This window comes from Abramis brama (genome assembly GCF_963993115.1).
Source record: "Abramis brama genome assembly, chromosome: 17".
NCBI lineage: Eukaryota > Metazoa > Chordata > Actinopteri > Cypriniformes > Leuciscidae > Abramis > Abramis brama.
In genome coordinates, this window is record NC_139979.1 from 28,898,425 (window position 1) to 29,042,603 (window position 144,179).

The window sequence follows — 144,179 nt, forward strand, 5'->3', positions numbered from 1 at the left end:
CAATCACCCCACACCACGGAGCCCCCCTCAGACGGAGAGCTTTCGCCCGCCGCGACGAAGGAGCCTTTTGACTACTGCGCCAATAAACATCCTGACTGTGAGTCTGACCAGGGGTGTGAGCCGGCAACTGGAGTTACTGCTTCCCACCCTATCCCACTTTGAATCATTTGTCTGTTCTTCATCATCGCTGTTCTAAGATAGCATTGAGACTGTTTCGTTAACCTGTTGGGAATTGGAATTACTGCTATTGATCTCGTCGAGCTTACCTTTGTTACCACCACCGCAAAGCTCAACCAGTCCTCTAGTCCCACCTCTGCTGAATGCCTGCAGCCCTTCGTCTTCACCGGTGATGCCTTGCTGCAATGTGAAGCAATGTGCAATGTGTCAATGTGCAATGTGTTCGACCTGTCAGCTTCGTCTTGGCTCCTCCCATTCTCGGCTCCACCAAAGACCCTCAGCTTTGGGGCTCCACCGGGTTCTCTCGTCCCTTTGGCTTCACCTTGGTGAGCTGACCCACCCGCTGTGCACCATCTATACACCCCTTCGGCTCCAGCGGGCTACGCCCTCCCTCCGGCTCCACCTCGGTCACACCGGCTCTGCCTCAGTCCTCTGTCACTCTAGTTCCATCTCAGATGCTCGTCGCCGTGGCTTCGCCTTGGTCTCCAGTGCCAGCAGTGTCGCTCGGTCCCTTCAGCTCTCCGTCTGCGCCCTGGGCTCCACCTCCATCGGTGGCTTCTCTGTCGGTCAGCCAAAACTCCATCCTGGCTCCTCCCTCCGTTGAATCCGCAGTGGCCTTTCATCTTGGCTGCGCTCTGGGTCACCATCACCTGGCTACTCCTCCCATCATAGGCTACTACCTCCATATACTCTTTCCTGGTCTCTCCCAGCCCTTCGCCTGCTCCTTGTCCGCTTCCAAAGCCCCCACCCTTCCTCACTCATCTCATCTGTTACGGTGCAAGGGGGCGTACTGTCACTATTATTCTTAGTTTCACCCTCATGGGGTCCATTCTTCGTACGTTGTCATCGGGCTAATCATATCATCGGGCTAATCATGATCTGGCTAATTAGTTTATTCGAACACACCTGTTGTTTATGATTAGTATCGCTGGATTGAGTTATCTGAGATAATTGCGCGTTCATGCGTTGTTTTAAAAGGGAATATGTATCGATAGTAGAAATACTGCTATTGGCTACTCATCATGGCCAAAGAGCGCGCCCAGTTTTTTCCGCAGCAGAGCAAGAGCTTGTAGTCGAAGGTTATGCAGAATTTTAATGTTTAATTCAAATGCCAGGAAATGCCTCAAAGTCAGCAAAAACAAAGAGATAGGGCTGGCAAAAAGTAGCAGACAAATGAAATGCCGTAGTGGTGATCATGTTAAATGTTTCTATCACCTATTACAGTATATATATTTTTGTATTTTAATTTCATAATTACCACCCACTAGTACATTGGAACAAGTAAAAGTGAAGTACAATAATATGCTACAAAATGGTAATCTTTACTAGGCTACTTATATGTTCTTAGTCTCTTTTAAAAAGGCACTGTTAAATGATGTGCATGTCTGTTTATAACAGCAACCAAGAAAAAGTCTATAATAAAATAAAATAAAAAACAGGTGGTGGTCCTGCACCCCCACGTTACACCCCGGCAGAAGAGCTGGCCCTTGGGTTGAATGTAAACCGACCCATTGTGGAGTGCATCCCTGGGGTCAGCTCTTCCTTAGACCCAAAGCCAGGGACCAGTAGCAACAACACCTTCATTACTGGTAAATGAGCTTTAAATTCTCTTAGTACACTGGAAAATAATTTGTTGCTGCATTAAATTAAGTTGGCCTATAATCCAAATGGCTGGTCCAGTCATATCATATCTTAAATCTTGAGTAGTTGCTTTGACTTGTAGGCTAGTTAATGTAAAAATATGTTGCCATGAGTTATTGATCACATTTTTCTCCAGTGTATACTTAATTGTAATGAAATTGTGCTTTCCTCTTCTGTGAAGTTTTACACGATACACCAACAATTTTACCTGTTCCCAAGCCAGTGGTGGCTGAATCATGTGTAGTAAGTGGACTTTTCTAACTTTACATCAAAAGGGAAGAAAGTGCAACACTTTGTAATACCCATCAGTTTCCAATGCACAGAACAGTGAAGAAACCCTCTCAGATGACTATCCTTTGGAGACAATATCTGTAAGTGCATAATAACTTCACTTGATTTACACTTGTGTACCTAATATTTCTGACTGCAATATGAGTTGTAGGAGTCAAGTCAAGTCAAGTCACCTTCATTTACATAGCGCTTTTAACAATATAGATTGTTTCAAAGCAGCTTTACAGTGATAATAGGAAATTAAAGTAACAGAGATTGTTTTGGCTTTACAGCAGCTCTAGAATAAAGTTATTGTCCAGCTAAAGTTAGTTTTGATTGATTCACTTCCGTCACAATGATCATTAGTTATTAACTTAGGGGCCGCTAACACAACACCGTTCTAGCAGAAAACCCTTAAGTTCTCTCTGTGCAAACTTTAAAAACGCGAACCTGTGAGAACGCTGATGGCGTGCACATGCATGTTACGTGTTTAGTCTATAGGTATGCGCGTTTGAATATATATGTGCGCAGGCATGTAGTCCTTCTTTACAAACCCCCCTCAACAAACTACTTGTCTAGCCTTAAAATTTATAATACAGAATTTTTCTCGCTTCCGCGTAGCCGCGTGAACCAGAATTATCCCGACAACGTTTTATCTGTACAGAGGTAAAGGGAAGGGAAGGAGGCCTTCACAGGGGAGAGACTAGTTGACACTTCAGGACTGCGTTGTCGTCGTGTCCAGGCGCAGGTCCTTCATCAGATCTGGATACGGCCTGGATCCGGCGGACTGCGGTAAACCTCGGGATAAACAGAGAGACTAATATTAGCATAGACGGCATTCTTCTTATGATGTAACAAGTACATCAGGATTTATGGGAAGTGTTCCCGGTTCCGGCTGACCTAATCTATGCAGCCTAACATTGAATTATAGAAGTCTATAATGTGTTATGTGTATGCTAGGTCAAAGAGATTTGTTTTTAGTCTAGATTTGAACTGACAGAGTGTGTCTGCTTCCCGGACAATGTTAGGAAGACTGTTCCAAAGTTTTGGTGCTAAATAGGAAAAGGATCTACCGCCAGCAGTCGATTCTGATATTCTAGATATTATCAACTGGCCGGAATTTTGAGATCGCAATAGACGTGAAGGACTATAATGCGTTAAGAGCTCGCTCAAGTACTGCGGAGCTAAACCATTTAGTGATTTGTAAGTAATCAGCGATATTTTAAAATGTATACAATGTTTAATAGGGAGCCAATGCAGTGTTGACAGAACTGGGCTAATATGGTCATACTTCCTGGTTCTGGTAAGAACTCTAGCTGCTGCATTTTGGACCAGCTGTAGTTTGTTTATTAAGCGTGTAGGGCAACCACCCATAATAGCATTACAATAATCTAGCCTTGATGTCATGAACGCATTAACTAATTGTTCCGCATTTGTCAAGGAGAGCATATGACGTAATTTAGATATATTTTAAGGATGGAAAAATGAGGTTTTACAGATACTTGACACGTGACTTTCAAATGAAAGATTGGTATCAAAAGAGCACACCCAGGTTCCTAACCGACGACGAAGACTTGACAGAGCAGACATCAAGTGCTAGACAGTATTCTAGGTTATTATGTGAGGAAGTTTTTTGTCCAATAATTAGAATCTCTGTTTTTTCAGAATTAAGTAGTAGGAAATTACTAGTCATCCAATTTTTTATATCAGCTATGCATTCCATAGCTATGCATTTTGTGAATTGGTAAGTTTCGTCAGGGCGTGAAGAAATATAGAGCTGAGTATCATCAGCATAACAGTGAAAACTAACTGTCCACATCTACAGAAAGGCCTACAGAAGAGTCTGCACATAGAAGTGATACAGAGGTTGGAAGTTGCATTTTTATTTTTGTTGTATGAGGCATGTGTTGACAGGACATTATGACCCCCTCCCTCCCCATAAGAGTGTGGATAGGAGTGTGGCCTGGTCCGGACCCCGGAGCTTTAACTCAGTCACAGAAATCAGTCTTGTTCTCGAAATGAAATAAACTCAGATGACTATTTGCAGTCAAACGCCAGTTAGCCGTCTTGTTTCTCACTCTCAGTCTCAAAAATGAACAATGCCCCGTGCTGCGCTGGGAAGCAGGCTCAGAGGAAAAATAACATTACTTTAAACTCTTGTACAGAGTAACAATAAAGGAACAAACATGCTGGGCAAAGACACAAGGTGTGTACCATTCGACTGTAAGTGGACTGCGAAGTGGACTTCACAGGGTATTTCGCCATCTTATGTGAGATTCCAATCCGAAGGGAACGGACATGTTCAGTTCGAAGGGCACTGCAAACGGCGTAAGGAATAAGGGAACATCGATACATCACTTCACAGGAAGTGGAGAGCGAAAATCAACCAACTGTCATTGTGCACCGCATCACCAGTCTGAACTAACCATAGAGCAGAGCGTTGGAAGAGATTTAAAATTTAAATTTCTAATGGCTTATAAAATAATAAAATAAAAGGCTAATGGTTTACGTATGCATTTGAGTATTCATAAATATTTGTATTATTATACAAACTATTTATGAATGGTTGGGGTGATGATTGTTACATTTCCATATTCTATTGTATGAATATCTACACAAATTAAAAGTGTTGAGAAGCAGCTGAGGCGCAGTAATTTTTATTTTATTTTACTTAATTTACCTCAGGAATGTTTGCTACCCATCTAACACAGTACGTTGTGACGACTTCGTCAGTTAGTCGTCATTTGGTCAGCGTGACATTACTTTATGACAACGTTGTGAGGACGTCGTGGTAAAGTTCCATTTTTTATAATCTTGGCTAACGTTCCAGAAACGTTGTGGGCACGTCCTCAAAAGACGTCGCTAGTATATCCCATGGAGAACATTGTAGAGTGGTCCACTGGTGACCAGATAACTTTTAAGAAAATTGCATTACAAGTATTATCCTAGTGATATATGCCATTTGGATATTATATGGAGCATTTACTCTATTCATCAAATATTTTAAGTTATCTGGTGACCAGTGGACCACGTCTCTACAACGTTCTCCTTGGGATAAACTAGAGACGTCTTTTGAGGACGTGCCCACGACGTTTCTGGAACGTTAGCCAAGATTATAAAAAATGGAACTTTACCACGACGTCCTCACAACGTTTCATAAATATAAACATTATATAGGCCTATATATATATATATATATATATATATATATATATATATATATATATATATATTATTAAGGAGGTTGAGTGTTCGTAAAAACAAAACAAAAATTTAATTATAAAAGTGGCACTTCACGTGGAGGCATATATATTTTGCATATATATGAGCGGGTCGAAGAACTTCAAAATGAGTTTTAAATTCATGAGATTTTTATTCATTTAGCCTAATATGTTAATTCTAGATGTTTATTTATGTAAATCCACTTTACTGACTATATGGGCGTACGCAGAGCCATAGAGAGAAAGAGTTGCGACACTCCCATAGACCTCCGTTGTAAAAAATGGCGGCGCTTTTAACCGCCTACTTCCGGGATTTGAAGATTGGATTAGTTCCAAACACTGTCATTTGGGCGTTGGACACCATTCACTTACATTGCTGCGCGTCGAGTTGTTCCAGAGTTAAGTTGCTGAAATATCGACCTCTTTTGAATTGTCAACTGTCTATATTGTATCAGAGGCCCTTTGCGATGTTTATACTGGTCTTCATTTGTACATGCACAGCGTAATTATTTATATTTTATGTTGGTTGTTTCAACCAATTTTCAAGCACTGCCTGCTAGCTAGTTAGCTAGCGCGACTTTGTCAGCTGTGACAGTAAGAGTTCGGTAATGAATCGCTGCCACCTTTATAGCAACTTTTATTTAATTTAATTTTTTGGGATATACTAACTTTTCATTATGTTTTATTGTCTTGAGTGAAGCGGCTTGTGAGAACAATGCTGGACCTCTAAGATTGTTATGGCCATCACCAGTCCTGTCTGTTTCATGGATCACCTGCCCCTGGTTTTTGTTTTTCTTGTTCACACACACTCACACAAGCACACATTTTTGTTGTCTGTCATTGTTTAATAAAAAATATTTTATTTGAAAACCTTAATTTGTATCAGCCATGCTTATTTATTTTTTTTAATCTGTTATAGTTTTGATAATGTGTATGGCTTAATCTTAAAATAATATTCTTAGTCTTAACATGATCATGTTTCACGTTGTGGTCCTGGGGGTGGCCACTTTCATCAGAAGAAGTGAGCTAAGTTAGGGCTCTGGACTCTGATGAAGATGTAACTTTATGATGAAGATGTAACTTTACATCGAAACGTTAGTCATTCATTGTTATGCACCTTAAATAAATATTTTAATTAGTAGACATCTGTGCTGCACCGGCGATTCCTTTTGTCTGAGCTAAGTTAGCTTCTAATGGCGCTTTTCCATTACCAGTACCAGCTCAACTCGACTCGACTCGCCTCGGCTCGGCTCGGCTCGGCTCGCTTTTCGCTCCGTTTTCCATTGCAGATAGTACCTCCACAATAGTACCTGGTCATCATAGCGACGCCGAAGGAAACTGCCGTGACTTAATCTTTTACGCGAGACACACCCGCTACCCACACACACAGGACAATGGAGGAAATCGAGTGTATGCTGTTTTTGGATGTTTTTATTTTTGTTTTTGCAGTTTTTTTATTCAGGATACTCCGTCTGGCGCGTGCAATGATGACGCAGTGAATAGTGACGATTCTCTCTGACCAATCAGCAATCTGTCGTGTTTTCACGTCACATTTTAGTATCGCCTCAGCTCGCCTCAGCCCGCTTAGAACCTCGCCGGAGGTGGTACGAAAAAAAGTACCTGGAAGCAGGTACAGGTACAACTTTTACACAGTGGAAAACCAAACAGAGCCGAGTCGAGTCGAGCCGAGTCGAGCCGAGGCGAGCTGGTACTGTGTAGTGGAAAAGCGCCATAAGCGAATTCTGAACGGACCGCCACGGCAGACCTCTTTGCGTGATCACGAAGGTAGGCTAATGGCTGAATCAAAATTTATAAGCAAAATCACGGGAATCAATAGCCTAATACAGCCCAGTTGTGAGTTAGAGCCGCTAAAGCCAGTGCTACTACCCATGCGAACATGAACACTAAGCTTTTCCCTCCAAAAATATAGCCTAAAACTTATCTCCAAATGCAAAACTGACATTAACAAAATGCAATAATGCAATAACAGCTGAAAAAGTACTTGGGTGTGTGTTTTATTTTATATTTACCGTTCAATAATGCAATCGCTGCTGTCTGTCCCATAGAAGAACATGACAGCCAGCGTATGTTTTGGGGCTTACATGAACCACGTGACAGCCATAGCGGCGACATCGAAAAGTGTCGCAACTCTTTCTCTCTATGGCTCTGGGCATTGAACATTCCAGTAGCTTTCAAACCCTGGAGCGGCGCAGAGTTGCCATGGAAACGGCGCAGCAAACACAACTGACAAGCGGAAAACTCCCTCTCTCGCTGTTGTTTTCACTGCTTTCAGGTGAGTTTAGTCTCTAAAATCACACAAATAATATACACAACTGTCCCTGACACTTTTCTTACGTGTTATTGACACACATCTGTTGAATATTTACTTAATAGAAATAGTTTAGTGTCTTCGAAAAAGTCCTTTAGCATCTTTCAGTGGAGGTAACGTTAACGTTAACTGTTAGGCTAACCTAAACTCTTGTTTATACAAGTTTGGGCTTTTATTTAATCAAGTCTTTATCAGGGTTTCCGCGGGGTCTTAAAAAGTCTAAAATTTCAAAATCACAATTTAAGGCCTTAAAAAGTCTTAAATTTGCTGAAGTATTGTGTTCTAGGTCTTAAATCATTTTAAACAGGTCTTAATTTTCCTACGTCCATGTAAATCTCATTGAAACGCTCCCGCAGCGCTTTGGAATGTTTTTTTTATTTAATCCGTGGTGTTGTAGTTCCTTATTTCGCAAGTCCAAATATAATTCGCTGTATTACGACTACAAAATAGACCAATATGCAACAGCCAATCAGCTTTGAGCTTTCATTTTATTGGCGCGAGTCTCTCGGATACCACAGACGTAAAACGGACTTTATTCAGCTATGGGGAAGTGCAAGTTTAGCGATACTTGGCTTGAAAAATCTGAATTTAGTGCTTGGTTAAAGTCAATTGCAAACAAAGTATTTGAAGCCTACTGCATCTTATGCAAGAAAGCAATTAAATTACGTTGGGTGTACGGGCGCTGGAGTCTCATGCAAAAAGTGATAAACATCTAACTGCTGTGAAGGGTCTCCAGCAAACGACAGCCATCAGCCAGTTCTTGCAAGTATCTGACGGCTCCAGCACTACTTCTACACTGCCTAGGCGAGGCCCACACAGTAGCTCCGCAACTCCCGCAATCGACCTCCGTGTCGCTTTTGGATCAGAGCCAACACTAAAAGCGGAGGTGCTCTGGGTTCTCCACACGGTGACTAGACACCAGTCCTACAGTGCGAATGAGGAAATCAGGGAATTGTTTCAAAAGATGTTTCCGGACTCTGACTTTGCTAAATCCTTCAGGTGCGGGATAGATAAAACGTCCTACATTACGCGCTTTGGAATAGCTTTATACATTTTATAAAGAGAACTTTTATATTTTATTTTATAAAAAGAGAACTAATTTCCAAAAATGGGGGACCGTTCGTGCTGATGTTCGATGAATCCAAAACGAAACAGCTGGACCTGCACATACGTTTTTGGGAGGGCGGGCAGGTGCAGTCAAGATACCTGGGATCCCAGTTCATGGGGCATGCAACAGCCAAGGACTTAATGAAACATGTGAAAGTAAGTAAATGTTTCATTTTAGCAAACATTTTTACTGTTACGACTTTGTTTATAGTTTTTTTTTTTTATTAGCAAAAGGGTGATTAGAGTGATATTTTCTGTTGTATTAAGTGGATTGTTTTGTTACCCATTTTTCTTAATTTCATATCGTTTCTACTACCTGTTGAACAGTATGGTGTCTACCTCCCTTAGCTGTAACTGTGCTAGGTGGCTATTTTGCAAGAAATAATTCAATTAAACGTCAATTAAACGTTATAACACCAATGACAGTAGGAAGGAAGAAACACTGAGCTGATCTATGGCTAAAAGGAATGACAATGACCTATCTTCCAAGGACCAGATAGTTGAGTATTAGAAAGGACAACTGTGTTGTAGGATACATAATATAGGCCTAGATACATGGTTCCATGGGGCATAGTAAACATTTATGAACATAGAATATATACACAATTAATAGAAAAGGAAGGGGGCCAGCTTTCACGGTATAATGCATCTCTAGTCATTTCTTGGTTAATTTTAAACAACACCAGAAATAACAGAATATCTCTGTCTAAATGAATGAATATGAATTGTTAAGTTTGTTTGTTTTTTCCTCAGGAGTGTGTGGACCCCCTTGACCTAAGGAGACTGGTGTCCATTTCAATGGATGGGCCCAATGTGAATTTCAAATTTTTTGAACTCTTCCAACAAGAACACGCAGAAAGGTATGGAGGTTCTCAACTTGTTGCCGTGGGGAGCTGTGGACTCCACACGTTACACAATGCTGTCAAAAGTGGCTTTTCCGTGTGGCAAGTAGAGAAACTGCTGAGAGCCATGCACACATTATTCCATAATGTGCCAGCAAGGAGAGAAGACTACACTGCTATTACCAAGTCAACCGTCTTCCCTTTATCTTTCTGTGGTCATCGGTGGCTTGAAAACCAGCCTGTGATAGAGAGGGCTCTTGAAGTTTGGCCATCACTTACACAGTATATGGATGCATTGAGAAGAAAACAACTCCCAAAACCCTGGGACAGCATCTTTTGACAGTGCAGGAAGCCAGGAATGATACTCTCATCATCACCAAGTTACACTTCTCCTTGACTGTTTTTGACTTGCCAGGCTTTTCAGTCCCTTTTTGAAGAGGTATCAAACAGATGAGCCAGTGATGCCTTTCCTCAGCAATGACTTGGCTGAGTTGATCAAGGTAGTGATTTATACGTACATTATCAGCAAAGAACTATTGCCACTACTGATTAGGCCTAATTGATGTGTACACTTTGTTAATGAAGAATAAGTAATTTCTTAAACTTGTATTAATTGTAATTATGATGTGACTTATATGACTTTATATTTTTTATAAATGTGGATACAAGGTACTTCCATTTACTTCTGAGATTATCTTTTGGCAGTCTCTACTTAGACGCTTTATTAAAAGAGAGGTCCTCCAGGACATCACCACACTGCAGCTAACCAAGCTGGATGTAGCAGACAAGAAGAACTGGATCCAACAAAAGGACATTGACATCGGCTTGGGTGCTGAGTCAGTCCTCAAGGTAGTGTGGTAATTTGGAAAGATCTTTTTATAAATGATGTTCAGCAGCAGCAAATATAATTTTACTGTGCAAAGTATTGACTACTTTATTCCCACGTCCAGAGCAGGAAAATGGTTGAGCTCAGAGTCCTTGAGTTCATACAGGGACTTTCAAACATCGTAAGGAAAATGCAGGAGAAGAGCCCTCTCAGATATGCAACAGTTAGGCAGTTGGCGTGTCTGGACCCCTCTGTCATGTTCAGAGACCCAGACAAGTGCAAGAGGCAGATGAAATGTCTTGTTCAGACATTTCTGCAGGACAAACAACTATCAGGAGGTGTTTCTGCTGGTAGGAATAGTTGTAGAAGAGGCTTTTAACACAAGTAAGAGGTCAGCACTGATAAATATTTTGAATATTTGAATACTGCTGTTAACACAATCTGTGTTACGACCAGACCTTTTTTGGTTCTGCTTTTCAGTAGACTTATCTTTTGTTGTGTGCACTTCTTTCTTTTCTATTTTTCTAGTCAGGATTACATTTTTGTGTGCGGATCTGTTACTTTTGTCATATTCATGGTTAAGCACCTGTTCTGTGTGCAGAGGCAGACTTGGTTTTGAAATAGGCTTTGACATTGTCTACCATTATAAACAAATATACAGTAGTGATTCTGCTCATTATAACCATTACAGATTGTTGATATATTGTAATGATGTATTGCAATGATTTATCAATATATTGTTTTCACTTTTTTGTTTCAGGGGATGTCATTCTCCAACAATTTGTAGCCTTCCTGTCTGTTGAGTGCAGAAGTGAGGAGTTCGTCACCTTTACACCGATGCAAAAGAGGCTTGACATCTTCTTGAGCAGTTTCCTTGGAAACTACCCGGAGCTTTTTGCTTTTTGCCAGAAGCTTCTGATTTTGTCTCATGGACAGGCCACTGTTGAGAGAGGCTTTTCTGTTAATAAAGAGATCGAAACCTGCAACATGCAAGAGGACACTTTAGTAGCACAGAGGCTGGTATGCGACTATGTCACTCGACACGGGGGTGTTGCCAAAGTCCCCCTGACAAAAGAACTCTTGAGTTCGGTAGCATCAGCCAGGACCAGGTACCGTCTCTACCTTGAGACAGAGAGAAAGAAGAAAGAGTCCCTTGTACAGGGCCAAAAGAGAAAGGTAGCAGAGAATTACTTGGAGGAACTCAAAAAAAGGAGGAGCACTATGCAAACAGTTGCTGAAAGTCTTTTCAGAGATGCAGACAAATTTGCAGAGGAGGCTGAGGGCAAGGCTGGCAGTCAGATGGCTCAGCTAATAACCAAGTCAAATGCTCTGAGGAGGGGCAGCAAGGAAAAATCAGCTGAGCTCAAGAACATTGAGGAGGAGATTCTGGCCAAGGGAGAAGAGCTGAGATCAATGTAGTGCACAATGTTCCGCAAACTCACGTCAAGATGTTTGTATTTTTTTTTTCTGTAGTTCAACAATGCATCTAAGCTGTCTTCAGTACTACAGTATGTTAAGTTTGAATAAATTAATTTAGTTTGCAAGTAATTTTGAGACTCTGCGTTTCCTTTGTACATTTTTTTTTTATGGTTTACATAAATACAGTTTTTATATAAATACACTTTTATACAGTTATAACGCCGCCACAACGAATACAGGAATCACAAAGTTATGTTGCTGGAACGTTATTTGGCACGTCGCACCGACTAATATGGTCCTTTGATGTTCCTTTGACGTCCTCGCAACATGCCAGTTTGGTCAATGAGACGTACTCGTTACATTTTTGCGACATACCACTATAACGTCGCCACGACGATTATGGGAATCACAAAGTTACGTAGCTGGAATGTTATGTGGTACGTCGCTACGACGAATATGAGCTGTGTCCCAATGTGAAGGCTGCATCCTCCGAAGGCCGTATTTGAAGGCCAATTGGCCGCATTTGAAGGCCGATTGCGTCACAGCGGCGCGACGAAGGACGTCCCAATTCAAAGACTGCATCCTTCGAAGGTCGCATTTGAAGGCCGATTGCATCATCGTGGCGCGACGAAGGCTAAAAGCGACGCCAAATACACCCTTCTTTACCCGTGAAAGGAAGGATACAAAAACGGATCCTTAGTGGCCTATCCTACCCCATAAGTCATTGCGCGCCGGTGACGACAGCATTTTCATTTGAAAAAATGGCGTCCTCAAGTTCGGTGGTTGATTGAAAATTCACTTTTAAATGTAAGTATTATGTTTTCATTTACTTAAATAGCTAGCGAAACCACAGTCAAAAGCCACAAGTTTTTCTTTCTTATAAACTTCATCTTAACTCCTTTGTTACCATTGGGTGGCTTTATTTGTCAGGTGGTTAGACGCAAAACTTGTGCTAATTACTTTAATAATTTTCAGGGAGCAAGGAGCAGACCGCTCAATTTATTAAATTGCGGTCTGAAAATGACCATTTATTTACCGGGGTAAAAAACTCCGCCAGCGTGGCTTGGAGCTAAGACAACACCTACTTGTAAAATTTGCAGTAGTCTGTCTCACTTGTGTATTATAATAAATATCACTCACCCTAGAAAACCCACAACAATAAGAAAAGCAGTAGATGATGTAATGGATTTCACTTGTATGTGTTTTGCAAGTTATGTCTACAAAGGTTTTAACCACATTTGAGTATCCAGAAATATGTTTTCTAAACTATTTTGAATGCATGTCCTGATGTGTCATTTTTCAGTGTTAACAATGCACTTATGTTAATATTTCATTTGCACCCCTGTGTTATAATTTTTCATAAGTACCCTTTTCTGCTTTTTTAGAGCAATTCTGGAGAAAATGAGTCTGCAGGGGAAGGTAACCCCCATGCAGGCAAATAAAAAATGGGACAACTTAAAAACAAAATATAAAGTAAGAAAGTTAATACACACATCTTTGCTGAAATGTATTGTGCTGTTGTTGTTAACAAGCCATGGTTAATTTGCTCTGCCTTAGGATTGCAAGTGTCCTGGGACAGGAGAGGGAGTGGGTGGGAAACCCACTGCTGAAACGTGGCCCTGGTTTGTCCTCATGGATGAGGTGTTGGGACAGAGGCATTCTACCAGTCCCCCTGTCCTCATCGCCTCAATCCATGAGGACAGACCATGGGTCAAGTTCAGCAGTGGGTGGCCACAGTGAGGAGGAGCCAGCACCAGCAGCACCAGCACCCGCCGCAGCACCCGCCGCAGCACCCGCCGCAGCACCACCAGCACCACCAGCACCCCCAGCAGCAGCAGCACCCGCAGCAGCAGCACCCGCACCAGCACCAGCAGCACCCGCACCAGCACCACCACCACCACCAGCAGCAGCAGCACCCGCACCACCACCAGCACCAGCAGCACCACCACCAGCAGCACCCGCACCACCAGCAGCACCCGCACCACCACCAGCAGGTGCACCCGCACCACCACCAGCAGGAGGACCAGCACGGAGAAAGCGGGACTATGAGGAGGAGATGCTGAACCTCATTAGAGAGGACATGGCTCTGCAAAGGGAGGCAGAGGAGAGGAGAGCTCGAGAGAGCAGGGAGAGGATGGACAGGCTGTTTGTCCTTTGTCCCCCTGTTTGTCCATCCTGCAGTACAGGGGTCTGGTCTGATTTAGAGAAACAAACAAAAGAGAAATTGTTTAGAGTTGTGACAAAGTAATTGTTGGAAGATATCTTTGATGACGTTGCAGGGCATTCCAAATGAACGAATTATTGTCAGCGAAGTCCACTTCAACTGATGCACCGTGTTCAGGGAGTAGGGAGCAGTGCACACCGCGTAGGCACCCTGTCGAATGGAACTCACCTTAGTTTTTGCCAGTACATCCCAAACAAACTTTATAGTTTAACGTTAGGGCTGGGGCGGTTACCGCATTACCGCAATACCGCGGTCACATGATGCCTACCGCGGGTCTGAGCTCGTCACCGTCATCACCGCAAAAAAAAAGCATTGGCCTGCACATGTGTGCACGTTGTGTCTAATTACATTGATTCTAATGACATGGATTGTGTCTAATGACATTGTGTCTTACATAAGTTTTGTTTAGAAAACCTTGAATCCATCAAAAGATGGAGCACATCCGACCTTTCGCGAGTTGGGGAGCACAATGTCCCATGACACAAAATAACATTCCATTCGTATTGACTATTAGGCCTACATGCGAGAGTACCTACAGACATCCCAAGTCTCCACGAACTGGGTGCGGGTGCTGTGAGATAATGGTAATGGGGTTGATTTAAAGCGGTTTACCGCTATACCGCGGGAATTTCTTGCTTTTCAACCGCGGTAAGAAAAAATCCATACCGTCCCAGCCCTAGTTCTTAAAGGGGCAGTACATATCAAATGAACACACAGTCACTGTTATGATTAGCCTAGAAATCTAGACACACCCTAGCGGCAGCAAAATGTATTTCGCAGCCAGGGGAGTCTAGCAACTCTCAATAGACCTTCTAGCTGCAAAAACCTAAATTCGTCGTTTTGCCGGCCAGATATGGCAAAAGTTGAATCTATCAACTAAGCTCCGCTGTTGGGAAAACGCTCTGGTTGGTTGAAGCGCTGTCCTATTGCGTGCAGAGGGAATTTGAAAGACAGCCGTTTATCCCGCCCCTCGGATTAAACCGCGTCTATGGTGAGTTTCCAGACCTAACATCTTGATGTAGGTCTGGCTTGCCAGGCTATGTTATGATACTATCTGAATCATAAAACCTTAAAGATACATATTTAATCAGTAAATATAATGTGCTTATAATAACCCTCACTGGGTTACACTTATCTTCGTCTTCGCATTCTGCGAATTCGCATTCTGTTCTGATTTATTAATATTATTAGTTATGTGTGAGATATTGCAAGCATGTACTATTACATGGTTTTGTTGGATGATAAACTAAAATGTTCACTATACACTGATTAAGAGAAGGAACATTAGACATTTTGAAAATTTTTGACTTTCTGCAATATTTCAGCAACCAAGAAAATGTAGTTTTATGATTTGTGACTTTGCTAATATAGCAAATGTATTATCTCATTATTCATAATAGGTAGAGCTTTTTAAATATAATGCTGGAAAATAAAAGCATAACATGCAAATGTTTTATTAAACTATTTAATTTTTGATTGCATGACAAAAATAAAATGTGGCATTTTTCTAGCCTACCTAGCCTACTATAGGCTACCTTTTGATATAGGCCTACATATGAAAAAAGCTGATATTTATTATGCAATTATGGTGCAATTACAAATTTGTAAAAGCTTAAATGGGTTTAATCACAATGCAAAAAATAGCCAACCTAGTTCTTCTGGATATTTAATAGGATTGAAGGGGAATCACCTCCCCTTTAGTATTAAATAGTGATTATATGATTTAGTATTCCAAGGAGTAACATATGAGTAAGGACAGAGCAGCTTCTTTCACTTGATAAGGGATTAAAACCTCATTAAAAATGCATCACATACTTTTTCAGGTGACTCGGAGAAGCATCTGATCAGAATAGACTCCCACCTCTGTGGATTTAACGCATGCGCATTGCGTCACTGAGTCGTCGGCTCTGAAGAGTGAAGAGTGAAGAGCAGCGATCGCGCTCCAGCCCGGTAATGACAGGTATATTTACTTTTATATTTTATGCGCAAAACACTGATCTATCAAAGCCTCTCGAGGTCACTTATACAGCTCTTATAGCAGATATCATCGTTGTTATGTCTGTCACGAAGGACACATTTGATAGGTAAGACCGTGGCTGCTGGATGAATCTACTAATATAGTTATCATCAAATGCGTAAAATGCTGTTTTGTGCTGTATTGTTGGATGAGAACGACACGTTTTTAAAAACATTCGTTGGTGCATCGGACATGCCAGCAGCTATTAATATATTTTCAGATCTCTAATGAGGGGATTGTCGCCTGTCGGGTACAGAGTGTCTCAGTTGTTCAGGAACATCAGATGACATGAAGAGCTTGGGATGACGTCGTCTTTGACGTTTTATTGCTCTTTCATCACAGGAAAACCTACAGCTTGCTTGACACAGATGCTCTCAAACCAAATGCAAAGACATTGACAAATTCGGGTCAATTATTATTTGTTACTGATAATAATATAATTTATAATGAATCAGATGTATGATATTTAGAAAGAATCCAGAATGTATGCATTTTCATTTGAAGCTATCACCCAGAGACCGTGGTTACAGTTGTTGTATCAAGAAGACTTGATCATGACATTTATGGAGCCCAAATAGATAGCAAATGTCTGTTTCTGGAAATACATATCCCATTTATTTTCTCCATTGGGGAATAGATTTGTTAAAAACAATATTATAAACTGTCAAAGGCAGAACTACTGTGAACTACAAGGTTGTTCAGTGGTATTTGCTTTTGTTGAAGGCATCCGCCCACATTATTTCCTTTTTGTTATATATATTCGTGCTCAACAGCAGAATTCCTTGTGAGAAACTACATTACTCATGATTCTGCAAAGAAATCTCCACCAATCAGATAATCAGGACAAGGAAATCAAAATAACACTTCACCTCCCTGACTTCAATTTAAGCCCTGCGAATGACGTAATTGAGTTGGTCTCCCTACGACCTCGAAGTTCTTAAATATTTGTATGATTTTTTACAATATATGTCAAATATATTGTTTCTATATACATAATCAACATCTTTAAATCAATAGTTCTATATTTCTTCATCGTTTTAACTTCAATTGTTGTTCACAATGCTTCTTGGGATTGTAGGTCTTTCTTGTATTTGTCTTTTTGTCTGATTTTCAAATATTGTTACAAATATAAGTTTGTAATGTTGTGATTTATCTCGTAGCTAGTTGGTTTGGTTCATGGATTATAATATTTAAACCAATATTTCTTTTTTTTAAAATCCCTATGGAACAAAAATTTATATAAAAAAATTCAGAACCAACACCACTGAAAAAAGTGGACAGGCACTGATGCTCTCTGTAACCAAACGTTTTAGCTTATGTTGTTATAAAGTAATGGTATTGACATTTTACTGCCGATGGGTAAATTTGGCTTCATTTTCTGTATTGTAAGAATTCCCCGTGTATTGGCGAACCGGCAGATTCGACCAATATAGCGGGCCTTACAGTATCTTTGCATGACATGACTTTAATTACAAAATGGGCTTAAATATTCAAATGAAACAACTTATATTGTCAAAAGAGAGCTATGCTGAAGGGCAGCTGAGTCATTTCCTCATGGGTTTCAGCAGGTACACACTGAGTCGTGATTTAATTACAGCGCTCTGCTGGAAGCTAACAGCCTTATTTACCCTTGTGCTCCCATCACGCAAACCATCCTTTAAAAATGCTAATATCTGAACCTCAACAGAAATAACTCACACTGAAAACCATATGGTGTTTGAACACATCTAGCATATGACAGAAGATCAGAACAGTTTTTCTGCACACCAGTGTGATTGTCGGCATGAAACATAAGTTGTGATAGTCTTTTCTTCCCTACTGTAACATATATCCAAGTGAAACAGCTACTGGAACAACAACAACAACAAAAAGTAGGACAGGACTTGATTTTGTCCATGAGGAATTGATTGGACGTTTGTGGTTTGCTATTGGTCGATCTCATGTGAGTGACAGGTTGCCCCGCCCATTATTAGTCAGTTATTTGTGTATTCATTAATTTACTTAAACTACGTGGTCTTGTAATTAGAGATGCACCAATCTACTGGCCAGGGTCCGGAATTGGATGATTTTCCGCATGATCGGCCCGGACCGGTAAATGGCCGGTCAGTCTCACATCTTTCCGATTCCGAGCCGGTCCGTTTTGTTGCCAGCGGCACAGGCAAAAACGCCAGCTGCGCGTTCTTTATGGATAGAAAAATATCCATATTTAAATCTTTATAAACTAAAACAAAATGACTAGTTTCCGGCAGACGGCCTACGCAAAACCACTTATGGCAAAAGAGGAACTTCTGAACATGAACGTGGAAGTGTAGAGGAAAGAGCAAAACAAACACCGGTCATGAATTCGAAGTCTAAAACAAGAATTTTTTAAAGAAAATTATCAGAGGATTTCGTTATAAGAGAAGAGGAGCTTGAGTTTGTTGCCCAGCCCTATTTGTTTGACCGACTAGATGCATCTAAGATGTAGTTGTAGGCTTACGCTACTACATCCTACGTCAGGGGTTACTCTTTTGGCTCAGGTTGACTTGCATCTACCGGAAGCTAGTTATTTAGTTTATAAAGTTTTAAATATTGAATTTTTTTATTACAAAAACCCATCGCTGCGCTTCAGAAGGCCTTTATTAACCCCCTGGAGCCGTATGGATATATTTTATGATGGATGGATGCACGTTTTTGGACTTCAAAATCAGGAGCGCCATTCACTACCATTATAAAGCTTGGAAGAGCCAGGATATTTTTTAATATAACTCCGATTGTGTGTCTGAAAGAAGAAAGTCATATACACCTAGGATGGCTTTAGGGGGAATAAATCATGAAATAATTTTCATTTTTGGGTGAACTATCCCTTTAAAGTGACAGCAGTCTAATATTCCTGCTGCTGTCTGTCATGTTAATAAAAGAACAAAAGACAAAGAAAATCAAAGAAAACTTTTGTAACTAATTGTAAGCATTACTCTGAGTCTGTATTTAATTTTACAATGAAGACTATCCAGTATTATTTTACATTTGATTACTTTAAATTCTGTAGTATTTCTTACCTGAATGTACTGTATACCCACCTGAAAAACTTAAAGCCGGGTTTATTTCATATCTCTTTATTCTATTGCATTTATTTATGCTGTTGTTCGATTTGTTTTTTTGTTAATTAGTACTGTCACTTTTTTTAATGAAAATAACATTTTAGCATGAAGAAAAGTAGATGTTTGTAATATGCTGTCAATTGTAGTTCTTTGAAAGAAAATCGGAATCGGCAAAAATTGGTATTGGTACTGTAGGTCACACTTACAAAAAAAACCTGAAATCGGAATGGCCAAGAAAATTGCAATCGGTGCATCTGTACTTGTAATCTGAACGCTGTTTGTTTAGATTAGTTATTTCCTGACTGTTAATTTGAGCACAAAATGCATTTTATAAATGTCCATGTTGCATAACTAAATGACTGTTTCGTTTGTGTGTGTGTGTGCAGATGTGAAGGATGACTTCTTGCTCAGAGATCTGTGGGTCGGATTACGCTGAGCAGAGCCACGGTGCACTCAGCAGCGGTCACCAGGGTTATGGGGTGCGTTCCTACTTGCACCAGTTTTACGAGGAGTGCACCGCTTCCATCTGGGAGCGCGATGAAGATTTTCAGACACAGAGATCGCCTAATCGCTGGAGCTCTGTGCTCTGGAAGGTGAGTTTTTGTGAAGGCTGGCCATGTGCTATTTCTATGCAAAAAAGTTGCAGCTGTAAGCCCGTTTTTATGTTTGCATGAATGTAGCCAGACTGTCAGTATAAAATATGATTTACTTTGCAACTTATTCTGACCATGAACTGACACTTCAAGTCTATCTGACTGAAATGTAAAGCAACCAAACAGTTTGTTACAGGGAAAAAAACATTCAAACATTTAGACAGAAATGTCAGTTAATGAAACACAGAAGACATTAGCAGAATGTTTTGCCAATCACAAACCTGGTTCTTCCTCCAAAGCTCTCGCTGTATCAACCCAGTCCACCCCGACAGACAGATGTCATGTGAAGACAGACGATCAGATAAGGCTGGGCAAATCAGTTTTAGCTTTCAACATTTATGAAAACAAGATCATTGAGATTAAACGATTATTGTGCCGCATTAAGTTTTGCAATGATGCTCTCATTTTGTGTTGTGTTCTAAATCCAGCACAGTGAGCAGTGAGCACACCCACTTCCTTTACAGCAATGCGCTTTCACCCCTTAATAAAAGCCTAAACACACTCTCTGCCAAGCTGTGGCATGTTCAGTTTAGCTCAAACCAAGATTATTTACTTTGATATTATTCAAGTTTAATGAATCCATGATGATGTTTTCAGTGTCAGTGAGTAGTTGTGTTTAATAATGGCGATCTCAATATTGACCAAAATAATCATGATTATCATACCTGCAAACTCGTTGCCTTTTGGCGAAATTTACCTTTCTTACATTAAAAAATGGGCCATTCACATGATTTGTGCAAATCTGAGCTTTTATTTGAGGGGAACATGAATGTTTATTTAGTCTGCTTTGTGTACTGGGGTAACCAGGGTAGCTGCTGAATTTCAGTGAATTTGCAAATCTGCTGTTTTTATTCAAACCAATTATATATAACATACTTATAACATGTTAATTTATTAGGCTAAAATTTGAGGATTATAATTTTTTGTAAAGTTGTTTAAATTGTAGTTCTTACAGTCACTTTGCAGTTAAGGATGTCATGTTACCACAAACTACTGTACATGTAGTTCTATTCTAATATAAGAATTTCCAGAAACAATTTCAACTGCTGATTACTAGATTTGGTAACACTTTATTTTGATGGTCCTTTTTGAACATTCTGTTGACTATAAGTAACTTTGCAACTACATGTCTACTAACTCTCATTAGAATATTAGTACAGTAGACTGTCTGCTTAATATCTGCTAACTCTTTATTGTGATGCTCCCCCAACAGACATTCTACAGACTAGGGGTGTGAATCTTCACTGGTCTCACGATTCAAAACTAGATTCTTGAAACTAGTAGTGTACTTAAGTTACAGTTACGTTCACACACACTCGCATACACACGCTCGTACACACGCTCATGCTGTAAATGTTAAAATAGTGGGTGCATTTTTTATTACTTGCTTTTGTGTTTTGCCTCCCTCTGCCATTTTACACTAGTAGCGCAAGAAGCGCGAATGTGACGAATGACGTCAGAGAAATGTCTGTAGGCTATAATTAACTATGGTCTATTACTGCATCTATGCAGAATCGTCCACGTACGCAACACAATGCTTCGTAGAAACAATTCATTTCAACACCCCTACTACGGACAATAAGTAACTTTGAAAGTACATCAACTTATTCTAACCCTAACCCTACCAGTCTACTAATACTCTACTAACACTCTAATGAGAGTTAGTAGACATGTAGTTGCAACGTTACTTATAGTCAACAGAATGTGTTAAAGGGACCTTTAAAATAGAGTGAAACCCAATATTTCCCAATAAACCCAATAGCCTTAACTACTATGTACTAACATTAAATACCCACAATACTATGTATTTACTGTGAAACTGCAATTACATTATTTATTGCTAATGAGTTTGAGTTATGGTTAAGTTTAGGAGTAAATGGGTTTTGGTTAGGATTAATGGGGTTAGAGTTAGGTTTTGAGGTAATGGTTGGGTCATTGTTAGGGGTAAAGTTAACAGTGTAACTACAAATGTTAATTAAATGCAATTACTTACGTACATGTTGGTGCATTGCAGTGGTGGCTGGTGAATAATTTTCTAGGTGGGGCTGTGGCATATCAAACAGTTTCAGCAAGCGTTGCAGGTTGCAGTATGATTTATTGCAAAACAGGCAAAGTTCAAGAACATCTCCTTGACCTTGACACCTGGTTATTCATAAAATCAGCTATGATGAGTTAATTTACCAGTTTCAATTACATTTTGGATACCTCCATGACCGATTTAAACAAATGAAACAGAGGACAACTATGTACAAGAAAAATCAGTAACACTTTACAATAAGGTTTCATTAGTTAACATTAGTAAACTACTTTAGTTAACATGAACTAAGAATGCACAATACTCCTACAGCATGTATTAATGTTAGTTAATGTTAATTTCAACATTAATGCACTGTGAAGTAACATGAACAAACAATGAACAACTGCATTTGTTTTAACTAACATTAAATACAAATGTATTGCTCATTGTTAGTTCATGTTAGTTAATACATTATCAAATGTTAACAAATGAGGCCTTGTTCTGTAAAGTGTTACCAAAAAAAACAATGTAGTGAAAAAACCTGCATGTTGGTCTGGGCCCAGCTCTTTTACCTTTAGTTTTTCTGCCAAAGTTATCTTCTCAAACGGACATTGGATTATAGATTTTACAGAGTTAGGTTTGATGACTGCGTCCGCCTTTGTCATGTAGTTAAAATTGCGCCAACAGATCAGTCCTGATTTTAGCAGTTATGGGCGATTGAATAAGTGCCCTTGTCGGATTAAAAATGGTAAATGGTAAATGGACTGCATTTATATAGCGCTTTCACAGACCTATGGCCACCAAAGCGCTTTACATTGCCTCACATTCACCCATTCACTCACTCATTCATACACCGACGGCGGTGTCAGCCATGCAAGGCGCCATCCAGCTCGTCGGGAGCAGCTGGGGTTAGGTGTCTTGCTCATGGACACCTCGACACTTGGTCAAGTGGAACCGGGGATTGAACCACCAACCTTTCGGTTTGTAGACAACCTACATGAACCACTGAGCCACTGCCGACTGAATCAGCAATTGGCTAAACTTCTACAAAGTCCCACCTCCTGGGGGCTCGCCCCACAACTGCAATTGAGACGTGCAGACGGGATATATGGAGAAAGTATATATTTTGATGATTAGATGATTTTCTACCATATCACATCATATAATATCAATTTAAATAATTTATAATAATAAAAATAATTTTGTGTGTGTGGTTCAGGGAGGGTGGCGCCCTATATAGGCAAGCCGCCACTGGTGCATTTGTAATTACATTTAAAGTAAATTGTATCAAATTTTAAGTACATAGTAGTTAAAGGGATAGTTCACCCAAAAATAAAAAAAATTTGCCCACGGTTTACTCATGCTGAAGCCATCTTAAGTGTATATGACATTCTTCTTTCAGACGAATTCAATGGGAGTTATATTAAAAAATGTCCTGGCTCTTCCAAGCTTTATAATGGGAGTCAATGGGTATATTTTTTTGGAAGTCACTTGATGATGTATGTGTATGACGTAGGATATAGGAGTAGCGTAAGCTTTGACGCCTCTCGTGGTTCAAACAAACAGGGCTGGGCAACCGCGTTCGTCATTACGTTGTGCGTCAAGTTCAAGGGTTACTCTTTAGTTGACTTGCGTACGGCCGTCTGCCGGAAGCTAGTTATTTTAGTCGATAAAGTTTTAAATATGTATATTTTTCTTACACGAACGCATCGCTTCACTTCAGAAGACCTTTATTAATCCGCCAGAGCCGTTTCAAGCACTTTTATCATGGATGGATGCGCTTTGATGGACTTCCCAAAAAATATACCCATTGACTCCCATTATAAAGCTTGGAAGAGCCAGGACATTTTTTAATAAAACTCTTGTTTTCGTCTGAAAGAAGAATGTCATATACACCTAGGATGGCTTCAGGGTGAGTAAATCATGGGCTATTTTTCATTTTTGGGTGTACTATCCCTTTAAGGCCACCTAATATGAAGTGTGACCCCAGTTTTCTGCTAGTTCTGTGCAGACGGTCAGTTTGAGGTTGAATCATAAATGAACTTATGCAGCAGATGCCAGTACTGTCATCCTGTTAAAGCCACTGCTGTTGAATAGAGTAAATTGGTTGTTCTTTTCCTCTTTGTCAGGTCTGTCTCGCGCTAGGAGCTCTGATTCTGGTAGCGGGGTTATCTGTGCTGCTGGTGGGCTACGCCACGCCGCCTCGACTCGAGGCATTCGGAGAAGATGAGCTGCTCTTCGTGGACGGACGCGCCGTGCGCTTTAACCGGGCACTGGATGCCTGTAAGCTGGCCGGAGCCGTGCTGTTCTGCGTGGGTGGTAGCGGGATGGCGGTGGGGCTACTTCTGGCTGCCTGCTCTCAGGGCAGTTCGAAGGAAGAGCTCCATCTGCAGCAGCGCTTCAAAGAGCGGCTTGCCGAGATCCAGGCCTCCGTTCAGCCCGTCACTCGCGCACCCACCCCGGGGGAGGGCAAGGTGCCCGTGACGCTCTCCAAGGTTCAGAGCGTCCAACCCGGGGCAGAAACCTGACCTCAGCCCTCACCACAGTTAAACGTCAGCAAAACGAGATTACAATGGTTTCGTTCAAAACAACAGTTCCAGGAACAGTAGAGATAGATAACACTGCACTTTCTCCGGCGCAAATCATTTGTCTATATCGACCAAGAGTACAGAGAGTATTTGGTGTTTAACGTAAGCGTACCCCTGTAAATCATCATGCCACAAATGTGGTGCTCCTGAATAGACAAACAGCACAAATATACTTGCGTGCTATGCTGATAACAACGGCTAGGAATCAGAACACCTTTAGGCAGCTGTTCCAAAGAGCAACATATTCTTCAGAGGCGTCTAAGCATGTGCATATTAATACCGAATAAGTAAGAATGGTTTCTCTATTACACTCAAATCTTGCAGTGATCCTCGCAGTTTTCGCTACTTCACAGCCTCTCGCTTTAATCACAATTTCCATTGTGATATATGAGATGGAGCTAGTCAGAGTCACTCATAAACAAGCAGAAAGAAGGCTGTGCGTGTTACTGGCTAATTTATCATCGCTGCCTTACTAACACTGTCAACGGAAACTACAATGATTTGTTATTGCTCATTCAAAAACCTTCACGTTGGTTCATTGCCAACACCTAAGGTGCAATTTTTCTCCAAATCTCTCCAAGCGAACGCTTCATGCTCTATTGCTACAGTCAATCAATAGTTAGTTGACAGAACACAATGCGTTCCAGACAGCTGAAGCCACAATTTCACATCATGCGGCAGCATCTCAATACCACGCATCCCTTCTACTCAAATACATCATTGCTTGCGATATCAAGGGGCGAAAATAGATTAACGTCAAGATACGCCTGTGGGATTATGTAATATCCTCTCATTTTTGTAGCACATCATTCTTGCTTCAGCCTCTGTTTTCTCAAGAGGACATTAAGCGCTGTCTTTGTCTGTTGGTAATTACACTCATTGGAGCGGAGCCCATTAGGACTTTCCATGCGCTTCTGCTAATGTTCTGGAGAAAACGCCACTTTTTCTTTCTGTCTGTCTGTCTGTTTTTTTGTTTTTTTTGTGTGTGTTGCTGTTTGGATTCTTGGTAGCGTCACTGCTGTTGCACAGTTTCATTTAATTGTTTGTGACACTCATTCCTAAAAACACGATTACTTTGTGCAGGTATTTCTTTCTTTTTTTTTTATTGTCATATTATTCACTTTGATTAAACATTGTAAACTACTTTCAAGAAGGTTGAGAAGAATGAAAAACAGTAGCCGCTTCTGTGAGTGTAATCTTTTATTTACTGATTATTATGAATTATCGTTGAGCATATTGCATATGCATTCAGATATTTGAAAATGACAAGGCTTGCTAATGAACACATTAATCACAGGATATTTAACAATCTAATCTCTCAGACAGGCCTAAATCAAGTTGAAATATAACATTTATAATATAAGCTGCTTCAAGAATTGATACTTCTTGTTTAAAATTACACTGTATGTGAAATTGTGACTTTGCAGAGGTGTGTAGATTACAATGCTGGTTATTATCTCAAACTATCAAAGCTTATTGTTTGGTTTGTGCCGTCTTCTATTTGGAAGGAGAAGGTATTGGAGCTGTTCTTACTCTTGGAACATGTCTTTTGCAGCAAACAGAATAAAAATAACTGTTTGTTACCGTCAAAGTCTGTTTTTCTTGTTTGCTCTGAATTTGCACATTGATCATTGAAGAGATACCAGTTAATCACAGGACATAAAAAAGTTCCTATCATTCATGTAATGCATTCATTAATTGCATAATACTGACTATCACTTATTGTCATAATGGTATAAAAAGTGTGGTCATGTTAGGTAAGTTTCAACGTAGTTCTGCAGGCAAAAAGATCCATCAATTCCAGATTACATGTTTTCCTATTAAAATGACTATTCTAACATATTTTCCTGTACGAAATAATTTTTTTTTTTTTCAAATTGTGGGTTTCAAACCTCAGATACAACTTATTAAACTTGTGTGCAAGCTGGTTGTCACATCTATAACCTTCAAGTGTCACCTTAGAGTTCCTATCGTTCTTTATGCCAGCAATAGTTTCCATACCTTTCCAAATGATATATTGCTTTCCACCAGCTCTCTCTCAATCTTCCCCTTACAATGCTGCTTTGCTTTCATTATTTAAATTTTTAAATTTATCCTGTAGAAATCTGGGAGGTTACCCTCCTTGGAATGCATACCTTTTCTTTGTTAACAACACCTTAAAGGGTTAGTTCACCCAAATATTAAAATTCTGTCATCATCATTTACTCACCCTCACTGTCGTTTGAAACCTGTAAGACTTCCGTTCATCTTCGGAACACAAATGAGGATATTTTGGTTTCACTTTATTTTGATGGTCCCTTTAACACATTCTGTTGACTATAAGTAACGTTGCACCTACATGTCTACTAACTCTCATTAGAGTATTAGCAGAGTATTAAGTGACTGGTAGGGTTAGGGTTAGAATAAGTTGACATGTAGTTGCAAAGTTACTTATAGTCAGTAGAATGTCTGTTGGAGGATCATCACAATAAAGAGTTATCAGATATTAAGCAGACAGTCTACTAATGCTATAATAAGAGTTAGTTGACATGTAGTTGCAAAGTTACTTATAGTCAACAGAATGTTCAAAAGGGACCATCAAAATAAAGTGTTACCGATATTTTTAATAAAATCTGAGCCAGTTTTGTACTCTTCGCTACCCAACTACCAGCCTGACGCTTCAAAAAGTTCATAAAGAGATTGTAAAACTAATCCATATCAATTGAGCTTTTTAGTCCACATTTTCTGAAGAGACTCGATTGCTTTATGAACAGTTAAATTCAGTCAAATTAAATTTAGGCTTTTATCCACATATAAACATTGATCAGCGGACATAAACAGAAGCTCAACCAAACCTGCTTTACACATGAAAACAAATCTCATTGGTTATGAGAAAAACCTGTCATCATTTACTCACCCTCAATATGTTCCAAACCTGTATGAATTTCTTCTGCTGAACACAAAAGATATTTTGAAGAATGTCGGTAACCAAACAGTCTATGGAAGTCAATGGGGTCCATCAACTGTTTGGTTACCCATATTGTTCAAAATAACTTATTTTGTGTTCAGCAGAAGAAATAAATTCATGCATGTTTGGAACAGCTAAAGGGTGAGTAAACTATGACAGAATTTACATTTTTTGGGTGAACTATCCCTTTAATAAATGACTTGTGTTGCTAAACGTTATGCAATTAATTTTAAAAGTATGGTATGTTAGCCACTTGACAGCATAGTGTTGTCTCATATGCATGGTACAAAAATGTTACTCACTAGCCTGGCTAACGTCAGACCTCGTCTCATTGAGACGTGGTCTGGGAACCACATGTTCATTTTCTCGTATTTGAGGCGTGGTTTACGAATGCCCAGAGCCGTTTATTGGGCGCTACGAACGTCTATCAAATACGCCTGTACGTAGCTCATAGCCAATCGTTTCAATTATACCAGATGACGTATGTAGAGCGACAGAAATTCGACGAGGAAGAAGACGATGGGTCAGAGATTTATGTGTACACGATGGCGTTCAGCGACTAAACTACTTAGAACACTATCTAAGGCTGCATCGAAAGGTAACTTCGCGTCTGATGCCATGTTGGATCCATAGATATAAACAAACTGCTTCGGTGTGTCGCATAGACGTCGTCATCATCTTGCTGCTCCCTCCCCGTTCTGTGATTGGTTCCCTTTTTGAGGGGAAAATCTGGTCCATGGTGTCCAGGCTGCTTAGCAGCGTGAATAAAATCGCGCTGCGCGCAAGGCAACATGGGGAAACCCAGGCTAGTTACTCGCATTAAATCAAGAAAACAAGAGATTCAAACAGTAAGACAAACCATGTTGAGCTATATAATATTACAATGATTATTTTTCTGTTGATGAGGTATCCAAACAGTTGCTTACCTTTCTAATAAAACAACATATTAAAGTGTCTGTGGTGTTTTCATGGTTTCTACAAAAGTAAAACCAGAAATCGAGGGAAACACGGATATGATGTCACTGACAGGCGACGCAATGAGGAGGGACATTACAGTGGTTAAAATAGCTTATTTCTCTGGATTTAAACATTGTTAGAAACATTTGGGATAATGTAAGTACTCAAGTCAACAAACTATATAACACTGTGCTAGTGGGTTTTGGATATTTTAAAGAAATCTTACATATTGTGGCTTTAAACTGTGTTCTCAGCAAGTTTGTTTCCTGTTGTGCTTTTGATCAGTTCAGTCGAGGGAGAGCAACTGCGACACGGCTGCCTCGCTGGCGGGAGTTATTTGATATATGTCAGCATGACATTAGAGCAAGTCAGAAAACTGCTGTATCCGAAAACCTAGGCAGCTGACTTGTTGCCTCGCTGCCCTGTCAGGCAATGACTTAGCAGGCAGTATTTGTGCATGAAGATACCTCACGAAACTGATTTCAGACAGACTTCTGAGGCAGCGTAACAATTTAATGATCGATAACAAAACAGAGAGAGCTTTGGTGACAACAAATTGACTATTTAATTACTACAATTCTAACTTCTCGCTAGAAATGTCATCAGAAGTGGGAAACGTTTATAAAAATGTACATCTTACACACAAAGTGACCAAACTTCAAATTGCAGACGGCATCTTTATTTTTTAGCTCAACAGTCAGGGAATGGAAAGCACAGGATTGTGGGATATCAAAGGCAGCAAAGGATTCATCTATGCTGCCTTCAAAAATCAATCAGATGAAGGTATCTCAGGAGACAGGATGTGGCATGATCACTGGATTAGGACTTGTCTTGTTACCTTCTTACTTCCTTATCCTGCCTGCGGAGGGAGCCTTTTTCAGTTTTCGAACGCAGCCCACTTTTCGAACTTGTATGTGTCTTTCGGTGATCACATGTGATTGCTTCTGTGCAGATTTTGCTCATCATAAACAAGCCTATTGAATCATTGGCTGCATCCGAAAACTGATAAATGCTGCCTTCGGAGGACGCATTCCAAGGTGGAAATGCATCAAGGCATGTTCGAATGCAATGTTAGTTTCACATCCTGTCTCCTGAAATACCTTCATCTGATCGATTTTTTAAGGCAGCATAGATGTATCCATCGCTGCCTTTGATATCCCACAATCCTCTGCTTTCCATTCTGTGAAAGTTGAGCTAGAAAAATAAAGATGGCATCTGAAAGTTGCGGCTGGTGGTCAATTTGTGTGTAAATGTACTTTTTTGATAAACGTTTTCCACTTATGATGTAATTTCTAGCGAGAAATGACTATTGTAGTCATTAAATATTCACTTAGTTTTCACCAAAGTTTGCTCTATTTTGCTGTAGATCATTAAACCGTTCCGTGAGGTACCTTCGTGTGCAAAAGCTGCCTGCAAAGTCATTGCGCCCAGACAGCAACATAGTGTCGGCCTAGATCCGGCCCACATCTGGTACACGTTGATTCCACTCGGCCCAGATGTGGGCCGGATCTGGGCCGACACTTTGTTGCTGTCTGAGGCCTGATAGGGCAGAGAGGCAACAAGTCAGCTGCCTAAGTTTTCGGACGCAGCCATTGACTCACCCTATTCAATCAAAAATGGCGAGTCATTGAATAAGGAAACATCGCTTTGTGTTGCTGAGAGATGCAACTTTTTTGCTTTGTTTGAAACTATTTTTATTTGTCGGTTTAATTTCACAGTGGTGACAAACAGTAGTGAAGTTTAGGGCAAACACGGTCGCTGGCTGTTAGTGAAGGCAGTTCCGGGAGGCTTGAATGCTGCTGGCCTGCTCTTCAGAGCGCTGTGATGGCTGTGACAAGGGAAGTCAAAGAGTTGAAGGTGCTGTCTCGCAGAAGTATTATGAACAAGTTGTCGGACACACGCTAGGAATTGATTGAGAAATGAGAAATTATGCCAGGGGCCAATTTTAAACAACTAAAATATTGCAAAAGGGCACTTATCTAGTCAGACTCAGAGGCCAAAAGGGCAGGTGCTTGAGCACCACTCCCTCGAGATTTCAACGATTTAAGTAAACAAAATATAAGCGGGTATCGTATCAATTTCAGTATCAGCAGCAAGTGATCCTCACAATATGGCACAACTATCCCATAGCATGGCATGACACATGGCATGACATATCTTTACATTCTCTATTCTGAGGAACAAATTCATGGATTGTGAGATATAAAGTTACAATTATGAGTTTATACTCTGCAATTGTGAGATAAAAAGTCACAATTATTATTGATATTTTTATTACGTGGTGGAAACAAGCTTCCATAGTATGAAATATGTTATAGTGAGTGATGTCTCGCTGTTTTCCAGTGTGTGAGTGAGTCAGTGGGCTAGAAATAGATGTTAGTGAGTCATGCTAAAGATCTCCTGCTGCTGTCTCTCAGATGAAGAGATGATTCACTCACACTGTTCACCTAAGCAGCATAAATGCAGCACCATCTACAAGAATTCTTGTCAGCTGTATGTGTGTGTCTGTGGAAGCTGCCGCATATGTTGAGATGATTGTTATGATTTAGCCTTGGTCAACAAACAAGTCAATATAATCCACCAAAGCAGTTAGTTTAACACTGATGGAAATGTCTATTATAGGGTGACCTGTTATTCATCTTTTTTTAGACTGCAGAAACCTCTCTAATTACTCTGGTTTATATTCCCAATTAAAAATAATAATAATAATAAAATAAAAAAAAAAATAATAATAATAAAAAATACATGTATAACATAATTTTAATATTCATAAGGGGTCTATTTAGGTAAAATTAGAGGAAAAGTTCACCTAATAAAAAAAAAAAAAACAGATTTTTTTTCTATAGTGAAACCAATTTTGGAGATTGTTCTTGCTGTTAGTCGATATGACTGCTGAAATCATAGGCTTTGAAATCATACAAGGCTTTGTGTGAGGAACAGACTCAAATTAAAATAAATTTCAGCCAGTTCATTATAAACCATTAATTGACTTCAGTTCAGAAGACTTGGAATATGTGCAAGATGAATGAACGACTTTTATGGTACAAGACATGATGTGTTTACTGGCGTGAGGGCGGGGCAACCTGTCAATCACATGAGATCGACCAATAGCAAACCACAAAATCAAGTGACCTGTTTCAGCAATTAACCATCAGTGTAATAAACTGACCATACACAAACACACCCACACACCAACACAGTACAAACTCTCTGATGACAGAAGACACACTGAATGAATGGGATATCCAGACAGATTTGTAAAAGTAGTCAACTATGTATTTTAGTATGCATATAGCTTATTGTTCAGGACTGATGTTAATCAACTCAGTTAAACTCAGTTAGAATGATAGTATAATAATCATAATGACGGCAAATAACTTGACATCATACGTCATAAACAATGGAGGAGATGCTGAAACATGAGGCATGAAACATAAATCTATATATTTAGCTTTGTTTTACAAAACAAATGTCTAAAATAAATATATTTAGCAAACATTACACCTAGCTTAACAGATACTGTATTAGCAGAGGAATGATGTTATATGGAGAATATATATTTTTAAGTTAGCTGTTATTAAATCAATTCACATTATTGTAATCTCAATACAATATTAATAATATAATATTAATAAATTAGTAGTAATCAAAGCATTAATCATTACTCGAAAAGGAATAGTTCACAATTATCATTCTGTCATCATTTACTCACGAGCCAATTCAAACCTGTATGACTTTCTGTTTTTTTAGAACACAAAAATGAAGATATTTTGAAGAATGTGCTGATCTCACTTTTCCAACAATTTGATTGAGGAGATATTTAATCAACTATTCTCTGATTATCTTAATTTTGATAATCTTACTCTCATTATATATATAATTAATTATTTTATATATATATATATATTATAAAAATATTATTATTTATTTTATTTTTTTATACAAAAAAATCTCCTTTTATATTCTGCATAAATGTCAGGTTTGGAAAGGGTGAGTAGATGATAACAGAATGATAATTTCTCTGTGAACTACTACTTTAAGTTTCCTCTGCCTCTCGTTCAGTGTTTTCCAACCCTTCTTCACTGGGATCTGGATTCTTGTCGGTCTTTTCTTCTAGATCTCCCTCATTCTCTGTTTTCTCCTGGTTTTCCTCTTCTGCTCCTTCCACTTGTTTCTCTTCTTCATCCTCTCTATCAGCCTCTCCGTCCTTCTCTTCACTGGTTTCATTTGCCTCTGGTTCTGATGTCAGTTCCTTATCCTTTATCTCTCCATCCTCTTCTTCCTCATCATCCTCTTCATTTTCTTTTTTTTCATCCTCTTCTTTCTCTTCTTCCTCTTCCTTTTCTTTTTTTTCATCCTCTTCTTTCATCTCTTCTTCCTCTTCCTTTTCTTTTTTTTCATCCTCTTCTTTCATCTCTTCTTCTCCGTCACATGGTGATTCTTCTGTGTTTTGGGCTGGTTCACTCTCTGTTTTGGATGAGTCATCTATTTCTGGACTGGTCTCTGCTGCCTCCTTAATTAAGCAACATTATAAATGAGTGTGTGTGTGTGTGTGTGTGTGTGTGTGGCCTGGTAATCCCCTACATTATGGGGACAAAATGTCCTCACAAAAACTGCAATATCCGAAATCCTTTTCCTTGTGGGGACATTTTTTGGTCCTTATGAGGAAAACAGCTTATAAATCAAACTAAGTGATGTTTTTTGAAAATGTAAAATACAGAAAGTTTTGTGTAATGGCTAGATTTAGGGGTTGGGTTAGTGTAAGGGGAGAGAATACAGTATACAGTTTGTACAGTATAAAAATCATTATGTCTATGGAATGTCCCCATAAAACATCTCTCTCTCTCTCTCTCTCTCTCTCTCTCTCTCTCTCTCTCTCTCTCTCTCTCTCTCTCTCTCTCTCCCTCTCTCTCTCTCTCTCCCTCCCTCCCTCCCTCTCTCCCTCTCTCTCTCTCTCTCTCTCTCTATAAGAATATATATTCTTGCAAAGGCTGAAAAGCTTTCTGAGTAACTCTGTTATGAAATGAACCATATGTGTGCTGACTGGGTTTATGCCAGTCTAGTAAGAGTATTAGAGATCATGATGAGGTTAGAGCATCTCACCTGCTTGACTGGTGAAGACTTGTCATTCTCTCCACTTCTGTCCTCTCCATCATCTGCACAAACACAAACATAACAGATAAAACAGCAGCGCCATCTATTGGTCAGGATTAAATCTACAAAGTAATTGCTGCCGGTCAATAGTTACTACTACTTAGCACATAACACATATCTGATCATGTATCTAAATCCTAACTGGTAACACTTTACAGTAAGGTTTCATTTATTAACATTAGTTAACTGCATTAGTTAACTTGAACTAACTAAGAAAGAACAATTCTTCTACAGCATTTATTAATCTTAGTTAATGTTAATATCATTATTTACCAATACATTATTGTATTTGTTAAAATTTGTTAATGCACTGTGAACCAACATGAACAAACAATGAATAGTTGCATATGTATTAACTACTGTTAACAATGATGAATAAATACTGTAACAAATGTATTGCTCATCGTTAGTTAATTTTAGTTAACACATTAACTAATGTTAAAAATCGTAAAGTGTTACCTCCTAATTTAATGCTTCTATAAAAACTTAAAAAAAAGATGGAAAATGGCTTTCATGCCTTAAAGTTTATCAATAAAATTAGCAAATAGCCAAAAATGGAATAAAGAAATTAATATATAGGCCTAGTTATATAACATACTGTAATATTCAATAATGAAAATTTGTGATTTTATTGGTGAAATCAACGGTGACCAATATGATCAACATTACAGATGGTTAAAATGGTACTCAGATATGGTAGATTTAGCCTAAGAACTCCAACAAGCATGCACAGAAATAGGCCTATGTCCCACTCTTATTTAAATCTCTCATTAATTAATTATAGAGTCAATTTTAAAATGACCATTAGCTTTCAATGGTTTGGTGTAATTATTTTTGCAAGATTTGCAGTCATACCATTGTACTCTCTAGTAAACAAGAAAATTACACGAGTGTTTTAAATACTTAATGAACAATAAATCCAAACATTGTGTGAAATCAATATACTCTAAATAATTAAACAGCAGAATTAATGCACCTCATATAAGTTCACGCTTTCCCCAATAGCGGCTATAAAAATATTGCTGTGCAGATGATATTATTTCACCCAGGCATTTAATGCGTTTCAAATGCAAAACTGATTGAAGTTTAGCAGCAGAGATGAGCCGCCGTAGCAATAATGGGCTTCTTTGAATATTTTATGGAAATCGCTCACATTTATTAACTGTAGTCCAAAACCCAGACTGTAAGCAGGACCGCTAATGTAACAATAAACAGTTAAATGTGATTGAGAGAAGGGCTTGTCTCATAAAAATGCTAAATCAAATTAAATAACATTTTAAAACCTGCCTTCATTAAAGGCTGTTGGATGGGGGATAGGGGGAGGGGGTATAAAGCCTGACTCAAATGACTCAAGTTTTGCCGCCTGTTTTTAAGCCTTCATTTCCAACACAGCTAGTGTTAGTTAGTAGGTTTTATTTCTCTGCATATAAAATTAGTTTTCAGTCTTGCTTTCTGCCGTCTGTGCATGAGAATCACTGTATGTCACTGTGTAGTGTAAAGACAGCTATAAACTGTCCAAGAAATGCAAAGACTAATCACAATTATGGAAATATAACGTTGACATGAGGAGACAGTCGAACTTAAATATTACGGCAACACTCTCCAGTAGGTTATCAACATACATTTGCCGTTGATTGGTTAGATTAAAGGGTTAGTTCACCCAAAAATAAAAATCACTTACTCTCAAGTTGTCTTCTGCTGAACACAAAATAATATATTTTAAAGAATGTTGGTAATCAAACAATTGACGGTAGCCATTGACTTGCATAGTAGAAAAAAAAAAGAAAAAAAAATACTATGCAAGTCATTGGCTACCGTCAACTGTCTGGTTACCAACATTATTCAAAATATCTTCTTTTGTGTTCAACAGAAGAAAGAAAATTGTACAGGTTTGGAACAAAATGAGGGTGAGTAAATGATGACAACATTTTTATTTTTGGGTGAACTATCCATTTTCTGGAAATGTATCTGCAAAAATTGTTTGTATTACAAGTTTTCTGAAATGTTATGTTTAAATATGCAAATGAGGCATTATTTAATTAATTTCCAAAAGAGAAATCTCAACACGGGAGGAAACTATAGGTTCAAAATCCTTGTGGTTAAAGGGTTAAAGGTTTTACACAGGGGATTTAAGATGTCTCTTTTTATTCACACAAAAAAAAAAAGGCAAATGAGATGAATGCCAAATGAATTGATTTGGTGTATGTAAGTGCTGCTAAAGTGGATATTTATGACTTTAAATATATGTATTGTTCAGGCAGAATCAACCACAGAATTTTAACACTTAGTGTTAGAGGTTTAGAACAAACTCTGAGAAAAAGAAAATGATTGAAGAACATCATGTTCTCCATTCATAGTTAGAAATGAAGACTTTCACTAAAGATGGTGACAAGTAAACAAAGCAGCACTACAAGTGAGATGTGTGTTTGAAAGACCCGTGTCAGATGTTCAGCACTTCTCGGACAATTTTACACAAAGGACCGGCTCCGGTGGTGATGTGAAGAACTCACACATGTGAAGCTGTTAAGGCAGTCATTGGTTGCTAGGCACTGGGCCAATCTTTTTAACTCCCGCGGGCCAGAGAAGAATAAGTCCTGCTGTTTACACGCTATAGAGGAGGTATTTATGGATTATTTTAATAAAGACCTCCTAAAGCTCGCTATAGCTTTCTCTCATATACATGTTACCAAGCAAACTACACGACCCACTAGACGGAGCATCAGAGTTGCGCCAGTGTCATGAATTCTGCTTTACATCACTGTTTGTGACAAGCTTTACTTTCGTTCTTAGACCACGTGATGCATATTGAATCTGATGCAAATCAATTACAGCAGAAGCAATTGAGCCAAGCATAAGAATATGGTAATAAAATGTGCAAATGCGATTGGTATGCATGCACCTGGCATCAAAAGCGTTGAATGATTTTGCTCTTATGCAAACGAGGACAAAAACATGTGCTGCTCCAGAGGCAACCAATCACATTCTTAACCTCATCAAAACTGATAGTGTATGAAATATGTATGACAGAAACAGTTCATCTGTTCAACTATTTATTGTATTAAGAATTTACAGGTCTTATATGTACATCCACCATGCAGTATCTGCAAAATGATAATAATTTTAGCAAAATAAAAATCACTGCATTCAGCTCTGTAAAGCTGCTTTGAAACGATATGTATTGTGAAAAGCTACTGTACAAATAAATGTGTATTTAACTGAATTGAAAAGGCTGTTTCACATAACAAATGTTTACAGACAAAACAGTGGGCTGAATTTATTAAAGAAAACCCATTCAAAAGTTTTCATACCCTTAATTCTTAATACCGATGAAACTTTACCTGATGAAACGTGGTACGTGTGATCCATTTCGCTGTTTTGTGATAGTGTTCAAGCATCTCTCTTTGTAGTGAAGCTGCCCACTGTTCTCCATTCTTTGGTTTTCTAAGCTACACTGAGTTACAGTGCTTATAGAACAAATATTAGCCTATTAGCAAGGGTCAAAAAGAGCATTGGTCACATTATGCTTTTCTGTGATATTGATTTTAATAGTCGTTTCATTCTACTGCAGATAATGTAAAGTGTGTGTTTCTTAATTCAAGAAGAGATCTAAGCCATATCTAAAAACAAAACGATCACAGACTGATTTCAGACTGAGACTTTTTACACCAGACTGGAAGAAAACACCTAGTATCACCCTAGAAACCACCCAGAGCACCTTAGCAACAGCACAGCATCACCTTGGAAACCACACACAACACACCAGTATTGTCTTCAGAAAAACAGTAAAATCTAGTTTGATCTACTTTTGTTCTGATGGCATTAATGGAGTTATAATGCAGGAACAGTGGTAGAAATAAAAACAGAATAATAATGATATTGCACACATCAACCCCTCAAAGCTGTTAATCTCTCAGGTCAAGTGCAACTCTATAAATGTGCAGAAATGTGTTTTCTCAACATGCTCTACATTTAGTCTACCGACTAAAACGACAAAATATTATTTCTTTCTCCTAATCCAATAAGCCTCCTTCAAAGGATCATAAAACAGGATAGTTGGCAAGCAGGATAAGGATGTAATGTTTTTATGGCAATTCATGAAGAAGTGATACGAAAACAGCACAGGGCTCAGACACGCTCGCTTACAGATAGACCTGTCTGCTCAGACCTGCAGTTCCAGCATTTGTTTTTCCCTCATAAGTGAAGACTGCTGTGAAGCATTAAGAAGACGTCCTGATTGGCTAATTCGCTTTGGCAGCGTCACCTTTTTCTATTAGGGCCGGAGGGAAATATTAAATCTTGTTGTTTGCTTATAAAAACAGCTTTTAACACGCTGATTGCCAGATTAATGAGTGCGCTTTTAATCACATGCTACCACAGCGTCATAAACACATGGCTGTAACGCTGTCCTCTACAACAAATGAAGATGAGAGATCAACCAAACGGCCAACTTCAGTTGCGACTGACCTTGCGTAGATTAAATTTACCAGCTAAAGGAGCTTTTCATTTCACTGCATGATGTTGACGGCACCACATTGCTCTCACAAGGTTAAACTATGAAAAGATTGTGCAAATAGAAGGAATAGAAGGCAAAACTGAGAAAACCAACAGAGACATGATTTCTTAGTGGGCGGAAGCCTTGAAATGCAACAATGACCAAAATGACAGTTTTATCATTCCCAAAAATGGATCATGTCTAATCTTTAAAAGGAATTTTAAGCAAAAACCTGACAGTGTGGCAATGCATTTATACTTGATTATGTCTGCCAAACGATATACCAACACTAAAGCTTCTATAGTGGCATTAAAAAGACATGTGTAACCTTCAGTCTACTGACAGGCTTATTGAAGGAATGTGCACAATGAAAAAGAATTATTCAACGTGAGGTGTTTTGTAATGCCTCTATAAAGCACAAGGGCAAAGAAACACAATGATGATCTGTGGCTCTTAATTGTGCAAACATTTCAAGATTTGTACAATACTGTGATTAATTGCATTGTTTCCGAAGAAAATGCGAGTGATAGTTGCTTAGTACCAAAGTAAAAGTGCCAATATCTCTATTATATTGTGGTCTCAACATATATAGAGAACAAATACACAATCTTTAAAACAGACCCCTAACCTCATACATCAGCACGTTATAGTCATAGTCTTAACATACATCTGGATGACAGCAGAGCTCTCAAGAAGCAATTTTTTCACCTATAATAGTGATGTAAAGCTTATATAACTCACAATAGAAGTCACTGCAGGGATTTTGATTATTTAATGGCATCGACACTGCATAATCAGTACGAATCACTCTGCAATGAGGCTTAATTGGGAATATTTTAAGGCACAGTTTTGGTGGAAAGCAATTTGCCACTTCTGACAAAAATAAATCACCATGCTTTTGGTGGGAGGACTGTATAAAATTGCACCGATTACCACCTCCTCCTTATCTAAGTGCGTACAAAAACCGGGGGAGGGATAATCAGTGCTGACTTTCATTCGCTGGCGTGTTTTCTTGCATTTCTGTTGATTTGTCAGAGGCAGACAGGAGAATCCTATAAGAGCGCTGTTACCAGTTAGCAGCAAACCCATGGAGGCAACTGTCCAAGCTCCGCCCAGCAACTGTTACACGGGCCATCATCTCAGCCAATCATGTACAGCAGCCTCTTTCAGAAGAATTTCAACAGACAGTTGAAAAAAAAGTTCATCCAAAACATCATATTTCAAGGGGCCTGATTCAAAACCACACTCTAACTCAGCCTTGGCTTAATTGTAAACATGTATATTTCATGCATGACATGAAAAAATATGTTATGATTTAGTCAGCAGACAGAGAAGAGTGAGCATTTATAGTGACCATTTCTGCAGGTACATAGTTATACAAGTGGGTGGCAACAAATGACTTTATGAGCAGGTCATTGAATCATTGATTTAACTGATTCATTCAAGGCTGCATCCAAAATATGCATACTTCTTAACTATATTGTAGGTGAAAAACAGTATGTGAAAAAAGTAGTATGTCCGAATTCAGTCATATACGCTGTTAAAAATTATTTTTCAAAGTTGTGAATAAATTTACAAGAAAACACAATGTCAGTCTTTCTGCTTCAAAAATGTTTAGTGTAAAACAGTACAGATAGGCTCTAAAATTAACACTCACCAAACACCAAATGCGTGTAAAAATTAGCTTTGGCGAGTATATGAAATGGTGCCAATCTCCAGTTGGCCAGTAACATTTTAATGAATTCTAACAATGCAATGTTGTGAGAACATGAAAGTGAGCAAACGTGAGCGACTCTCTGGACAGTTGATGGGCCAGTTTTTAAGCGAATGTAAATATTCAGGTGCAATTTGTGACTTTTGCGCTATGTGTGGGAAGTTTAAACATCCGAAGTGCGCACCCAGAAAGCCGCATCTCAGACAGTGCATGAATAGTAAATTGAACTCTCTTTCACGTCTTCTTGACCTTGATTGGACAAATTCACACAAAATTATGTACAAAATTACCGTCTCTGCGAGTATCCTAGTAAACATAGTCGGTTGTCTTAAGTGAGCATAAACAGTTGAGAAAGAACAAAGTTAATTTTGGGCCCGAAATATAGGTGAACCGTACGAAGCCCCTAAAAAAGAACACGCACTCTAAAAAATCTTGGGTTATTTTTTCTACCCAAATCCTGGGTTGAGCCTTTTGGGTCATTTTTTTGGGGTTATTTTTTCCAGTGTTTGGGTAGTTTTTGTGTTACCCAGCTCCTGGGTCAGACATAACAACCCAGGGGTTGAGTTATTTATCATGGGCTTTTTGATCATCAAACTTTTATGGTTTTATTAAAAAAAATATACAGAATATACATATTTAGGATGTTAAAATATGTTCTCAGAAATGTACACTGATTGTTTATGGACAGGTTCTGGAGTGAGTCAGCATATTTCGGCTATGAGTGAAACGCAGGGCGGCGGTCCTTTAGGGGACATGACGATCAACTACTTCTGCTGAGATTCTGAAGTGCGCATACGATGAACACTTTACTATCCAATGAAGTCTAGGGAGAGGAGTTGTGAATGCAGTGATGCAACATAACCGATTCTGGTACAATAGGTCACATGACAATGACAAGAAGAAGAATGCAGTACATCCGGATTACATTCATACCACACAAATTCATCCCATATACTGTAAAACATACTTTTTAATGGTCTGAATTACATAATCAAAAGTACCTACTCAGAGATGGACGGAGTCACTGATTCATACAGGAACAAAAACAAGTGCCTGTCTTTATAAGAGGGTCATTGAATGATTCACTCAACTGATTCATTCAAAAATTCTGATTCATTCAAGGGTGAAACAAGTGCTTAGATTGTTTAAACATTTTTGCTTCAAGTAATAACATGAACTATTTGTATGACAGAATTTAAATTATTTTTACAGCTGAAATGTGTAATGTATGTAATTTCTAAAAACAGGTTTTCCTGAACACTTTCCTTGTCATCAGCATGGTCAAACAATTTGCCCAATCAAACAGATTTTTAATTTCTTGCTAATAGATTTCGCTGAATATTAAGGTAGGATAGGATCAAGTTTTTTACAATTAAAAAACACCACCAACTTCACCCTCAGTTGTGCATCTCAGTAGTTGCACATTCATACTGTTATGTTTTAGAAGTGGTGATGTGATATTATTATTGATTAATAGTATATTATTTGCATAAAAAATAATTACTGCACTACTACAGTTTACATTCTGGTACATCTAATACTAATGAGATCACACTGGCAAGGACACGGGAGGAAAAGACAATGTGACAAGAAAAATACATGTCTGACTCCCTCTTCTAAATTCTCTTTTATTCTCTTGTCTCTCACCTCTGGTTCAGATATTGCATTACTGACATCACTGCAGGCCATGATCTAATTAGAAGCGAGCAAGACTTTAGCACTTGTCACATCTCAGTCGGTTTGGAGGTGTTGAAAGACCTCAGACACACACACACACACAAGTTCTGATCAGTGAAGTGAGGCACAGAGAGGCACCTTAATGGCCTATTTCAGCATTATTACAGTATTGTGGATGGATTGTCACCAGGAGCTCTGAGATACTGAACTGTGAAAGCCATCAGCGGCTCTTGTACGTCTCTACACTCCTCTGATCCCTCCCTGTCATTACTGGAGTGGGACGGAGCCACAGCAATTTCCCCCTGATTCCTCCTTCCCTCTCTCAAACGCAGCCACACATCCTCACTCTCCTCTCCGACTTCATTACACCATGTGATTGGAGAATTTGCCCTACATTCACTTAACACTTATGCCATCTGTTAGACTCCCTCGTTAATGGTGTCAGATCCTCACAAATCACAAAATGATATTCAAATGTATGCATGTAGTGTTATATTCCAGCACATAGTTTCCTGCCTTTTAATGCACGGTTTATTTATCAAAGAGGGATATTCATCAGTGCAAGACTTATTTTACAAAAATATTTTGCATGCGCTGAGAGCTGCGCTTTAAGACTGAGCTTTATTCTGAGCAAAACAGTCTTTATGATTCATTGACTTTTTAAAAATGGATGTGTCATTTAATTAAGGCACATTTGTAAATTGTTCCCCATTTAAAAGTTTTATACCTAAATATATGGGGTTTTTTTTGTTTTGTTTTGTTTTAAAGTCCCACTTTATATAAGTGTCTTTAACTATTATGGACTTGGTATGGTAAGAAATTGGTAAAAAATTGGTATGTACTTATTGTGTTCATGTTGTTTGCAAAGCGTGCTGCTATAGGTGGGATACGGGTAAGGTTAGGGACAGGTTTGGCATGGGTGGGTTAAAGGGTAAGGGAAGGGAGAACAGTGTACAGTAGATGTAATTAGAGAAATTAATTGCATGCTGGTATTTGATTTTTAAATACAAGTACATAAAAAAAACCATGTATGCATATAATCATTGCATTGTATCAACTGAATAATTTAAATGTTTCAAAATGCAAAATGGCAGACGTTTTTATCCAAAGCAACTTGCGTTGCACTGAATGTACAGTATAAAGTTTATTGGCATTGGTCTTGCCCATTACTTTTTGAGCTACAGTACAAGTACAAGACTGCCATATTGACAGAGAAAAATTAGTAGTACACCTTTAAACTCATTTTAAATGATAAAACTAAACATTTTGTGTGGAACATGTATTAAGAAAGCAAATACTAAAAGGGTTCATTTTGATTTCATGTTCAAAGGCAGAATGTGATGTTTCTGATCTCTTGCCTTTTAATTCAAATTATCTTATACAGATTTGTAACAATGCTGACGTTATGTGCAAATTATTTTGCTATTCTAAAATAACCCATGTCAAGACAACTCTTACAGCAATGGATTTTCGCTGGTCACTTCAACCACACTTTTACCTTAATAGTAGATTCAGCATCAAATTTAAGCACAGATCTGTATTTTCACTGCCTGATGACAAATAACAGACTATAATAAAATCCTGATTCCTGAACCTATTAGCAGCCAAAATGAGCAGAATGCTGCCCTACATGACTGAATGCAACCAGCTCTATTGAAATATAAGACTAGTCAGTGCAGATAATTACATCAGGCAACTAAACTCCCTGGTTCTATAATCATATATGCTGCATGAAGGAATCAAATGGAGACATTTATCCTGTGACAATGGAAACTTCATTAATTTACAATTTGATACGGTCAAACTGACTCACTATTACCACTTGTTTAATGGCTTGATTCTGTCATCACATTCAAATCACCAACCGAAATGACCTTGGTGAATATGTTCCTGGAAATAATTAAAGTCATGGCTAAAGTCTTCATTCATGAAATAAACCGAACAAATGTCCAACAAACAGATTACAAAAGAACAGTTTTCACACAGAAATACATTCTGCTCGGCCCAAGAAAAGAAGAGATGTGCTTTTGTTGATGTCATCGCCATGGAGATTTAATAGGCTTGTTTCAGACACCTGGGTACCAGCAAGACCTCGAGTGCTAATGAGGGAGAGACGCTTCTACACTAACACTAACTACAAACACTGCTCAATATGTGACCTCCTCACTACCAAACCTCTTATTCCTGAGCTTTATTTTCACCACATCAATTTAAGTATGAATCAATTTCGTTCATAATCTGGAGCGTGACTAATAGCATTTGCAGGCGATCTCTGCAAGGGCTCTTTTTGCACTGAAATGTCATCATTCGGTGAGATGTTCTGAAAAGAGACATGTGCAGTCAAGCATGGCGCTGATCGCACACCGCCGGCTGCAATCTGAAGACACACGATGATGATGATGATGATGTAATCCCTCTCATGCCACAGCAAGAGCATGAGCAACACACTCACAGAGCACCAGTGCCATCTCTTGAACACACAGGGAAGCGCATTACATAAGCATCACTGAATTACATCATCATTATCCAGACAATAGTGGCTGCAGAGAAACTTGGGTTTCTCTGCACAAAAGACAACAAAAACTAGATAGTGATAGTTCCGATCCAATCTGACTTCTGACCTGTGATGCTGCCTGAATCATAATCATACACTGTTCACTCGTTGGCCAGAGGAGAACTGGTCACCGACTGAGCCTGGGTTCTCCCAAGGTTATTTTCTCCATTCTGTCACCTGATGGAGTTTTGGTTCCTTGCCACTGTCGCCTTTGTCGCCTTTGGCTTTTGGCTTGCTTAGTTGGGGACATTTAATATTCAACAATATCATTGATCTGCCTGCACTGACACCATTTTATGAAAACTGAACTGAGCTGGATGATGATATCACTGTTTTCTCCAGAGCGGCTGTATAGTTAAATGAACTAAATTAATAAATGAACAGAAATGAACCATCACTGAACTTACTTAAGCTGGACTATGACACTTTTCCTCTAGATCTGCTGTACAGCCGAAACAAACTTTGTTGCATTATTTTCCTGTTATCTCTGTAAAGCTGCTTTGAAACATTTTGAAACAAAATCTGTGTTGTAAAAAGCGCTATATAAATAAAGGTGACTTGACTTGATAGTGATAGATTATGCATATTACAATTAAATCAGTCAAATATTCTGCAGTTAAACCTATTCATGTTGATCCCTTTCATCACACTTGTCATGAGACAGTGACAAGCTAAATGTACATTTGTTCTTACAGTGTACATAAACTACTGTTCAAAAGTTTAGAGCAGGGGCGGACTGGCCATCTGGAGCACCGGGACTTTTCCCGGTGGGCCACTGGCCAATGTGGGCCGGTCCACCCGGTACACAAATATATTTGTAAAAAAAATGACGGAAATCATAATATTACATCTCTACGCAAATGGATGAGTGAGTCGATCGCGCGGGCGCGGCCGACAAGGAGTGTGTTTTGTGTGCATGTGAGTGTATTGCCCCCCCTCCCTGTTAATTAGTTTGGTCTACTCCATTGCGTATCTTCAAATACGCCCTCTTTCACGTCTCATTTACAGAGAGAGAGAGGTTGATCCGTTACAGCGAATTTCTCTGAGCAGATAATTACAAATAATTGTCCATGGATGAAAAGGTGGAAGAAAAGAAAAGGTGGAGCTGAAAAGTTACGCGTAAAAAAAAAAAAAAAAAGCATCAGTTTAATGTCACATGATAGCCTAATAGTATGCCATGAGGATTTGTGTTAATGCAAAAATAGTTTCAATCTTGATTCAGGAGTTGTACAGCTAAGTGGTGCAGCCTACCAAGATGATACCCCCTGACTAGCTGATTTGCTGTCTTGATAGTTTTATATTAATAATGTTGTATGTCAATGTTTTTCTGTCTGTTTCCCTTTGTTTTACAGATATGACCTAATACATGTTGTGTTACTTAAAATACATGTTTAAATAGCATTTATTTTTGTATTGTGTTATATTTTATGCTATAAGTGGTGTTAAATATTATTCTGCACATTAATGAGCCAATGTGTTATGATGTGGGATGTGGTGGGCTGCTGTGGGCCAGAAAGTCCAGGGCCACTTTTTGGTCCCAGTCCGCCCCTGGTTTAGAGTCAGTGAGATTTTTTTATTGAAATTAATACTTTTATTTAGCAAAGATACATTAAATTGTTCAAAAATTATGCAAAAAAACCTTTAAAATATTACAAAGGATTTCTGTTTCTGATAAATGCTGTTCTTTTGAACTTTATTCATAGAAGAACGGTTTCTACAAAAATATGAAGCAGAACAACTGTTTTCAACATTAATAATAATAAGAAATGTTTATTAAGCAGAAAATCTGCATATTAGAATGAATTCTGAAGGACCATGTGACTGAAGACTGGAGTAATCATGCTGAGACTTCAGCTTTGATCACAGGAATAAATATTTTTATATATATATATATTTACAGAGAAAATAGCTATTTTAAATTGTAATATTATTTCACAATATTACTGTTTTTATTTTTTATTTTAAAAAAATAAAAAATAATGCAGCATTAGTGAGCATAAGTGACTTCTTTCAAAAACATAAAAAAAATTCTTACCGACCCCAAACTTTAGAACGCTAATGTATGTAGTTGTAGTCCTGTTTTGGACAGACAAATGTATGTGTATGAATTTCTTGATTGTTTGTGCTTTCATTGATTTCAGATTTTCTGCTGATGGTTAAACGTGTGTCTCTTACCATCGTCCTGAGCCTCGGTAGATGCTGCGAGTTCGCTCCTCTTCTTGCGTATGCTCATGAGTCTGGCCTGAGAGATCTCTCTGACCATAGCCGACAGCTGTTCTTTGGAGGTCTGGTCCGAAGGACTGCTCTTCTCTTGTCCACAATCAGACTTACTGATATGATGGTTCCCCACCTGACAACAGAAAAATTCAACGATTTAACAAAAGAATGCACAAAATCTTTTATTTTTTTGTTTTTGTACTCACATCTCCATTTTGTCGTCTGTAGTTGTTTATAGGTGGTAATGACGCTGCTTTTGACCTAAAATCACATTCAATTACATTCTTTTTGAAAACATGGTAACAATTTACAAAAAGGTTTCATTAGATAACATAGTCTTAGTTAATGTTACTAATACATTATTGAAATAAAAAGTTGTTTTTTTTAACATTAGTTAATGCACTTTGAACTAATATGAACAAACAATGAACAACTGTATAACTTTTATTAACTAACATTAACAAAGACTAATAAATATTGGGTTCCACTTTATATTAGGTGTATTTATGTACTAACATTTAATCATTTGATACAATGCACTTATTGTGTACATACTTATATTAAAAAATAAATTAAAAAATACTGCATGTAATTACAGCTGTAATTCATTTCTAATTAATTACACATATAATTACACTGTTGAGCCTTCCCTTACACCTTAACCCACCCTTAAACCTATCCATGCCACCAAACCTGTCCCTAATCTGTCCCTACCCGTTTCTCACCTGAACAGCAGCAAAAGTGTTTTGCAATACAATATGAACACAATAAGTACATTTTACTTATTTTTTGATGTAAGTACACAGAAGTTAAGGACACCTAATATAAAGTGTGACCAAATATTATAACAAATGTACTGTATTGCTCATTGTTAGTTCATGTTGGTTAATGCATTATCTAATGTCAACAAATTAAACCTTATTGTAAAGTGCTACCAAAAACATACTTCATCTGCTGGGAAAATGCAGCATCTTTCTCTTACCCGTTTACTCGCTTTATGCCTATGGGTTTATTGAACAGGAGGTCACTGTATGGAAGCTTTTTAAATTTATCTCTGCCAACAGCAACATAAAACTGTCCATTTTCTAATTTCTTTCCATCCATAACGAGAGTCCCTTCAAAGGTGTACAGGCTGCAAAAGAAGATATTAAAGGCTAAAATAAGTAAATATTGCTCAGATGATATAGAACTGCTTTATTTTCCCAAATGAGGAAAGGGCACTAATCATCTAAAGTACTTTTGATTAAATGTTTTACAGCTTATCTAACAAAAATATGTTCTAACAATGTTTTGCAAACATTCCCATTACGTTATGAAAACATAATTTCTGAATGTTCACTAAACATAAAAAAAAAAAAAAAAAAAAAGTGTTTTAAAAATATTTATTGGTTATTCCAATATTAAGGGAACATTCCATTTTAGCATTTTGGAAACATTACTGGAACATTACATTTGAATGTTCTCTAAACATTCTGACAGAAATATAGTAACATTTAAAAAATTACTGACAAAAGTCCAGTTAAAGCGTTTCAGAAAAAAATAAATAAATAAACACTCCATGTATATGTAATGATTATATATAAATAATGATATAAATACTGTTTTTTGTGCTAACTTTTTGAGAACTTAATAAAGATTAGATAACTTTGAATGAACGTTCTATTAATGTTACTGGAAGAACGTTTGTTCATAACTTTTTTAGAGACCCTTGCCAGAATTTTAGCCAAAGTTCTGAGAACATTCCCTGTTAGCTGGGAGTGTCCTGGAGAAGCACAATTATGAAAGTAAATTATGGTGTGAATTCCCAAATATCTGAAATCATATATATTTTTTAATTGCTGTTCTTTTTGCATCTCTTACAAATAATTATCATAATGATAATAACTCTTACAAGTGCACAAATTTGCCTGAAAGAGTTAACCTCTGATTTTAGTAAAATAATAATAATATGGATTTAAAAAAAAAAAAATCCTTTAGAAGCCAATTCAATTCATGATATGAATTCTGACTAATATAAACTAAATTCACTTTAATTTACCTCCGCACACCACCCACAATTCGCAGGCCCATTTTCTCTGTGATCATTTCCAGAATCCGCTCAAACTGGTCAATCACACGGCTGGGAATCAGAAGCCTCGCTGCTGGATTCTGGACATCTCCATTTGCCACAACACTGAGGACACAGAATTTTTACAGAATATTTTCACAGAATAAATTTACATTTATATTACAAATGTATATTTGTAATACTGCAGATGTATACAAACAAACAGAATGTATGAATTCAGTACATCCATTCATCCATACATACATACTTACTGGTTCATTAGTTGCTTAAAGTAATAGTTAATCAAAATGAAAGTTCTTCCCAAACATCCAACCTCCTTACAGTTTGACTACTAGTGCTTTTGGTGTTTTTTCCCTTTCTGAGCTTGGCCGCTGTGGTTACAATAAGCTATCACTGTAAGCAAAGAGCTGCAAAATTCCTCCAAAACATTTACTGAAAAAGGGTTTGGAACAACAGGAGGGAGTGTAATGAAGAATTTTCATTTTTGAGTGAACTGGTCAGGCTTTTAAGTACCCCACAGAGACATTTGATTAAATGTGGTAAAAAATTAAAAAATACCTCAACACAAATGTTGCTAGACACTAAGGTTCCAAGGGTTTGCAGTGATGCTGACTAAAAATTATTGATTGAAGTATGCCTAAAGTTAAGGACTATGAAATAAAGAAATAAACTGTACTTACAATATTGTACAGGGTTCTTTGATAGGTTTGAGGAATCTGGCAGACACTATCACACGACTCTGAGGAACAGGTTTCATCTACACATAGGGAAAATACTTAAATATGTGGCACACACAATAACAGTTTTAATCTTCTCATGCTCATGAATCTCATCTTTGTGAAAAAGAAGTGTGCTTATTTGTATTGAATGTTCAATTGTATTTTACTTCACATCTTAAAAGTATATTTAAAACACTGTATTTGAAGATATATCATGATGCAAATTCATCATTACAAATGTGTAATTACAAATATGTTTAAATGCATGACATACAAGTTTCAATAAAATGACCTTAAAGCATATTTTAGTTTACCATAAATGCTTGTTAGTATATTCGGCAGTACACTTCAAAGACAAAAGAAGAAGTATGAAATAACATAAAGATGTACTTAAGTCCTATAAGGGCAAGAAGTACTCTAAAGTTCAACTAACTGCATTTCATATTAATTTAAACTAGACTACATGTTCATTTAATTGTAAATAACATGCAATTATGTGTTTCTGAAATCCTTACATTCGGTTCACACTTTTTTTTTTACCAAGTACTCTTTTTAAAGGGGAACTATGCCCTTTTTCAAAGTCTTGATTTTGTTTTACGGGTCCTGCAAGAATAGGTTTTCATGCTTGAATGTTCAAACACATTATTCTTTAAATATTTGAAATGATTGAAGCACCTCTCTTCCCAGTCTTTCTGTAATGCTCTGTTTAGTTCCTGTCTTTAGTTCCCTGCTTCTGAACGGCACAATGTGCTCTGATAGGTTGGCTGGACCAATGTGTAGTGACTGGTTAACCGCTTCAACCATTTTGGAAACATGATACTTACCATAACCGTGAGTTTCAACACACTACTAACGCAACTCAACCAGGCCTTGCATGTGCCTTGGGAATTTTTTGATAAAGAATATGTGACATGTACATTCTCAGAAAAATGTAATAAAATCAAGACTACAGTTGAAGCATTTCAAGGAGCTCAGAAACAGTGCTCATTGATATAGAGAATAACCCTTTGGAGTGACTGTCAGATGGTGGACCTGTGCGTAGACACGACCACAACACATGATGTAGTCAGCCGGATCCGGGCCGGATCCAAATCAGATGGAGGACCTGCGCCTAGACATGACCACAACACATATGTAGCCAGCCTGATCCAGGCCGTATCCAGATCAGATGGAGGACCTGCGCCTAGACACGACCACAACGCATCCCTGAAGTGTCAGCAGAGATTGTGTAAACCAGACTCTTCCCTGTGAAGGCCTCATTGACACAACAGTAATTGGCACTAATCCTCAACAAACCTGTCTCCATACCGGCGTGATTAATCCGATCTTCAACCACATGGAACTGGATAATATTTTGAATGTTCCAATCCAATCTGATTTCTGACCTATTATGCTGCCTGAATCATTATCATACACTGTTCATTCGTTGGCCAGAGGAGAACTGGCCCCCGACTGAGCCTGGTTTCCCCCATGGTTTTCTCCCTGTTTTTTTTTTCTCCATTCTGTCACCTGATAGAGTTTTGGTTTCTTGCCACTGTCGCCTTTTTCGCCTTTGTCGGCAATATTATTGATCTGCCTGCATTGACACCATTATATGAGAAATATATATATACAATGACATCACGGTTTTCTCCAGAGCGGCTAAATATCTAAATGAACTAAATTAATAACTTTTTTTTTTTTACGACAAAACTGAACCATCACTGAACTTACTTCAGCTGGACTGTGACATTTTCTTCTAGAAACAAACTTTGTTGCATTATGTTCCTGTTATCTCTGTAAAGCTGCTTTGAAACAATCTATATTGTAAAAAGCACTGTATAAATAAAGGTGACTTGACTTGACTGTGCTTTGTAACTTTGCAGACCTTTTTCACACTCAAACAGCAACATTACACACTTGAGAAAGATGAAAAAAACTAAATCTTGCTTACTAGCCCTGTTCCCTGATGGAGGCCATAAGACGTAGTGTCAATGTACTGACATTAGGGGTCACACTTGGGAGCCCCAAACAGGGCCGCGGGAAGAGGTTTTAGGTTGGGGGTGCGGATTTTTTTTGGGGGGGGGGGGTAGGGGCGTCACCACTTTTGAATAAGAAACAATATCAAGACTATAAAACTCGTCAAAAAACACGCACACACTCAAACCAACTGACTGCACATCACATTTTTGACTTTATTGATTCTGCTTTTATTCGTAATGCAATGGACCGGTCAACGGGACATAAATTAATCCTTAAAGGATGGGACTTTATGGGACATTTGCACAAAAAGAATAAATAACTTACCGTAGCCTATTTTATAAGTCGCTCCGGAGTCGCATATCAGTCAAAAAATGCGCCACGAGGAAGAAAAATACATATATAGCCTAAGTCGCACTGGACTAAGTCGCATTTTTTTAGAAATGTATTTCACAAAAAAAAAAAAATGTTACAGACAGTTCTCCGTTACGGACGTGAGCACTCTAAAGCGGCACTAAAAGAATGTTTTAAAACTTTCACAGAGACCTCAAACTGAAAGCACAAAGCCTGTCTTTAAATTTAATTTCGTTTTGTATTAATTGTATCTTAATTTTAATCGATGTTTCATTTGGATTTAATAAATAAGAAGTAAATATAGGCTATTAGGCGAACCTGGAGCTTGTCTCATAAATGAACCGAAACTCAGCGTAGGCCTATAAGGTAGCCTATTGCCTCACAGACCTGAGACATATAGATAGCTTGAAATGTCTACTTTTAAGCAGAACAATTCAAAACGAAAGAAAACAGACTGCGCTGCTTATGTAATTCGTATTAAATGTGCATTTCTCTCTGCTGCTGCGAAGATCGCGAGTCGTCAACTTCATCTGTCTAGCCGACACTGACATAAAAAATAACTGTTTTATTAGTAAACAATTAAAATGTCTCCTGCTATATTTAACATATTTGCCTGTTCCTTACAAAACACTGACAGTGGGGTTTTTGACTGGGTTTTTTTTTTTTTTTGAGCAGCTGCGGACAAATTCTTTCGACACACACAATATTACATAACACTCTGCGCTTATTTTTTAAAAAGATAATTTAACATATAAATAACAATTTTTAAATAGCCCACTTAAAGTGTTTATTACAAATAAATGACTAAATGCTAAAAATTAATACATTTTAATGAACAAACATATGCTTTGCATTTACAATTCTGTGAAAACACCCCACTTCCCGTGGCCCTGGCCCCAAACACTTCTGATACTTCAGAAAAGGCCAATGAGAATTGGCGACATGCGGGTATATAAAAGGAGGCTGGTGTGCTCCACTCATTCAGGTCTGTGCTGAGGAGCTAAGATAGCGTCCCGGCCATTTCAGCAGGCAGTTCAGAGTTGTGGCAGGAAGGACACAACCTCTTATTCCCATCAGGGAATGGAGATTAAAATAGTAACAGAGAGGTTCCCTATCTGTCAGTCACTTTGACATTGTGCTGATGTACTGGCACTAGGGGTCACTATACTAAATGCTACAATCAGCTGAACTGTGTTATGAGTTTCGGTAATGCAGATGTAACAAGTGCACTTCCTTTTCTGTTCTTTTTTTTTTTTTAAAGGAAAAATCTAGGAAGAAGCGTTGAGGAAGCGGTCTACTTCTCAGATGGGAGAAGAAACACAGAGTCCACATCCAACCCGAAGGGGAGGATAGTGTGTGGAGATTACATCACATGGACTTCTGGGAACACCTGAGAAAAACCACACATGGAAAGAAGTCCCTATGGTAGGTCCTATCTGAAAAGGAAGGAACTACTACAAACGTAGCAACTGGCAGCAGATATGGAGTTTTCAAATCTCTGTGGGTCTTCCCCTCGGGAAGCACACCAGTTAGCGAACAGACTCCACTTCAAAGCATAGGCCCGCCTCGTGGAGGGGGCTCTAGCCTGAGTGATAGTGGTGAAAGCCCACTGAAGTCTTCCACGTCCCGTACAGGGGCCAGACATGGAGGTGCCAGAGGTCTGGGAACAGGTGCCAAATTGTGCCCGGTCCCTGAAAAAGGAGATCCTTCCTCAGGGGGATTCACCAGGAAGGGGCCAACGCCTTCAGTGTGAGCTCCGAGAACCAAGGCCTATACTGGCCCAACCATTAAGACTTTCATTAAGACCATTCTTTCTCCCTGATCTTGCACAGTGTCTGCGTGATGAGGCTCACTGGGGGAAAAGTGTACTTGCACAGACTCTGGGGCCATCTGCGTTGAAGTGACTGACAGATAGGAAACAAACAAGAATTTGAAAAGTATGCTAAATTGTATTTCTTCAGGCACACTTACAAACAAGTTTCAAATGGTGGTTAAAATAAAAATGATAAGTCTACTACTCAGATCTCTGGTTACATTATTAAAACACCTGAATAAATTACAGCAAAAACACAACTGTAGTAGTTCATCAGCTTTTGCAACTGATAGCTCATGTTGAATGTTTCTAAATCTGTTTTTTTGTTTACACTTAATCAACTTAAACGTAAAAATGAATCCAATAAAGTAAATAGGAAACTGTTTTTCAGACAGTAGAAAACACTGCCTCGAGATGTGAAATGTAAGAGCTGCTCACTTGCTGTCAGGGTCAGACGTGAGTTCAATTAAATAGTGTGTTTAAGCGAGGGCCTTGCTCAGTTCAACCCAAACACAGACAGACAACTGCTCTCATCTAGTGTTTCAGTGTCTCTCAGGCCCCTGCCGTATCCCCTGGTAACCCCGCAGGCGCTTGTGTAAAGAGCAGAGGGACGGTGAGTCTTTGGGTCGCTGCCAGGCCAAAGCAGTCGCTCTAATTGAGACAATCAGAAGCTAGTAGGAACAAAGTGTGGCCCACATCATAAATAAATTGGCCTGTTCAATCTTGCCTAATGATGATTAGGACATTGTATCACCAATTACCACGGCAACAGCCATTTAGTTCACCGCAATAATAAAGTGGGCTCTGAGCAAGTGTGACGATACTCACTCTCTTTGCCTTAGAGAGTTCATAAAATGTTAAGACTGTTGTAAAGTCCCTGTGCTCGTTTTCTTTCTTTCTTTTCATTCTTCTCTTCTTTAACTAGTACAGTGGGATTATATGAAGTGTCATTCAGATTGTCTCCGGAGAGCTTTGTTTGCGCTCTGGGTCATAGCCATTGACTTAAATATGCATCCAAGAAGGTGGATAATAACTCACAGGTTAATAATTCATTGCCAAATGAGCCGGCAACAAAGTGATTCTTCCCAGACGACAACGTAGACGGTGTGTGTATAAACATTACACCTCGCTTAGGTTGGTCTTGAATGCTAAAGCAGGTGCGATATGCTAAACTAGCACATGGTCCAGACATATGTGTGACGGGATCTGCATGCTACTTTTCCTTTAAACATACCTTGAAAAAAAGATTTTGTTTTGAAAAACATGTTCTTAAATCGTTTGCTTTGTTTGCCAATGTCTAAATCAGGGGTGCCCAATCCTGCTCCTGCCGATCGACTGTCCTGCACAGTTCATCTCCAACCCTAATCAAACACACTTGAAGCAACCAATTAAGGTCTTCAGGATCAGTTGAAAATTAAAGGCAGGTGTGTTTGATTAGGGTTGGGGATGAACTGTGCAGGACAGTCGATCAGCAGGAGCAGGATTGGGCACCCCTGGTCTAAATCTACTGGGGTCTTCAGTGTTCTGGTACATAGTCCTCTGGGACACATCGATGAACAGATATACCCAGCTGACTCCATTGACAAACAAACTGTGTAGCGACTGACTGCTTTACACTGCATGATTGTGTATGTTGAATATTTGTGCTGTGTTCTTAGTTAATAGGATCAGCAGTGTTTTATATGAGTTGAGCTTGTATTCATTGTATACACATACACAGATTTCAGCTGTAAATAAAGTGTAGTTATTTGTCCTTACCACTCCATTGAGCTGAAGCATTCTTTTCTTCCTGGTTCCTATCTGTAAATAACTAGAAAGTAAGCTGAATTACTTTTCCCCCTTTAACAATGCAAAGTAAAAGATTATTTGCAGATTGTGTTCCTCGTTGCCATAAAACAGATACACTACTAGTCAAATGTTTAATTATTTGTGTTTGATCTTAAATATGAAATTAGTTATCTACATTTTTATTACAACTGTATGAAACAAATTTTTTAACTTTGTTGAAATTAATGAGTTTGGTCAGAAATTGAAGGCAAAGCATAATCATGTGTCCACCATACATGGGAACTTTAAAAAAAAGCAGAGTTTGTATTTATGCCATTATTTGTTTTGATCACTACATCATCTGCAGACTTTCATCTGTTTTTTTTGTAACTTTCATTGTAAATATAGAAAATAGAGAATCAGTTGAAATTTGTGAAAATGTTTGACAGGTAGTGTAAATGTAGGCTACTCATGGCATATTTAGGTTTGATCAGGCAAGGTTAAGATATGATACATTTACATGCACCCAAATCAACCGTTAGTAATTGGCTCAATGGGATTGAAAAGGCTTCATTCAATTAAACACCTCAATCGATCAGAAAGAAATTTCGATCGGATTGAAAGGGGTGGACCTTAAATAATCAGATCAAAAGGGAAAACTATTCTGAAAACATTTGTTTCATTTATGTTTTGAAACATTTAAAAAACAGTAGATGACATCCAAATAAAACATTTCAGAATAAACCATGTATAAAAAAAAAAACAAAAAAAAAAAACTGTTTTTATGCTAACATTTTGAGAACATTAAAGGCTAACGTTACTGGAAGAATGTTTGTTCAGAATGTTTGCCAAAGTTCTGGGATCTTTATGGCATCCTCCCCAGCTAACAAAAAAAAAAAAAAAAAAAAAAAATATATATATATATATATATATATATATATATATATATATATATATATATATTGTTCTAAGAACGTTTTGATAATGCTTATTAGGTTAGTATTAGGTTAATATTAGGTTATTAAAAAATATTTCTGAATGTTCTCTGAACGTTCAAAACATCCTTTATCTTTTTAAAAAACATATTTTAAACAGACTAGTTGTTTTCTTGCGAACATTAAGCCTAGGCTACATTATGGGAATGCTACTTTTGAATGTTCTCTGAAACAACTAACATTGAAGGAATGTTAGATAAACATCCAGCTAAAATGTTTAAGCAGAAACAAAACAAAAACCTTCCTTGAACGATTTGTAACTAAAGTTTTTGAGAACATTATTACGAACATTTGAACATTCTATCAACGTTACTGGAAGAATTTTGTTCATCACATTGAGAAAACCTTTCCAGAACGTTAGCTAATAAAGATAGATAGATAGATAGATAGATAGATAGATAGATAGATAGATAGATAGATAGATAGATAGATAGATAGATAGATAGATAGATAGATAGATAGATAGATAGATAGATAGATAGATAGATAGATAGATGTGTCTTAGCCTACTCTATCTTTTTGAACTTCTCTCGTCCAGCAGCCACATACTGTTCTCCGCTCCTCAGGTGCTCCAGTGAGTCTATCCGGTGTCCCGCTTTGGGCGTGTAAATGTTTCTCACAGCTCCAAACTGAGCCCGGACGCCACCAGTCACCTCCCGCAGAAGCGTGTCGAAGGTCGAAACCCTCTTCGCGTTGATCACCAAACGTCTGGGCTCGTAATACGGATCCCCATTCCGATAGAAATAGATATTTTTTACTTCAGGTTGAGACAGAAAGTTTGGCTTCTCCGCACTCATGGCCACTAAAGGTAAAAGTTACAAAAGGAAACCAGTTATAGCGCAATTCGGTTATATCTCCAGTGTAGTGCTGCAATGCATATCATCCTCATGGTCTCGTGGAAATTCCGCAAATAAAACTTTCGAGCGGGATGTTCATATCCTGATGATATTTAAACAGAAAAGATGCTGAATAGCGGTGTCGCAGCGCGCGTAAAGCGGACACGCAGGCATCTCGCGCAATAAACGCCTGTCTGCAATGGTCACAGTAACTCTTGTGTTCTTTCCAGCGGTTTCTATAGAGACATTACAATCTTAAAGCCCGCTAATACCACACTGCACTAACTCAAGAGACTCAAGATTCAAGATTCTACATGGCAAGCCGTTTTAACATTTAGCATATAGGCTACCTTAAAACAAGCTGCTATATTGTTAGTGACTACTTAGGCTACTTGTGCTAATAGTGAGTATTCCAAAAGTGACTAGTATTTTTCCCCAAGTTCACCAGTAACTTTATTTCATACTAGTAGCCTATGTATTCAATTACTAGTCAGAGACAAGTTTCATATTGTACAAACTGCACATTTTTGCCATTGAATTCTATAGGGGATCTGTACACTTCTGACTAGAACTGTATAGTACTTATTAAAGTTATTAGTTTCTTAGAAACCATTCCAATAGTCATAGCCTATGAATAGAATAGTCATCTAACAAGTACTATTAAATGGAAAGTATACCTATAGGTATCCTTTCCATTTAATATTACTTGTTAGATTTAGATGCTACCCATGAATGAGACACTAATTACTCCCACTAGTAATTTGTAAATATTAGTAATATTTCTTATCTCATTAGGTACAATTGTCTAATACCTTTTTACAATTCAATTAAAAATGTATTAAGCAATTAAAAATGTGACTATAAACATATTGAATACTATACTAGTGCCTAAAAATAGGTTTTAATGTCTTTTCATTTGTTACTAGGAAAACTTTTATAGATCATGAAATTATTTTAAAAAAAAATATATATATATATTTTTTTTTTTTTTTGCAGAATAAAGTATGAATAGTTACTGGTCAAAGTTACTAGGCCCGGATGTGCAAGCTCAGTAAGTACAAGCGTTGGCTTGCCATACTGAGTATATTTCAGTAAATTAGGATTTACAGTAGGCCTATGTACTATCATGTGTTACCCTTGACTGCTAAAACAGGCTTTACATCCAGACATTAATGTATGACCACTTTTGGATGTGGATGTAGGTCTATACCGCACTCAGAGTAAAACGCAGTCTCCAGTCTAATTGGACACCAAGGATTTCATGTGCAAGTACAACCCCTCAGTTGCTCAAACCTAGTTATATCTTGGAACAAAAACATGTTTGTTTGGTGTGTTGCATGACAACTGTGTGTTAAATGCCTTGACCATTTGCAAGATTAGTGTCAAGGGAAAGCAGCCTTGGAAATTTGGTTAATTAGTGCATCTCTCTGTACAGGTTTGGGAACAGCGTAGTCCTATGAAGATGAAGAACAATATTCATTCTACACATATGCCGTTTAGCAGATGCTCTTATCCAGAACGACTTACAAAAAGTGTTTTAATAATTTGTCAATAATTTTGGTGTTCCACAGGAAAAAAAGTCCCACAAACTTTACTAGAAAACATACCTTATATAATGAAAAAATAGTATACTTAAGCACAATTTATTCGTATGTACCTTAGTATAACTAAATGTATTTGTGGCACACTATAAATTGGTATGCTTAAAGTCTGTTAAATCGGAACAACAAATTTTGTACTAAATGCATTTTAGTTGTCCAAAAGCAATGCTGAAGTTCAACTAAAGTTGTATTAAATATACTTGTTTGTGCCAAAGTGGAACTATTCCGAGTATACTTAAGTACACTTTAAATATACTCTTTTATTTAAAGGGACTATGTGTAGTTTTTTAGGTATTTTATTATCTAAAATCAATATTTTTATTCATAAATATGTCCTCAACGGTGAACAAACACCTCGGCCAATTATCTGACTTATTCTCGTAAACGAAGAATTTATTATCTTTATATACATGGGACGGGTAGGTCCACGGAGGCTTCCATGTAGTTCCGCCATCTTGAAAAACTATAATAGCAGAGAGGGACAAAAAGTACTAGGCCAACGCGTTTCCACAACGCGTTTTCGTTCAGAGCCAGCATCACGTGACTGAAGCCAGCAGAAGCGGAGGAGCAGAGCAGAGAGACGCGCTTTGAAACTGCCCCGGCAACTTTAAAAGGCTGCACTGTTAATTTTAATGGCGGACCATACATATGCCGAGCCACAGGAGAAGAAATCCTCGTCGCCAAAAGAGTCCAGATTAGAACATAAAAGGAAACGTGACCGGAGATTACAGAAAACAAGAGTTAATGTCGGGATAGCTTTTTCCAGGTGGAAAGAGCTAATGCTGGAGAAAGATTTCAAAAGAGACGCTGAAGTTGCCTGCTTTCTTCTCGACAGGTAAGTCAATGTCTTAATTACAATATTTTTTCATTGCTTGGTTGTGTACTTTATTATATAGACAGACGAACATTTATAGTTAAAAGTTAAACAGGCTCTTTGATTATTAGCAGCTATTGAGTAAAGTAGAGAAGGCACTAAAAACAAGGTTTGTGATTTTTACTTTTTGTAACCTAGAAATTCGATAATAATATATTTTAATAAGACATATGATTGTTCTTGCATTGTTTGCTGCACACCTAAGGCTACTTCAATTTTTATGTTATCTGACATTTTCTGTTATTTATCATTTATACTGTGTCCTCACATTGCATAATACAGACGCATACAGTAATTCTGCATGTAGCCTATGCGTATAGTGTTATTTGTGAACATGTTGAAGAGGGTCAACAACTGCTGGAGTCAATTTCTTTTTATGTAAGAATAATTGGCCAATTAACCATGATCTGATTTTTCCATCTTATTTGTCCAGTTATGTACCCTTTTGATTAGGAACACATCAACCCCCATCAAGGCCAAACGTTCTCAATTGGCAAATGCTCCAGCATTGTCAAGCATTTCCAGTGGGACAGATAGGTAAGTCATTGCATGGAAATAATGTTGTAATTGTTTGTTAGTACTAGTTTCATATAAAACTTGTATCTTCCTATACCTCATAGTGTGTTATGATTATTGCTTTTAGAGATGAACCAAGTGCACCGGAAATTGAAACTCTTGAGCAGAGGTAACCCATAAACTGTCATTGTTTTTAGCTCTGTAGTCTGTGTCCCTTCTCAATACTCTGGCTGCATGTTTTCATCTGATACATGTTTTAAATGATCATTTATTCTCATAGTATGCATGACATGAGTATTGTTGAAGAGGAGTTGAACGAAAATGCCTTCAATGACCCCATGAACAGTGTGTAAGTGGGCTTCTATTCTATTCTATCATTGGATTTTGATTGAGTTGTTTTTATTCATTCCAGTTTGTTGTATCTTACAGGATTGATTGGGAAGAAGAGGGACCCTCATTTCATGGTTACCCGGATGACAGCTCTGATGAGGAATACCTTCCAAAAATTTCATTGCGGTGAGTCATTTTCTATTACTACTTTTTACTTTGTTTATGTGCTGAGTTTTTACATGTAAAAAATGTTCAGGGCTATTTTGAAATGTTTTTTTATTCTTTTAGTTCACACTGATGTTTCGGGTGTTAAATAAGATCATGGTTATATGCCGAAAAGTCATGGAAATAATTTAATTTAACTGTGTATGATTCTTGATGTTCTGCTTTTCCAGAATGGGTGGTGCACTGAAGGGAGCACAGGTAATTGATAATCTGCCAACTATTGGGATTGATGAGACTGTGCATGATTTGCCTGACCCTGAAGTCCCTCTTGATGAGCCCTTGAGTCCCGAGCTGCCAATTTTGCCAGGCCCTCAGAAGGTCCTCAGTGAGGATGACATTGTTGGCGTCAGAGCAGAAGTGCTCTATGAGAACTGCTTGAGGCAGCTTGTCACATTTTTAACTCTGCCCGTGAACAGATGCACTGGTGTCTTGAGGACTGGTTTAGTGTGTGACAGTGTTGCCCCCTTTTCAACAAACATAGCCATCAGGGGCACTGCAATGAGTGTTGAACGGGTAAAAGCCTTTCACATCACATCAAAATGTATGGTAACAGATAGCACTGTATATGCCTTATGAATTTATATGGCTACCCTTATCTTACCAGATCTGCCCCAATGGACATTGCCTATGGCGGTGGAACTCACAGCCTGTATTAAAGTTTGGCATGCAGGCTGGGGACTTTCTTCTTTCCACAAACATTTTACTCTCTGGAAACAACTACACTAAAGTTGCTCTCCTATTTAAATTCATGAACATGCGAATGGTAAACCCTAACACATACTACACCATCCAGGAAACCTACTGTGTTGACCCTATTAAAGATTTCTGGGAAGAGAAGAGGTCTGAGGCTATCAGCCGACTAAAAGGGAAAGATGTTGTGCTCCTAGGTGTGTTTATTTTTAAATTTGACCTTGTTCTACATACATTTTTATGTTATTATACAATTAAACTAATTCTGCAATCATCTATCATACAGGTATTGTATTTTTAAAGTACCTTTTTTTAAAAAAAAAATTTCTTTCTTTTCTTTAGGTGACGGCAGAAATGACTCACCAGGGCATTCTGCCCAATACTGTAGCTACACAACCATGGAGCTTGACTCTAAGGAAATCATCCACGTGGCCACTATAGACAAGCGGCAGACCAACTGGAACTCCAATGTCATGGAGAAGGAGGGTTTTATCCAGACCGTAGACAAGCTTACCCAAGAGATAAAGGTAGTGGAGTTCTGCACGGATGCTCATGTCCAGATTGGAGCCCTTTTGAGTAAGTGGTCATATAATAAAATGTTTGAATAGAAATATTGAATTGCTGATTGAGACACTTGGGAATAAAATGATTACATACTTCACAGACCCAGACAAAGGCAGATATAAGGATCTGAGAATTCACCACAGCCTGGACATGTGGCATGGTGCAAAAAATCTGTGCAAAAAAATAGCAACCGTAAGTTCTAAAACATCTAATTTCATTAATAATGAATTGTACCTTCCTGCATGTCGATGGAATAATGTTATGTTATGTCTCCATCAAAATATTTACAAGGAATAACTTCCATCGTTTGTGTTTTGTTTAATCACCATAAGGCAGGAAAGGTGAAAGGACAGTCTCTTCTCCTTCACTGGCTGAGGGATATAGTAAACCATTTCTGGTGGTGCTGCAAGACAGCAGAAACATTTCAGCAGTTTCTTGTAAGCAGGATGAATGTTATAAAAAAAACAAATTATAATAATGCCATGATTCAAATTCCTGTGATATGATAATGTTTATTTGTTTTACTTTCCTCAGGCACTTTGGATTGGAGTTCTGCATCATGTTTGCAACAATCACACCTGGGAAACGGGAAGCTGCCAACACGACCACCTTGAAGACACTCAGGATAAAGAATGGATTGAGAGAGATTCCAAGAGCCATAAAGCGCTAGTGGAGATCGTCCTCAACAAGCGCTGGCAGAAGGATGTCCACAAGTATCTGCGCTTCAGGTAAAGTGTGGGGACATGACATTTAAAAAGAAATGTAACAGTGCCATAAGTCATGTGTGGGTGGGTGTTTTTAGTGTCAAATTTTTTTTTATTCATCTAGATCGACAGATCTAGTGTATGACACGAGAGTTGTTCTCGCAGCACTGGACTACAATTTCCACCGTGAACGGCCAACATACAGAACGGCTGAGGGCCAACAAGTGTATGTCAAACTCTCATCAAAATTTGTTTTATTCAAATAATTGCATATTCACATTATAAATTATGTATTCACAAGTATGACAGTTTATTTCTCAAATGACTAAATGACTTGTAGTAATTGTCTTTTGTTAATTTTAGTTATAGGAAGAAGTACAATAAAAATGCAAGGAGATATAGCCTTTACGCAGTAAAGTGTCAAAAATTAAATGATTACATCCCTGAGTTACAAGCACGAATCTTGAAAGGGAGAGTCACAAGCGGAATTGGGATGCCGCGAAAGAGGTCCCTAAGAGCGGATGACCCAAGGCAGCTTGGTGTTGTGCCACCGATACCGCCACCACCGACATCAGAGTTGGTACATAGACAGGTCAGCAGAGGTCTGGGTAAGTGACACATCTACTTGCCCTTATTTTAGCCCATAAACTTATCCACAAAGTAATACTGAATTGTGTGCACATGTCTTTCACAGGATCAGCCTTCCATGCTGTTTCCAACTTGGAGACAGATTGAGATGTTGTTTTGCTAGTATTTGAGTTGTAAATACATAATAAAAAATCATTGTAAATAAAAATAAATCTATATTTGTGTTTTCAAACAAACTCCATTTCAATTATTTTGTGTATCAAATTTTTTCCCCCACATAATTCATGACATTTTTCACTATCCCTATTGTAGAACAAATACAGCACAATGAGTCCAATTACAAAACTTTTATTTTTTACAACAAAGTTTGAAGTCAACAGAACTTAAAAGAATACAAAATATATAAATAGATATAACTATTTATAATATTTACAAAATTTTTATTAGATCCCTGGAATGTAGCCGGTGTATTGTCCCTGAGGGTCTGGGAATTTTTCCCTAATCCTGCAAACACAGCAGCTGGGAATGACTCTCCTGTTCCCCTGTCCTAATGAACCATGCTGCCAGAAAATAAAGTGTCTGTAAGCTGCATGTCTGTATTCACGATTATCATCACCGGGCTCCCTTACATTTCCAAAAGCAGTGAGATCCTCCCGGTACTGCCTATGTATCCGCAGATATCCCTCATCCAGGCAGTATTGTGTAAAATGTGGAAGGAGGCTCACACAGTGGGCAGGGTCTTGTCCACAGCATTTCCGCTCCCTGTCCGTCGGCATGTCTCTGCAGTGGCTACAGGTACACCAAGGTACCCCCGGAACCTCCGCAGATGTAGGGGCACCATGTCTTTGCTGATGCTCCATCAATATATCAAAGACCAGACCCGGCTGCCTCTCCAACAGTCTACCTGTGAGGTGTATGTGATCCTCAAGACTCATATTCTGCAGAAGTCTCTGAAGAAATAATAGGAAATAAAATAGGGTTAGTCCATTCGATATACATGTAGGTATTAGATACACCTATATAGTCACAAGGTTAAACAACATGTTTTGCAGTATATTGCACGGGAGGCATTGCAGGGATCTCATGTTTCAATGTTGACAAAATAAAACTTTATTTGTGTGCAAAAGAAAACATTGTTCTCTGTAACATTTTCTATAAATCTTCTTTTTCATAAACAATCAATTAGCTCAAGTTGTGAATATTTTGCTACGTGTAAAGGATTGTACAGAGAATTAAAATTCAATGCTATTGCTAGACACATAAATTATACAAACCTCGGTCGCTTCTCTTCTCTGCCTTTGGAAACTTTCAATTCTATCGAGATCGTCTCTCGTAGCTGCGGGGCATCTTTGTCGTCGTGGTATTGACTCTCGCTCTCCTCCTCTTCCTCGTCGTCCACCTCCTCACCTAGATCCCACTGATCCACTGCCTCTCTGTCCTCTCCCTCTCCCTCTACCTCTACCTCTACCTCTTCCTCTCCCTACTGTTGAATCATCTGATGATGATATCTAACAATGCACGTAGTTCAGAAAATATAATGAATAAAGAAGGCATAACTACTAATTATAATAGTTTGTTTGAAATAACAAACCTGTTCACCTGAAGGAAAACTCGACGAAGTGCTATTAGAAGACATCCTGTGAAAGCTTTTTGGTACATATCGGCTACCGTAGATGCAACGCGCATTTGAAAAAGCGAGGCGCTGGAGAGCACAATTCCTTTGAATGCAAAATACAATTTCACCGCTAGATGGGAGAAATTCCTACACACAGTCCCTTTAAGTTTTGAAATGCATAATTCAATTAGTATAAACTTCAAATGTATTTTGGTGACATTACAATTACAATTCAATTACACTATAAGAGTGTTGAAAATACATTAATATTATACTGATAACAAACTTTCAGTAATTTTAAAAACACATTGCAATGGCATTCCAAGTAAACTTGAAGTGTGCTAATGGCATCATTATCGTGTGCTTCAAATAGGCTACAATAAAGTAATCTTTATAAATAATGGCACAGCTTAAGAATTTGCCTTTTACTGACACCCCCCAGTATACCAGTAACTTACTTATCTGGAGAACATCAGTGAGACAATGGGAACAGATATATGTACACTGAATGTAGGAACCACTACGGACTGGAATCAAACCGGGTCACTGCCACACAAGTGCACTCGTTTTACCAGTTGCGTCACCACACAAATATGTATCATGCAAAGCTGGGGTCACACTGTGTTCTTTATATACTGTTACAAGCACGCCCTACTACTATAAGCACAAATTATATGGATTTAAAGACTGTGAATCTCAGAGAAAAGTCTCAATATAGGTGCGTGAAAATAAACGCAAAACTGTATAGAACATGAAAGTGCGTTTAAACTTGAAGCTGTTGAAGAAATAAAGCCAGCAGACACAACATTAAATATCATCTGATACATGACATGATCTTTCATTAACGCTGCAGGAAGCAATTGCATAAACCGCCATACCCTAGTGAATTGTATTTGAAATATATTGCCTTTTTCAATAGTACATTGCAATTATACTAACGGAAGTTGTGCTATCTTTAAATATATAAAAAGTATATTAGCATCACGCTTTTACTTATTTTCACAATACAAATTTTAACACTTTAAAATAATTGTACTCTAGTATATTTTCTAAAAATATATTTTAGAAAAATATACTTGGAATGAAAATTCAGTTTATCTTTTAAAAGTGTATTATTTGCAAGTTATGAAAAATATATTTTAGGTGCTGGAAATGATAACAATGCATTGAAAGTATACATTCAAAATACATTATAGTATACAATAGTATTTTGTACAAACTATAGCTAAGTATTATCTGTCTATTAATGTCCAGTTGTTATTGAAAACAAAGTGTGCAATTTGTAGTATACACTCGTAGGCAAGTGCGCCAACATGTAGCGCTGTTGCGCTTCGGGAGACCTGAGTTTGAGTCCCGGCTCCTGGACCTTTCTCTCTCTCTCTCTCCTACCTCAATTCCTGTCTAGCTACTTTCCTGTCCAAATAAAAGGCAAAAACGCCAAGAAAAATAAATAAAATTATATATATATACACTTATGGTATATTGCTTGTATGTTTTGAAGACACTCCTAATGATTTTGTAATGTACTTGCAACACAAATAAAGAACACTTTATATCACTAATCAAGCATGTAATTAGTCCCTACAAAGGCATATACTTAAAGTATACTAGGTATACATGAAGTTGGTCCAATTTAGTACACAAAAGTACACTAAATACACTTAAAGTTATGCTTTACTACAATTTAATTACAACTAAAATATACTTAATACAAAATTAGTTGTTTCAAAATAGCACACTTCAAGGTTACTAATCTTTAATACACTTGAAGTATACTGATAATTAGTCTTGCTGCAAGTATACTTAGCATTCTTTTTTTTTTTCACCAGGGTATAGTAAGGTTAGTTTTATTCTTATGCACTAAAACGCAGACAGTTGTGTTCGTTGGTGGAAGAATGTGAACGTGCAGAACTGCTTGTGTTTCAGTGCGTGCGGATCGAATAAAACCATCCATCTGCTGATTGTCTCTGCACGCTTCAACTCTCAATATACTGCACAACTGCTCCTGATGTAGCCTAAAACGCAATTAAATAATTTGGCCATTTGATGTTTTTTCATGCTATGTGGAACCTTTTAAACTATGTGTGTTACAACCCTGCATTATAGGTTGTGCCCAACTCACCCCTATACTTATGCCAGAAAGAAATTATGGCTACTTTTACAAAGTTGTCCCAAGCCATTACTCCAGATTGCAAATGTGGCAAAAATCATCTGGAGACACTCCTATCAAAACAGTTTATTTATTTAGATGTATGCAGGGTTTTTGATTAATCTAATCATTTTGGCAAAAACGTATATCACATAAATATATAAATACAGATAAATATATACCTAGGCTCATACAATTTACTGAAGTTTCCAGATGAATTGAACACTATTGGCAGTAAAACACTAACAACTTGTACTCCTTTATTCAAACAATTTATGAATACAGGGACAGATTATCGATTAGAAAGACAGCCTATTTGCATGTGGTTCCTTGCACAATATTTTTTTTCTAAAACTTTTTTCTAATTAAAAATATTTCTTATTTTTTTTTCTAAACTTTTACCATAGTGCATGATTTGTAAACTAGAGCTTAATACATTTTGGTGTTTGCATCAGCAGCTTCACATATAACTATATGGCTTTTCTGATGTAGGAAACTTGCTCATATTACTTATTAGTAATAAAACGTAGCCAGATTCATGTTCATTTTTTTTTTTTTTTTTTTTTTTTTCAGATAAAACTGAATGGGCTTTTAGCGCAACTCACTGGACATTTCACTTTGAAAGAGCAAGTAACCTAATACATCTTGAAAAATGTCACTATACAGGCTGAGCGCCAGGCACGTTTTCCAGTGTGTCAAGAGTTAAAGAGTAAATATTGTTAACATCGGCCCACGGGTTCAGTAAGGGGCCTTACCTCCCGTTCTGATGGAGGTTGTTTGTGCACCATCAATCTGTGCTTTGAGCAAGGCAAAGCAAAGACATTGATTTCTGACAGTGCAGTAGTTGAGTTCAATAAAGTTGTGCTTAAAGTATATGAGGACGTTATTAAATTGCACAAAAAAAAAAAATCTGAATTTTTTTTTTTTTTTTATCAGAATACCCTGCTGTCTGGTGGATTTTAGTCAGATCAATAACAACCCTTACAAAAAAGAACTTTATTCAAGTGTGCTGTTAGCATACTTTTTACTTCTAAAAACAAGAGAGTACTTTCAGTTTACTTTTTTTGCACTTCTCAGAAATATACTTAAAAGTACATTTAAGTACACTTGACTTATACAAACAAAAAAGTATATTTGAGCTATACTCATACTCAATCTATGGAAGGAAATGAATGCCAAATATTTTTGAAACAAAAAAGCTTATTGAATTGCACTAATTGAAAAATAATATGCATTGCAACGTGCTTGCATTTTAATGGAAGTATTTTTAGGGCCATTTTTATAGGCTGAATTCAACATGGCCGTATATTTAAGCTGTGAAAATTTCAATTCAAAATATTTCACAAACAGTTTCAATATTAAAAATTCTATGATCCATATTCACCTTTCATATTTCATTTCCAAAATATTCATTCTGTTTAAAAATACAACCTATTATATTCGACAGCCAATTTTTGTTCCATTTTATTTAGTTCTACGAATTCGTTTACACAAATTCAGTGGTTTAAATTCGGCAGAAATTAAACATTTCACATACGGGAATGGCAGGAATAGCAGTAGAGCAGGCCTACTGATGCATAATCTCCATAGCTGTTAGTCGACCTCACCAGCAGGGGGTGCAAAGCGCATGTTGAGTGAGTCATTCATTCATTAACACGTATTTCGGTGCCAGTATAAATGCAGCAAAGCTGATAAAGACATTAAAGCTGCAGTTATGTTTAATTCAATGTCTTCATGGTTACTTTCCCTGTGTAGCACCTTATTGGGAATGTCTGTACTAGGGATGGGACGGTATGACAATTTCATATCACAATAATAGTGACCAAAATTATCAATTTCATCGTGATTATCAGTATTATCACGGTTTTGTTAAAACGAGATGAAATTGATAATTCTGGTCACTATTATTGTGATATTAAATTGTCATACCGTCCCATCGGTTTTGTTAAAACGAGATGAAAGTGTTCAAAAATAACTGATGCTCACACTGAAAACATTTCAACAAGTTTTATGTTTGAAAATCAACAAACAACAAATAAAACAAGCAGCTCTATGCACTTTTTTAAGCAAGATTCTATTCTGTGGCATTTCCTTCCTTATAATGACCGTTGTCAATAGCAACGCATTATAACATCACGACAAACGGCAACGGGTACTTTAAAGTCATATTGTTACATTAACCAGAAACAAATGTAAACAAGTATAACACATTAAAAAAAAATTTTTAATTGCTTGTTAACATGGACAAACGGTGCATAATCTAATTACGTATGTGCTAATTTGCATAAATACCACAACAAATCTAAACATTGGGTATAGCCAGGTGAAAATGTCTTGTTGAATCTTGTTGACACATAACAGTAAAATACTTGATGTTAAGGTCTGAATGGAACCCATTTAGGCTACCCATGAGCATTAATACATAGAGGCAAGAAGTTGTGTCAACTTAAAAAAATAAGGCAACTTATCGCAAGCTCTTTTTTGCTTCAACATAAATAGTCATGTTTAGCTAATGAATATAACAGAACAAAGTATTTTTAGTTGGCTGAACACAAATGGGCCTATTATCTTATAGGCCTATATTGATTTATTATATATTATTTAAATAGTTTAATTAAATAAGAGACAGACCATAACACGAGTCAGATAACTTGTGTACAATGCACAACAATGGTATTATCGTAGCAAGTCTTGAATTTGTTAACTCAATGCATGGTACTTACCAATGCACGTTAAAGAACATTAGCCTGAAGGTTCAGTTCACCCAAAAATGAAAAGTCAGTCATCATTGATTTACCCTTAAATTGAAATTGAAATTAAAAAGAAGATATTCTGAAGAACGCTGGTAACTAAACAGTTGACGGTAGCCTTAAAATACTGCGGCAGTCAATGGCTACTATCAAATATTTGGTAGTAACATTCTTCACAATATCATCTTTTGTGTTCAGCAGAAGAAATAAACTCATTCATGTTTCGAACAACATGAGGGTGAGTAAATGATGACAGAATTTTCATCTTTGGATGAACTATCCCTTTAAAGCTAAGGTTGAAACCAATTAATACTTAACATTAATCAATACATTGACAGAGCAGTATTTTTTTTTTTTTTTTTTTAGTCATTAACTATAAAAGAACCAGTGTCCAGTGGAGGAATGTCACACAAATTTTCCCATGACATTTGCTAAATGGCTTTGTCTTGCAGAGAAGGTACCTCCAAGATCCATGAAAATCTTCTGAATTACTTTGAAAGTATACTTCAGTTCTTTTGGATAATCCATATTCAGTGCATTCATGAGTCTGAACAAGCGTATACTGCTGGTAGATCTGTAATGTCCTCAAGAACAATGGCCTCTTCCAGTATTAGTTGGTCAGAGTTGGTAGTGATGTAACAGCGGCATCTTCGGCCACAGTAAGGATTCCGATCTCTACATCTTTGGTGCCGTGGTCTAAAGGATCAGTATCCTGGGAGAATAATTCATGAGATAGGGGTATTAATTGAAGTGTAAATTTAAAAATAATAACAACAACAACATTATTATTATTGATGTTGTTGTGTAAATAACCTGAAAACATAAATAGTTTAAAAAATGACCAAGAAATGAAAATGAAAATGGTAATTTACCAGACGCATCCTGAGTAAACTTGTAGAGTTTTCATGCTGGAAAAGTGGCAATCCCTCAAGATCTGTTGTTTTCTGCATGTGGTAATGTCACTCACCTAAAAAGAAAGAAAGAAAAAAAAAAACATTTTAAATCTGCAGATGCACTATGACCTTAACTCTTAGTAATTTAACATAGGGATCTCTACTGCTTTGGGAGTTAAAGGTACAGCACACCCAAAAATGATAATTCTGTCATCTTTTACTCTTCCTCATGTAATTCCAAATCCATATGACTTGGTCCATAACAAAGTTTTTTTTAAAGAATGTACAGATTGCTCTTTTACATACAGTGGCATCAAAAAAGATGTAAAATCATAACATTTGTCAACAAAACATGCACTGTTTCCCAATTGACAACTGAATGAAAAACAGACTGATGTCATAATTAAGTTTATGATATTGATAACTGATATTATGCAATTATTTACTGACTATTTTCCTCTCTATATGTGTTCATTCAAAGTAGATTTTCATGGTTGACGTTACAGATACACGAAAACTCCATGGAGATCTGTAAAAAACGAGTCAATTGGAATCACCACAAAGTTTTACTACTATAAGTATTCCTAAAATGTTCTAAAGAAATAATAATTAATAATAATCTTTAGAAATAATAATTAATATTGACAGTTGCTATTAAATGGTTTACCTCATCCTTTAGAAAAAGTGCAGGTGGCAGGCCATCTCTCTCTGAACTCCTCAACTAGTGTAAATACATAATGAGCAAACATCTCATTTAATATGACAAAACATACAGTTGATTATAAAAATGATAAATACCAGACATGTTCAAGTCCCTAAAGGCCAAGTCAAGTCTTAGTTTGTACCTTTTTTTAACAATATTTATTTCAGCTAACCTAGTAATTGTAATTAACAATTGTGTTTTAAACTTTCAAAACGGATTTCTACTTCAAAAATGTCTAATATAGCACATCAATCAATTATTACTTAAATCATTAATGAATTAATTTAAAATAAAAATTGTATTCACAATAAAAAACAAAACACAAAGAGCAATATTCCCGTCAGTGTGTCGTTAATACATACTCAGTTTGTTAATGCATTAAGGTAATGTAAAGCTGTATTATATCCGGAATTCCGGATTTTCCGACCTGAAAATGTGACCTACGTGAATCATGCAGGGGTGCGTTTCCCGAAAGCATCGTTAGCCAACTATGGTCGCAAGTTCCCTCGTTACCAATAGAGTTCAATGGACATTGCGATGAACTTGCGACCATAGTTGGCCAACGATGCTTTCGGGAAACGCACCCCAGATCTGTAAAAAAAAAAAAATCTCACAGCTGTCACCATGGTAACCCGGGACGGAACCACAATCGCCGTCCCCGCGCAACAGGGCCACACCGGGCGGTTTTTTCACGTCAGTTTGGGTGACAAATTCATCTGAAGCCTATTTCATAGCTTAATGTGAGGGACAGAAGTCTATTTACACCAATAAAGTATACGGAAACTCGTTTTCCCTCCTCTGCGGCTGTCAATCATTCTCCATTCAGTATCCAAACAGAGCGCGCGCCTCTTCCGGTTACAGCAGGATGCACGGTAAAACTCACTCCAATATGATATCCACATTATAATGCTTGATCTGTAGAGAAAAGGCTGTAGATTTGCATACAATGACTTTATTTTGTTGGAGTTTGTTGCTGTTTTTAAACGACTCGCTACCGTGTGCCTGTTAGATCACACACATAACAATGACTATGAATCGGCATCAAACGCACAATAACTGGAATTTAAAACTGTGAAGAAACAAATGATCAATAAACTGTTGGACAGATATACACTAGGATTTGTGCGATCTACATTTCTTCGCTTTGTGCCGTGAACTTTTAAATGCGCACTTGTGCAGCGCTGAACACTGTGACTCCACGTTGCTTTGAGCACATCATTCTGCGCCCGCGATGCGCATACGCGCTTTGTGCGCTCTGTTTTAAAGCGTTTCATATTATCATGGTTTCGCGCACTGAAAGATTATTAAAAGCCTATATTTTTGTATACCTAGCCTGCACAATACATTTAAAATAAGCATAATTTAATTGTATGTTATTTCTGTGTAGTAAAGAGAGAGGTGGTGATGGAGCAGTGGACAAGACACTTGCTTTTGATTCCCACTGTTACACATCCACCAAATAAGTTGTTATGTGTCATACTCATGACATAATAAGTTGGATGTTGCACATTAAGCAGTTTAAGTTTGGTTTAAAAAAAAAATGTAAAAAGATATATTTATTTTTTTTAAATTTAAATAAGTTGTTGTCGTGTCATAAAAAGTTGGATATTGCACATTTAGCAGTATAGGTTTGGTAAAAAGATAATATTTTTTAAAATTCAAATACGTTTTTGTCATTGTTGTTATAATTATTATTACTACTATTATTATAGAATGGTGTTGATGGCGCAGAGGATTAGACACTTGGCTTTGATTTCCACTGCGGGTTGGGGGGGTTCGGGGTCTCAGTATATTTTCCTGCTTTTTTGTCCAGCCAATCACATGCCTGATTATGTGTGTGTTCATGACTGAGAGAGGAACAGAGACTGAGGTGGGGGCTTTGCACTTGTTTTTGTCCTTTGCAAATATGCTTTTAGATTCAACTACCGCAACATGACATGAAATTTCGGGTAATTGCTGTTGTTTATTGGCTGTAGTAATGGCTGCGTTTACACGTGTCCTTGTGTAGCCCAAAGTGCTTCATAATTGGAGCTCTTTGACAACAGGAGTGCTGAGACAACACTATCTGAGTGGACACTGTGAGCACACACTGTTTTCCATATCATACACCTCTACAATCATGTTTACTCTTCAGAAACGGCCTATGATTCCTCTCTCTAATCTAAACATTCAGTAAATATACCTTTTTGGACATTAGAAAGATTCAGTCAACTGATTTACCAGTGAAGAAGACAATTGATTCAAATGAAGCACAAACATGTCTTAGACATGGAGTAGTTCTGCTGTAAATGTTCACCAGCGTGAGTAAGATAGTCATTCCTGTTTTCTTGTCAAACATGTCTGAACAGGACAACATTTTAATCTCAATTTAAAATGTAAATAAGAGGGGTGGTCACGTGACCCGGATCGGGATGGACGCTTGAGACTTCGCTCCTTGCTAAACCATTGATTATAATCCCCTTTTTCCCAAAACAAAAGTCATTTTATCAGTTTTTTTTTATTTCAAGTATGCCTTAACCTCCTCGTGACAAAGATTTTCCTATATTTTTAACGCCCGGTCCATCCACCGGTAGGAAGAAAGCGACGACTCAACCGACACGGAGGCTACCGACACGGCTACTATGGACCAGATTTTGACGGAAATCAAATCTGTAGCCTCACGCGTAAATAACATGGATGAATCTGTTGAATCTCGTCTGGACACGATAGACAGTACTTTGGGTGACATAAAAACATCCATCGCATCGGTCGAGCTTTCTCTCTCCAATTTATCCAACCGGGCAACAGATCTGGAACTCGGATCTCTACTACAGGGGATAGTTGTGATAATCACGGTGCCAAAATAACAGCTATGCATAAGATAGTGGATACGCTACAGCTGAAGGTTGACGACCTGGAGAACCGTGGTCGTCTGAAGAATTTAAAAATTGTCAATCTCCCGGAGAAAGCGGAGGGTTCCGCTTCACTCGCGGACTTTCTCCAAACGTCCATTCCAACTTTAGTTGGCCTACCTGCTGACTTTCCTTCTCTGGAGATTGAACGTGCTCATCGCGCTCTGGTCCCTAGTCCGGACGCGAACAAGCCGCCAAGAAGTATCCTAGTGCGATTTCTCCGATACTCTCAGAAAGAAGCGGTTCTCAGGGCAGCTCTGAAGAAGCGTGACATCCTCTACAATGGATCCAAATTAAGGTTTTACTCCGACCTTTCGGCGGAGGCCATTCGCAAACGTCGTGAGTTTGATTCAGTGGGGAAATTGATGGCCAGTCGTAATATGTATCGTGGCTTCGCTTACCCAGCGCGGCTCCGCTGTCTTCACAATGGGCAAATTCGTCTTTTTGACACCCCTGAATCAGCCGCCGCCTTCTTGGAAACTTTTACTTGAGATATTTTACTCTCGTTTGTTTGGGAGGAATACAGGAATACTGTCTTGATTTACTGAGTCCCTGTCATTATCTTTTACTTTCTTTTGACTATATTTAACAGAGCTAACCTTATTGAAGAGGTTCATAAGGTGATGTTTGATTTGCATCCGTCTAAAATATAGCTCTCATTATTATTATTATTATTTTTTAATTAATTAATTAATTTATTTTAATTTCCTAAGTGACTCTATTTTCTCAGTTGGGGTTCTTATGTTTTTATTCTTCTTCGGTGGTTTGGCCGTTGTCTCTGGCGCCCGTGCTGTTATGGTGGTCTTTAAATTGAGTTTGGATTTGTATCTGATTATCATGTTCGTTGACTTAATTTTGGGGGATGTTACTCTGTCGTTTGGGGACAGAGTCGGGGCGGGCGTGCGCTGCAAGCTGTTTCTTGATGTTTTATTTGTCTGTTGTAAGTCAACTCTCTGCCGTTTTATTATGCCAAGCATTTCGTTTTATTTATGCGATTAATTCGCACCATTTATGGCTGGTTCACTTAAACTTATAACTTGGAACGTTCAAGGGATTGGACATGTAATTAAAAGGGGAAAAAAATTAACTCTTTTGAAAAAACAAAAACCCGACATAGTACTGCTTCAGGAAACAAAACTATCCGACACTGAACATTCAAAGCTGGGGAAAGACTGGGTGGGTCAAGTTTACTTCTCCTCTTACTCGCAGAACAAAAGAGGGGTAGCTATTCTTATTAATAAAAATCTACCTTTTATTTTAGAACATAAGGAATCAGATCCTGAAGGGAGATTTATTATAATCACAGGTTCAATCCTCAATCACCATATAACTATTCTCAACGTTTATGCTCCAAATGTAGACTCCCGTAACTTTATATCTCAGATGATCTTATTGTTCACTTACCATTGTAAAGGCTTAGGCTTTCTAGCCGGAGACTTTCATTGTATAATGAACGCTTCCCTAGATAAATCCTCATCTGCAAATATCAAACCCTAAATCATCTAAGTTGCTCAACAATTTATGTTCAGATTCTGGCTTAATAGACGTATGGCGTCAATTAAACCCTAAAGTGAAAGATTATACATTTTATTCTCATCCTCACAATTCATATTCTAGGCTTGACTATTTTTTACTTCCTAAACAATTTTTGCATGCAGTTCAATCTTGTCACATTGACTCTATCGCCCTATCAGATCACGCAGCAGTACGCTTGCAAATTTACCCTGCTTTCAGTATTCCCAGATCCTCAAATTGGAGGTTTAACACATCTCTTTTAAACAGCGATCCTTTCTCATCTTTTGTCTCAGATAGTTTGTCACAATTTTAGCTTGACAACAGAGACTCTCCAGTGTCTTCTGCCATGATTTGGGACGCAGCCAAAGCCAATTTACGCGGTCACCTTATTTCTTATACTTCCCATCTTAAAAGAGTCAAAGATAGTAACAGAAAAAAACTTGAAAATGAGGTAACCAGATTGGAACAAATACATAAGCAATTTCCTACTGTTTCGAACTTAAAAGTTTTGGTGAATGCAAGAATTAAGCTAAATATGGATCATACCTCTCATATTCAGACGCTTCTGCTCTTTACTAAACAAAAATATTACGAATTTGGCAATAAATCTAGCCGGTTACTGGCATACCAACTAAAAAATCTAAATAATGACCGGTCAATTAATATGATACAAAATATAAATGGTGTCACTTCGAGTGACCCTTTAACCATAAACAGTACTTTCAATGAATTCTATAACTCTCTAGTTCTGAATTAAAAACGACAGACTCTGACATTGCTGCCTTTTTAAGTAATATCACATTACCGTTATGCTCAGAGGAAGATCGTTTTAACTTAAACGCTCCGGTTTCAGTAGAGGAGGTTTGGGCAGCAATTCAGTCCATGCCAAGTGGGAAATGTCCCGGCCCAGATGGTTTCCCATTGGAATTTTTCAAAAAATTCTGGCCTAATATCCACCTGATTTTCATGCCTGCGATCAATGATATCTGGAAAGGTGAAGTCCCCCCTTCATGGAGACATGCTTCAATTAGTTTACTTCTAAAAAAAGATAAAAATCCTCTAATTTGCTCATCTTATAGGCCTATTAGCCTTCTTAATGTGGACTATAAGATAGTGGCAAAAGTTTTAGCCCGGAGATTGGAATCTATTCTTCCCAAGGTGATAAATCCTGATCAAGCAGGATTTGTGAAATCCAGACATGGTTCAGATAACGTACGTCGTGCTCTAAATGCTATACATCACTTTCGTACTCAAAAAAAGACATCAATGATATTATCTTTGGATGCCGAAAAGGCTTTTGACCGCGTGGAGTGGCCCTTCTTGTTTTCAGTTTTGGAAAAATTCGGATTAAGCTCTAATTTTATTAATGTTATTAAGCATCTTTATTCAGACTCTATTGCCTCTGTCAACACAAACAGTTTGATGTCCGAATTTTTCCCAGTACGTAGAGGTTGCAGACAGGGATGCCCCCTATCACCCTTATTGTTTACATTATTCATTGAACCCCCTGGCAGAGTCTATCAGGACCAATCCTGATATATCCGGAATTATAATTAAAGGGAAAAAACACGTCATCTCTCTGTATGCTGATGACGTTCTTTTATATTTAGAGAATTTGCCGACTTCCACTTCTGCAGTTCTGAATTCCTTAGCTTTGTTCAGTACTGTGTCGGGTTATAAAACCAATATCGAAAAGTCTGTTTCTATGTCTTTTAATTACTCTCATAAATCCTCGATACAATTTCCTTTTGAGGTTTCTAAAAAAGGCTTTAAATATTTGGGCATTTTCCTCACTCCTGATTTGAACAATTTGTTTGAAACAAATTATTCTCCTTTAATTCAAAAAGTTAAAAAAGATTTAGAAAAGTGGTCATCTTTACCAATTTCCCTTCTTGGGAGAGTAAACGTCATTAAGATGAACATACTTCCCCGATTAAACTATCTTTTTCAAAATCTCCCATGCTACTTAGCTACATCGTTCTTTCAATCTTTGAATTCTTACATATCTCGTTTTATTTGGAATAATAGGCAACAGAGAGTTGGTTTTTCTAAACTCTGTAAACCGAGGGACCTTGGGGGTCTCTCCTTACCCAATTTCCAGCTTTATTACTGGGCTTCCCAAATCAAAATGATAACAAGCTGGGTTAGGAATAGGCAGGACGCTCTGTGGACTGATTTTGATGGATCTTCATTTTGCCATCCAAGAAGTTTAGGTTCCCTGTGCTTTATTAATAGTATAACTCAGATAAACTCTCTTACTGACAATGTGATTGTCTATAACACATTACTGGTTTGGAAGGACGTGAAAAAACATTTAAATATCCCTCAAAATATATCCATTCACTCCCCTCTAGCTTTGAACCCAGACTTTCCCATTCAGATTAAGAGCATTGGATTGCTGGACTGGACTTTTAGGGGTCTGTCTGATTTCTCAGGAATGTTTACCTCTGAAACTTTGAGATCATTTGTACAAATTAGATCAGAGTTTGATATACCCTCAGAAGACTTTTTCAAATATCTTCAAATTCGACATTTTATAGAGTCTCTTATAAAGAAAAACAAATTTCGATTCAAATGATCAGAATTGGAAGAAACCATATTGTCAGTTAATTCTTTCAAAGGGCTTATTTCCAAATTGTATACCTTACTAGCTTACTCTGATTCCTCAGTTTACGATTCTTTGAAACCACTGTGGGAACGGGACCTAGGAGTTCTGTTTAACTCCGAAGATTGGACCAGGATCTGTGATGGTATTTTTCCAAAATGCACCTCGATCTCCTTACATGAACAAAATTTTTAATTCTTTCACAGAATTTATTTTACACCTGTTCGCCTGCATAAAATGTTTCCAGGTTGTTCCGACCTCTGTTTTAAATGCAAGACTTGTAAGGGCACATTTTTTCATGTATTTTGGTCCTGTGTTCATATCCAACCATTTTGGAAAGGGGTTCATTCTGCAATCCAGGAGATAACAGGAAAACGTTTTATTTTATCCCCCTCACTTTTTTTGCTGAATGACATTCCTAAAGACGTGCTTGACTCAGACTTCAAACCTCTGTTTACTACCCTTATATTCCTTGCTAAGAAATGTATACTATTAAAATGGCGTACATCTCAGGTCCCTACTATTTCTATGTGGATTTCTCAGCTGTCAGCCTTTCTTCCTCTGGAGAAATTAACTTATGACCTCAGCCACAAACAGGACAAATTTAGGAGTCTTTGGGATCCTCTCCAATCCTTTCTACACAAATCTTGAATTTTTTTTATTTTAAGAAAGTTTTGGCTTCTCTTGTTTTGATTTATGTTTTCTGTAAACAGACACATTTGTATATTGTATATTTTATTTAACTTGCAGCACTTGGGGTTTGTTTGTTTGTTTGCTTATCTGTCTTTGTTTTTGTTGTTTGTATTATTTGAAAATCCTTAATATAAAAAATAAAAAAATGTAAATAAATTTTGTTAGTTGTCTATTGTCATAATATCACAATTAATTGAACATGGAGGTGAATTTTAAATAATTTCATTCAATGTACCTGAGGAATTTTTTGAGGAAAATTTGTGTCCCCTCATAGTCTTTAATCAATATAACTTCCCCTCCCTCTTGCAGCGACATTTCTTCTGATGGCGTGTTTACTGGCACAAGGGAGGAACAACCTGTCACTCACATGAGGTCAACCATTAGCAAACCACAACCATCCAATCAATTCCCCATGGTCAAAAATTAGTCCCTACTTTTTTGTCTTCTTCCAGAAGGCGCTTCACTCTGATGTACAATGAAGACCAGGAGTCTTAAAGCTGTAGTTCAATCAGATGAGAATTTACTGAAGAGAAAGCTCTCCACACTTCCAAAAGCCTTAGAAATGAGTAAATAAAAATTAGTTAGCCTCAACCTAACTGATAGGTTCTTTACTCAACTCTTATTTCATTTGATTCCACTAAAAAGAACGTATAGGGTACTAATGTAACCCCGTTCCCTGAAGGAGGGAACAGAGACGTTACGTTGGACTGACATCATGGGGTCTAGCTTGGGAGTCCAATCAACTCCAAGTGGTAACTAAACGAGCCAATAAACATTGGCCAGAGTCACATGCCAAGTCACACCCACCCTGACATAAGGGTATAAATATGACCGGCATTATTCACTCCTTTCATGTTTTGATGAGGAGCCGAGACAGGATCCCGGCCATTCAGCGGTGGTTCAGGGCTGTGGCAGGGGGTACATAAAGTCTCCATTCCCTCCTTCAGGGAACGGGGGTTACATTCGTAACCTAGACGTTCCCATTTAGTCAGTCACGTTCAATGTTACGTCAAACTGAGATAATGGGGTACCTATGGAACGTGCCATACACAGCCACTGAACTATGTTATGAGTGTCGGAGATGCAGATGCTGGCAAGCGTCTGACTGCCGAAGGATTTTGGAGGAACTTGATTCAGGGTTTGCCAAATGGGGAACTCACCTGAAGATCACGTAGGTGCTTGTATCCCCTCTTTAGAGGGTAATGGCACTGCAAGTGAGACACCTAGTCAGCCTTCCCGGACATTACCCGTTTGTACCCAACACACAGGAAGAAAGTGGATCCACTCAGACATTGTAGAAACTCACAAATGTGTTAGGTCTTGCCCACCCTGCACCTCTGCAGATGTCTGCCAGATGTCACTCCAAGGGGGCACAACTCGCCTTAGGACTGATACGCCAAGGCGATGACATCCACTATCCAGTGGGCCAATCTGTGTTTGGAGACAGCCTTTTCCTTCTGCTGACCTCTAAAGCAGACAAATAACTACTCTGAGCTTCTGAAGCTCTGTGTGCGGTTCACATAAACACTCAATGCGAGGGCTGGGCCTGCCTCCTCTGGGGGCAGAGCTTGCAAGTTCACCACCTGGTCCCTAAAGAGAGTGGTGGGAACTTTGGACACGTATCTAACAGAGCGGGCCCGAACTCAAGACATGATTCGCTGACCAAAAATGTCTGCAGGTCCCACACCCTCTTGAAGGAAGCGAGGGCAGTCAGGATCACTGTTTTTAGAGACAGGATTTTAAGCTCAACTGACTCGAAGGGAGCACTTTGTAGACCAAAATGGACCACAGAGAGGTCCCAGGAGCGGAAGAGGCACGATCTGGGAGAATTTAACCTCCTGGCACTTCTCAGGAACCTGATGACCAGGATGTGCTTTCCCAGTGACCTGCTGTCAATAGCACCGTGATTTGCTGTGATGGTGGCCACATACACTTTCAAGGTGGAGGGGGACAGTGGGGGCTGGCCCGGTGGAGAAGCTGTAAACCTCATGTCTCCCAAAGAGTTAAACAAAAAAACGCTTCAGTGCGCCGGGGCACTGGCAAAGGTTAACAGGTTAAAAATATATCTAAATTACGCCATATGCTCTCACTGACAAATGCAGAACAATTAGTTCATGCGTTCATGACCTCAAGGCTAGATTATAGTAATGCTCTACTGGGTGGTTGCCCTACACGCTTAATAAACAAACTACAGGTAGTTAAAAACGCAGCAGCTCGAGTTCTTACCAGAACCAGGAAGTATGACCATATTAACCCCATTCTGTCAACACTGCATTGGTTCCCTATTAAACATCGTATACATTTTTAAATATTGCTGATTACTTACAAACCACGAAATGGTTTAGCTCCGCAGTACTTGAGCGAGCTCTTAACGCATTATAGTCCTTCACGTCTATTGCGATCTCAAAATTCCAGCCAGTTAATAATACCTAGAATATCAAAATCGACTGCTGGCGGTAGATCCTTCTCCTATTTAGCACCAAAACTTTGGAACAGTCTTCCTACCATTGTCCGGGAAGCAGACACACTCTGTCAGTTCAAAGCTAGATTAAAGACACATCTCTTTGACCTAGCATTCACATAATACATTATAGACTTCTATAATCCAATGTTAGGCTGCATAAATTAGGTCAGCCGGAACTGGCAACACTTCCCATAAATCATGATGTACTCGTTACATCATAAGAAGAATGGCATCTACGCTAATTTTAGTGTCTTTGTTTATCCCGAGGTTTTCCCGCAGCCTGTCGGATCAAGGCCGTATCCAAATCTGACGAAGGACCTTCGCCTGGACCCGATGACAACGTAGTGCTGAAGTGCCAACTAGTCTCTCCCTGTGAAGGATCCCTTTCCCACTCTACAGATAAAGCGTTGTCGGGATAATTTCGATTTTGCGTATCTACCCCAAAGTGATAAAATTCTATATCAAAATTTTAAGGCCAAACAAGTAGTTTAAGGCTTGGTTTGTAGGGAATTACAAACCTGTGCACATATATTCAAATGTGCATAACTATAGAATTAATTCTTGATGCGCACGTGACGCAAACCATCAGCATTTCTCACAGGTTTGCGTTTAAAGTCTGTGTTGTGAGAACGATGTCGTCTTAGCGGCCTCTAATTTAATAACTAATGATCCTTGCGACGGAAGTGAATCAATCAAAACTAACTTTAGCTGGAAAATATCTTTATTCAAGAAGCGCTATAAAGCCAAAAAAATCTGTTACCATAAATGATCCTTTTGTTACTGTAAAGCCGCTTTGAAACAATCTACATTGTTAAAAGCGCTATATAAATGAAGATGACTTGACTTGACTTGTATAAGATTTTTATAGAAAACTATGCCTATTGTCTTATAGTTATATCACACCACATGTAGCCACTTACATTTTCTTACTTGGTATATGATAAAAGTGTGAAAATTAATCGTAAAATTAGTTTATATTAGTTCAAGTTTGCTCTGTGTGGATGTCTTGTTCTGTTCCAGTGATGTTCTGTGACTAAACCTTGAAGGGAAAAGATATCACCTATGCGGCCAAAGCCTGTTCCCCAATGGTCTCTGCTGAAGTCTTTGCAAGAGGCATATATACTCCTCGGGTCCCAGCAAGTTTTCACTAAGGTTGTAGGACCTAGCGATCCTTTGCTCCACTTTGCATACCTTGTTTATTCGTGTAGCCTGCCCTCCAGATAATAAAGATGCACTTGCTTTGCAATTCACCTTTGGGTTATTATGGAACCAAACTAATCAAGAGTTCTAGACTTTGACGGGTTCTTCTTATTCTTATATTACGGGTTATTCTTATTCTTAGGTCCTTCAGGGTCGCATGGAGAGACGAGGTATCCAAAGCTCATCAACTGACCACAGGGGTTCCTCAGGGTTCAGTCCCTTGCTCTTCTCCATCTACACCACATCACTCGGACACATCATACAGGCACATGGTTTCTCTTACCACTGCTATGCTGCTGACACACAGCTCCTCTCATTTCAACCAGATGATCCTACAGTAGCTCCATGGATCTCAAGCTGTCTGGCGGACATCTCGGCATGGATGAAGGAACATCACCTGCAACTCAACCTGGCAAAGACTGAGCTTCTCGTCCTCCCTGCCAATCCATCTCTACAGCACGACTTCACTATCCAGCTAGAATCATCAGCAATCACCCCATCAAGGTCGGTCAGAAATCTTGGAGTAACATTTGATGACCAGCTGACCTTCACAGATCACATTTCAAAGACAGCCCGATCATGCAGGTTTGTACTGCACAACATCAGGAAGATCAGGCCTTTCCTAACTGAGCATGCAACACAACTTCTCGTCCAGGCCCTGGTCATTTCTAGGCTTGACTACTGCAGTGCTCTTCTGGCTGGACTTCCATCATGTGCAACTAAACCTCTACAAATGATTCAGAACGCTGCAGCTCGTCTTGTCTTCAACGAGCCCAAAAGGGCCCACGTCACTCCTCTGTTCATTTCTCTGCACTGGCTACCACTCGCTGCTTGCATCAAGTTCAAGACATTGACGCTTGCTTACAGATCTATCACAGGCTCAGCTCCCTCCTACTTTCACTCACTTCTACGAGTCTACATCCCTACCAGAAGCCTACGATCGGTCAACGAGCGACGTCTCGTGGTTCCATCACAGAAAGCCACAAAATCACTTTCCAGAACATTATCATTCACAGTTCCATGCTGGTGGAATGCTCTCCCCACCCTCATCCGGAATGCAGAATCCCTGGCAACATTAAAAAAACAGCTGAAAATTTTTCCGTGAGCACTTAACCTAAAAAAAATAAAATAAAATCCTTTTTCCTTTAAACCCTCGCTTATATGGCTTATGCTACTCTGAACAATGCCTGAACTTCGTATTTTGAGCACTTCTTGCGTTGTTTCTTGCCTCTTCACGATGACTCGCTTAATTTAGTCCTGATTTGTGAATGACTAAATGTAAATGTAAATGTATTTGTTTTCATGTTTCTGTTCTCATGATTGCTGTATGAGATTTTTATAGACAACTATGCCTAGGGTCTTGAAGTTCTTTCACACCACATGTAGCCACTTACATGTATGCTTACTTGGCATATGTAACTCTTTAGGTATTCACAACAACACTGGTCACTATATGATAAAAGTGTGAAAATTAATCACAAGAAGAACTTTATATTAGTTCAAGTTTGCTCGGTGTGAAAATTAATCATAAGTATAAGTTTATATTAGTTCAAGTTTGCTCTGTGTGGATGTATTGTTCTGTTCCAGTGATGTTCTGTGACTAAAATTTGAAGGGAAAATATATCACCTACGGGGTCAAAGCCTGTTCCCCAATAGTCTCTGCTGAAGCATGTGGTGTGATAGAACTTCAAGACTATAGGCATAGTTGTCTAAAGTAACATGAAAGCAAATAAGAAGAACCTGTCAAAGTCTATAACTCTTGATTACTTTGATTCCATAATAACCCAATGGAAGAAATGCTAAGCAAGTGCATATTTATTATCTGGAGGGCAGGCTACACTAATAAACAAGGTATGCAAATTGGCGCAAAGGATCGCTGGGTCCTACCATCTTGGTGAAAACTTGCTGGGACCCGAAGGGTATATATGCCTCTTGCAAAATGTTTAGCAGATACCATTGGGGAACAGGCTTTGACCCCTATAGGTAATATCTTTTCTCTTCAGATTTAGTCACAGAACATCACTGGAACAGAACAATACATCCACACAGAGCAAACTTGAACTAATATAAACTTCTTCTTATGATTAATTTTCCCACTTTTATCACATAGCGACCAGTGGTGTTGTAAATACCTAAAGAGTTACATATACTGTACCAAGTAAGCATACATGTAAGTGGCTACATGTGGTGTGATAGAACTTCAAGACCCCTAGGCATAGTTGTCTATAAAAATCTCATACAGAACCATGAAAGCAAATAAGAAGAACCCGTCAAAGTCTAGAACTCTTGATTAGTTTGATTCCATTATAACCCAATGGAAGAAATGCTAAGCAAGTGCATATTTATTATCTGGAGTGCAGGCTACATGAATAAACAAGGTATGCAAAGGGGCGAAATAGATTGCTGGGTTCTACCACCTTGGTGAAAACTTGCTGGGACCTGAGGGGTATACATGCCTCTTGCAAAAAGTTCAGCAGATACCATTGGGGAACAGGCTTTGATCCCATAGCTGATATATTTTCCCTTCAAGTTTGTAGCAACACTGACTTGGCATCCGGCCATATGGTCTGAATTAGGCGAATCCTGATTTTCAAACACAGGTCCCTGTTGTTATCGGACTATCACAACAAGAACAACTCCCTACTGTGTCTAACTTTTGTTCTTTGTGAACTGAAGGCAAATTACAAAGACTGGCTTCATTCAGTGTCTAGGACTAACTGCTTCCCTCATCAATTTTTACGACTCCTCAGGCCATAAGTGAATTTGCATACAAAACTACTTTTGTCTCTGAGATTGCCATTTTCAAATTAAACCCCCAACCCCTCACGTGGTACGCGCACCACGGGATGCAACAGATGTCGACCAAGTCCCCTGATTTTAAATCTCGTGACTCTACACCACACACACACACACGAACTTTGAAGATTAAACTTGTTTATATAAGCATGTTTGAATATAAGCATGTCATATTTCATATACTCCTGTGTGTTTCCCAGTTTATATTCACTTTGTTTATGACGTTTATTTGAAGGAACGAACTTTAAAATGCTTGTAATATGCATATCTTATGTAACTTTGTTTTCCTATAATCTTAATATGACGTGTTTGATATCTCTGTAATTCTCTAAATCTAACGGAGTCGAATTCCGATAGCAGAATGCAGTAATGTACATTGTTTTACACATTTCATATTTCTGGAGCCGAAAGGTTTAAGTCAAACACTTCTGTAACTCAAGCCAGGAGGATGTTCCAAACAAACAAAGGAATCTTCCCACTCGCAAATCTCGGCAGATGATTTGCCCTTCCCGCAAAACGGGGCGGGGACAGGATTCCATCAAAAGACGGAACTTCCCCGTTTCTCTCTCTCTTCTCCCTCCTTCGACTCCGAAAACTTTGGAAACCCAAGTCCGGACCGGCTTCGGCCTGCTTCTCTTCTCTTTTATTTCTTTGTATGTTTTCTATAGTCTAGTTTCGTTTTCCTATTCGCCTCTGTTCATTCACGTGCTGAATGAACTTAGCCTGAATCATTCCTGGCAACTTCACCTCAAAGACAGAGACTCTTTGAATTTCCCGCGACCTCGCTCGCCCGGGAGAGATGGGAACACACGCACGCTGCTCTTAAGGACACACGCAGGACTCTGCTTTCCTCAACCAACACAAGAGAACCATTTTGCAAGATAAGTTTACTGAACTTTTAATGTGATCTGATTTCCTTGTTGGCTCTCAAGGTCCACTTTGTTTGCGATTTTGCCATAACTTAAAGAGATCGTTCCAGAGGATCTCTTTTTCCTCCCTTCTCTCACACTCTCTCATTCTCTCTCATTCTCTCTCTCTCTCTCTCTCTCTCTCTCTCTCTCCGATCTCTCTCACTCTGATCGTTCATTTTGCTTTCACTTTCCCTCACTCATCCTCACTCTCTCATCCTATCGTAATTCGTTCTTCATCTTCTTGTTAATGTGTTTTGTCTAGTTTTGTCTTAATGTTTCTGTATATACATATATTCTGTGTATAACTGTAGTATGTATTATTAGTTCAATGATTAAAATCCATTATATCCTAGATTGATTCTGTCTATATTTCTCACATTACGGGTCCTTGAAATGTTTTGATCCTAGCTACAAGCTTTACAATTTGATTACGGTTTTAGTAACCTAAATTTATAAGGACAGGAGAATAGTTTTCATGGCCAGAAAACGTCTCGGTTACGTATGTAACCCTCGTTCCCTGAGTAGGGAACGGAGACGTTACGTCGGATGACGACGAATGGGGTTTCGCTTAGAAATCCTATCATCTTCGAGTATATAAAACGAGCCAATGGCAAAGAAATGCCATGGGTCTGCGGAATTTTCATAGCGTAACTCCGCCCCACCCTGGGAGTATATAAGGAAGTACGCTGGCAACATGCAGATATGTCTTCGCTGAGGAGCCGAGACTGAACTCAGGCGTTCCAGCGGTACAGCGGAAGTGGCAGGGAGACGTAACGTCTCCGTTCCCTACTCAGGGAACGAGGGTTACATACGTAACCGAGACGTTCCCTTTTGTTGTCACTCCGAGTTACGTCGGATGATGACGAATGGGGTTCCCAGTGTAATCACGCCACCTCTCGACTGTCTTCCAGTGCCCTGCGTAAGTCTGAGCTCCCTGTCGTGAGACTAGCACGGACGAAGGAGTCCTACTTAACACAGGAATACCAAGGTACACTGGGAAGCATATCCAGTGGAAATATGCAATCATGCCCAACCCGAAGGGGGGGACTTGGAATACACATATGACCCCGAAGGGCTGCATACGGAATAACACTGGGGTGTCCAGCCGCAGGCGGAATATTTCAACCCCAGGGGTGGCAAGGTGGCTTGCCGAGGGAAAGACACATGCTCAGAGAGGCTTACAGTGGAAATACACATGTGGGGGTCGCCCAGAGGGGGAACCATGCACATGGAGGCACCTAGCCAAGCGCGAAAGCTGCCGGTGGCATAACTCTGGCGTTGACGTCGTCAGTGCTGGAGGAGACTCAGGGCTTATTAGGCTCACCTGAGAAGAATATCGCACGTATCCCGTCCGTGGAGAGGAATGGCGAGCAAGCGAAGACACCTGAGCAGAATCTCTTACCGGCTAGTTGAAGCGAGTACATGAGAAGAAACTGGCTCTACTCGGAGATTGTAAAATCTCGCGAACGTGTTAGGTGTCGCCCAGCCTGCAGCTCTGCAGATGTCTGTTAGCGAGGCGCCATGCGCTGTCGCGAGGAGTACTAGTTCTGAGAACCAGGTGCGTTTGGGCCAATACGGGGCAACCAAAACCACCTGCTCCTCGTCCTCCCTGATCTTGCGCAAAGTCTGCGCAAGAAGGCTCACTGGGGGAAACGCATACTTGCGGAGGCCCCGCGGCCAGCTGTGCGCCAGTGCATCCGTGCCGAGGGTGCCCTCGGTCAGGGAATAAAACAGGCCGCAGTGGGACGAGTCGTGGGAGGCAAACAGGTCTACCTGTGCGTCCCCGAACTGGTCCCAGATCAGCTGGACCGTCTGGGGATGGAGTCGCCAATCTCCAGCGAGAGGCCGAAGCCGAGACAGCTTGTCGGCCGCCTGGTTCAGGTCTCCCGGGATATAAATGGCTCGAAGCGACCTCAGATGCTTCTGACTCCATATAAGGAGGTGGCGGGCGAGTTGTGACATACGGCGGGAGCGCAGACCACCTTGACGGTTGATGTACGCTACAGTCGCGGTATTGTCCGACCGGACTAGGACGTGTTGACCCATGAGCAACGCCCGGAAGCAGTGCAGGGCAACAACTCGAGGCAATTGACATGCCAAAGGTGCTGGGGTCCTGTCCAGGATCCCGCGGCAGCATGTCCATTGCACATGGCGCCCCAGCCCGTGGTGGAGGCATCTGTCATATAGTGACCAGTGGTGTTGTAAATACCTAAAGAGTTACATATACTGTACCAAGTAAGCATACATGTAAGTGGCTACATGTGGTGTGATAGAACTTCAAGACCCTAGGATTAATTGTCTATAAAAATCTTATACAGCAATCATGAGAACAGCAACATAAAAGCAAATAAGTAGAACCTGTCAAAGTCTAGAACTCTTGATTAGTTTGATTAGTAACCCTCCAGATAATAAAGATGATCGAGAGTATAATCAATCAGTATAATATAACAACACCACTGGTCACTATATGATAAAAGTCTCATAAGTATAATCATAAGTAGAAGTTTATAATAGTTCAAGTTTGCTCTGTGTAGATGTATTCTGTTCCAGTGATGTTCTATGACTAAACCTTGAAGGGAAAATATATCACCTATGGGGTCAAAGCCTGTTCCCCAATGGTAAGTGTAACAGTAATGGTAAATGTAAGTGTAATAGTAACGGGTTCCCAGCAAGTTTTCACCAAGGTGGTAGTACCCAGTGATCCTTTGCGCCACTTTGCATACATTGTTTATTTGTGTAGCCTGCCCTCCAGATAATAACTATGCACTTGCTTTGCAATTCATCCATTGGGTTATTATGGAATCAAACCAATCAAGAGTTCTAGACTTTGACAGGTTCTTCTTATTTGCATTCACATGTATGCTTACTTGGTAATTGTAACTCTTTAGGTATTTACAACACCACTGGTCACTATATGATAAAAGTGTGAAAATGAATCATAAGAAGAAGTTTATATTAATTCAAGTTTGCTTGGTGTGAAAAGTAATCATAAGTATAAGTTTATTTTAGTTCAATTTTGCTCTGTGTAGATGTATTGTTATGTTCCAGTGATGTTCTGTGACTCAACCTTGAAGAGAAACGATGTCACCTATGGGGTCAAAGCCTGTTCCCCAATGGTATCTGCTAAAGCCTTTGCAAGAGGCATATATTCCCCTAGGGTCCCAGCAAGTTTTCACCAAGGTGGTGACCCAGCGATCCTTTGCGCCACTTTGCATACCTTGTTTATTCGTGTAGCCTGCCCTCCAGATAATAAAGATGCACTTGCTTTGCAATTCATCCATTTGGTTATTATGGAATTAAACTAATCAAGAGTTCTAGACTTTGACAGGTTCTTCTTATTTGTTTTCATGTTGCTGTTCTCATGATTGCTGTATGATATTTTTATAGACAACTATGCCTATGGTCTTGAAGTTCTATCACACCACATATAGCCACTTCCATGTATGCTTACTTGGTAAATGTAACTCTTTAGGTATTTACAACACCACTGGTCACTATATGATAAAAGTGTGAAAATTAATAATAAGTATAAGCTTACATTAGTTAAAGTTTGCTCTGTGTGGATGTATTGTTCTGTTCCAGTGATGTTCTGTGACTCAACCTTGAAGGGAAAAGATATGACCTATAGGGTCAAAAGCCTGTTCCCCAATGGTATCTGCTAAAGCCTTTGCAAGAGGCATATATACCCCTCGGGTCCCAGCAAGTTTTCATCAAGGTGGTAGGACCCAGCGATCCTTTGCGCCACTTTGCATACCTTGTTTATTCATGTAGCCTTCCGTCCAGATAATAAAGATGTACTTGCTTTGCAATTCATCCATTGGGTTATTATGGAATCAAACTAATCAAGAGTTCTAGACTTTGACAGGTTCTTCTTATTTGTTTTAATGTTGATGTTCTCATGATTGCTGTATGATATTTTTATAGACAACTATGCCTAGCGTCTTGAAGTTCTATCACACCACATGTAGCCACTTACATGTATGCTTACTTGGCATATGTAACTCTTTAGGTATTCACAACACCACTGGTCACTATATGATAAAAGTTTGAAAATTAATCATAAGAAGAAGTTTATATTAGTTCAATTTGCTCTGTGTGGATGCATTGTTCTGTTCCAGTGATGTTCTGTGACTCAACCTTGAAGGGAAAAGATATGACCTATGGGGTCAAAGCCTGTTCCCCAGTGGTATCTGCTAAAGCCTTTGCAAGAGGCATATATACCCCTCAGGTCCCAGCAAGTTTTCACCAAGGTGGTAGGACCCAGCGATCCTTTGTGCCACTTTGCATACCTTGTTAATTCGTGTAGCCTGCCCTCCAGATAATAAATATGCACTTGCTTTGCAATTCATCCATTGGGTTATTATGGAATCAAACTAATCAAGAATTCTAGACTTTGACAGGTTCTTCTTATTTGCTTTTATGTTGTTGTTCTCATGATTGCTGTATGAGATTTTCTAGTATCTGAAAAAACGCATTTTTCCATCTTAAATAGTTCAAAGTTACTATCAGATTTAATGTTATTACCTTGACAAACTATACATCATTAAAAAGATATAAGACTCAAGTTTCAGTATTTGACCACTATTGTATTCTGAGAAACTTATAGTAACAGTTATGTCTTAATTTGTGTCAGGAGTTATGAAATGAAAAAATGAGTCGATACCTTTAATATGAATTATGATCGTCAACCGCTCCCATTCAGAAAAAAACTCCTGTGCTGTCGTCATGACAGCGCTTGACAAAACAACGTCCCTCAGAGCTTTTAGCTCAGAAAATGTGCAGATATTGATAGATTCTCATAGGTTTACATCAGATTTCTATAGACAGGAATAGGGTTGGGAATCGTAAGAAATTTTCCGGTTCCGGTTCCGATTCCGGTTCCACCAAACGATTCCGGTTCCGGTTCCCATTCAATAAAAAATATTAAAACAACTAATAAAAAATAGTAGTAAGGGAAAAATCCACAATCCTTTTTGTTTTTATTTCTTATACTTTTCAAATGAGTTTAACAGACTGGTAATGTCAACAAATTCAACATATTGTTATGCAATTTTTGCAAAAAAAAAAAATTAGTTTTTCTGAAGGAAAATAAATGTCTGCATTCTCTAGAATAATTTGGGACCTCTCCTAGCTTATTGTATCTCCAGCAGTGGAGAATACCCTCTCAGAAGGGGTAGAATATGCTTGAATGTAAGATGTGTGTAGAACAGATTATTTTTAAAATCGTTTTGAATGATTGATTCATAAAGACTTTACTTGTTTCATTACTGGATAAATCAGCGCTCTAGCAGTTAATAAACAGAACTGCATGCGTCTTGCGGAAGTACATTGTTGCCGGAGCTACTTCTCTCTATTTATGTCTATGACGAGTCACGCAGGTACTGGGCTACTCCGCAGCGGCTGCTAAAGTATAGTCCAAGTAAAAACGCTTATTGCAGGCTTAACGTAGTAATTCTGGATATACAAAAACACGGTTTGAAAAAAAGGCATTCATGATGCACTCGCTCATTGTATACATTTTGTAAATTCTGAACACAAAAAAGTTATGGACTGCGTCTTTATGGATGTTTTGAAGCATCAGATCAGATGTAATCGATACACTCGTTATTTGAAGGTAGCGACTTTCAAAAGGTGATTTACAATATTTTGGTTGCTACCGTAGACATCAGTTTATACTCGAATTATAAACTTTTTTCTCAGTACTTCTGTGATCATTTGAATATTTGTAACAGAAATATCAATACTGTGTGATTGTAAAGCTGTTTCATATTGACAACTCTCTGGGTCAACAACAGCGCAAACAGATTTGAATGTTCAGGGGTGAGGTTTTTGTAATTTAGGAATAAGATCGCGTGAGTGTTTGAATCGAGATCTTTTACAGATTAACTTAATCGTGCAGCTCTACTCTCTCTCTCTCTCTCTCTCTCTCTCTGCGTTGATATCTGACGCAAAATGTATTTGAGTAGCGCGAGGGCTTTTCAGTGCATTCATTACTATTTTAATAAGAGGTGAGACGTCGCTATTAAAGGATAAGCTCACAGCACTTCGCCCACACAGCGCACCAGAACCGTTTTCGGAACCGAAACTTAGGAATTTCGCACGGTTCCGGTATTTTTTCAAAAACACTACCGGTTCTGGATAAGAACCGGTTCTCGGTTCCCAACCCTAGACAGGAATAATATTTATTGAATTTATACCCAAATGCGTCGATGTAATAATTATGAGCACTGGATACTCTGATGTACTGTGTTTTCAATCCATACCAGCAGCCTGAGGGCGCCCTATGCACATGTAGTCCATATATAGAACACATGAAGAAGTGCCATAATCATGTGACATTCCAGGAAGTCCCTGTTTCAAATGTGAAGTAGGAACTTTGATAAAAGACATGAGGGATTGAAACAGTGTGAATAACCAGTCGTTAGTAATTATAATGCAGACAAAAGAAAAGCATATTTAGAGCCATAACCAGGCTGGAGAGGTGTGAATGTGTGCAGGGGAGACTAACACTGAATGGGGCTCGTTTGCACCACAAAACAATAGTGACAATAGACTGAATACAGCACTCTGAAAAACAACTTCAGCACCATCAGATCGCCAGCAGAGCGCCGATACAGGCAACCGCTAAGTAATGATTTATGTGTTAACTATTGACTCAGCTTATTATTAATCCAACGTAGAACAGCTTTAATATTATTTTTAAGATTTTCAAAATTTTCCCCATCACTTGCGTATTTCAGAAGACCGCAAACATCACCTGCAGCCACAACAAGAGAAGATGTGCTGGAATTGCAGAGAGAGGTACAGCTACAAAAGGAGAAACTGCAGCTGGAGATTGAAAAACTGAAGAAGGAGGCGGAAAAACAGGAGCTCTATAATTTTATTCTAAATAACAAACTTTTACAGCTAAAGGATGAAGGAAAAATAACAATAACTGAAATTTAGTAATTTTGAAAATATTTGTTAATTTAATTAAATTATTTGTGTGTATGTTATAATAATAAAAACTACTACTACTACTACTGCTACTACTACTTCTTATTAAGATTACTACTATTACTACAAATCAATTAAAGAAAGCATTGACAATGGCATCTCTAGCAGCATATCCAGCCTGTTGGAAATCTTGATTTTGAATCAGATGCAGTTCTTCATAGCCCTCTTCATTCCCGTGCTCATCCTCTTCTTCGATAGCAGAATATGTCTTGGAAAGGTTGAAGAGCACAACACAGGCTACAATAATTCTGCATGCCCTTGAAGGCTCGACACGCAGTTCGCTGTGGCGTCAGTGAAACCTGCGCTTCAGCTGTCCGATGGTCCTCTCAATAATCGACCTTGTGTGGGTCAGCGCATTATTGTTAAAAAAGTTATTGTGTGCACATCCCACCTTCTGGCAGGTGCTGGACAAAAAAGACTACTGAATTGAAAAGATTGTAATGTCCGCAACACTGCTACTTACTCCCATATTTTAATAAAAAAAGCAACGTTTCGACCCTACTGGGTCTTCTTCAGCGCATTATTGTACCTTTCCTATTCAGGTAAAAAAATAAAGATTATTACCAGTATCAGCAGTGCTTTAAGATAAATATTATGAAGGTAATTTATTGCATGAAAGATTTTCTTTCAGAGTGCAAAAGATGTGATATTTGAGGCTTTGATTATTTTAAAACATTATACACAAATCAGGTAATCATACATATTAATTAATAACATGCCTGTCCAGCATTACGGGGATTCATGAAGGGCGTCATGAGCCATGGACGGCAGGGGTAACCACTGTCCCCGAGCAGGAGACCAGTATGCTCTCCAGCTTCAAAATCTCTCCCTAGTTTGCTCTCCACCAAAATCCTGGAGTCATGTGTAATCCCGGGCCATGATGCAACAACATTTGTAATTTTGCAGAGATGGTCACACACTAATTGTACATTTATTGAATGGTAGCCGTTTCTGTTTACGTACTGGTCTTTGTGTGTTTGGGGAGCCTGTATTCTGATATGTGTGCTGTCAATAACACCACATATGCGAGGAAAACCTGCTTTCCGAAAAAAAAAATGGTTTGAATGACCTCCTGGTCATGACGGGATGGAAACTTGACCGTTGCGTTTAAATGACGGGAAAGAGCCCCCGCAACCTGGTGAACCACTCTGCTGACAGTCGATTTATGCACGTGGAAAACATCTCCCACTACCGTCTGAAAACTCCCAGTTGCAAAAAAGCGCAGTGCTATAAGCAGTTGTAACACCGCAGGTAAAGAGTGGTTGCAATGTGTGACATGGTCAAGGTCGCCGTCTAGCTTGTTAGCGATGTCAAATATTGCGCGTTGATCAAATCGGTATTCTAGCAACAATTTTTCATCGCTAAGATGGTCCAAAGGGTTCTCCCTATCCCTAAAAATTCTTCTTGGCACATAATGATCTTCAGCTGGTTCTATAAATTCAGCCATGTCGTCTTATTTTTGTCCGCGTTACGATTTCCAAACCTTAAGTTATACTTAGGGAAATGACCGTTAAGGGGTTTTATGCAACACTTAACGCTTTTTAAGGGAATACTTAAGGGAAATTCTAAGTGTTTATGATGTTTCACTTAAAGAAACCCTTAAGTAACACTTAAGGGTTTTTTCTGCAACACCCTTAGGTTTAAGGGAAACATAAGGGCAAACTTAAGGGAAAATTACACTTAAGGTGCTTTATGCAACCGGTTACAGGTGTCAGCTTTCAAATGAGATCATACTTGTGCTTTTAGTACAAAGGGTTCATGAACTGTATCTGTTTCAGTTTGGGTATGCCATTTCTGGGGATTTTTCAAAAGTGGGGTTGCAGCCTAACAGGTTAACCAAACCTGCAGCTCGGCTCTGAGAAGCGGCGGCAGGCGGGGTAACATCAGAGGGGAGTCGTGCCTCTGTATTAAAGAAGAAGTGTCGCGACTGCAATGCCAACATGGACATGCTCTCGCAGTGGGAGCATGCACCATCCACAAATGCTCTTTCAGCAAGTTTGCCCAGGCAAGAGAGACAGCAATCATGGCCGTCAGATGAAGTCAGGACACGACCGCATCCAGAAACACATGGATGGAAAGACATCTTTAAAAAGACGCTGACCGCCCATGCTTGCTCTTTTAGGGAAACTGCTCTGAACGTGGAGGTGCCGAGGGGTGAAATGCTGAATTTCTCAGTGCACAGCAAGCTGGATGCAAAAGACTGCTGTATGCCCCCTCACACCAGCAGATAGATCCCACGATGAGCTACTTTCAAAGCAATTAAAATAGCTGTTTTTGGAGATAAACTCCTGTTTAGCAATTAAAATGGCTGTTTGCTCTTTCTTCTTAAAGAAATGCTCTTTCACAGAAGGATGATTGGAATGAGGATCGCTGTCACATCCGCTCTGCTCCAAAGCAAAATATGAGTGAAGTGAGTAATGCCGGTCATATTTATACCCGTATGTCCGGGTGGGTGTGACTCGGCATTTTACTGGCCAATGTTTTATTGGCTCGTTTAGTTACCACTTGGAGGTGATTTGGCTCCCAGACGAGACCCCATGACGTCAGTTCGACGACACCTGCAATAAATTTATAGCATTAAAGGGATACTCTACTTTTTTTGGAAATAGGCTCATTTTACAACTCCCCCAGACTTAAACAGTTGAGTTTTACCATTTTCGAATCCATTCAGCCGAACTCCGGGTCTGGCGGTACCACTTTTAGCATAGCTTAGCATAGATCATTAAATCAGACATGACCATTAGCATCTCTCTCAAAAAAATGACCAAAGAGTTTCGATATTTTTCCTATTTAAAACTTGACTCTTCTGTAGTTACATCGTGTACTAAGACCGACGGAAAATGAAAAGTTGCGATTTTCTAGGCTGATATGGCTAGGAACTATACTCTCATTCCTGCGTAATAATCAAGAAACTTTGCTGCCATACCATGAGTCCAGCAGGCGTAATGATATGACGCAGCGCCTGAAAATAGTCCCCAGCTCTGTAACTTCCAACGTGACCGGGACTAAGTTTGTCTAACCTATTAGACCTATTTTCAGGCGCTGCGTCATATCATTACGCCTGCTGGACTCATGGTACGGCAGCAAAGTTTCTTGATTATTATGCAGGAATGAGAGTATAGTTCCTAGCCATATCAGCCTAGAAAATTGCAACTTTACATTTTCCGTCGGTCTTAGTACACATTGTAACTACAGAAGAGTCAAGTTTTAAATAGGAAAAATATCGAAACTCTTTGGTCATTTTTTTGAGAGAGATGCTAATGATCCTGTCTGATTCAATGATCTATGCTAAGCTATGCTAAAAGTGGTACTGCCAGACCCGGAGATCAGCTGAATGGATTCGAAAATGGTAAAACTCAACTGTTTAACTCTGAGGGAGTTGTAAAATGAGCCTATTTCCAAAAAAAATATCCCTTTAAGAACATACATTAATTCAAAATTATTCCAACTGTAAAACACTGACACTGTAAAACTGTTTTTTTTTTTTGAGCGCAGAGATTTAATCTTTTTTTAATATATTGAAGTGAGAAAACAACACGAGGATCAGTGTCAGTTCTGAGTTTATGTTATTAAATATTAATAGTCATTGTTTTACAGTGTCATGGCATAATTTTTAATTAATTTCTGCTTGTTATGCTGTAAGATAGCACGTTCTTAATTTTTCATTACTTTTTCATTTTGCAAAATTATGTAGTTTGGTGCCATTAGTGTGTGTGTGTGTGTGTGTGTGTGTGTGTGTGGTTCAGGTAAACCCTACATTATGGGGATAAATATACCCACAAAGATTGCAGTGTCCGAAAACCTTGTCCTTGTGGGGACAAATAACCACTTCCAAATATAACCTAAAATATTATTTTGTTCATTAATTTAACTTTTTCTATTCGTGCAATGAACTTTTGGTAATATTTGTGAGAAATTAACTAACTTTATTAATTGAAGCCTCAGTATTATCACTAGATCTGATGATGTTTTGTAGTGTTAGATCATTTGGTAACACTTTAAAATACTACTCTGTCATTAATGAATAACTACACAGGAACAAATGAGTAATGCCCTATTAACATTCTTGTAACTGATATTAACTAACAAGAAACTCTGATTAACTAGTTAGTAATAGTGCTTACTAGAATGTGGTAGTTCACTATTAGCTAATCAGTAGGCTAACTACTATTTGTTTAATACCTCCCAGAGGACTATAGTGTACATGAGTACAAAATCCAACATGTAAATGTGCCAGATTTAGCCATACAGGCTAATTTTCATCTGCAGTCCCTTCATATTCGTCAAAATTTCTTCCTTAGTGTTCATCAGAACAAAGAAAATTCTACAGGTTTGACAATTTGTGTAACTGATGACAGAATGTTCATTTTGGGGTGAACTATCCCTAAACATTTTGTAATACAACCAATTATATACATGTATAACGTTATACCGTACCGGCACAATATGTAACTTTTTTGCTTTAAAAATAGCAAAAATCACTATATCTATGTTATATATATTTTTTAAGTTGTGTACTTACATTATCCCGACTGTTTCCAACAACTTTCAAACCAGGAGAAATTTGTAATTTAATTCGAAGACACGTCCCGTTTCTTTATTTCCGTTTTGTCGCCGTCAATGGCGTTGTCCCTGGTTTCCGCTCGTGCTGCCATAGCAACCAGAGCTATGAACCAGAGCCCTCTGATAGTAACCAAACTGACGCGGACAACTGTGTAGTTCGCAATGTCTATTTGCACGCTGTTGTTGTTTTGTTCAAACATTATGGACCATGGCAAGCAGACTTTGGATAAAAAAGGAGAACTAAAACGAGAATCAATATCAGCGCGGTGTTTTCGAGATGCCGAGAGCTCCCCTAGACAGTATATAAACGAGAGCTCCACGTCCGAGACTTCGACCGCTCCTACATGTACTTTATTAAACAGGTGAGCACATTTACATAAAACTAATCAATGTTATATAGTTCAACAATGATAAAATGTCAGAATATGATCTGTATGTTATTCTAATGTTGATCTAGCTTACTGCTAGTCTCATACAGACAAACTAACACATAGAATAACATAAATGTCAACACATTCAAATGCAGTTTAGTGTGCTAGTGTAATGTTAGACCAAGTGAAACAGCGATGCGTTACCTCACAAGTTTAATTTGGCTAATAAACTGACCTGTGAGATGTAATTCTGCACTTGCGTGTAGTTCGGTAGAATGAAATGTCCATATTCCTTTTATATCCGCGGGACTCGCGTCGCGTGTGGAGCTGATAGCTGTCTCTTAGCAATCACGAACTGCTTCATTTCACAGCCATGATGAAAAACATCAATGTATTCAGTCATCCATAAACATTATTAGATCAGTCGGCTTGACGTTGACGACAAGATCCATAATTCTTAGCAAATGTTGCGTCATCAATCTACGCCTTTGTTATTGTAAAGAGGTTAGCGAACCCTAGTGGCGAAAAATTCCATACTGTCCATTTAAGTTTTCTGCGTTCAAAACAGTTATACTGGTTGTACGTTAGATGGCGCTATGGGGTAATTTTCCCTGAGCAATTGCGCAAAAATAACACTAGGGAGTTTGATTAAAATCTTCAATTTAGTTTTATATATTTCTTTATTTTAACTAGAAATTAAAATGAAACTGAATAACGTTAATTAGCTAGAATTAGTAATGAATTTTAATTAAGAACCACTGATGTAAATAATTAAAAAGATTATAGCTTAGGCCTTATAAGCCAACTAATCATACCTTTTATTACTATATTGTTACTAAAATAAAAATGAGGAGGTAGAGGTAAAAACAAACAAAACAAATATAAACCACAAATTGTTCTTGTTTTTTTCTTACCTTTTTTCAATGTTCTGAATCCAATCAATTTTGCGATCTTACTGTCATGAGTCACAAAATGAGCTCAACCCTTATTATGACACACTACACTCATTATATTATCACATATATCAAGGTTTATAGTTATTTTATTTGTGACTTAATATTTCCCGTCGATCCTCTAGTAGTCCATCAGCTGACGTCTCGCGAGTCGCGCATCAAAGTAACGGTTTACACGTTTTTTTGTTTTGGGTTTTTTTTTTGCACAGACCATTGAAGATTTTGTGATTTACGTAAAAATTTAATTAAATTACTAATGAATTGTTATTATTTAGTATTGGCACAATTAAAGTGGCTAAACAATAATTAATATGTTATTGAGGTTTATGTGTTCTGATTTTTTTTGTGTGGAAACAAATACAAATACAATTTTCAAAACTTTGAATAATAATAATAATAGGTAGGCTATACATGTTTTTATATGGAATATGAAAAAAAAAATAGTAGGCTAATCAGAACAGTATTATTGTTATGCATAATAAAAAATGATAATAATAATAATTATTACTATTATTGATATTATTATTACTTCTTGGATGTCATTTTTGCTAGAAGAATCCAAGAGTAATTAATTAATAGCCTAACGTTGCAATAGACAAGGCCTATATCTGTATCAAAAAAAGAAAAGAAAAAAGAAAACTATGTAAAAAATAAATAAATATATTATATAAGAGCAAAGGTTTGTAGTTCACTTTGCAATTTACAGAAATTCTTTTTTGATTAATGTTTACTGAATTATAATTTATTGACTTCTCTATAATTTTTTTTTTTTGCATTTATCAACCTGAAAGCAGGGGTGTTTCAGGGCTGTAGTTTTGCTTATAATTGTGCAAAGTATTTTTATACTAACAGGTGAACAACAATAATGGAGCACATTTAATGATCAAGTGCTTTGAATGTGTACAAATTTAAAAGTTCCATTCTTGTATATGTTCAAGGGGCTAATAGCAAAGCAAGGGCCTAATAACAAAATAATATTTTTTTTACAGTCCATCTTATAAGGTTCAAAAAGGAACCTTGACAACAGGCCAGGTTCTTATATGAACCCTTCTGCCACAACAAAGGTTCTAAAATGAACTGACAACATGTGCCAAATAATCAGTGGATCATTATAGAACCTATAGGTTCAACTTTGAACCTTTTTTATAGTTAGAAGTTCAAATTTGCACTTTAAAGTTCTTTTTTGAACCCCAAAGATTCAGTCTCTTTTAAGAGTGAAGAACTACTATTTACAGGTTTGCCATTGTCAAAACGATCCCCATTCACAAGGATCCGTAAAAACGACTAAAATCCCTGTATTCTGCTGCAAGGCCATTAGATGGAGATCTTGTCATTAATAGAGATATCATGTTTTTCACTTTAGTATACTGATCCAAATAATTAGTAATACTTTCTGAGGGATCTTGGGCCATTACTACTGGGTTACCATGACCTTAACTTTAGAATTAATTATAAATGATGCATTATTCATGTTAATTATGAACCTGTACTTCTTAGTAGACCTCTGGGAAGTATGAAAAAAATGTAGTTACTGATTAGCTAATAGTGAACTACCAAATTCGAGTAAGCACTATTACTTACTAATTATTACTAAATATTACTGCAAGTATTTTTGATAATATTCAAATTTCAAAAAATGCTTGAAAATATGAAAATGATTTTCAGATTGACATCATGTCATTCCCTCATTGAGCAATGAGTTCAACTTTTTTTTATCAACATCCTGTTAATTTTCAAGTTTTAACTTGAAGTTATAGTAAGTGTATATTTAATTGATAAAGTTGAAGAGCTGTACTGAAACACAAAAATGAAATGAAAATGAAACACAACCATACTGTATTCATTTTTAAGTACCAGAGTTCACAGGTGTATCATAACCAGCTCTGTGCTCCAGATGGTCACATTTATGCCAATTTGTCTCATAAGTGTCAACAGCTGCTGATCAGCTTCAATCAATGACGGTTAGTGTTTCGTTTGCACGTCTAAATCAGCTCATTTATTTGCCTAATATGAAGCTTTGCCTGCTTGACACCACTGAAGTGATCAGATTTTCCCATCTGTCCTCAGGTGTGTGTCTGCGTTCATCTCCGGTTGGCTCACCAGCGCTCGTCCTCAGCCGGGAAATGTTCCTCAGATTGAGGCTGTCACACATAATCAGAAAGCAGGATTCGGGAACACGCAAGTCATCTCGATAAAGGCCAAAACAATTATTTACCCATAAGGTCACCGGGGCCTCTGCTTTTACCTTTATTAAGTGCTAGATGATTTGTTATGTAATATTCTGAACTTTCCTTCTGAGGGTTTATTGACTGCCAAAACGTCTCAGTCTTGAGACGTGCAATTTTTGCTTGGTGCAATGCCGAAAAGTTGCTGTGTGGCATTCTGCACAAGAAAAAAAAACCCCGATCTGAAGTTTTATATACTGCCGAATAAACAGACGGAACTGATGTTACGGTTTAACTGTTACCATGATGTTACGGTTTAAGTTGTGACCTTACGTCAGATGTGAAGCCTGTTCAATATGTCCATTACAATTAAACATTTGGGTAACACTTTACTTTGATAGTCCACTTTAGACATTCTACTAACTATAAGTAACTTTGCAACTACATGTCAACTAACTCTCATTAGATTATTAGTCAACTGCATGCTTGATATCTGCTAACACTTCATTTTGATGGTCCCCCCAACAGATATTCTACTGACTATAAGTAACTTGGCAACTACAAGTCAACTTATTCTCCTAACCCGAACCTTAACACCTAACCATAACCTAACAGTGTACTACAGTCTACTAATACTCTATTGAGAGCCCAAGTAGTGCTTCGCCTTCTGTGAATATAGTTCCCAGTATATATATGGTTAGAAGATGGCTGTGTCTCATGTGACCTTGTTATTTGTACACGCTGTGACTATACAAATCACAACATGTAAATAGGAAAATGTTGGCATTATTTTGTCACTTATTGGGAGCAGTAGGCTAGATGGAGCCGTTTACCTCCAATATTTGTGCTAAGCTAGGCTAGCGTTGGGTGCGTCAGACAGAGTTACGCACACTGTAAAAAAAATCCTAATTTTACAGAAAATAACTGTGATTTTTTGATGATCATTTTCTTTCATTTTAAATTGTACTCAAAACACTGTAAAATTACAAATAATATCTGTAAAATAAAAATTCAGCTGTTATTTTAAGTATTGTGACATTAATGACAAATTACAGTAATTCACATTTTTTTATACAGAAAATTGATTGTATTTTTCATACAGTATTTTTTCTGTTGTCTTAAATTACATAAAATGTATGTAAAATTACAAATATAATCTGTAATTTAACATAAACAATACAGTTAAATTCTAAAATTTTCAAATGACTGTCAGCCCCCCAAAAAACTGTAAAACATCCTAAATTAAATAAACTGGAAAACACTGTTATTTTACAGGTATTTCCTGAATAATCACGATCATAAACCTTCATTGTAAATTTTTTTTTTTAAAAAGGGTCAAATGACTGGCAGCTGCGGGTGCCAAACAAAAACCATAAAATTAAAGTAAAATATTCTAATTTAAATAAACCGAAAAAACACTGTTATTTCACAGGTATTTCCTGCATTATTATGATCAAATACCTTCATTGTAAAAAAATCATAAAAAAAAGGGTCAAATGACTGGCAGCTGCGGCTGCCAAACAAAAAACATAAAATTAAAGTAAAATATGCTAATTTAAATAAAGTGTAAAAAACATTAAAATAAATTTGATGTCACCATGATTGAGATCAGTGTCTGCTTTAGTTGGGCTCATGACCCGTGAATTTTTAACTTTTGTTTTTTTCTGGCTGCTTTAACTGTGTATTTGATACACATTTGTTATAGCAATAAATTCAAGAGAAAATATCAGATGATCTTGGTCATTTAATGATGATTTGATTCACTGATATGACAGTTAAGTCTCTGAATATAATTACATAATATGTAGATGGTATTTAGCTTTATACAAAGTCTTTAATGTTATAATTTTTCACATGACCCTTTAAATATTGTGGCATCAGTATTATAACAATCTGAATTTAAAAAAATGTATATATTACACAGAAAAAGTTTTGAGCTGGTTAATTTTTTTAGTAGTATATAGAGACATCAATAATCAACATATGAATCTCAACAATGGTGACAACCAACAAAGCCTTTTTGTGATAGTAGTTCAGATTTGTTTTCATTGTCACCATTGTTGAGATTCATACGCTGATTCTTGATGTCTGAGTGAGTCTATATGATCCTGTCAATACATTTTCTGTATAAGGACTTCATAAAATCTGAGTATCACAGCACTGCAGGATCTTCTATAGCAGTTTTATCATGCAAAATGAACAACTAATATTTAACGACTTAAACAGATATTACATTTCAGATGGTATCAATGAAGCAGAACACTACATGATGACTATTATCACTAAAAAGTGACCAACATCATCTGATCTGAGTTTCTCTTGGATTCCTACTATAACAGATATGCATCAGAGACACACAGTTAAAGCAACCAGAGAAAAACTCATGTTGAAACCTAAAAGGTCAAGAGCCCAACTAAAGCAAACACTGATCTCCATCATGGTGACATCAAACTTTATTCTTTTCAATAAAACATCAACTTCTAAACCTCTGTTAATTCTCAATAAGAATGTTAGTATGAAAGAAATAAAGTCTGGATTGTAATAAGTGAAGATGCTGAGATCCTGAGAGATCTGGTAGTGTTTAATGTTCTGTTGGGGTTTAAAGTGTTTCTGTATGGTGTGTTTCGTGTGTCACCATTGTATTGAAGAGTAGAGTCTGAGCTTCAGTCCAGGATGAGCAGAGTTTTTCAGTAAAAAATTCAGAAAATAAATGTGAAATAACTGTGTTTTAACTGTGTGTTTCTGTTAAAAAAAGATTAATGAAGATTTCTGTAAAAATATTTTGCACTTATTTAAATTAGGATATTTTACATTAATTTTACAGTTTTTGTATGGCAGCCATTGCTGACAGTCATTTGACTGCTTTTTTTATGGGGTTTTTTTTACAGTGAAGGTGTTTGATCGTAATAATTCAGGAAATAGCTGTAAAATAACAGTGTTTTTCTGTAAAACATTTAAGGAAAATTTCTGTAAAAGTTTTTTGCACTTCATTTAAATTAGAATATTTTACTTTATTTTTACGTTTTTTGTTTGGCAGCCGTAGCTGACAGTCATTGACCGTTTTTTTACGATTTTATGTTTTACAGTGTACGGAGATGAGAAGGGTATGTATGGATTCTCTGGGGGATACGGTGAATAAGCTAAAGTCCCAAAAAGTGTTCCTTTAACGGATTTAGAGTATGTATTACATACATTTAACATTTTAAAAATATCATAAAACAGTCTTGTGCTATGAAATTTATATATTTTTTATGAATATGCCGTGTGCAATGTAAAGGGCTTTTGTTTATATACAAGGTTTTTTTTTGGCTTGAGTAGAAACATGAAATTAGTCTAATGTCAAATGTTAATTTACAGCAGTACCACGTTTAACAAATATTTGTCAAAAGCCTACAAGCCAGTTATTGATGAGCTTTTTGGCATCAATGACAGGTTTTGATAAAGTTTATATATCCGTCTGTTTTCTGTTGTCATGCATGTAGCTTTATTTGTTTATTTATTTGTTTTTCTTGTTGTTTGTACCATGCACGAATGAACTTCTAGTTCATAGGTTTCCGAATTTAAAATTTAATGTATAACAATATAGACTGTTGGATGACCCTGGAATACTGATATTACAGTCAGACTGAATAATCTAAGATTAGCTGTCTCTTACCTGGAGACTCAATCAGGTACCAAAAATGTCGGGAAACAACACCTCTGGCCATTCCGTTGGGTCGTTTGTCCAGTCACAGATACTGTATGGACAATCCAACCCAATACGGCTCAGTTTTTCTATGTATCTTGCTCTGTCGAGTGGCAGAAGTGATTCTACGTAGGCTACACTGGGTTAACACCTTGCTTTTCCTGTCAGGGGGAAAGGATTGTTTTCCACCACGCCCCCAGCTATGACTAAACACCGACCAAGTCTAGGGCTGTGTCCAAAATCGCACCCTATACCCTTAAACAGGGCACTATTTGAGGGGACATCCATTTGTAGTGGTGTCCGAAACCATAGTGGACAATATTGAGTTGAAATCTGCCAGCTGAGCCACCCATCTATGGCCTGTGGAGTTGAGCTTGTCTGTGGAGAGAACCTAAATCGGTAACACTTTATAATAACGTTCCGTTGAAAGTTGTAAGTCATTTATAAGTGGTTAGTTAATGATGAACTAATCATTTACAAAACATTCATAAATGATTAGCAAGTATAACTGTCTAACCGTCAAGATATACTAACATTTTATGTATGTTTTGTAAATTCTGTTACAAGTCATCTACAAGTGATTAGTAAATGATTAACTAATTATTTACGAAACATCACTATGCGTTCATAAATGATTAAGAAGTGATATGTTAATTATTTTATGTATGTTTTGTAGATTCATTTATAAGTCATTTACAATTGATTAGTTAATGATTAACTAATCATTTACGAAACATGAATATGCATTTCATAAATATTTAATAAATTAAAAATAAAATCACAAATCACAAATAAAAATAACTGATGTCAAAAATGTACTTAAGTAAAAGTACAAAGTACTCTTCTCAAAAAGTACTCAGGGTACTAATTACTAGTTACTTTTCAGCCGGAGATATTTAATGAATTACCAATATATATTCAATCAAATCATAGATCTATGTAGAAAATAACTACTTTCAACAAAACACACTTTTGCCTTATTGACAAAGTACATGAATTGGTGGTCACGATACTGGAATTACTAACTTCAATATGATACCATGAAAACTATCAATGTTAAGTATAATTTTCGATACCATAGGGAAAACCGCCACATACTGTGCTGCCATATAGATCATTTAATTTCTAAATGTATGTCCATCCATTTTGTCAAGGCAATCATTATTTTCAAGCTTCAAAAAGCCCAAAACTAATTGTATCAGTAATCTATTTGAATGGAGCAGTTTAATTCAAGTCTTCTTAAGAGACACGGCCGCTCTATACGATGAACAGATTTTAATTTAGGCTTTTGTTTACATATTTAAACATTGATCAATTAACCATTACAATAATCTCACTTAAACATTTGCTCACTCTGTACAATGTAGTGATGCAGTTAGACAGACTGGGGGAGTGGCTTAGCATGCAAATTAGGTGATTGGGGTTCACAAGTGAGACCCCATTTTTCAGTTGACATAACATCATGACTGACAGATAGGAAAATGTTCTTTAGATTATTAAAATGTTCTTCACACTAAGAAAAAAAAAAAGATATCTGCTGAAAAGATCAGCTCAGGTCAGCATTTAAGGCAGGTTTATGCTGTTTAGCTTGTGTGTTTCTGGTCTAGTTGCTGACTGCAATTGGTCTTTCTGGTAAATGCAATGACTTACAGTACCAATAAATAAAGATTTCTGTGTTCAATACCATCACGAGCTTCAACATTTGTTGAAGGATAGGATTACAGGAACAAATATATTCCTGACTGGAAAAAATGGAGGTCCAACAGCCAGTTCTCAGAAAATAGAGCAAAATGATGAGAATTCAAGGGGTAAATGCAATGGTGAAAAAATTATCCAGAAGGGGTCACCATGTGAGAGCAAGAATATCTGAGTTCAATCACAGTCAGATGAAACACACACTGTAGAAATTACTACTGTAAGATGAGAAGTTATAAGAATATAATAAAAGAAGTTATATATACAGTATATAATGAATGTATCTATAAATCTGCCATGAAACGGAAGTTGTGATAGTCTTTTCTATATATTTTCTGTATATCTGAGTGAAGCGGCTTACAAGAAAAACTTAAGGGCGGGATTTGATTTTGTCCATGGGGAATTTATTGGATGGATGTGGTTTCCTATTGGTCAGTCTCATGTGAGTGACAGGATGTCCCACCCCCGTGCCAGTAAACACGCCATCAGAGAAGAGAAAAGATATTGCTGCAAGAGTGAGGGGAAGTTATTTTGATTAAACATGAATTAAAAATATTATGTGCAAAGATAAATCATTTATAATAAACACTGCAATATGTTTGTTTTTTGATTTCGTGGTGACTTTAACATCATGTTTAGGGTCCATGTTTGTAATATTATATTATGTCAGAATATATTTAGTCATACACTCACCTAAAGGATTATTAGGAACACCATACTAATACTGTGTTTGACCCCCTTTCGCCTTCAGAACTGCCTTAATTCTACATGGCATTGATTCAACAAGGTGCTGAAAGCATTCTTTAGAAATGTTGGCCCATATTGATAGGATAGCATCTTGCAGTTGATGGAGATTTGTGGGATGCACATCCAGGGCAAGAAGCTCCCGTTCCACTACATCCCAAAGATGCTCTATTGGGTTGAGATCTGGTGACTGTGGGGGCCATTTTAGTACAGTGAACTCATTGTCATGTTCAAGAAACCAATTTGAAATGATTCGAGCTTTGTGACATGGTGCATTATCCTGCTGGAAGTAGCCATCAGAGGATGGGTACATGGTGGTCATAAAGGGATGGACATGGTCAGAAACAATGCTCAGGTAGGCCGTGGCATTTAAACGATGCCCAATTGGCACTAAGGGGCCTAAAGTGTGCCAAGAAAACATCCCCCACACCATTACACCACCACCACCAGCCTGCACAGTGGTAACAAGGCATGATAGATCCATGTTCTCATTCTGTTTACGCCAAATTCTGACTCTACCATCTGAATGTCTCAACAGAAATCGAGACTCATCAGACCAGGCAACATTTTTCCAGTCTTCAACTGTCCAATTTTGGTGAGCTCGTGCAAATTGTAGCCTCTTTTTCCTATTTGTAGTGGAGATGAGTGGTACCTGGTGGGGTCTTCTGCTGTTGTAGCCCATCCACCTCAAGGTTGTGCGTGTTGTGGCTTCACAAATGCTTTGCTGCATACTTCGGTTGTAACGAGTGGTTATTTCAGTCAAAGTTGCTCTTCTATCAGCTTGAATCAGTCGGCCCATTCTCCTCTGACCTCCAGCATCAACAAGGCATTTTCGCCCACAGGACTGCCGCATACTGGATGTTTTTCCCTTTTCACACCATTCTTTGTAAACCCTAGAAATGGTTGTGCGTGACAATACCAGTAACTGAGCAGATTGTGAAATACTCAGACCAGCCCGTCTGGCACCGACAACCATGCCACGCTCAAAATTGCTTAAATCACCTTTCTTTCCCATTCTGACATTCAGTTTGGAGTTCAGGAGATTGTCTTGACCAGGACCACACCCCTAAATGCATTGAAGCAACTGCCATGTGATTGGTTGATAATTGCATTAATGAGAAATTGAACAGGTGTTCCTAATAATCCTTTAGGTGAGTGTATTTAGTATATTCAATCACCAAAAATGTAAGCTTATACCAAAGATGTTCTACAGCCTGTGAGGGACAGTTTTAGCAAATCACATTACTGATAATAACACATTTTAGTTTGAACCTTGCTATCTAATGGTATTGTCAACATTCTAGGTTCAATACAAGTTAAACGTTATTGACAACATCTGTGGCATGCTGTCGATAACCATAGACAAAAATTTTGTACAAGCTAAAATGATGTTTACACCAATGCTCTTTCAATAGAACTCAGTTCTAATTACAGTTGCATTTACTTTTGTGTCTGTTGCCATTTATTTACAGACTGACACACATGTTTTCTGTAGTCACTTACAGGCACTGTATACCTCTATGCAGCAAAATAATGCTATCTAGTTCCTGTTTTTGTGTTAAAGGTCTAGAACATTTCATAAAAATTGATAGGCTAAATAGATTAGGAGACCAATTTGTTTGAGGTAATTTTTTTATACATATGTCATTTCAAAATAAAATAATTGTCAATGATAATCATCTACTGTATAGTAGAATGATGAATGAACAAAAGCCTGAGAATCTTCTTGAAAATATTTAAGATTTGTTTGTAGATTCCGACATGATAGAGTTGCAGTACTGTGTTGTGGGACTCCGTTTTAAGTATCTATGGTATATCCAGCTAACAAAAACTTGTTCTAAGAACGTTTTGCTAGTGTTTATATTCGGTTTTGAAATGTTTTGAAAAAAATATGTTTCTTGGTTATGCGAACATTAAGGGAACATTCCATTTTATAATTTTGCAAACATTATAGGAACGGTACTTTTGAATGTTCTGAAACAAGTAGTAACAGAATTTTGTAAAAATTTGTAAAAAAGTTCAAAGAACGTTCTCTTTTAGCTGTTTAACAGTAGAATAAAATGTCCTAAACTGAATTTGTTTCAGTAGAAACTTGACACTGGTTTTGTCCATATCATTGCCTATTTTGTGATATGTCCATGGCATGAAATCAGCACTTCTCTTCCACAAATATTGACTCCAATGAAGTGAAGTGTTTGTGTTGAGAAACAATCAAATCCCTTTTCCTTTTTTTTTTTTTTTTTTTACATAAACACTCTTTATTAACATTTCAGTAGTTGACAAATTTTAGCAGGCACTGAAATCATTAAATTTAAAAACTTCAAATATTCGTAATAAACTTTCATGTAAATAAATCTCCAGTAGTATAGTTGTGGATGACAACATTCAGTGAGACATAAATCCCATAAATGCCACTGTGTTTTGTCGTTTGGAAGACTCCCACCGCATGGAGTAATTGCAAAATTGTATATGCAAATAGCCCACAAAAGGAATCAGTGATTGACACATAGCATGTTGTTGCATGCAGATTAATTTTTCAGCAGTTCTGCTAACATGGAGCAATTGTTGGCGCCACTTAAACAGATTCAAAGTGACCAACGGTTAAACCTTATTGCAATCTAAAGTCTTCTGTGAAGAGAGCCTTCTCTGGGACGTCATATGCATCAAATATGAATCAAATATGCATCTGATTTATACTTTAAGCAAGCATGAAACTTGTTGTGATCAACCTGAACTTGCTGCTCATTCATACATGCATTTGCACTTCTCAGACACAAAGAGGATAGGTTTATTTTTTCAATAGCACTATTTACACTTTTCTAAATTTTAGTGTTGCTAAAGATGTATTTTGTACAGTTTTTGACACTTCAATCACATTTATCAATAAGGCTCAGTTGTACTCTGATCACAAAAAAAGAAATAAATGAACAATATAATTCAGTGGGGACAACATCAGATATCATAACAGTCATCGTATAGTGAAGAGTAAAACTTCATACTGACAGAATGTCAACCACATTGTGATCGAAGTCACGAAACAGCCACATCCGATTATGCGAGAAAGAAACAACTAGTAATACACTTCTGTTGGCACTGACACGCATTGCTCTTGTCAAGCCGAGTCCTCCGGTGCCTTCGTAACCTCCATGTAGAGCGCCGCTCAAACCACCAGCCAGTGTTGAAGCTGTAAGAAACAAGTCATGTTCATATAGAGCTTTTCACAACATGCGTCGTTTTGAAGTTGCTTTACAGAAAATATGCACTCTTAGGGATCTTTTACATGACACGGTTTTCAAGTAAAGACTAAAAACTTTTTAGGGGTTTTGGTCAGTGTAATGTTTCTCTACAAAGTGACATCGCCAATTAATGGCCTGGCTGCAGAATACAGCGTTTTTACTAATTTTCGTGGATCCGTGTGAACGGGGATCGTTTTGACAACATTGTCGCCTGTATGCGAAAAACTTTTCCGTTTTTAGTACATCGTTATTGTGTAAATCAATGTACCCTTAGAAAAAATTGCATATACATAATAGAACCCTAGTGTTCTTGACTCAACTTTACGGCCAAAACTAAATGCCAAAAAGGTTCTATATTAGTAGAAAGGTATTAAATTATTGCATAATACTTTCATGTGCAACGTGTTATTTTAATTTTTTGGTTACACTTTATTGTAAGGTGACATTGTTACATTGTACTTACTCAAATAAGTACTGAGTAAAATTAATTAACTACATATACTTACTATAGAGTTATGGTTAGGGTTTGTTATAAGGTTATTTACTTGTAATTATGCATAATTTACTGTTAATACTATAGTAAGTACATGTACATTACTTTTCTAGTGATAAAGTACGTTTACGAGCTGTTTAATTCATAAAATGTAATTAAAACTAAAAGTGAATTAAAACGTAATAATTAATAACAACTAAATCCATAAAATGATCTCATGACGCGAACTGAAAGAACCCTTTAATGTTCTATTTACTGTAGAATCTATGCTTTTAAGAGTGAGACAAAAGACACACAGATCAAACGTTTACAGATGCATTACTGAAGAGTTCTACTCTTATGGAGGAATATCAGTGAGGCTAGAACAATCACAGCATATCTGCACTGAGGATCGGATTGCCCTAAAAGTCATGTACTGTATCTGTGATAACGGTGCTGTAAAATGTCATGTTTAGCATAATTGAAAGTTCACCCATACAATTTATGTAATCTTCCAAGTACACATGAAACAGCTGTCTGATTTTTTTCAACCCGTGATCCTGAAAATAAGATCTTACCGTGAACTGCCGGACCTCCCCACGCTCCACCAAGTGATGTTCAGTCTCTGGAGTGATGGCATACGCCAGTTTCTGTCGAGATAATAGCGCAACACATTCTCACTGAATCATGGTAACAAGATGGATGCAAGGATGTTAATATCAACAATAATACATTATAATTTCTGCATAGTGATGAATCTTTAGAAGTGGTTCAATTAGGAGTAGAAATTAGTAGGCTTAAAAAAGACAATGAATGTTGAGTAATATTATCGATTCAGCTTCTCTGACACTATAGAGGGTATGCATTGATGTCACTTTCCCTGCCAGGCCACGCCCCCTCAGCCAGTCTGAGTGGCAAAGCGTCCTGCAACATGGCTGGTTTTAGTAAGGGAAACTGCAAAAACAGGAGTAAAACAAACAATTATCCACTTAAATAGAAGACAGTTAGACTCGACAGTGACCCTTACAACTTACCAAAGAACCAGTGGTCCATTGACAGACATGTGGCCAGGAATCGGGTTTCATGACATTTATCGATGCCGGGGAAATATAAAGCAAAGCCTGTGAATGCTTTTTCTGCTAAACAACACTATAAATCCAGATGATCACTTATATCATTGTTATATATCACCCAGCTCTTTGACTTGTTCAAGCACTAAGGCATTATAGACAGAAGCTTTCTGTAAACGGTGTAATGAGAAGTCTTACTTCACTTCACACTTGGCCTTACTTCAAGACAGGGTTTGATGGCGAAATTAAAATGACGAGGACATCACTGGATATTCTGAACATTTCAAAATATTTTGTAGAAACTTTTAAAGTTATCTGGATAGCTGTCACCATAAGGCAAACGATGAGTTGCTGGTTTTGTAGCAACTGGTTTTGTCTAACGTTATCCAACCTTCCCCATTTGTAAAACACAAGGTTCATCATAAGAGATGGTATATGTAAGAATATAAGATGGTAAATATTTAATTACAATACAATATTAATATAAAATATAACCTAGGGTATGATTTTCCCCCTGATTTTACCAGTGATTTTATGATTTTAAATACATCTGACACAAAATGGTAACTGTAATTACGCATTGCGGTGACAGGTTTCTAGTTGTTTCTGCGAATTGCCTGTGATCTATTTGCTTCTCTTTTCTGTAGCTTTCGGCAGTCTGTAAAAAGATAGCTTGATGAATCTATTTGTGCAATCAATGTTGGAAAATCTGTTTGAACACTTTCAGTCTGGTTTCCGTCCATTAAATAGTACAGAGACTGCCATGGTAAAAGTTACCAATGATCTGTTGATGGCGGCTGATTCTGTTCTCTTAACTATACTTATCTTGTTTGATCTAAGTGCAGCCTTCAATACCATTTCTGGCCATTTAATATCTATTGGTATTACTGGTGTACCTCTCACTTTGTTTAGATCCTATTTATCCGGTCACACATTCGCTGCATTCAATCTAAAACACTAATGCTGCCACTCAGTCTTTTTGCCACTCAGTGGGTGTAACCACTGTGACTCCCGCCTACTGTGACATCTAGTGCATACCCTCTATTGGACGAGAACAAAATTTTAAAAATGAATTGAGCTGAATTGATAATGACAATAACTTAGGAACATCAACAATATTATTGAACTGAGTAATTATTTTACTTGAAGTTGCTTTGAAACTATCTGTATTTTATAACCTGCTAAAAAACATAAATCTGACTTGATGTAATTCATTTCGATAAAGTTTTTTGCATGTTCACCTTATGGAATACTTACATCACAAAAGCTTCCCGGCAGAGAACAGAACTTATAAATGGCGTAGAGAGGCACCATGATCATAGATGATATGGACAGACACCAACCCACCATCGTAGCCCATGTGGGGAAATAATAGGAACCGTACTTGGGAGGGTTGAACGTCGCAAAGCTGATAACAACCATGAACTGAATGAAGGGAAGAGAAAACAAGTACCATTTAATGCTAAACAAAGGAGTTTTTATGATACAAATGGCATGGAATTGTTTGCACTGTTGCGTTATTAACAGAGGAATCATGATTGCGAACGTACCAAGAGGAAACACGGACTAACAAACTTCCAGCACAGTCTCCAGTAGAGGCCAGGTCTCTGTCCTATCATCTCCTCGATATCATCACTGAAGCGATCCACACCTAAAAACACACATGCTCGTAAATGTCCAGAAGGTGAAGCTCAAATTATTTAGTTCAGTTTATCCTTTATTCCATGTCAAATATTTATCTTCTGCTCTCCAAACTATTGATACCTTTGAATCCAAACTAAAATCTATTTAGGTTGTTGGTTAAATATGAACTTGAATGTCACTGATACTGCAGATCCTACCAAACAAATCAGAGATATTGTCATGGCTGTGAGGTCAGCTGTCTCTGTCTCTGTCTCTTTAAAATATCTATTTAAAGACCTCTTCTTTTACGTATCAGTTCCATTTATTTCAGCAAAAAAGGTTTAACCGATTTTAAATATTTAAAAGGTACTAGACTATAACCACACATACAGTTGTAATGATTTAAGTTCACGGATGAAGAAGAAGGTACAATAACGACAGTCTTTATTAAACATAAGCCAACAACTCGAAACAGTGTGATATGCACAAACAATACCGGAAACAAGATTGAGGTGAGGTGAGGAACTTAAATACACATGGTGATGAACTAAATGATGAACAGCTGTGATGGTTAATTTAATATCCATGGTAACTGATTATGGCGGGAAAAGGAGAACAAAGGAACATAGGCAAACAGGTGATTGTCTCCAACCACTGTGACAATCAATTGTATCACTGGCATATTGTGAACTCTGATGTTTCCTTTCTCTGAAGGACAGATCAGTGATAACAACCAAACATTAATCTCTGTTTTGGGTTTGTAAGATTTTATCATATTTTTTGAAAGTCTCTTCTGCTCACCAAGTTTGCATTTATTTGATTAAAAATACAGTAAAAATAGTAATACTGTGAAATATTATCACAATTTAAAATAACTGTTTGCTATTGTAATATATTTTAAAATGTTATTTATTCCTGTGATGCAAAGCTGAATTTTCAGTATCATTACTAAAGTCTTTCTTATTATCGTCAATGTTTAAAACAGCTTCATATTTTTGTGGAAATCATGATACTTTTTATTTTTTTGAATCCTTTGATGAACAGAAAGTTCAAAAGAACAGCATTTATTTAAAACAGAATGTCTTTACTGTCACTTTTGATCAATTGAATGCATCTTTGCTGAATAAAAATATGAATTTCTAAAAAAAAAAAAAAAAAAAAAAAATCTTAATGACCCTAACGTTTTGAATGGTAGAGTACATTTGGAACATATAAATATTTATCATTGTATGCCAAAAATGGCATGTAGATTTCTAGATACCAGTGAGTTATGAAGGAAAACATAATAAGTATGAAAACTACCCCGTCTATCCCCTATACTTCATAGGCGTACTTGACTTAAAAACATATTTTAATATATATGCCAATATTGAGTGACACCATCAAGCCATGCTCCACATGAAACAATATCACTTCGAGTTGTGCACTTGTTTTTTATGAAAAAACAAAACAAAATGACAAACTGATCGGAAGCGAACTTCATAGTGGCTTCCATGTAGATCTCTTGCTTTGTGAGTCTGGTTGCCCGCAGGGCTTTGATCAAGGCTCGATGTCTGAATGCAGCAGACAGCGAGAGCAGAGCTGTGTCACGAGCAGAGGGCCAAACGCACAGGTGTTCGGCAGCAAACGGAATTTCCAAAAAGGCCACTGAAGCCTCAGGCTGGTTGGTCTTGGCCTGACTGACAGCATCAGCTTGTGACCTGCTGCCTCAAGATCCAGAGGTTCAAGCATTGCTCTCTGATGCTGATCTCTCAGTCCGGAGCTTATGGAGTCACGCTGAAGTTCAGGTCTCCAAGAATCGTTTGTTGCCTTAGGTATGTTTGCAAAGTTCACATTCCACCAACTACATGCCAGTTTTGCCTAAAGCAAAGAAATGGCTTTTCGAGGAAAAAGTCAATGCGTGAAACGTTTAGGGATTGAGTATTTGAAAATAATTGTAAATTAAATGATAACTGTAGTTTTCAGGATACAATCGTATTATGTAACCACAATAGTCTATGTCCACCCCTTAGCACAGTTAACCAAACGTCACAGTATATATTTGTAAATTGTAAATCTTTGATTAAGGGATAAATAACGGTTAAAAACGAATATAAAAAATTCTTGAGCAATCCAGTGTGGCTCTTGTTTCCACTTCAGACAAGACTAAAAGCACCAAGAGTGAAAATATCCACTCTGGCTAACATGTCATGCGAAAACATATCTGTTTTACATGGTAGTGATTTCGTATGAATTTGTACACTGTGTATTGTACGAATACATATGATTATTTTGGGAAAAAAACATGAAGCTCCACCCCTGAACATAACCGTCACTGGGGTCGAATGAGATTAATACGAATTCATGCAGTTTAGTCATGATTTGCCAAAATTTAAAATAGTTATGCATTGCCATGGATTGTGTTGGACTAATTTGTGATATTACTTTGTTGAAATGTACAGAATAATCTTTTATTATAATTATTATTAATCCAGTGGACCATCGTTCAGATTGTTAAAAAACAACAACATTGTATTCAATATATGCCACCACTATAGGACCTGCCATGTGCATATGGTTATATAATAATAATAATAATAATTTCTGACTAACTTCTAATATTACTTTTGTCGTTACTGGTAAATAATCATAATTTCTCTTCATTTGCCCAGAAGACCATCATTCAGATTAGTATTATTATTATTTCTTGTTGCTCTTTAAAGACTTTCAGTAATTTCCAAATCTCTTTAGTGCTAGTATAGTCAGTGTTATTTTTGTATCATTGAGATGCTATTATAGTTTTTATTATTATTATTATTATTATTATTATGAATTAGTTTTTATTTGTTTATTTCCCATTTTCATTTTAAAGTTTTAGCAATTTTCTGTTTTATCATTTTCAGTTTTAGTTTTGTTATTTAAGTACATCCTGTTCAACTAAATGAAAATGTTTCCTTGATTACAAGTAGATCAATATAAAGTTCAAATTGAGTGGCAAATTCATAAGTGGTTTTTCAAATCCTAGCGAAGAAGAGTAAACCATTCCGCATTCCAGACAGATATGAGTCCATAAGCCACATATCAGGACCCCTGGGAGCCTAATGAGCGCGAGCGGCCCCGGAGCACAGCCGTCTGAAAGCCCATCAGAGCCCTAATGCCACATCAGCTTCACTGGACATGTAAGAAGAGGAATCAGCCTCACCGTAGAACCAGGCGATGCCGATGGCCTCAATCAACACTCCAAACAGAATCGATGTCCCGGCGGCAAAGTGGTCCAACAGGGTAAACACATAGATGCCACCCTGGAGAGAGAAGTGAGATGAGACCAAACCAAAGAGAAGAACATGATCACGGTGAACAGAGAGATTCGACACATTCACCCCATAAGTCTTTGAGAGACTCTTCATAATCAGATGAAAAGCTCATTAGATGAGAGCGGTCTCATTAAAGGACTGTTTGCCTCTCACATACGTTTGTGACGCAGATGAGAGATATGAGGAACGTAGAAACTACGATGAAGAGCGTGAAGAGCTCTCGATGTTTGTGCAGACATTTGAATTCGTCGATGAGTCCCGTGATCACCGACTCCATCCCTCCCATCTGAAAAACAGAGTTTACCAGGTTTACCAGGCTATGAGGACAGAGCATTGTGTTTATTAGCGTCCATTCATCACATCATTTAGAGCATTAAGTAATACTGTACTGTACTGATACAGTAAATACATGCAACCTGGAGTTTTGTTCCAGATTGAGCAGGTAAAATGGACAGAATAAGTCTATCACATCGACTCACAGCACTGTCAATTCCTAAAGTGAGCAGCATGATGAAGAAGATTACAGCCCACACTGATGAACCTGGTAGTGTAGCAATGGCTTCTGGGTAAATAATGAACACTAGACCAGGACCTGGAGAGAAGCAAAAAGCACAGATTCAACACCTTTACATACACTGCATTAAAAACCAGCTCTGAAGTTGCTGTATTAGTCTATATTATAATAGAATATCACAATCATATCAATACAAATTATACACCAACACACTGTAAAATGATTTTACACTGAAGATGTTGCATTATATTTTTTATAAAAAACTGAATGGAATCACCCAAAATATTTTTTATATTTACACTAACAGTACAAATATATGCATCTACTTATTTATTTTATTTTGTATTATTATTATTATTATTTATTTATTTTTTTACCATTTTCTACATGTTAGATTTAGTAAAATGATGAAATAACACAAACAGTGTAAAAAACAAAACAAAACAAAAAAACATCCCTTTTTCCTGGGATGCTATTTAAACACTTAAATGATTTTCCTTCACTATCTGAATTACATCATACATTAAAATACATTCAGCAAAGATGCATTAAATTGATCAAAAGCGACAATAAAGACATTTATATTGTTATAAAATATTTCTATTACAAATATATTCATCAAAGAATCCTGAAAAATAACATGCACTGTTAGACCTTACCAGGTTTTTTAACAGTAAAATACTGGCAACACTGTTGCCAGTAATATACTGTTAATTGTACAGTTATTTACTGTAATCTACAGTATGTTACTGTAAAATGCACTAAATTAAAACTTAGAAAGAAAACCGACTGCAGAAACCAACTGCCTTAAATTGACCAACCGTCATTTAAATGTATTAACTAAAATGTATTATGCATAAATAATGTGAGCAAAGTATTACAGTGGACTTATTTCATTTGAGACCACTAAAAAACTATTGAACATAAAAAGATTTCCACTAGATCAGCAACTACACAGTCAACGCTTGTTAAATAAAGCAACATGCAGCAAATGATCAATGTTTCAAGAGCTTCTCCTGGACTGAAGCACAGCCTCTACTCTTCAGCACAATGGTGACCCACAAAAACAACATTTTACAGTAAACTACTGGCAACAGTGTTGCCAGTATATACCTGTTTTATAACTTACAGTTTATTACTGTTAAAATACATTTTGTGGGTGTGTCTTTTTATCTTACACTGTTAACCCTTTCAACCCCACAGGAAAATCCACACTACAAAGAGTAAAAGTAACATTGACGCAGTGTTGCAGTGAGATAATTAAGGGAATATGTTGAATAATAAGTGAATAAGTGAAATAAGTGATGATTGAGCATTAGTGATGAACACCTGCTGTTAACAAGCAAATTCACTGAAGGAAAGAGGAACACACAAACAGAAAATAGAGAAACACAAGAAATACAACTGACTTCCAGCCATTACAGATTATGACACTTATTATTTACCAGTATGACTTTATTTCTGTCAAACATCTACAGAAGTTGTTATTGAGATGTTTCATTGAAAATGTTTGGTTTGAAGTGACCATTATAGAGACCAGTGTTTGCTTTAGTTGGGATGCTGACCCTTTACTTTTTTAACATACATTTTTCTCTTGCTTGAACTTTGTTTTTGCAAGCCACACTTGTGCCCACACACACACAAGGTTTGTGAATGCAGTTTGTTAAATTGAGTATGATGACAAAATCATTATATAGCCTGTTCATTCATTAATCTCATTCAGAGTTTAATTCTGTATCAAAACTGTTATATTACTACTACTGTGAAACTACAGCAATGATTTACAATGACAATTTTTTTAACACCTCATGCAAAACCAAAGAAACAGAGCTACACTGTCTTGCAGGAGCACAGAGATATCAAAAATCAGCACATGTCTCTCAACAATGGTGGCAAAACATTTTTTATTTTATTTTTATTCATACTGCAGTGCATGCTGGGAGTTTTATACTATCCTGGAACCCAGCATGCATTGCGACATGAAACTTTTGATTGTCACCATTATTGAGCTTCATATGCTGATTGTTGATGTTGATGTCTGTGTCCAAATAAATGACGAGTTTAAAATGTTTTACTGCACTATATGATTTCAACATCCTTCATAATAAATGTTTACAAAAACATTGCTGGATTTAATGTTGTAGATTAACAGATATATGATAAATATTAAATACCCATAAATTCAAAGCTTTTATGCTGGATGTGATCAGAGAATCAGACATGTCCAGGATGATTATGTCATCATCTCAACAGCCTAAAACACCTGATCATCTTCCTCTTGGCTTTTTCTTGTCATAATAAATGTTTTTTTATAAACACACAGTTAAAGCAGCCAGAGAGAAACTAATGTTATAAAGTCAAGGGAGACCAACTAAAGCAAATACTGATCTCCATCATGGTGACAACAAACTTTATTATTTTCAGTAAAATATCAACAACTAAATATCTGTTAATTCTCAACAAGAACTTTTGTACATGTATGAAAGAAATCGTAAACTGGTTTGTAAACTGGTTTCACACTCGATGGCTGGAAGTCAGTTGTAGTTCTTGTTTCTCTTTTTTCTGTTCTTGTTTCTCTGTCCTTCAGTGATTCTGCTTATCAGGTGTTCATCAGTTTCTCAATTCACTCACTTCTTTTCATTCACTCTGTCAAGTGGACTATATTAGTGAACTAATGTAGGGAATATTGAATGAGGGTATAGGGTGTGATTGGGAAAACAGCCTCTGAGTGTCGATTTTGAGCGCTGTTGATTTACAGTATATTCCTGTAGGCTATTTTTGTTTTCTATGGTATATTGCTGTTTTAATGGAAAATGGTATGATATTGTCAGAATTTGGCCTTTTTTACAGCAAGGGTTAACAGTGTGTATCACGGTTTCCACAAAAAAATATGAAGCAGCACAAACTGTTTTCAACTTGTTTTCTTGAGCAGCAAATCCGCATATTAGAATGATTTCTGAAGGATCATGTGACGCTGAAGACTGGAGTAATGATGCTGAAAATTCAGCTTTGATCACAGGAATAAATTACATTTTACAAAATACTGTTATATATATATATATCGTACTGAAAATACAATACTGTTGTTGTTGTTGTTTTGTTTTTTTTCATCTTTCAAAAACATTACAATTTGACTGACCCCAGACTTTTGAGTCATAGCATAATTTGTTAGAAAAAAATATTTTTGCATTTAGGTAGAAGTCTGTGATCAAAATGTTTTAAAGTTCATAAGAAAACATACATCAGTTTTACATTTGTTCCAGAAAATATGCATCAGACCAACAGAAATGTTGCTGAGAATCAGACAAATCGACATGTTTGGATTCCACTGACATTCTGCATCGCACACATCGATTTTGCTCTCAGAGAAATCATTCTCTGTCTCCAGACGCTGGTGTTTAGGAAGAGTATGTCACAATGAACACCGGCTCCAGTGACTCTGACACTTAAGCTTTAAAAGAGATCAATCAGGAATTCAGTGCCACGTGTTTATTTCACAGAGGACATGAAGCATTGAGCATGTAGCTTCTAATATCTATGAAATATTAATAATAATAGTATTATTACCTAAATAGTTTAAATTAAATTTTTAATATGCTACAGTATATTTTTTAAATTCTGTATGACAGTAATGAGAAAGTTTTTTTTTTTTTTTTTTTCACTACAGTAATTTAATGTTTTAGGAAATTCTGTTTAAGTATTCTGAAAATTATGTAAACAAAACTTGATTTTGCAAAGAAAATATGCATCATGTTGTTCAGCAAAATGTAACGGTAACACTTTACAATAAGATTAAATTTGTTAACAAGTTATCATGACTCTATAACTATTGTTCATAATACATTGATTAATGTTAATTTTTGTATGTATTCATGTAATAATCTAATTTGTAAGTCGCTTTGGATAAAAGCATCTGCTAAATTAATAAATGTAAATGTAAATGTTAATTTATACAACTTGAAATGTTAAAAATGTGCTACATGTAGAAATGAACATTAATAAATGCTGTGGAAACAATGCATTAAAGTCATTGTAAGCAATCACATGGCACTCTCAGAAAAAAAAAAAAAAAGGTATGCTTACAAAAGCTGAGGCGGTACCCTTCCCTTTCAATAGGTACACATTTGTATATAACTCATTTAACCCTAAAGTTTAGGCTACGTATTTAGTACCCTAAATGTACATATTAGTAATTAAATATAGCCTACATATTAGTATTTTTTGAATGGGTACCGCCCTAGTGACACCTTTTGTACCTTTTCTTCTTTTTCTGAGAGTGCACAATACAAACACACTCACTCACCATCTGTGGCGACTTTATCTAGAGCGACGTTGTGCTTCTGTGACATGTAACCCAAGAAGGAGAATATGACAAACCCAGAGAAGAAGCTGGTCAGAGAGTTTATGGAGCTGGTTATGATGGCGTCTCTGTAACACAAACAAACATCGGCGGCTTTATTCTGTTCAGCCTGATATTGATGAAACAGTTGATGTCAAGATGAACATGCAAAAACCTCTGTGCTAAAAAGCATCAAAGGGGCTTTAATTCAGCATTACAAAGTGTGAGAAAATGCGCATGTGTGTGTGTCGCTCGTGAATCCCGCTGAGTCTGTTTGCGTTATTGCTCCAGTAGGCTATATGACTCGACTTTGCTCACCTATAACAGTTGTTGCTGAATTTGTTGTAGCTGGAGAAGGCGATTAGCACACCAAACCCCACTCCCAGAGAAAAACAGATCTGCGTGGCTGCCTCGATCCAGACCTGCGACACAAAACGGCCCCGGCCGGCCGCACAAAAGGGCCCGCACAACAGCTATCATTAGAGATAATTGCAGGAAACTCATTCAGCAGAAAGATGAAAGACACTTGTGAATACAGGGTAATTTTGCAAATTGCTGCTGCACACATGTGTCTAATCTAATTCTGAAATTGCCGCTTTGAGGTCTCTTTGCCAAGTGGTCCTCCGGGAAAGAATCGTGGATTGTGGAAAAACTTACTTGTAACTTCACCTGCCGATGACGATGACATGAGCGATGACATGAGGCGTTCAAGAAATTGATTCGTAAACACACACACACACACACATATGAATCTGATATGTGCTATTGACTGAAAACTATTTTGTATAAATTTTCAAAGAGCAATAAAGCTGCTCTTTAATGCAATTATGCATATGTGCATTTAATGGAGACGTTACGTAGTTCAGGTATTCCCTACGTTTTGTTTTTGTTTTTGTATGAAGCATAGTAAATGCTTAAAAATGTGTGTGTGTGTGTGTGTGTGCAAGGGAAGACTGTATGTGAGTTGACTTATATATGCTCTGGGTACAAAATTGTCTACAGAAGTGATCAACACTCTTAAAAATAAAGGTTCCAAAAAAGGGGTTTTGCAATTTTTACAATTTTATTTTGTTTATTTTTTACAATTGTTTTTTTTTTTTTTTAAACCATTTTTGGTTCCCCAAAGAACCTTTCAGAAAACAGTTCTTAAAAAAAAAAAAACTTCTTTTTTTTTAGTGTGAAGAACATTTAAAAAAAATCCAAAGAACTTTTTTCCACTATAAAGAACCTTTTGCCTATATTGGAAAGATTCCATGGATGTTCTTCATGGAACCATTGATGCCAATAAAGAACCTTCATTGGTAACACTTTCCTTAAAGCCTTTATATTATTATGCATTATAAAAGTATTTTTAAAGAATAATGCATTGTAATTCATCTTATAATGCACTTTGTGGTCTCATGAACCACACTTATAATAAATTAATAAATTACTATTTTTATATTATATGCAGTCTATGATATTTATTGAGATGCACAACCATTGAAAAGTTTATGGTTGGAAGTCTTTTCTGCTCACCAAGGATGCATTTATTTGATCAAAAATACAGTAAAACTGTAATATTGGGAAATATTATTACAATTTAAAACAACTGTTTTATATTGTAATATATTTTAAAATGTAATTTATTCCTGTGATGCAAAGCTGAGTTTCATGATCCTTCAGAATTTCTTATTATTATCGATGTTGAAAACAGCTGTGCTGCTTCATATTTTTTTGTGGAAACCGTGGTACTTTTTATTTTTCAGGATTCCTTCATGAATAGAAAGTTCAAAAGTGCATTTATCTGAAACAGAAATTGTTTGTAACATTACAAATGTCTTTGTCACTTTTGATCAATTTACTGCATCCTTACTGAATAAAAGAATGAATTTCTTAAAAAAGAAACAATCTGACCCCAACATTTTTAAATGGTAGTGTATGTAAACGTGTGTGTGTATACCTGAGCATCACACAACCGCAGGAAGTCCACACTCAGGTACGCTTTAATGCCATCCATGGCTCCAGGCAGTGTGACTCCACGCAGGAGCAGGACAGTGAGGACAACATAAGGCATTGTGGCTGTGATCCACACCACCTGGACACACATATCATGAATGTCACCGTACAACATCAATACATCGTATTTATATGATGCTTAAACTACCAAACAACAGTCTATTATTCACTCAATTTCTGAAAACATATAAGTTGCATGACAGCTGCAAACCAGATTTTTGAAGAAACCATGAATAGTGTCTAATCAATCAGAAAAATTGATTTGTTTTTTGTTTGTTTGTTGTTTGTGATGACAACTATTAGTAACATTTTTAAACGGGGGTATTAAACTCTTGTAAAATAAATATAAAATAAAAACAGCTAATTTAATATTTGTTGTGGCCTCATAGCACTGATGGTCACCATTTTCTGATCTCCTTATACTAAGTGAAGAATACTAATACCAATTTTTGCTACACTGTTTGTGGTAAGTACTAAAAGTGGAATTTTCTGCTTACCTGTTTTCCAAGTCTGGTCAGTCTGTTTGGGCAGGTTTTTTTAGAGGGGTTTGTGCACTTACACCAGCTAAACATCAGTTTGGCAAGACCGCAGAGATATATTAGAGCTTGTGTAAGAACTCGAACCTTTCCTGATGTCTTGACTCCCTTCCACAGACTGAAGTAGAGGACCACGATGACCACGGCCAGGCAGGCGGTGAGCTGCCAGCGGGGCAAACCCAGGTCATCTATCCCAGTACTCTCATGAAGGTGCAGCACGCCTCGCCTGGAGGTGCAAGAGACACCAGAGCAAACAAATACTGATTGTAATTTTAACTATAAAAGACTGTAAAAATGCTACAGTAGAAATCTGTTAATTGGTAAACAGTAAGTTCCAAAAGGTTTTTGGAAGTAAAAAAAGAACATTAAAGGGTTAGTTCACCCAAAAATGAAAATTCTGTCAGTAATTACTCACCCTCATGTTGTTCCAACCGCGTAAGACATTCGTTCATCTTCGGAACACAAATTAAGATATTTTTGATGAAAACTGAGCCCTGTCTCACTCCTCCGTAGGCTGCTATGTGACCGAAACTTGCTGGCCCAGAAAAGTTATTAAAGAGATCGTTAATATAGTCCAAGTGACTCCAGTGGCTCAATCTTAAGTATATCAAGCGACGAGAATACTTTTTGTGCGCAAAAACAAACAAAAATAACAACTTTATTCCACTATTCATTTCCTTCTCTCTGGACCTCTAGTTGGTTCGCGTAGTGTTTTTGCGCAGCGCGTCTGTGTTACACGTCACCACGTAGGCTCACTATTGGCCGACGCCGGTCATGTGTGTGATGCGTGATGACGTGCAACACAGACGCGCAGCGCAAAAACACTACGAGGCCCAGAGAGAAGGAAATGAAAAGTGGAATAAAGTCGTTATTTTTGTTTGTTTTTGCGCACAAAAAGTATTCTCGTCGCTTGATATACTTAAGATTGAGCCACTGGAGTCACTTGGACTATATTAACGATCTCTTTAATAACTTTTCTGGGCCAGCAAGTTTCGGTCACATAGCAGCCTATGGAGGAGTGAGACAACTCTCAGATTTAATCAAAAATATCTTAATTTGTGTTCCGAAGATGAACGAAGGTCTTACGCGGTTGGAACATCATGAGGGTGAGTAATTACTGACAGAATTTTCATTTTTGGGTGAACTAACCCTTTAATTTACAGTGAAAGCTGTATACTGACATTCCCATAATCAAATTTGATGGGTTTTCCTTTTAATAATTACGTTTCTTCTTAATTTTTATTATCGTTCATGTACATTCGGGTTTTATGTTACATCTTATGTTGTTTAAATGTTGATGTTGTTTTGTGTTTTGTGTTGTGTGTGTATGACACTGTGGGTATTCTATATATTAGTATTTACTGTACCTCAGCTATAGTCACTTATGAAGAACTTTGATTCATCATGTCTTTCTCTTTAACACCCGTGTAATCATGGTGGATGTCAGTATATTATAAAGGTAAAAAACAGATTTGGTGGTCTTTCCTAATTCAGCAGAAAGGGGCTGTTGGATTTACTGTTGTTTGGATTTTTAAAATGTATTTTTTTTTTGTGTAAATTGTTGTCAAGTTTTAAATTGTAAAATGTACAGGTTGTTCTGTAAATATGTTTGCATTTTTACTGTTTTTTACAGAATTATTCTGTTAAAATGACATGATTTTTTTTTTTTACAGTGATGAAGATTGTTCTTGCTGACTGTACAGTAATGGTTGTAGAGGGGTTTCTCTGTATTTGTGAAATGCTTTTGTAATGACAGCTTGTGTTTGTGCTGGCCGTACTCAAAGTACTCGAGCGCCGGCGTGGCCTTATGCGTGTCGTTGAGCAGAGTATCATTGAGGTCAGAGCAGTTGGGACTATTCCAGGTGTTGTTGCAGTGGATCCAGGGCAGTTCACTGGTGAACGATGAGAACAGGTAGAACAGAGCCCAGGCGATGATGACGTTATAGTAGAATCCCACATACAGGGAGATCAGGATTACCGTGAAGCCCACACCTGAGAAAACCAAGCAAACCTGACGTGAGTAAGATATCACCACTGTAAAGACCATGACTGCTCACCAAGTTATATTTTGATTCTGGTGTATAACTAATTTAACAAGCAAGATTTCCTTGGTCAGCCTTATAATGAACTTCCTGATCAATCAACCTTATCAGCTACAGTAAGTCATTCCACCAGCTAAACCAGCACTAACCAGCCTGGATTTAATGGGTCTAAATGATCTTTGCATCTTCGAATATTAGATGACGAAACATGTAGGTGTTGTTGTCAAAAGTATTGTCAGCTATAATGTCAAAACTGATTCGTTTTTAAAATCCAGATTAGAGAATCCTTAAACTGCACTGAAGAAAAAAAAGATTGCAGGATTTTCTTTGAAACAGTTTTCACTAAAAAAAAATGCAAGTAAATTTTATGAACAGCTACAAAGAAATGGCAAGTAACACACTGAATTAAACGTGAGAACGACTGAAATAGTATTTTCTTCGTACTCCAATAATCTTTGTTTCTGTAACGTGTAGAGTACAAAAAAGAAGAGGAGACAATGAAAGTACAAATAAGTTGATACTTTAATAAAAAATAAACAAAATCAGATATCACACGATCAAGCAACATAACAGTGAGTATTAAAACTCAGTCAACACCAGACAAATGAAGACAAGGAACTGAAGGATATAAATACACACATGATAATGACTTGAATGATTATAGGTGAACTAATTAATGAATAACCATAGAAACTAATAATGGCAGGAACAAGGAACAAAGGAAACAGAATGTAAACTCCTTGAAAATGAGAACCAAACACAATAAAAGTGTGACAGATCTATCCACCCCCACCCCCAAGGGATGGGGACAGGGGTTCTGGAGGAAGACGAGGAGCTGGTAAAGGGCTGGAAACCGGCAGGAGGGCAAACGAATGGGACCGGGGAGGAGCAGATGGTGGTAGAATCCAGGGAGGAGTAGATGGTGGCAGGATCCAGGGAGGAGCCGATGGCGGAAGGATCCAAGATGGCATGCACTGGAGGAGTAGCCAAACTCCTAGCGGAGTTGATGGAAGGAGGAGCCATGCTGGAGGGACTGTGGAAATGACGGCGAAGCCACCATGACGAGCGATGGAAGTGGAGCCAAGGAGCTTGAGGACTGAGGTGGCAATGTGGAGACTGAGGACAGAGGAGGAGCCAGAAGGGTGGAGGGACTAAGCGTAGCTGACGTCCTGGAAGAATATGGAGCGACGACTGAACAGTCAGAGGTGGAAGGACGAAGGTTCTGGGTGAAGTCAATGGAGGGAGGAGCCAAAGTGGAGCTTGTGAGTTGACTGGCCGATGTGGAGTGAAGCTGAAGGCGGAGCTATGGGAACCTCTTGCCAAGACGGTGCTTGCCGGAGGACCTGTGGGAGATCTGCACACTTGATGGGGTAAATGGAGATGTTGAGGGACTGTAGGGAACCAGCAGAGTCAGGGCCAAGAGCTGGCTGGATTGTGAGGAGGGGACAGGAGAGGGAGGCTGGGCTGGTGCTCTGCAGGTAAAAGTAATTCAGAGTTGGGCAGGACCAGCGACGACGAATACACAGGGGACTCTGAACTAGGGGAGATCAGTGATGACACAGGCACAAGAAATTCTGAGCTGGGCGGGATCTGCGGTGACTTCCTCTTCTAAACTTTCCATTTGTCCTTGTCCATACCCTCGTAATCCACCAGGCATCCCACGTCCTATGGTCAGACTCTTTATGAGGCTCGGGCTCCGGGGTGATAACTGGCACTGTCCTCTTTTCAGGTTCTGGCTCTCTCATCGTGACAGGCTTGAGCTCCTCGTCTGCGGTGGGCTCTAGCTGAATGTCCATGTGAGTGGGTGATGGCTGGCTGGGCTATGGAATTGGCGACATGACGATGGATGTTGGGTGGGGCTGGACGGTCGTGCTGTTCTCCTCTTCAGCGTTTCCCAAGGAGGATTCATCCACCCAGAGAGCAAAGTTGGTGTACTCCACTTGACTCAAACAGGGATCCCCTCTGGACATGAGGAAGAGAATGTCCTCATCCAGCCCACAACAAAACCCTTCCATGAGCTTGAGGTCATCGCACATTCCTCGGTGGCAGATCAGTGAACTCCACATAATCTTCCTTAACATCAGCCACCTAGAAAAATAAAAATAACTCCTCCACACAGTCCAGCACAGCTTTGCGGTGCCTCATTAATGGCAGCAATTTCTATCTTTCTTCTCATACTTTAGGTCTGGTGTTCTATAATGTGTAGAGTCCAAACACGATTAATGCAACCATTTTAAAGAAAAAAAGATGTTTTGTTATAGCTTTTGGAGTAAGGGCGTCACCATCGTGCAATACCACAGTATTTGACGTCACGGGGTTGGTTTGCTCCATTGGCCAGTGAAGTAATATAAGCATTTCTTTACTTTTTGAACACACGCTTGTTTTGAAATGGAAGACGACGAACTAGAAAGGACTGTTAAGCCCATAATAAGTCAAATTGCTTATGTATTTGAGCCGATATGGTGAGGGGACCGAGCAGTACTACTGTTACGGGTGGAAGAAGTCGGGATTCCACTGGTTTGGGGTGAAGAGCAGGTCGGAAACACTACCTAGTGTAAGTGTGGATGGTTTTTGCTGATGCCCGAAGTCCATCTGCTGTCAGGAGGCTGATCTGGACCATGTATTGCATGGTCACTCCAACATCACCATGGTGTGTACATTTAGCATACAATGCCGGGAGTGTTACACCAGGTAGTGTTCAAGAAGTGACATAATTTGGAAACTTAAAAATGCAAAAAAAGCAAATCCAAAGCAGTAAATCCATAGTAAATAATCATAGTAATATAATATAATATAATATAATATAATATAATATAATATAATATAATATAATATAATATAATATAATATAATATAATATATAAAGTATAAAGTTTTTTTGCTACACTCTTTGTGGAAAGTTTTCACTTTTTAAAATGTCTAGGTCAGTCTTTACTCCTGAAGAAGTTCCTTGTAGCATATCAGTCAATCAAATTGACAGAAGAGGTGCAATTAAAATTGACAATCACTAAAACAAAACAAAAAGCTTCCGGGTCTCTGTGCATGAACTTAAATAAGAAGTTAGTTTCCACTGCCATCAAACCCCCATGGCCCCTTCAAACTGAGTTCTTTGTCTTAAAGCAAACAGCAGGATTCTCCCGTCATATATTAGCAGCACATGTGTGATTCCCGGCATCGATCCTGAGGAAGCAAACATGTTGATCAGCGGTAATTACAGTAATCTCTCATTGAGTGGCAGGCTTACAGAGACCCAAGCTTGTGATTAAAATGTCCGTCTCCTTCTCTCTCTCCATCCGCGATATGCTTGACAGCCCGTTACGGATACGGAAAACAGGCGTATTTAGGAAACAGATGATGGCTTTGTCAACCATGCAGAGTGTGTTCAAAATCAAGCTTTATATACTGTGTTTCAATTAATAAACTGTTTGAAAAGAATATATGGTGTTGGACATAGTTTTTATGTTTCAAGCAGATTATATTTAAGATTTTATTTTGAAGAGCCACGATTCACCAACTTGAAATCCAACATGCTTGAACAATTCTGCCAAAGCAGCATCAAAAACAACTGATACATCTAAAACAAAAAGAAAAGGTTCTGAAAAATGAAAGTCCTCAATGTGACTACAATTTCTTCAGATCAGCACATTAGTTTCTGGAATTTTGAAAGCACATACACAGTTTATTTATTAGCATTGATGGTTCCATGAATAAACTTTAACATCCATGGAAACTATTCATTGGACAAAAGGTCCTTTATAGTGGAAACATGTTCTTTAGATTATTAAATTAAGAAAAATATATATATTTTAAGAACTTTTCACTGAAAGGTTTTTTGGGGAACTAAAAATTGTTCTTTTATAACATCGCTGCAAGAACCTCCTTTTGGAACCTTTATTTTTAATGAGTGAAAGCAATATAGATAGCATTCTTTATGGAAAGCTTCTCATCACATATTTTTTTATTTTTTTATTTAGGAACAGTGCAGATCTGAGAGTGAAGGTCACTTAGCTAATATTTTCTGTATGCTTGTGTCAGGCCACCGTCATGATGTGAAGTGGCGCAAAATTTGCGCTCCACCAACAACTGAGGTCTGGCAGGCAAATTTCATTCTAAAAGCCAATTTTCCTGTCTTCCATTTGATTGCAGATGACTTCAGCTTTAGATAAACAGCACCTGTCTAGAGTTTGCCATGATGAGTTTGTTTTGGGGACACAAACACCTTCTGCCTCCAGAGCCAGTGAACATCTGATCAAAACAGCACTGTCATCTTAAGACGTACACGTGCCAGCTGTATAAAATTACACAATAAATGAGAAACAACAGCTAAAGGTCACGTTACCTTTAAAGATAGGACATATCTTCCAGACTCCTGCTGCTCCTTCACGGTTGTACTGGCCGAGCGCTAACTCCATATAGAACAGCGGCATCCCAGCAATCACCATGAAGAAGAGGTACGGCACCAGGAAAGCACCTGACACAACCACAACCCAACCAGTTAGAGTATTTATAGAGTATGAAACCTTCTGAAATATACATGTTAGAATAAGAGTAAAGTGATGAAAATGCTGAAATCACACAAAATGGAAGTCTGGGAATGATATCATGATGAAAACATGTGACACATAAAAACTCTCTTATATCCGAGAGTTATATTTTCTTCTTTGTCTAGATTCACTCTGGACATTCATCAACCAACTTTCAACACTTTAAAAGACTAGTGAAGGAGGGACGCGTGATAATCACTTCATGATGCTTCTATAAAAATTATAAAAATAACAAAAAGTTTTTTATTGATATGTCTATTTAGTTTTGGTATCTACACTTTAGATCTTCTTGGTAGCAATTTTGCAACTACATGTCAACTAACTCTCATTAGAGTATTAGTAGACTGGTTTGGATTAGTAGAATGCGTATAGTTAGTAGAATGTCTAAAGTGGACTGTCCAAATAAAGTTACCTTTGCTTTTATTCATTTTTATTTAAGTTTCAGTTTGCTATTTTAGTAAATCATTTAGGTCTGTAAAAATTGGTCAAAATGTAAACTAAATCAAAATGATAAATGGTGCTTTGGGAACTACTTGAAGTTCATTGTAATTCAAGTAACAATAATAATGGTTTTAGTTAACTATAACTGTACTCACAATATTGGTTTATCAAGGTTTCACAGGCTCAATATCATTGCATGTTAACATTTCACTAAACATTTCTGTTCTTTCTCTAATTGCTAGTAAATCTATATTCCTCTACAACTAGGTTTAAATCAATTTCCTCCACATGGCTTAAAGAACAAACAATCTCAGACTTCACACCTATTTTAACATTCAAAGACGCCAGTCTCTCTCACCTCCTCCATTTTTGTAGCACAGGTAGGGGAACCTCCAGACGTTGGCGAGATCCACAGCGAAGCCAATCACTGACAAGAGGAAGTCAATCTTTTTGCCCCAGGTCTCCCTCTCCTCCCCTGACGGGTGAGTCTGACCGCTGGGACTGACCAGGGTGGAGGAGGTGAACTGAACTCCATTCTGCTCTTTAACCAGGATCAGCTCCACCTCCTTGGGGCCCGTGGTGCTGGAGGGTTTAACGGGGGCGATGGCGGAGGACATGAGTGTGACTGCGAGTCTGCCTCTTGGCATGGGTCGCTGGGCAGGAGTGCAGAGGATCGAGAGAGACCTCGGATGCAGGAGCCTCTCTGATGGGATGAGGAGAGCGCAGTGATGGACGCGGAGGAAAGAAGGATGATACAGAGAGACAGAGGGAGGAGCAAATCAACCATGTTGATACGAGATCAACCCGAACCGGATGGCACCCGCTAAAACTCGCTCAATGAGTCGGTGCAGGCTGTTAAATAAACTAGACTGAAGCAACAGATCTATTCAAAAATTAACAACCAACATTGTCACATTTAGATCCGTTTAATGAGATACTAAACATGTAATACATAATAAACATGTAATAGATGATTCATTACTGCCATAATCCTTCTAGAAAATCCTAAACATGAGCTTCGTCTGAATTAACTGTTTTTTCTCTAATCAAAACATTATTTAATGACCAAATCAATTGTTTCCACCAATGAAAGTCATTTTAACGATCAGATCATGTAAATACCTTACAACTGTGCAGTTTTACTGTTTACAAATAATATCATATTTGATAAATGATGACTAAAATGTGCTTGAACCAATTGACATATGATAAATAAGGAAATTAAACGAAATATAAGGGAATTATTATGATTCAAATATTGAAATGAACACAATTTTTTAAGGATCAGATCATATAAAATATCTCCTTGTAAGTGTTTACAAATAATATTCATATTTGATAAATGATGACCCAAATGTGCTTGAATAATTTGACATAAAATAAATAAAGACATTTTTCAAAATATTAAGGGAATTATTATGAATATTCCGAATTGTGAAATAAAAAAAAATATATATATAACCACAAGAATGAAATAGTTTGAAGCTAAATTTCTCTGACAAACTCAATTGCTGCTCACACACAAGATCACAAAATATTTGAACAAAACAAGCTGTTTTTGTCAAATACTGGACATGACAGAAAAAACTGCACTTGTTGAGCTTCTGAAATATCTGTCCAAACATGAATCATGCAATAGAAACACAAAAGCACAGTAAGAATCGTACCTTCAATTTGGGGTAAAGCACTTCTCCAAAAAACCCTCTTACTTCATGCATTGATGATCCTCGTCAATGTGTGAGATAATTATGGCCATTATTTGTCAATGCAGGCGTGAATGAAGGAGGGACGGTGATGAGCAGGGACGTGGTCTTTCTCCCACACAGGTAGAAGCAGACACACTTCCACTGACCACAGGAGATGAAATATGAAGGATGAGCACCTTCCCATGTCTCCTCCTCCTTTTCTCTGACACCTCCTCATTCTGCCCCTTCATTTCAATAAACATTCTCAAATCAGAAGCAACATCAGGAGATAATGATTCTTGTTTTCAGAAAATCTCTTGCATTGCATTTTTTTTTTCCCACATTTCAAGTATAAACCCTTATAAAACAATTTCTAAATGCTTAAAACAGGAAAACAAAACCAAAAACAACTCATGTTAATTTATCAGCATTTGTTATTCTAATTTCAAAACACCTAATGCAGTTTTGATAAAATTTTGATAATTTTGTTAAATTGTAAGTGGCAAGTTGTAAATGAAATTTAAGTAAATGAAAGATTATTGGAGTACATTTTACGAGAAATGACTATTTCAGTCTTTCTACTTCAAAATTTCAGGCATATCGAGGATTTCAGGCGTTTCAGTTTGAAACATCGCTTAGATCTCTTGAGGATACGCATGTGAGATTACAAAGGAGAAATCAGAGGATCAGGCTACTGTCTCAATGTCTCTATTTGCTCTCCATAGAAACTCAATGCTGTCAAGGAGAAACAACTGAGACATTGAATAGATCTCAACAGCTCTGTTGTTGTTATTGTTAAAATGTGGTTTTATATATATATATATATATATATATATATATATATATATATATTTGATGTGTGTGGTTTGATTGTGACGATGTGATATTTCAAAGCATTAATCTTGGCCTGAGGCTGAGAATTAATCATCTGAAGCCGACATCTGCTGAAGTAAGACAGCAGTTTGGCTCAAGCGCAGCAAATAACAGATCAAACAGAGAGTTATCATCTTACCCTTTCACAGATACCACAAATCCACCACCCATTATGCTCTACACTTACAGCCATGTCCAAACAAAAGGAAACTCCTGATAAGAGATGCTTGTAACTCTAGCGCTTATGATGATAAGAACACAAACCTCATGAAATCTCATCAGTGAATCACACACTCACCTGTCCTTCATCTGACTCACTGTGTTCATGCTGTAACAGGATGACAAACCAATCGAGTTCAATATAAGAACATCTGCACTTCTCAAACTCTAGCACAATTTACAGAGGTTTCTATTCATTTTAGGTTAAGTTTCAGTTCATTTGGAGCTACACTAAAGGTTCCAAAATTAGGTTTTTGAAGAGATTCCATAGAGGCAGCATTGTGGGTTCCCCAGATAACCTTTCAGTGAACTGTTTTTAAAAGAAAAACTTTGAGTGTGTGAAAAACATTTTAATAATGCACAGATACCGATAAAGAACCTTTATTTTTAAGTGTTTAAAACAGCTTTTTCTACTTTCAATGACATCAAAAAATATCAACATATATTAGATATTGTTTAATATTGCCTATCACATTAATCTGACATCGCTAGCTTTTATCTAAATCGTTATCGCTAGTACAACATGCTAGTATCTCGCTAGCCTGTTAACCTGCCATCTGTGCTTGCTGTCTCGTGCACGCTCGCGAGTCTATCAAACAACTGTGGTGAGTAGGATCAGTCAACAAACACAGTGAGTAATGTCTTCTCCTGTTATTGTCACTTGCACTTCGTGTCACATGTATAGTAAGCCTTCTCTGTCAGCGGTGAGGACTACACATGTGATAAATGCAGGGAGATAGTCAGGCTGATGGAGAAGATTTCAGAACTATAGACACGCATCCAAACTTTAATTGAGGATAGTAATAGTGCATGGGCTTTAGATACTGCTATGGATGCAACTAGCTTAGTGAACTCTGTACATTGTTCGGTTCTGGCTGTAGAGCCCGTGCAGCAGGGCTAGCTGCACGGGCTCTGCTAGCTGTCTCACGTCACTGAGGTCAGATAAATCCTATCACATAGAGACTCTTTCACCTAGATATCATTATATAGAGACTGTGGGCCCTATTTTAACAATCTAAGCGCATGGTCTAAAGCACAGGGCGCAAGTTCACTTAGGGCGTGTCCGAATCCACTTTTGATAGTTTAACGATGGGAAAAATGGTCGGCGCGCCAGGCGCATGGTCTAAAAGGGTTGTCCCTATTCTCTTAATGAGTAATGGGTGTGTTTTGGGATTTACATGCGTTAAACCAGGGTTCACCAATCTTGGTCCTGGAGGGCCGCTGTCCCTGCAGAGTTTAGCTCCAACCAGCTCCAACACACCTGTTTGAAAGTTTCTAGTATGCCTAGTGAGACCTTGATTAGCTGGTTCAGGTGTGTTTAATTGGGGTTGGAGCTAAACTCTGCAGGACAGCGGCCCTCCAGGACCGAGATTGGTGAACCCTGCGTTAAACCAATCAGAGTCTCATCTCCCATTCCCTTTAAATGCCAGTTGCGCTCGCGCCATGGCAGATTCGCAATTTACATGACGGAATTTGATAGTGGAAAGACCAAAGCTGTCTCCAGAACGCAAACGGAACTGCTCGTGCGCGATGTAAAAGTGCGCAAGCAGACCATCTACGGGACAAGCCGGATTCCACCATATCTTTAGATACACTAAAATAATAATATTTACATTGTAATCCTTTTATTTTAAATATTTGGCATGTTTGTGTGCTGCTGTGCGTACACAACTCTTAATAAGCAGAGTGTATGTGCGTTGTGGACCCGCCTATAGGCATACATTACTACGCGCTCTTTAAATAACAAAAAAAAATATTGCGCAGTGTATTTCTGCTGCCTCAAAATAGCAACGTGCCAACAATGCGCCAGAACACACCTCGTTTTCAGACCAGCACGCCCATGGGCGCACAAATGGGCGCAAATGCATTTGCTATTTAAACAATGTGGCGCAGGACGTGGAAATGATAACTGAGTCGGACTGAAACTAGCAAAAAACACTTGCATGGCGCTGCATTGCGCCGGGTGTAAGATAGGGCCCTGTGTCTGTTCCCCGAATTAGGAAATAAAAAAAACTCCCCAAATTGTATCGATGTTCAACAAATAAAAAAAATAGATATAATACAGATGAACAAATGATCAAGCTTGAGTTGCTGAATATTCAATCCCTTACTTCAAAAGTAAAAGCAAAAATATCTGTTATTTTCTCACACTCCCACCTGCAATATTCAAGTTTTGTCCCGTTTCCGCCCGCAAAAGCCTGCAGGTAAACCGATAAGTAGTTTTTTTTTAACAAAACATTGACTGCTTCTCCCTACTAATCTGTTTTTTTTTTTCACTTGCTCCACCCTTGAATATAAATTAAAAAAAGTAAAAAAAATATATATATTTTTAAAGCGTTTCGCTGTATTTTTGTTTAATTCAATGGAATGATGAACATGCACATGAACAAGGAACTTTTCAGAACACAGTCAGAACAGTCAGAAATAATATACATTTTGCAATGGGAAAAAAATTAAAAATAAATAAAAAAAACGTCTAGGTTACAACTGTAACCTCTGTTCCCTGAGAACAGGGAATGAGACACTGCGTCGATGACGCTATTGGGGAACACCCTCCACGTGAACCTGTGTCTGAAAAACTATACAATTACGGAATCGAATTGTCAGAACTGGCAGTTTCAACCTGAACTGCCAAGAACACACTCCCCCTTCGGGTCACATCCAGGCTGTCAGTGACATTATTCCCTACGGTCACTGCCCAAGCTATAAGCCTCAAAGAGGCCTCCAAACACGGAAAAGCCTACCAAGGCCCCTCAAGGGCTTGAAACCAACAGCTTCCATAGAAAGGGTTCCTTTAAAGGTGCCATAGAATGGATTATTTTATTATTTTATAATGTTTCCTGGGGTGCCCTTATAATGTTAGTATGTTTTTTAGATCAAAATTTGTTATAATTTAGAAATAAAAGGCATATTTCCTAGCCTGATTTCATCCATTGATTTGAACACTCTGTTTGAAGGGGCGTGTCTGCTGTGAGACTTCAGTGTTGTTGCCCACTGCTGTGATTGGCTGACATGCTTGCATATGAAATATCTGGCATTACATGTAGAGCTATCTGGAAAACTTTTACTATTACAGCTTTTATATGTTTTTACTATTACAGCTATCGGGATTAACGAATCATGAGAAGTTTTTTTTTAAGTATTTAGATCTATTCCCATCACATAAAAGGTTTCAGTGATGAGCACTGAGCAGATGACAGCCTGTTGATCGCGTGAATGAAGATCTTATCACTGCAACGCGATATACTGATGCATAAACAGTGTTGAACGACTTTGAAAGAAAGATTATCTGTCTGAATTTGAACAATTACACATCAGAAATTCACATAACCCACTGGTTCTCCAGAGGCTCGGATGAAGGAGCAAAAAAATATTTTTGTGTTCATTTGTACAACCAAACACTGAGCAACTGCCATGCTTCGTTCGCTCGTTTGCAAGCCATGATGTCTCTCGAGGAAAAAACAATATCGCGCTGGATCTAGATAACACAATGTAAATTATCGTTAATAAAATCCCTACTTGCCGCTTGCGGGAATATAACGTTAGTTGAAATTGCCCCCTTCGTCCGTTTGAGACGCCGAGAGAAGCCTGGCTGCTTGATATTGTTGTAACAGTCCGTGGTGAAATGGGCAGAGCAACTAAACAACTTCGAATTAAACTGTAGCGGTATCCGATTATAGATAGATAGATTATAGATAGATCTGCCATTTTCCCTATGATCCTCCTCCTGCTTGTTTCTTCACCTGCAGAACTTCTGATGATTCGGCTGTGCAGTTTCGCCTGGCACTGAGCATGGGCTGGCATATGCAAATTTTTAGAGGCGTACATATTAATGATCCCATCGGTTTCGTCACAGTTGGTGTTATGTGGAGATTCGCCCGTTTTTCAGGGGTGTTTTTCAAAAACGAGATTTAAATAAGAAAGAGAAAACTATGGTGTTTGAGACTCACTGTATGTCATGTCCATGTACTGAACTCTTGTTATTTAACTATGCCAAGATAAATTCAATTTCACATTCTATGGCACCTTTAAGGGAATATGGCCAGGGCATCCGAAAGGAGTCCCATCCAGTCACTTTCTGAGGGGGACATAGAGTCAACCCCACATGCCACCAGGGAGGCTGACCTGATCAAGTCTACTTACCTAGTCTTGCCAACAACCTGTCTGTTTCCTAAACAGAGTCTCTAACATTATTTGCCTCACTTGTGGAGGCATCTGATAGGGAGGACTGCAGATAGTGGCAGTAATGGACAGTGTACTCAGCTAGAGCGCTATCAACCCTTTAAAGATAAGTATTCTGTAGCTTGGCAGCTACATTGGAACTTCGATCCATTAATTGGCACATGTTTATACAAGGCCTTTTTTATGCAGTGTTTGGTTGTTGGGTGGAGATTTCTCACTCCTGACAATGGCATTATATCCTTCCTCTCTAACATATGGAACAAATATGATGGCAAATGCAGCCTCTCTCTGGTTCGATATTTTTGGATTGCATGGGAAATCCATGGAAGAATTTCGACCATTGCAGTATTATTGGAACCTGCGTGTTCATGGTTTCTACAACTCAGAGCTATTTCTACAGCCCATACTCAGTTTGTGTGGGTGTGTCTAGAAAGAATGAGGAGAAAAGGTCTAGCTAAGGTCTAGTTTTCTGTATGCATATTACATTACATTACATTTCTGTATTACATTTGCCAAAATGTGCAGCATGTAACTGCACAGAATACTCTATCCCACAATGCAATTTGACAAATAAACCAAATCAGTTACAACTTTTCAATCTCCTTCACTCATTATTTGATCAGACTGCATAAAAGTAAGACATTTTTATACTAAATTGGATTAAAATGTAACATAATAATGAAACAATAATCATTTATTGGATATAATTATAATAATGATAATGATTTTTTTTATGTTTATTTTTCCATAATGTGCTGTTTTAAATGCTATTAAAAATAGCAAGCTGTGTATATGCAGTAAACTAAAAGAAAAAGTTGTCAAACCTTCCCGTAGCACACAGTTGGACTTCTCCTATCATTATGATATGAATGAGGGACAATTCATCCCAGCACATCTGTCTGTCTCCTCCCTATTCACACAACTCACCTGACATCTTCTGTAAATGAATCACCTGCTACTACAGGCAGGAATCTCTGACAAACATCTAACAAGATGTCATTTCACAGTGTATATACGTATCATAACCTTTCAGTTTAATACATACACACCCTGTTCTGACAGTTAAGGAGCACTTATCCTTTTACACTCTGATTAAGATTAATTTGAAGTAGTTGGCTGTTGTTGAGAATGCATGTCAGGTTGACTGCCAGAGCTTTGGTCAGCAGGTGTTCTGGAGTGTTCTCCAGGATCACTTAGAGAGACATCCATAGATGATCATACAGCTCTGGCCTCACTGTTGTTTCTGTGAGTAGGTCCAGGCTGTTCCTCATCTCTGGATGTCTCTCTAAGTGATCCTGGAGAAGAAATGCCCGAGCTGAGTGAATCACTTGAAGAATCAGAATCAGAGTGTCTCTTCCTTTTCCGTTCTCTGCTCTTTGAACTGCCAGTAGTCTTTCTTTTTCTTTTAATACTGAGTCTCATCTTGTGCTGACCTAAGCTCAAGCAGTCAGGTTGTGTTCTGGATCTCAGATCTGTTGTTGACTGGATGAGAAGGTCCAGGATGTTCATCATCTGTGCTGGACCCATCCATAGATGATTTTACAGCTCTGGCCTCACTGTAGTTGACCAGGTGAGAAGGTCCAGGCTTGTAGTAATATGTTCTTGGCCAAACCACAGGTGTCTCCCCACACGCTGGTAGTGGGGTTTTAATATACATGGGATAAAAGTCAGATTTGAGGGACTCACTTGAGAAATCAGACTGGTGGTGAGACCTCCTCCTTTTGCTTTGAGTGTCTGGGTGGTCAGAAGTCTTTCTTTTTCCTTTCTCTCCCAGTCTCGACTCATCTTGTCTGTTCTGGTCATCAGATTCTCTGACCTCACTGTTGCCTCTGTGAGAAAGTCTAGGCTGATCATCATCTAAATCAAAACCCAATTTCTTCTTTTTCCATTCTCTGCTTTCTGACCTGCCAGACGTCTTTCTTTTTCTTTTAACACCCTGTCTCATCTCAACCTGACTGCCTGAGCTTTGGTCAGCAGGTGTTCTGGATCCTCCGGATCTGATCTCAGATCTGTTGTTGACCAGGTGAGAAGGTCCAGGCTGTTTATCATCTCTGGATGTTTCTCCAAGTGATCCTGAAGAAGAAATGCCTGAGATGAGTGAATCACTTGAAGAATCAGAATCAGAATCAGAGTGGTGGTCTAATCTCTTTTCCGTTCTCTGCTCTTTGATCTGCCAGAAGTGTTTCTTTTAGCACCCAGTCTCATCTCAACCTGACTGCTTGAGCTTTGGTCAGAAGGTGTTGTGGATGCTCCCGGTCTGATATCACTGTTGTTGACCTGGTGAGATGGTCCAGGCTGTTCATCATTGGTGCTGGACGCATTAATTTGTGATCCTCCAGATCTGATCTCAGATATATTGTTGACCTGGTGAGATGGTCCAGGCTGTTCGTCATTAGTGCTGGACTCACTCATTGGTGTCTCCACACGCTCTGCCAGTTGGCTATTAATATACACTGGATAAAATGCAATTTTCAAGAACTCACCCGATGCGTGCAAAGCCAGACCAGTAATCTGCATTCCAGGCCAGCATGGAGAGCAATGGATTGTTTTCAGGACCATGTGTCAAGGAATACTGAGCAAGTTCATTTATAGATCTTCGAACCAACCCAATATAAAAACATGGCCTGATAACAGTTAAATGACCTGGTATGCGTATATCTGGAAGAATCATCTGGACATCATCTTCTACAATTGTAGCTTGAATCACATATCCTGGCCTCAATTCAATAAAAACTAACTTATTGACATTGTCGGCCTGAATGACATCTTCAGCGATGTTGCCGTCAAAAGGTTCACCGTGAATCTACAGAACTACAAACTGATGTGATCAGTAATACCCAGGCAACAGTGATAACCTTTCTCAACTACTGCTGTTATGAGCCTCTGAGGTGCATCAGCTATATATAAAGATTTTGCTTAGAATGCTACTGTGATGTCATCAGTGGAACAAGAGAACAAGGGATCTGTTTAAAAAACAACAAATACAGCTGTGAATGATCCTACCCACTGAAGTTATCCAGTAAGTTGTTGTTGTTGTTGCTGTTGCGTGTGTGTGTGTATAATATATATATATATATATATATACAGTGAGGAAAATAAGTATTTGAACACCCTGCTATTTTGCAAGTTCTCCCACTTGGAAATCATGGAGGGGTCTGAAATTGTCATCGTAGGTGCATGTCCACTGTGAGAGACATAATCTAAAAAAAAAAATCCAGAAATCACAATATATGATTTTTTAACTATTTATTTGTATGATACAGCTGCAAATAAGTATTTGAACACCTGTCTATCAGCTAGAATTCTGACCCTCAAAGACCTGTTAGTCTGCATTTAAAATGTCCACCTCCACTCCATTTATTATCCTAAATTAGATGCACCTGTTTGAGGTCGTTAGCTGCATAAAGACACCTGTCCACCCCATACAATCAGTAAGAATCCAACTACTAACATGGCCAAGACCAAAGAGCTGTCCAAAGACACTAGAGACAAAATTGTACACCTCCACAAGGCTGGAAAGGGCTACGGGGAAATTGCCAAGCAGCTTGGTGAAAAAAGGTCCACTGTTGGAGCAATCATTAGAAAATGGAAGAAGCTAAACATGACTGTCAATCTCCCTCGGACTGGGGCTCCATGCAAGATCTCACCTCGTGGGGTCTCAATGATCCTAAGAAAGGTGAGAAATCAGCCCAGAACTACACGGGAGGAACTGGTCAATGACCTGAAAAGAGCTGGGACCACCGTTTCCAAGGTTACTGTTGGTAATACACTAAGACGTCATGGTTTGAAATCATGCATGGCACAGAAGGTTCCCCTGCTTAAACCAGCACATGTCAAGGCCCGTCTTAAGTTTGCCAATGACCATTTGGATGATCCAGAGGAGTCATGGGAGAAAGTCATGTGGTCAGATGAGACCAAAATAGAACTTTTTGGTCATAATTCCACTAAACGTGTTTGGAGGAAGAAGAATGATGAGTACCATCCCAAGAACACCATCCCTACTGTGAAGCATGGGGGTGGTAGCATCATGCTTTGGGGGTGTTTTTCTGCACATGGGACAGGGCAACTGCACTGTATTAAGGAGAGGATGACCGAGGCCATGTATTGCGAGATTTTGGGGAACAACCTCCTTCCCTCAGTTAGAGCATTGAAGATGGGTCGAGGCTGGGTCTTCCAACATGACAATGACCCGAAGCACACAGCCAGGATAACCAAGGAGTGGCTCTGTAAGAAGCATATCAAGGTTCTGGCATGGCCTAGCCAGTCTCCAGACCTAAACCCAATAGAGAATCTTTGGAGGGAGCTCAAACTCCGTGTTTCTCAGCGACAGCCCAGAAACCTGACTGATCTAGAGAAGATCTGTGTGGAGGAGTGGGCCAAAATCCCTCCTGCAGTGTGTGCAAACCTGGTGAAAAACTACAGGAAACGTTTGACCTCTGTAATTGCAAACAAAGGCTACTGTACCAAATATTAACATTGATTTTCTCAGGTGTTCAAATACTTATTTGCAGCTGTATCATACAAATAAATAGTTAAAAAATCATACATTGTGATTTCTGGATTTTTTTTTTTTTGATTATGTCTCTCACAGTGGACATGCACCTACGATGACAATTTCAGACCCCTCCATGATTTCTAAGTGGGAGAACTTGCAAAATAGCAGGGTGTACAAATACTTATTTTCCTCACTACATTGTGTGTATGTACAGTACATGTTTGTTTACTTAAATAATTTACTTTGTTTAATGTGTCCATGCAGGAATAGCATGCCATTCACTGATGAGGGCTTCAGATTAATGCGTCTCTCAAAAAATGTGTCTCTTAAAGGGATACTCCACTTTTTTTGGAAATAGGCTCATTTTACAACTCCCCCAGAGTTAAACAGTTGAGTTTTACCGTTTTCGAAACCATTCAGCCGAACGCTGGGCCTGAAAATAGGTCTAATAGGTTAGACAAACTTAGTCCCGGTCACGTTGGAAGTTACCGAGGTTGGGACTATTTTCAGGCGCTGCATCATATCATTACGCCTGCTGGACTCATGGTACGGCAGCAAAGTTTCTTGATTATTACGCAGGAATGAGAGTATAGTTCCTAGCCATATCAGCCTAGAAAATCGCAACTTTACATTTTCCGTCGGTCTTAGTACACGATGTAACTACAGAAGAGTCAAGTTTTAAATAGGAAAAATATCGAAACTCTTTGGTCATTTTTTTGAGAGAGATGCTAATGGTCCTGTCTGATTCAATGATCTATGCTAAGCTATGCTAAAAGTGGTACCGCCAGACCCGGAGTTCGGCTGAATGGTTTAGAAAACGGTAAAACTCAACTGTTTAACTCTGGGGGAGTTGTAAAATGAGCCTATTTCCAAAAAAAGTGGAGTATCCCTTTAAAGCTCTCTCCAGCTGGAAGCTGGAATGCAAAAAACACGGCGTGTTAATTTGCTTAATCTCGGAAATTCTTGACATAATTTTTTCCACCACTGGAGGACATCCTTGGGCCTGTGTGCTACTGATCCATCCAACTTGACTTTTAAATATCTTGCTAATTCAGAAGTGAATGACACGTCGCTGTCCATGGTATCATCAGCATCCTCAATTCCGCAAAGTCTTTTTTGCTGGCGGCAGTCGTAAGTTTTCCTCTGTGTTTTCCTTATCAAACCCCTCAACTCATCAACTGGCACTTTGACGGCATTGATCACAGCTTGTCTTTCATTATCATCAATCATCTTTAACTGACACAGTTTGGGAGAGAGGAATGTAGCTATTTTGTAGTAGCCTGGAAATCCAGACCTAAATCTGAAAGATTAAGGGTCTGGCATCGACTAATGAAAATCGCCCAGCTCGAGGGGCGGCACCAAGCATGCATTTGAAAATCTCACTGCATGCAATTGGATAACACTACGACCAATCACAACAAGCCCCATATGTTTAGCTACCAGCAGAGCTAACTGGTAGATTAGACTCTTGCCGTATCCGGTCGGCAAAACAACAAAAAACGCCCTTCTTGCAAAGGAACGATTCAAGCGCCGT

At 38.0% G+C, this 144,179-nt stretch overlaps 3 protein-coding genes across 6 annotated transcripts; 1 reads left to right on the forward strand and 2 right to left on the reverse strand.

Annotated features, from left to right (window-relative positions):
• Positions 1-15,781: 15,781 nt before the first annotated feature.
• nrsn1 (neurensin 1) lies at positions 15,782-26,002 on the forward strand. Of its 2 annotated transcripts, none has more exons than XM_084089217.1 (3): positions 15,782-16,016; positions 19,540-19,746; positions 23,953-26,002. In XM_084089217.1, exons 2-3 carry the CDS (start codon positions 19,549-19,551, stop codon positions 24,349-24,351), a joined length of 597 nt encoding a protein of 198 aa, XP_083945343.1. In that variant the 5' UTR covers positions 15,782-16,016; positions 19,540-19,548; the 3' UTR covers positions 24,352-26,002. The 2 variants fall into 2 exon arrangements, with proteins under 2 accessions (XP_083945343.1, XP_083945344.1); XM_084089218.1 differs by having other exon boundaries at positions 15,938-16,006.
• Positions 26,003-32,272: 6,270 nt separating this feature from the next.
• LOC311067385 (doublecortin domain-containing protein 2-like) lies at positions 32,273-56,851 on the reverse strand. 3 transcript variants are annotated; one of them, XM_084089214.1, is made up of 9 exons: positions 56,309-56,851; positions 54,795-54,846; positions 48,872-48,948; positions 48,162-48,296; positions 47,106-47,255; positions 46,330-46,384; positions 46,082-46,256; positions 33,419-33,471; positions 32,273-32,828 (listed from the first exon to the last, which is right to left on the reverse strand). In XM_084089214.1, the coding sequence occupies exons 1-9, from the start codon at positions 56,593-56,595 to the stop codon at positions 32,352-32,354; spliced, it is 1,461 nt and encodes a 486-aa protein (XP_083945340.1). In that variant the 5' UTR covers positions 56,596-56,851; the 3' UTR covers positions 32,273-32,351. The 3 variants fall into 3 exon arrangements, with proteins under 3 accessions (XP_083945340.1, XP_083945341.1, XP_083945342.1); XM_084089215.1 differs by having other exon boundaries at positions 54,795-54,836; positions 56,309-56,335; XM_084089216.1 differs by lacking the exons at positions 48,872-48,948; positions 54,795-54,846; positions 56,309-56,851 and adding an exon at positions 48,443-48,560.
• Positions 56,852-109,852: 53,001 nt separating this feature from the next.
• slc6a3 (solute carrier family 6 member 3) lies at positions 109,853-133,031 on the reverse strand. Its single transcript, XM_084089425.1, has 15 exons — positions 132,859-133,031; positions 131,550-131,894; positions 130,546-130,677; positions 125,943-126,156; positions 124,252-124,390; positions 123,573-123,707; positions 121,949-122,052; positions 121,595-121,719; positions 117,257-117,369; positions 116,935-117,063; positions 116,666-116,765; positions 113,412-113,512; positions 113,119-113,286; positions 111,370-111,441; positions 109,853-110,267 (listed from the first exon to the last, which is right to left on the reverse strand). Exons 2-15 carry the CDS (start codon positions 131,836-131,838, stop codon positions 110,244-110,246), a joined length of 1,845 nt encoding a protein of 614 aa, XP_083945551.1. The 5' UTR covers positions 131,839-131,894; positions 132,859-133,031; the 3' UTR covers positions 109,853-110,243.
• Positions 133,032-144,179: the final 11,148 nt, after the last annotated feature.

Bases quoted from the DNA above. Each gene is read 5' to 3' on its own strand.
- nrsn1 (XM_084089217.1), top strand. From the start codon at position 19,549: ATGACTTCTTGCTCAGAGATCTGTGGGTCGGATTACGCTGAGCAGAGC. The intron at 19,747-23,952 runs GTGAGTTTTTGT...CCTCTTTGTCAG, and splicing joins GGAGCTCTGTGCTCTGGAAG to GTCTGTCTCGCGCTAGGAGC.
- LOC311067385 (XM_084089214.1), bottom strand. From the start codon at position 56,595: ATGAGTGCGGAGAAGCCAAACTTTCTGTCTCAACCTGAAGTAAAAAAT. The intron at 48,297-48,871 runs GTAAGTACAGTT...CTGTGTCCTCAG, and splicing joins AAAGAACCCTGTACAATATT to TGTTGTGGCAAATGGAGATG. The intron at 46,385-47,105 runs GTAAGAGAAAGA...ATGTGATTTTAG, and splicing joins GGCATAAAGCGAGTAAACGG to GTCAAAAGCAGCGTCATTAC.
- slc6a3 (XM_084089425.1), bottom strand. From the start codon at position 131,838: ATGCCAAGAGGCAGACTCGCAGTCACACTCATGTCCTCCGCCATCGCC. The intron at 124,391-125,942 runs GTACGGCCAGCA...TTGCACCTCCAG, and splicing joins CCGGCGCTCGAGTACTTTGA to GCGAGGCGTGCTGCACCTTC. The intron at 122,053-123,572 runs GTATACACACAC...TTTGTGTCGCAG, and splicing joins TGCGGTTGTGTGATGCTCAG to GTCTGGATCGAGGCAGCCAC.